Source organism: Elgaria multicarinata, chromosome 3 (genome assembly GCF_023053635.1).
Source record: "Elgaria multicarinata webbii isolate HBS135686 ecotype San Diego chromosome 3, rElgMul1.1.pri, whole genome shotgun sequence".
Classification (NCBI taxonomy): domain Eukaryota; kingdom Metazoa; phylum Chordata; class Lepidosauria; order Squamata; family Anguidae; genus Elgaria; species Elgaria multicarinata.
The window spans coordinates 131,329,008-131,473,186 of NC_086173.1; the positions used below are offsets into that span (position 1 = coordinate 131,329,008).

General features: G+C 42.7%; 1 protein-coding gene across 1 annotated transcript; it reads left to right on the forward strand.

Moving 5' to 3' along the window:
- Window positions 1–8,512: 8,512 nt before the first annotated feature.
- SHQ1 (SHQ1, H/ACA ribonucleoprotein assembly factor) lies at window positions 8,513–101,362 on the forward strand. The gene is made up of 12 exons (XM_063121918.1): window positions 8,513–8,572; window positions 9,809–9,977; window positions 12,857–12,921; window positions 14,400–14,522; window positions 17,431–17,588; window positions 22,020–22,132; window positions 25,041–25,171; window positions 40,301–40,455; window positions 41,443–41,496; window positions 41,713–41,836; window positions 51,700–51,820; window positions 97,453–101,362. The coding sequence occupies exons 2-12, from the start codon at window positions 9,835–9,837 to the stop codon at window positions 98,111–98,113; spliced, it is 1,848 nt and encodes a 615-aa protein (XP_062977988.1). The 5' UTR covers window positions 8,513–8,572; window positions 9,809–9,834; the 3' UTR covers window positions 98,114–101,362.
- The last annotated feature ends 42,817 nt before the right edge of the window (window positions 101,363–144,179 follow it).

Consider the following 144,179-nt stretch of genomic DNA (forward strand, 5'->3'; position numbering starts at 1 on the left):
ATACAGGCGTAGTTAAGAATTGACAGTAACGATTTTATCATCATCAGAAACAGGATGAAAAGGTATTTAACGTAGGAGTCAGTCCGGTGTAAAAGGCATTTCAATACATCATTTTTTAAAAGTAGCTGATAAAGATGATTGATCCCATCATTAGGTTGTTAGTCTATTACTGCAGAGACATAAGATGAGAAATAGATTACTTGTTCAAGTCACCACAAAAATATGAATCAATCTAGACAAATTGGTGGCTGCCACTGAAAATGGCAACCATGTGTCTAGTTCCCATGTGCCTCCCCCTCTGTAGCATTTAAGAGTGCAATCCTATGGGGATGTCTATTAGCCCCTGAATTTGGTGGCTTGCGGACATCTAATGAAGAATGGGAGGAGCGGTAATCTTCATCTCCACGCTCTGCCCATTCTGCATTTTAGTAGGTGTTGTCAAGGGGGAGGGATGGAGGCTGGGGAAAGCTCGCATCCCCGCTTTCCCAGTCCCCTCCCCACCCATGGAAACACCCCCTTTCTGTCCTGTCCTGTAAGGAATTTCCCTCCTACTGACTTCAATAGAAGAGGGGAATTTAGAGGGAAAATGCCTCCCATTGCCTTTTATGGTGCCCATGACAGAACATAGGGTATGACAGTGGTTCCCAAAGTGGTGTCCACAGGGACCTCCAGTGGCACCCACGAAGCTCTCTTGTCCCTGCTCCCTTCAAAAAAAATTGTTTTAAGAAAAACCTTGGAAAATGTTAGGGCAGTTTTCTTCCTCTCCTCTCTACCCCTTTGCCTTGCTATTTCCTCCTCACTCTCAGCTGCTAGCCTGACTATTTCTCTCCCTTTACACCAACTCTTTAGCTCATTTTTGTCTAGCTAAGCCCCCACGGCAAGCATTATGTGACTAGCCACATCCACTATAGGAGCCATTTTGTGGTGGCGCCTGCAGCAGTTCCCCACATTCCCATATGTGCCGACAGGTCCAAAAAGGTTGGGTATCTCTGGGGTATGGTATACCTCTTGCACAAAAAATAGGTGTTGTCCTTAACCAGAAACAATATACTAAAAAACCAAAGAGGTTAAGGTAATAAATGTTTATAGTAAAATAAGATGAAGAATACAATCAAGACTATAGAGCACTTACAATATACAGTACATTACTCATTTAAAAATACAGTAAAAAAGTGCTTCACAAGCTTGATTGGCTTGGCCAGACGCGTTTCGACTCGGAAGTCTTCTTCAATGGCCAGTCAAGCTTTTCAGCTTTGTTGTCTATCAAGCTCCTTGTTCCCTGCCCAGAGAGCCCCATCCTGCAGCAGCTGAACCCAGATCATACTAGAGCATGGGAAGGGAATTCCTATCTGCCATATCCTAGCAACAAGGAAACGTGGGGCTGAGATGCAGGAGACCCTGAAAGGGAAAGGCGGGTTGGGATTGCCACCCAGTCCTCCTCCCATGACTTGGACAGCTGTACGACAGACAGCAATTATGCACCAGCTCCATGATGCATAATTGTCTCTCGTGGCGATTGCAAGGGTGCAGGAGCTTGCCCGTGGGTGTGTCTTGTGTCCACAGGCTGTTTGGTGCAAAGTGCCCTTTTGCCATAGTTTCCTAACATGAGGACAGGCAGTATTGGGGTCACTGCTGGCTGAGCCATTGGGGACGATGAAGTTTGGGAGCTATGGGTTTGCATGCTGTGTTTTTTGATGCTGGGAGTGTTCTGGGATGTGTGTGTTATTGCAACTACATCGTCTCCCTCTGTGTGTAGACTTCACCACCAGCACAGTACCAGATTATTGGGTACTGGTGGAGTGTCCAAGGATGCTGGGGGCATGTCTGCTGTTTTCACATTGTTTTTGTAATGTGTCTGTCTGTGTGTTTTCCTCCTCCAGGCTGAGCACACATTGGATATGGCAGGTGTAGCAGCAGTATATCTGCAGTTTATCTCTTCCCTTGCCTGCCCCCACATAATGTGTGTACAGGATTGCTCTGTTGGTTCTGAGTAAACATGCTAAGGATTTTGTTGTCAATTTATGTTCAAGTAAATGACAATAATCTTTGTTTCTTCCTTTAACTTTGAAATTTGATAGCAGCAGGACTGAAAGTGAATAAAGACCACAGTCAAATGCCTCATATGAGGAATTTACTGAACGTAAAAAGACCTAGATTTCCTACTAAGAATTAACACAGAATTGAACAATCCAACTCTCCATATTCCATCTGCAGGGATTAAGCAAGGGATTTGGATAAAGACTGAAGTAGGCTAGAAATAAAAAAGCTAGAAAAATATCAATGGATGGTCATAATACTATTATGAGTAAAGCTACTATAGCCTATAAAGTCCTGAGAAATTAAATCAATGACCTGGAAAACAAGATCACGTAAAGGTACATTAGATTAGTGGGGCGTCCCTCAGGGCATATGAGAGAAGCAGCAGCCCTTAAAACACACACATGGACATGGAAAGAGAGGGAGAGGGAGAGGGAGAGAGAACAAACCCTGGCTTTTAGTAAATGCAAAGATGAAGAATTATGATTCCCCCCCCCCCTCAACAGTGTTCAGAGACATTTTATATTCTAATCTCTAAAAGCCTCTTAAGCAGCACTTGGATCATACTTTTCGAGCGATGATACTTTTCATACTGTCTGCCAGCATGTGGCTAGAAAACCATGTAAAAATGTATCTTTATGATTACATCGCCCTGCAAGTTGAGTCTATTCATATTGCATGTGAATCCAAAGTGTATCAAAAGCATCCTCAGCTCTATAAGGGCTCCATCACACCAGCGTTATAGCTCACTGTTGCCGTTCCTTGTATGCAAAGGACTCAGATGATATCGTCCATGTCCTGCTGTGATTGCGGTTCTCCACCCCCACCCCCCTTTTAGTGATTTTTTTTTGGCGCGCAGAAAGTCCGTTTCTTCTGGTAATGCGAAAGCACACCGCTCAAACTTCAATGTGTATTTTCATCCATAGTTTTCAATCCGATGTTCTGTGGGCATGTTTTCAAGGGGTGGTATTGCTGACGAAAGTGTGTTCAAGCGATGGTATTGATGACGAAAGAGGGGTGTGCCTTTTCTCCAGAGGGTGTTTTTAAATTCCAATTCAAATCCTTTCCTCCTCCTGCTTCCTGGCTGCTGGGTTGAATGAAAGAACGGTCTATTGTACTTTCGTTCGTAGACCTTTGCTTCATGACTTGCTTTGGGGGGTGGGTGGGTGGGGAAGCAAGGGAGGGATGCACTGGTAACATCGTAGAGGCAGTGGGGGAGCGAGGGAGGGTGTACCTCACCTCCATTCCCTAGGAGGTTGGGAGAGGCTACCTAGCATGCTCTCTGGGCTGGTTTCCCCACCAAGGTGTTAAGGTGGACTGGGCTGGCTGCATAGCTTTTCTCCCCTCCCCTTTCCCTGACTATCACCGATCTCTCTCTCTGTCCGTCCTCTGGCGTTTCTTTCACTACCTCTTGCAGCCCAAAAAGCCTCCAGCAATTCATACGGACTTGGCAATTAAGTGCCCTTTACTTCCAGGTAAACGCAGCTCTGGTTGGGCTGCAAACCGAGCCATACTTGCTTAGGAGTAGAAGCACCCCCTACTGGGGAGGGGCACTGCCAGACAAGCTCTTTCCACTTTAGGCAGCCCGCCTTGCACATGACCCAGCCAGGGATCCTCTGCTCCCCCACTGCGCCTTCTCCCCAATCCTTTTCAATAAAAGGGGGCTGCAAGTTGCCCTCAATCCAAGGCTCTGATGTGGCTTACTCCCAAGTAAGCACATGCAGGATCGCAGCAGGGCTCCCCCTCCTGTGAAGCAAGCTGTCCCTTCCTTCCCAGTAACCAAAGGCAGAGGGGTGTTCGAGCTCATTGAAATGAACAGGATGCAACCGTGAATAAGTGCACCCACACACCTACAGTCTTTCATGCGTTTGGAAGTGCGACAAGGGGAACACTAGGCAATCTCCAGTGGCAGCTGATAGGAGTTTTACTTCATTAATCTATTAATCTATAGATTAAATTTGCATGTGGGTTATAAGCAATCCCTCTGGAGTAAGAAGAGATCCCACTGAACTCTCTGTTCTTACTCCTGAGTAGGCATTTTCACCTTAACAGAAATGTGAGAAATGCACCCTCCTTGCCAGCAGTGCCCTCATTTTTAAAGATAAAGAGATCAAAATTGGCACAGTGATAGCTCTTAAGGAGGGCTTTAGCCATGCCAAGTTTGAATCAGATTGTATCATCCCTTGATTTTAAGGGATTTTTAAAATGGTAAACAAATGCATACATCTGTGTAAGTTTAAAGATAAAGAGATCAAAATTGATACAGTGATAGCTCTTAAGGAGGGCTTTCAGCACACCAAATTTGAATCAGATTGGGTTATCCCTTGATTTTTTAATGATTTTTTTAAATTCCCCCCTTAAACCCTTTTCCTGGTAGTTCACTAGTGCGAATGTTCAATCTTCCATTCCTTTCATCATGGGAAGCTGTGCATCTTCAAGTTCATAAATTACAGTTCTGCTGGTTCCCTTACTCAAAAGTAAATCCCATTGATTTCAACTGCATTTACATCCCTATCACACTAAAATCTTAAAATAGCAAACTGGAAAGAAGTGTTCTGCAACCGCATGCTTACTTCTGAGCTCTTACTTCTGTTTACTCAGAAGTAAGTCTCTCTCTGTTCAATGGTGGTTACTCAAAAGTAAGCCTGCATCTGACTTTGGTATGTTCACGCTCCTAAGCCTCCAGGTAGGGTGCGGGGAACATGTGTAGCCTAAGCAACAGGGAATAACCACATAGGGAGGGTGCAGTGTCTGACTATCACCAACCAATGAACTGTAGGGGGAAGTACAGAGGAGATCTGGGGGAGATGTGCATCTCAACAGAAGAACAGGGATACGCTGGTGCGCAGGAGAAGAGAGGTGTAAAGATGAATGAAATGTAAAAGCACAAAGGTGTACGAAGATCAGGTTTTCACATGCTATGGAAACGAGGGTGGATAATTTGAGGGTAAACCAGGGCAAATGTGCAGGTGTGATGGAGCTTTAAGTCAGGAACCTGAAAGTGGCCAAATAAAGAATAAAAAACAATTGTCTGCTCAAGAACATGATATGTGTGGATATTCTTGAAAAGCTTCTCTGGTTCATTTGTTTAAAAATGCTTTCTGTGCCTTTGTAGGAGATTTTAAAATACCAGAAGCTGAAAACACCCCACACCAAATACAAAATCCTAACATCCCAAATAACCATTTGCTCTTGCCATCTTGTTGGCAGAAGAACGGCTTTTCAATCTCTCTGTTCCCACCAGATACCAATACTGAAAATTTAAAAATAATGAGCGACATTGTTAAAAGTACTTTTAAAAAAACAACAAAACTCAAATCCTGTCCCTTCTTTTCTGGACCATTTCAGAATCACCAGAAGTCGGGACATTACAGAAATGCTAAATATTGGTATTATTCATTATATTTTATTTGCTAACAGTATTTATCAGCATATTTACAAGAGAGTTAGTGAATACAAAATTAACAAACAAAATAAAACATTCAATTAAAGCACTGTCAAACTACATAATTAAAAATATAAATAATGCAAAGCAACAGTAAAACAATATGAACTAATTTCCAAATGACTGTTGGAATATCTATATTTGGAAAAGATACCAAGACAAATGAGCTTCTCAGCGAAGTGTATTCTAGAGCTTTGGGACCATTACATGTACCAGTCTTTGCCTGATACATAACAATCTTACCCAGCCTTCCTTAACCTGGTACCCTTCAGATGTGTTAGACTACAACTCCCATTATCCACAGGTTGGGGAAGGCTATTTACTCACAAGAAGTAGCAGTGTTGAGTCAAGGGCCTCATTGGCATATCTTAAAACCGCGTTTGTGTGCAGGGGAATGACTCCAAAATACTTTGACGATGCCCAAATTATGGAACTCTCTTGCAAGGTGATTGCTTGGCACCACAGTTGTTATCTTTGAGGTGCCAAGCAAAGAATTCCCTCTGCCTTCTCCCTGGCTTTTAATGGTATTGGAAATCATTTTAATGGGTTTTTAGTGACCACTTTACCTCCTCTGATGCTTTCAGTGTATGTTTTACTACACTTTGATATTCTTAGCATTGTTTTAAGCCTCCTTGAAGGTGCTTGTGCAGAAATTTATGTGGTTTTTTTTATTATTAAATTTATATACCGTCCCATAGCCGAAGCTCTCTGGGCGGTTTACAAAAGTTAAAAACAGTGAACATTAAAAAAAAAGTATACAAAATTTAAAACCATCAAAAATATAAAAACAACAGTATCAAACAACAGTATCCGTGTAAACAAAAACAGTTCTGGGGGCAAGACAAATATATAAATAAAGGGAAAAGATGGTCTTTGACACATTTGGAGCCAAAACTGTGATCAGCTTCTTGAATTGGGGCTGGGGAAAAACTGGTAACCAAGGTAATTTATTTATTACATTTCTATATCACCCAATAGTCGAAGCCCTCTGGGTGGTTTACAACAGATGTTTCTGAACAGGTATAATGTGTTTTTGTCAGCACACCCCCATCAGTAGGCAGCATTCTGGACTCACTGAAGTTTCCAAGTGGTTTCCAGATTTCCACATAACATACACTGGAGTAGCGTAATCCAGCAATTGCAAAGGCCTGAATGACAGTATTTAATTTGCTATGAACTTATCACTAAGTGCGGCACTTGTTTAAATTCCTTTAAGTTAAAGAGATACACTAGCTATGCCCAGCATTGCATTCAGCAGTTGAAACCTATGAAAGTTTAGGATGACCATATGAAAAGGAGGTCAGGGCTCTTGTATTTTTAACAGTTGTATTGAAAAAGGAATTTCAGCAGGTGTCATTTGTATATGTAGGGAACCTGGTGAAATTTCCTCTTCACCACAACAGTTAAAGCTGCAGGTGCCCTGCCCTCTTTTAAATCTGGTCACTCTAGTACAGCTCCTGCACATTTAGCTGTTGTGATGAAGACGGAATTTCACCAGGTTCTCCATATATACAAATGACACCTTCTGAAATTCCCTTTTCTACGCAACTGTTAAAGATACTGGAGCGTTGTCCCTAGTTTTACTCACAAGTCAGTTCTACTGATACTTATGGGGCTTGCAGCCCATTTCGTATTAGTTGAAGGAACTTAGAACTAAGTGTGTCTAGAATTGTATTGATTTTATTTATACAAGATACATGGTTCCCCCCTTCCCATTTTATTCTCACAACAACCCTGTGAGGTAGGTAAGGTTGAACAGCAGTGACTGGTCCGTCATACATTAAATTTCAGAGCTTGAGAGATTTGACCAGAGGTTTCCCCATAGTCTGACATGCTAAGGATGTAACCCTATGCATGTTTAGACAGAAAGAAGTCCTACAAAGCTGATAGTTGTAGGAGTTTTTTCTGTCTAAATATGTACAAGACTGTGCCCTAACCCAGCTTTCCCAGTCGAATTTTAAAATATCTTAAAAGATTTTAGGATTTTTATATTGTATTGGTTTTATGTTTTTAATCAGTTTTATGTTTTCTATATGTTTGTATTCAAAATAATCCAGAGGGACAGGTGGGTAAGAAATAAATATTATTATTCCCCTACTTGTAGGCCAAAACATTTGGAGGGACCCAACTCCCATCAAGCCCAGTCAGCATGGCCAGTATTATTATTATTTATTTATATAGCGCCATCAATGTACCAGTGATCAGGGATTGATGGGCACAAGAACTGATGGCCAGTTATTTGGATTGCTTTAAGTGGTGGATAAACAAATTCCTGGAGAAAACTATCAGTGGCTAATAGCCCTGATGGCTATGTACTACCTCCACAATTAGAGACAGTATGCCTATGTACACCAGTTGTTGGGGTACATGGGCAGGACGGTGCTCTTGCACTCATGTCCTGCTTGTTTGTTTCTCATCTTTTGACCACCTTGCAAACAGAATGCTGGACTAGATGGACCCTTGGTCTGATCCAGCAATATGGCTCTTCTTATGCACTGTAATCCAACCCTTACTTCCAGGGAAACGTGGTTAGATAGGGGACTGCACAGCCCTGGCCTGATGGGCTTGTGCTATTATTTACTCATTAACTACATGAGAGGCGCACTTGGAGAGCCACTCCTGCCTGCATTGCTTCCCTGCCTCGCTTCAACGTGGCTAGCAACACCGACAGAGCCAAGCAAAGAGGAACGCAGCCGCCCCGTCTCCTCTCTTCACCGCACAATTGAGGAACTAGGGAAGGCGCCAGCAAAAGGTAGAGCGCAGGCGCAGCCAGACAATGATGTTTCCCTCCACTCTCCGGCATCTGTCACGTGGGTCGCCTCTATTCCCTTTGGACTCTTCTCTTCTGCGCCGCTGTCACTCTCGCACTCGCCTGACGATTTGCGATTGGATGAGATCTTCCAATGATTTTAAAGCCCGCCTCCCAAGTAACCTGCCTCCACGGAGAAGGATTGGCAGCAGCTTGTATCCAATAGAATGCCTAGGCGTCATCAAGGTGGGTGGGGCCGTGGGCTGGAGGAGGAGGAGGAGGAAAGAGGTTCTGAAAGCGCGTGTGGAGCTGCGTGGAATACTTTTAGCTCGGTAGCCTTGGTAGGTGAGTGTTGCTGAAGGGCTGGCTGCTGTGGTTTGCTGGCCCACTCGCTGCCCTTCTCTCTCTCAGAGCCAGTTTCCAGGGGGCAATAAACTGAGGCCGTAGGAGACGCGAAAGGAAAAGCAGGGTCTGAGTAAGGGGCTAGTAGAGTGGAATCAATCGTGGCAGCCTTTCGTTTTCGCCCTTCACAGGTACCCCTGTCGTTGCCTCTACTGTAATGCTGGCGGGGGATGATGGGGGTTGCAGTCGAGCACATTTGGAATGCACTAGGTTGAGGAAGGATGCTTTACAGGCATCAGAGTTGGGAGTTGTAGGAGGCAACTTCCCATTGGCTCCACGCTGCTAAAAACTTCGGAAGACTTCTGTTTCCTCTGTGAAAGGGTGTGGGGGGAGGCAGTATAGCCACGGCTGTTAGGCATGGGACCCCCGTGTTCAGAGGCAGTGTGAATTGCCTCCATATGCTTCATGTAAATCGCCTCCATCCCTTACTTTCTAGGTGGAACACCCATGCACTTATGGGTGGACTAAAAACAATGGATCCCACCCAGTAGCTTCTTTTTAAAATTAAGGATTTGCAAGTGCTAGAATTTAGTGAAGGTGGGCTACATGCTGGATTAGACCAAGGGGGTATCTTGTCCAGCATTCTGTTCACACATCTGCCCATGGGAAACATGCAAGCGGAGCACGAGTGCAATAGCGCCCACGCTCCCATGTTTCCCAATAACTAATATACATAGGCATACTGCCTCTGATACTGGAGGTAGCATAGAGCCATAATGACTGGTAGCCATTGATAGCCTTCTCCTTCATGACTACATTCATTGTTACAAATGATGAACATTTTCAATATGTTATTTTCACTCACATGTCTCTTGGTGTGGTCTTGAGGACACGATATGCACCTACCTTGCTAAATCTAAACCGGTCTGGGTCTCATCAGTGCCTGGATGGAAGACTGGCTGGGAACCTTGAGTTCTGTGATGGAAGAAAAGTGGAATATAAATGTTCTAAATATACTATTAGAGTACCGAAACGGCCTAACAGTATTAAACAGGCCCTCCTTTAATTTCAGCCCCACAAATTAAAATTTGCTCTCCCTGATTAAAATTAATCATCTATGACTTTACTGGAAAAATGTGGTTATAACACCCTTGTGTTTAAGTGCCACTCATAACTCGTGTACTGTATGTAGGTTTAGTTGGTGATTCTTTTGTTTCCATGACATAATTTTGCAGGCCGTGGCTTTCTGGCTGTATTCAGCATGATAACTCCAGTATTTGAACTGACTCAGAATCCAGATTTTCTTACAATAACTATCAAAGTACCTTACTCACGAGTTTCAGAGTTTGAGGTCTATTTTGAAGGGAAAGAATTCAAATTCTATGCAAAACCGTACTTTCTCAGGTAAGTAACATCACTTTATAAGGCTGATTTTACTTTCCATTGTCATGCTTGGTACATTATGTTCATGAGTGTTTCTGCCTTTTGGGAGCAAGTTTGCTCATGTCAGAAAATCCTTAAAATAGGATAAATTCTGATATCACACACTGGCTGAATTCAGATGTAATAACAGACTGGTTGGTTAGAAGGATGCACTGCAGTGACCCTCGGGATCAATCCTGGTTTGTTAACTAACTGTAATTTGTGCAGACCACAGTATCCTGCATTTAGATGCAAATAGGAAAAAAGCAGTTTGTTCCAAATCATAAATGGAAGCTTCAATTGTTTCCCTCTTGTTAATGAACAAGGGAGAAAGGGAATATGTGTGAGCTTGCTGTGGCATATTGTTCTGTCTGAATTTGTCCAGTGTTTGCTTACTATGGATACCTGCTTTTATACCAAGAAATTTCTGTGAATATCTTCTGTGTGTACATTACAAAAATAAAATACTTTGTATTGGCTTCTTTGAATGTTAAATTCTCAGTAATTCTTGCAGCAGCTCTATAAGAGAGGTGAATATTATATCTATCCTAGATGGTGGTGTGAGGTTGAGATAGTATTTTGTCTACTGCCATTTTATTGTATTAATTTAAAGCATTTTTATCTTGCTCTTCAGCCAAAAACTCTCCAGGAGGAGTGCATATAAGCAGTTAAACAAGACAGTCCCTGCCTTAAAAGACCTGTTGCGCAAGGAAAGGGGATGGGAAGAAGGAGGAAAAGTTTCTCAGCAAGGGTGGTGGAATTGCCTTGTTTCCTCCTCTCCTCTCCCTCAGTATGGCCTTCTGGAGTGGCTACTGGTGGTGACTTTATGACTGGGTTAGGACGACACGATAGTCCACATTAGACTAAATAAATGTTCATTTGCACAGTTAAAGCTAGTGCGCCAGCTGCGCCCATTCCTAGAGATGTCGGACCTGGCCACGGTGACACATGCCTTAGTTACATCCCGATTGGATTACTGTAACAAGCTCTACGTGGGGCTGCCTTTGAAGAGTGTTCGGAAACTCCAGCTGGTTCAAAGAGCTGCAGCCAGATTGTTGACCGGGGCTGGTTACAGGGAGCAGACAACTCCCCTGTTAAAACAGCTCCACTGGCTTCCAGTCTGTTTGGGGGCACAATTCAAAGTGCTGGTTATGACCTATAAAGCTCTATATGGTTCGGGTCCAGGTTATTTGAAAGAACGTATTCTCCCTTATGAGCCTGCCCGTGCTTTGAGATCTTATGGAGAGGCCCTTCTTTTAGTCCCACCTTCTTCACAGGCACGCTTGGTGGGAACATGGCAGAGGGCCTTCTCGTTGGCTGCTCCGGTGCTCTGGAACTCGCTTCCTGGGGAAGCTAGGCTGGCTCCCTCCTTGATGGGCTTTCGGAAGCAGGCTAAAACTTTTTTGTTCCAGCAGGCCTTTGGAGAATAATCCAGCCCTCCATCTATGTTAATGTTTTATAATTTTGTTGTGTATTTTTTTAATTGTTTATGGTTTTGTTTTCCTCTCCCCCCCATGTATATTTTAAACTTTGTAAGGCCGCCTTGAGGCCCAGCATTGGGCAAAAGGCGGGATACAAATAAATATAATAATAATAATAATAATAATAATAATAATAATATTTTCTAGAAATAACCAACTCCAGTAATCAGCTGTGTGCAGAGTTGATTATCTGCACAACCGTTGATTATTGTGTCCTCTGCCAGGATCTGTGCATTATTTCCCTTGCCTACAGAGTCACGAGGCAAGAGCAGCAGAACCCTGCTGCTCTTGCCCAGCGGGGCTTTATAGGCAGGGGAAATAATCCTGTCCAGGAAGTGCTTGAGGAACCGCCGATCTGCAGCTCCCAACACACTTCCCAGGACAGGCATATGCAGTCCCTGGGTGGGGTGCTGCCAACTGCACATCCCTTCTCCCCGCCACAGAGGGAAAGTGCTGGCGATTGGGGACAGGGGATGCTCACCCTGCCCTTATAACCTACTCCACGGATGACTTACTAGTCATCTGTGGAGCGGATTATAAGGGCAGGGTGAGCTATTGTGTTGTTCGAACATGCCTTATGATTTCATGGCTGTGGTGAGATCTGAACTGGGGCCTTCCTGGCTTCACTCGTAGCCCTGCTGTGTTGTACGACAGAATGAATAACTGGAGTAGAACTTGGAGTAAGATCCAACAGGACCCTACAGCTGGCAGAGAGCACTGCTGGTTCCCAGTGCAGTGCAGCCAGCCCCAGTGGCAGTATGTGTGCTGCCCGTGCCACCAAAAGTGCTGATGTAGCTCTTCTGGGTGCAAGCCCCCAAATGACCAGAAATGCAAGTTTCTGGAAGGGGCAGGTCACGCTTTCCAGAAATGTGCGTTTCTGGTCATTTGGGGCCTTGGCCCTGGAAGCAGTACATTGCCTCTGGTGGGGCTGGCCATGCATTAGAACCGGTGGTGCTCACTGTCAGCGGTAGGGTCCCATTGGATTCTACCCTTAACTCCCTAAGATGCTTGGCTTTCATGATTTATTTAACATTCATGCTTGCTGAGCAAATCTTTTGAATGGACAGGTAGTATCTCTTAAATGCTGAAAAGGCAGAAAAGAAGTTGGGTAGGATTTCAAGACAAGTGGTGGGTCTTTGGTGTGTTGCGTTCATTGCTACCAAACACGTGCTAGTTTCTTCCTTGCATCCTTTCCCAGTCTAATCTCAGTCTTTCTGCCCATTCTTATTGCCATTCTCTTCTCTGCTTGCTACTAAATTGCACATCTTGCAGTTTCGACTGCAGTCTGTATGCAGCTTGGTTTGCTAATGCCAGGCATCCATGCATTGGTTGCCCATTATACTAATAGTTGATAAAATGCCCCTTAATTTCTATCCACAGATTGGCTCTTCCTGGGAGAATTGTAGAAGATGGAAGAGAGAGAGCATCATATGATGACGACACAGGTTTAAAATACTTTTTAAAACTTTATTTTGCAAGTCTTTACTTCCACTCTGCTCTGTCATATTGCACCTGTATGAATCTTCTTCCCATCCCACCAATGATAAAAAATATAGCTCGCTGTAGTGGTTGTTAGATGTGCTTTATTTTAAAATATCTTGCTTCACAGAGATAAGCAACACACTTAAAATGGTTTGTGCTTGCTAGAAAGAAGATGAGGTTGGTTAACATGTTAGGAATTTCTTTCCACAGATAGCTTCAAACACAATCTTATCTGTTGGAATGTGTTGCATGACAAATTATGCGTTTAGGAAGAATGTTTCTGTATTGCATCTCTTTTCCTCTCTTCCCGGCACTGGATTTTTGTGGAAGATTGATCCATCAAGTTCTTGGAGGCACATTGCTATGCATGTTTAGACAGAAAAAAGTCCTACAACTCCCAACATTCTCCAACCAGTCAAGCTAGCAGGGGAATGCTGGGAGTTATAGGACATTTTTCTGTTTAAACATGCACAGGATTGCACCCTTAGGAGATGTATGTTAATTAAAGCTCTTCCTCGCAACATGATTTGAAAGAGGGACTTTGAGATGTATGAGCTCTAGGTATGGAAATGACTTCTGCATCTTTCTACTGGGTGGATGTACAAGTTCCCTTTTTGCACGTTAAGGTGGAAGCTCAAACTAGGAGCTTATATTATCTGTTCCCCTATTTGCTGTTTTCTGAATATGAGGAGCGTTCCCCTCAGTCATTGGGTCTACTAGGCCATCCCTGCAAAAAGACGGAATGCCATACCTGGGATGGCTAGCTGTCCCTAAATATAGGAAGGCATTCTCCTTAGCAAGGTTCAATGTTCTCCCCTCTAAGCTATTAGAGGGCAGATTCAAGAAAATCCCAAAGAATATTAGATGCTGCCCCTGTAAAGACGTCGAGGTGGAGTCCATCTTGCATGCACTATTTTACTGCAGTTACTATCAAGAGGCCAGGAAAGACCTAATATGTCCTATTATACAGCATTTATCCGGTCGCTCTCCTGCGTCTTTACTTCAGGACACCAATAAGCTTATTACTGAGCAAGTGGCCAAAGTTTTGAATCTGACTATTCTCATTAGACCACTCATGGATGTCTGATCATGATTTTAAACCTACTGATAAGCATTTTTACAGATTTTGTATCCTTTCTTTTTACCATGTATTTTTATTAATGTCTGTGTACTTATATGCTATAAAAATGGTTTGTTGACTGTAAATAAAGATAGATTGATATCTTCAAAGAATATGAGGAAGAACTAATGAGTGGGGAAACTTGCCTTGCAGGCCTCCCCTGGAGCAATGCAATCAAAATCGAGACCTATGTTTTGACGTAGTATGACCAGCAATTATTACTTTTACCTTTTGAAACATCCTTGTAGCTTCTCAGAATATGAAAACTGTCTGTCTTTCAATGGAGAAAATCCTTTGTTAATTAAATCCTTTTCTTTCAAGGGATGTTTACAGTCCATCTTCCCAAGGAGATTCCTGGAGAGATGTTTGAAGGATTAGACATGTTGACAGCTCTGTTAGCACCGAAGAAATCCAGATCAGCTAAACCTTTAGTAGAAGAGATGGGTTTGTATGATTTTTATTAAAAATTGGTTCATGAGCTCTTTTTCTGTATGTTCGTATAGCGTGCCTTTGTATTTTAGAAGTTGATGCTGTCCAACATTTCCTGTAAATACGCATTCAATGGTTTTTATAGGTGGGTATTACTCCTAGTTGGTTATACATACACAGCCTTATACTGAGTCACTCCATCTAGCTCAGTGTTATCTATGTTGCTAAAAATTCCTCTCCAGGGTTTTAGAGAGGAATCTGTCCCAATTTTACCCAACGATGCCAGGACATGAACTTGGGATTTCTTGCAAGCAAAGTAGCTGCACTGCCACTGAGCTATGGCCCTTCCACCATCTCTACTTGTGGAACTGTAACTACCAAAATATTTCTCACCTGTGATCTAAATCTAGGACGTTTGTTCTGATCTTTGGGAACACACACACACACCAAAGAAGGAAGAAGAAGAAAAGATAAAACGCAACAAAATTGAATTACCCATAGCAGCAGGATCTAGCATATTATTATTTTATTTATTTATTGCATTTATAGCCTGCCATTTTCCCTCCAAGGAACCCAAGGCGGCGTACATAATCCTCCTCTCCATTTCATCTGCACAACAACAACCCTGGGAGGTGGATTGGAATGAGAGTCTGTGAGTGGCCCAAAGTCACCCAGTGGGTTTCCATGGCCAAGTGGGGACTAGGACCCGGATCTCCCAACTCCCAGTCCAACACTTTACCACTACACTACACTATATGCTATATTACTATACACAACCACAGCCAAAATATTAAATTACAAGCCCCAATGAGATCCTATCTTACTGGAATCCCAACTCTAGCCCCAAAGAGAAGGTGCAACAACCTCAAAGCACTTTATTCAGCCTTACCTTAACGCAACAGAAAAGAGACATTCTTTTCACCAGGGTTCCATATGCTGAACCGAGAAAGGGCAACTCGCCTCCTGTATGTCTCGAAGAAGCAGAGTGCCAGGAGAAGAAAGATGGGAAAAGCCTCTTCTGGGGCAGATGTCTCATTGGCTACTGCTGTCCTCATTAAAGGATGTAACGCTAAAACCAGCACAATGACCTAAACATCCCAAAAGTAGCCTCCAAGACTGTTGGTATGAGGCTGCTTGTATAATGACCACCCACAAGTTTTTATAACTAGACTCAAAAGACCAGGAATTTCACAGTTTTTCCCAGCAACCACTTCCTTAGGAAGGCTTCTAAGATTGGAGGGTGAAGGGAAACAGCCAGCCCCTGATAGCAAGCACAGAGCCTTTCTTGCCTCCATGAGACTGGGCCTTAGACCAAGGTATCCTCATTAATCATTAACCGGTACTGCACCTGCACTGTCATTTAGGAATGACAGGAGAGGAAGATAGTGTCTCTCAGCCACCTGCTGACCTTCCTGCTGACTGCACTTATTTGTTGGTTATTAATTAGTAATATTTATATACCGCTCCTCATTTGAACTAAATCCTGTAGCAGTTTACAAAAAAATAAAAACAAACAAAAAGCTCCCTCCCTCTCTCTAATGCACGCACACACAGCGTAGTATCATGAGGGTGGGTTCATAGATAGCTCATGGCTGAGGGAAAGCCCAATTAAACAGATATGATATCAATAAATGGCTGAAACTGGCCAGTGTTGAGGTCTGACATTATTATTATTATTTATTTATATAGCACCATCAATGTACATGGTGCTGTACAGAGTAAAACAGTAAATAGCAAGACCCTGCTGCATAGGTTTACATTCTAATAAAATCATAATAAAACAATAAGGAGGGGAAGAGAATGCAAACAGGTACAGGGTAGGGTAAACAGGCACTGGGTAGGGTAAAACTAACAGTATAAAGTCAGAACAAAATCATACCTCAGCCTGCTAATTTCTAACCCCAGTACATGCTATGTGGGCCTTCAGTGTTCACATTTTCACACCCGGCAACAAAGGCAACCCCTTACTTCTGGTTACTTAGATAGGGGCCATTTCTACACCTGCATTTTACCCCCGGGATCATCCTTATGTATCGAAATGACACACAGGGTATCCCGGGAGTAGGCAGGGACGATCCCTCCATTTTCTTGGGATACTCCTTAGGTGTAGAAAGGGCCAGGAACTCTCCCTGAGGCAGGCTTCTCTTCTGCCTTCATTGATGGGGTTTTCCTATGTGTCACGCAGCCTATTTTTTGAGTGGCTAGGGATCTTTTCTAGCTTGATGGTTCAATTTCTGAATAACTTTAAGGACTACATTACAGAAATAAAATCTTGAATTAGCTATAGTGAGTTATGTATCATGTTAGCTAAGTATTAATCCTGATTTTGACCAGTACTATATAGTAGCATTATTGGTTTATCTGATTATACCTCCGTCTTGCTACTTAAACAAATATAGTGGGTGTAACTGCAACATGAGCACACTTTTCCAGTTTTAAGACTGTTTTTTTTAGACAGAGGATTGTATTTTTTCACTAAGATCTCTAAATATACAGTAGTGGCTGATACTATGTTTTTTAAATGATGAGTGCAAAAATATCTTAGCTTAATTGACAATGACCACTTCACACCACCTCCGAGATTTCCACATTAGGTGTTATTTTTGCATCGATGCCTGTACTCAGGGGGCTCAACTTACATTTTCCTGGACAACACTCTTGGTATAGTGTACATATTACGTGATGGGGGACCTACCTATGCATGTAGGTCTCTAGTTAAAATTATATCTAATGTGTGAATAGTTAGTGTCCTGTGAGTCAGTGCAAACTAGCCTATTCCCTATTCTTCCACTGGGTGTTCTATTGGATGTACACAAACAACTCTTATTAATCTTAAACCCTATTTTCACTTTCTGAACGAAGTGATTGATTAAGGAAAAGAAGAATTTTAGAAGTAATTTTCTAATTTTTGCTGACCGCAAAGCTTCAGGTGCTGACAATGAGGAGGACATGGAGGAGGAGGAAGAATTTGACTGGGAAATTGAGCAGACTCTTTATGAAGAAAGCAGAGAGACACTATTATGTTCAACTTGCACCTATGGATTTGGAAATCAGAAGTCAGGAGTTTTCAGTCGTCTTCAGGTTTGTAGGGATATCTTTTTTTAAGTATCTGATCCCTAAGGTTTTCTAGTCAATACAACTTCATTCCTTCCATGTTCCCCACACCATAGTAAAATCAGAAAAATATTACTGTATAATATTAATGTGAAGGAAATCTTCATGGCAGTGTTATTGAAATGGGATGCAATCGCTTGGTGTGTTTGGACGACACTTTAGTCCACTCCACAGATGGCTATTTCCAGGGTGCCTTTGGGCAATACGGAAGTGCTGCTCTATGGAGTGGACTATTTCCACTCTGTGGGGTTGTCATCTCCCCCCCCACACACCTCTCGTCCCTCCCACTGAAGGCGGAGCTGGTTACCACTTACCTTACCGGGGCGCTGCCATTCTGTGGGGAGGAGAGATGCACTATGCAGTGATGTGGCGCGCCTGTTGCCGAGCAACAGCCACAGCGGCAGAGGATTCCCACTGCCTGTCAAGATGAGAGGGGGCTCCACCTGGGTTCTTTCTCTTGTGACAGCTACTGCGGAAGACACACCACTGTCGTCACTGGAGAAAGAAGACCTGCTGAAGAAGTCTCTCCTGTTGACAGGAGGTGAGATTCCTCCACTGCTGCGGCCAACAGACACGTTGCGTCTCCCCCAGTCATGTGAGGCGACACGTCCACCAGTTGTCACTGTGCCAGGTGCAGTGGGACAGGCGATGGGAACGTCGCCACTGACGTGTCCTTCACTAGAGGAGACCGTTACAAAGCCTCTTCTGTGATGGCAGCCCTCGGAGAAGCACACGCTGTCCCCACCGCAGAAGCAAGAAGCAAGGGACTTCAGAATGCTCTCCTTATGTTCAGGGCACGTGTCCAGCCTCCAGTGAGCACCAAGCCATGTCATCCCTCTCATGGCTTGGTGCCGATGTGTCCTTCCCCATTGCGTCAATGGCATTGGACAGGGGCGGCTGCAACAACGCTGCCCCGTTGCTATGGAAATGATGGTGACAGAGATGCTGCTATGATGAGGCAGGAAGGATGCAGGGGAATTGGATGCACAAACATCCGCCTGCCTCAGCAAAGGATTGCCTTTCTGTTTGCGTGAATGGGGATGGGACGCGACGCGGAAGAATCCACGCTGCTCATGATAGCAGCAGATCAGATCCTTGCATGCGCCCCTGCCCCAATATCAGTGGATGGGTTTCTCCCGTGGTTGGACTTTCACGTCCAGCTGCGGAAGGCATCCTTTGCCCCCCACGCCCCGCAATCCATTTGGGGATCAGCTCGAGGGGATGGAAGGAGCGTCTTCTATCCCCTCGAGCCTATCTCCAGATTGATCAGGGTGGTGGCAAGGGACGTGCATGCCCCTGGGAATGTGTGGGGCACCGTGACTGGAGGCGCCCCACCCAGGGACAGCATGGTTTAAGCCCCATTGGATACAGTGGAATAGTCTGAAGGTAAGGGACTTATCCATAGTATTATGCTTCGTTCTTTGTGCCATGATTATGTAATGATTGTGGGAGGGAACAGAGCATCTGTTAACTGTCGTACATAAAGATACTGGGTTACATCCAGACTTAACTGTGCTTAGAGTAGACAGTTGCAATTAATGGAGCAAGTTAGTAATAACTAACTTTAATCCCATTGATATTATTAGGTCTACTTGAAGCAAAACTAAGTCTGGATCCAACCCAGTATTCATGGAATTAAGGATTTAAACATTTTGCTTATGCATTGGTTATCAAGTAGATATAAATCTTTGTTCTTGAAAATCATCATTATGATTGCTGTATGAACTTTTCTTTTAAATATGTATTTTTTGTAAAGATTAAGTAACAGACAAGGGAAACCTTGTGTTTTCTTCTCATATGGACACGCTTAGCTGTTACCATGGGATTTCTACAGATGTGCATAAAACCAGGTGTTGGTACCCCTTGGTTCCTGAAACTTAATGGAAGTTATGCAAAACTTTGCATTGTGTAATTGGCCAGTGTAGAGTGTAAGAAGTGACTTTCTGTGGCTTGAGCTAGTGTATCCATAATGGAAAAGGACACACTTAAAAGAAAGGTCGCTTAGCAGCCTCTAAGATGAAGTTTACAGAATAACAGTTAACTATAAACCTCAGAATCATAGTCTGGCTCGGGTACTGCTGGCTTTACTTTTTAAATACATTTCTTTCTATATAAACAAAGAGAGCCACACAGCACACACTTGTCTGAAGGATACAATATAAGAAACCGACGCATTGTGTTAAATGGACCGTTCAGCTTTCTCCATTATGGAAGCAGTGGGGTTCCGTAAAGATTTATGTTGGGGCTTCGGCTTTCAAACTTACTCATAAACCATGTGGATGTAAAAGGGAATGAGCGGGGAGGTGGGGGGCGGCAGGTTTGCAGATGTATTCTTCAAAGCTGGCTGTGAAGAACTCTGACAGGATCTTTCCCCATTGGAGTAGCAGGATGACAGGAGAGAGATGGTGCAGATAAATGCAAGCCTTAGTTGCGCAGGTGCTCTGTGCGGCAGAAAAAAAGATTCCTCCTCCCCTCCGTAAAGGTTGTCTTCCGCCAGCTGAAAGGAGCCGCAGGTGAGAGCTCCTGCTCTGGTGGGGCTCTAAGCTTTGGCTCTTTTGAGTGTGGGCCTTGTGATAAGCTGCTTTGAGGACTCTAGTCAAAGAGCAGGATAATAAATCTACTCAGATGGCTTTATCCATGTATTGTGTTAGCGGCACGGAGACCAATAAAAATCAAAGCCACATCAGAGTTGCTCAATGTGGAAAGCGGCTCCGGTTGTAGCAAACTTTAACAATGCTTGTTGAGCATTCCAGACATGAAGAACCTAGGTCAAGTGATAAATCGCCACCAACCCACATGGGCTATGTTCACATGTAACACTGACCCAAGATTTGTTTTAACCCTGGTGCGGTGAACAAGCCAGTGTCGGTCTTGCAGACCAATAAAGTCATCACAGCTTGTTCAGCTAATTATTGGGTTGTTTCCCCTCCTCTGCCAGCACCCAGGTGGTATCCCAAATGCCCAAGCAGCCGTAGAAGGCTAGCAGGGATTCATGAGGTTACCAGCCCACTTCCCATGCATAAGCAGGGATTGGATCTCTCTTCAGAAGTCTTTGGCAGCTGTCTCCCCTTCTTAGACAAGCCCCACAGAGACTTGATTCCTCTGTAGGGTAACTCTTTCCTCCCACCAGACATGATAATTGAAAAAAGTGTTATAGCCAACAGTGACTGCTGTGCCCCCTTTGATTTTAGTGCATTGTATTATCCACCCATCAGGGGTGACTTAGCAGAAAAGTTTTGTAAGATTTATGTCCCTCTCCCCAACAGCAGAGGTTACGCGGTGTAAACAAACCAGCTCCCATGGTCAGGCATAATAGCTCCCTGGGGGCAGACCTTGGCTTGCTCAGTGTTGTGATAAGAACTTAGCTGATACTAGCTAAGTGCCTTGAGGATTTACCAAGCCATACAGCTGGGAAAACATTTAACCAGTGGAAAAATGGCCAGTAATCCTTTTTCTCAGCCTTTGTTCCCCTTGAGAGTTTTTCATTTTTGTACTATGTGGGTGTAACATTCAGGGAATCCTCCTTAGATGTGCTTCCAACATGCAACCGATGGTAGATGGTATTTATGTACACATAGGTCCCTTAAAGCTTTTCTCTCCATGCATAGCAGCTTTAAAAAGTATAGTTCTGGCATGGGTGGAACTTTAGGTCAGGGAGGAGTTGGGGCGTGGAAAGAAAATGGTTGTCAGGGAAAATAAGGCAAAGTAAGAGTCCAGGGGAAAGGCAAGCAAATGCAGTTTAGCCCGAGGAGTGGTTTCTCTTAGTGGGTTGGCAAAGAGATTTGGGTGGGACACAGAAACAAACCAGGAATAAGCCAGGTTTCCAGGATTAGAAAAAAAATAAACCACTGTGTGATGAGCCTCTGGAGCTGGCTGCCTCCCAGTGCTGGGCAGAGTCAGGTTGACCATGGCTAGGATGGCTTGATCTGAGGAGGCGGATAGCTGGCTCATGTCCACGTTCTGGTCGAACCGCTTTAAAGAACTGCAGCTGGACACCTGTGGGGCTGGGAGGCATTGCAGTGCAGTGCTAAGGCAGAGGATAAAAACAGGAAGAAGGAAGCAGGCAGGACGGTTAAAGGACATATGAGAAGGGAGAAAAGAGGAAGGATAGACAAACTAGGAAGGTAGAGGGGGATACACCATAGAATGTAGAGATCAGGAGGAGGAGAATCCCTGCTTTCTCAGTCCCCGCCCACAGAACTGCCCCCTTTCCCCTCATCTCTGAGGTCACCCTTGTGACCTTGGAGAGGCAGCCAGCACAATTCTCTCCATGACAAGCGGGAGGAGGTAGGGAGCTCAGAACAAGACTGAGTAGCCTTTTTTTCTTCTTCCAAATTTTTAACAATGAATTTGTTTCAGTTTTACACCTTCGTTGATTCTTTTGTTTTCATCTTACAGGATGAACTGAATGATGTTATTGATATTAAAAATCCAGACCTGACCCCTGCAGTTGAACGCAGAGAGAAACGGCTGGCAGCAGAAGCTGCCAAATTTGATCCTGATCATTATCTGTAAGTATTTGCCTGATTGTGTGCTTCAGCAGTATCTGGTTCATCATCACTTCACTAAGCAATAGAGCAGGGGTGGGTGCATCTAAATGGCTGCTGCTGCTTCTGGATAGGAAGGGTATGCTTCCTATTTGTCTTGATATATTGTCTTTGTTGTATATTAGAGTATTCATATACACTTGTGCTGCGAGTTGTGCACAAGGAAACCCATGAGCACTCTGAATTCTGGATCTATGGCTTTGTGCTCTCTAATATAATAAGGGAAATTGACACACACTGGTCCATGGGAAGGAAAACTGCTTTTGCACATGTTTCAGCCGAGTCTCCCTGAGAAATGAGATCACTTGTTCAGGTTTTAGTAATTTCTACCATATTTCGCGTTCTGTTACTTAGCTGGATGGAGAATGGATGGAGTGATATGGGTATTATTATTATTATATTTATTTGTATCCCGCCTTTTGCCCAATGCTGGGGTTCAAGGCGGCCTTACAAAGTTTAAAACATACATTTTTGGGGTGGGGGGGAACAAAACCATAAATGTTTAAAATACACAACAAAATCATAAGACATTAACATAGATGGAGGGCCAGATTATTCTCCAAAGGCCTGCTGGAACAAAAAAGTTTTAGCCTGCTTCCGAAAGCCCATCAAGGAGGGAGCCAGCCTAGCTTCCCCGGGAAGAGAGTTCCAGAGCACTGGAGCAGCCACCGAGAAGGCCCTCTCCCATGTTCCCACCAAGCTCCCATGTTCCCACGATCGTATCTCGGCATGTCTTTCAGATATCTCAGCTTGGCTGCTTCATCGTCGCTTGAAGCTTAACATGGCAAAGACTGAATTGCTTGTTTTTCCTCCTAAACCTTCTCCTCATCTCTCATTCTCTCTTACTGTCAATGATGTTACGCTTACTCCGGTCAAGGAAGCTCGTAGCCTTGGCTTTATCTTCGACTCCTCGCTCTCCTTTATTCCTCATATTGAGGCAGTAGCTAAATCTTGTCGATTTTTCCTGTATAATATTGCCAGGATTCGATCATTTTTGTCTGTCTCTTCTGCCAAGACGCTTGTTCATGCACTGGTTATTTCACGGTTGGACTACTGCAACCTTCTTCTCTCTGGCCTTCCTTCTTCTCACATCAGCCCGTTGGTTTCTGTTCACCACTCTGCCGCAAAGATCATCTTCTTAGCATGCCGCTCCGACCATGTTACTCCGCTTCTGAAATCTCTTCATTGGCTTCCAATTCACTTCAGAATCCAATATAAACTTCTCCTGTTAACCTTCAAAGCTTTTCACGGTCTAGCTCCTTCCTATCTCTCCTCTCTCATCTCACACTATTGCCCCGCTCGTGCTCTTCGCTCCTCTGATGCCATGTTTCTCGCCTGCCCAAGGGCCTCTACTTCCCTTGCTCGGCTTCGTCCATTTTCGTCTGCTGCCCCTTACGCCTGGAACGCTCTTCCAGAACATTTGAGAACTACAAGTTCAACCACAGCTTTTAAAGCTCAACTAAAAACTTTTCTTTTTTCTAAAGCTTTTAAAACTTGATGTTGTGCAGACTTCTACTGTTACTTTCTACTGTTAGTTTTTCCCTACCCTGTGCCTGCTTACCCTACCCTGTACCTGTTTGCATTCTCTTCCCCTCCTTATTGTTTTACTATGATTTTATTAGATTGTAAGCCTATGCGGCAGGGTCTTGCTATTTACTGTTTTACTCTGTACAGCACCATGTACATTGATGGTGCTATATAAATAAATAATAATAATAATAACAAGCGCGCCTGTGAAGATGGTGGGACTGAAAGAAGGGCTTCTCCAGAAGATCTTAAAGCACCGGCAGGCTCATAAGGGAGAATACGTTCTTTCAAATAACCTGGACCCAAGCCATATAGGGCTTTATAGGTCATAACCAGCACTTTGAATTGTGCCCCCAAACAGACTAGATGCCAGTGGAGCTGTTTTAACAGGGGAGTTGTGTGCTCCCTGTAACCAGCCCCAGTCAACAATCTGGCTGCAGCTCTTTGAACCAGCTGGAGTTTCCGAATACTCTTCAAAGGCAGCCCCACGTAGAGCATGTTACAGTAATCCAATCAGGATGTAACTAAGGCATGTGTCACCATGGCCAGGTCCGACATCTCTAGGAACGGGCGCAGCTGGCGCACTAGCTTTAACTGTGCAAATGCACTCCTGGCCACCGCATCACCCAAAACTAGACTCCAGCTTTATAATATAAAAAATAAGTGCTGCCTGCAACAAAAGAACGGAGAATTTCTGAGCTCTAATCTAAACAACTTTTACTTAACTTCCCTATATACTTTTTGAGAATTGAAATAGTTCTAGCTGGTCAATATCTGTAAAGACTGGTCAATATCTGCAAATGCTGAACAGGAGAGTTTTGTATTCTCACTTTGGACTACATCTAAGCTTGATTTCCAGAATGTTTAGATTAATTGAGCTACACTTTAAAGGAAATTACTCCCCTAAATATGTTGATTGAAGAGAAAGTGCAGGGAACATTTTATATGCTTGCTGTTGGGACCAATTCATGGCCCAAGGACTCTTTGTTAACCTCATGGAATCTCAGTTGAATTTTGCCAGAGGACTGTGTGTGTTGCATTCCTCAGAATGGCCAGCGTTCTTTTGGTAGTTACTTTACTGTTCAATAGATAAGGTTGATCAGTTTTGCTTGTGTTTGGGTTATACAATGTTCTAATCGTTGGTTATTTCTAAATAAACCATTACTTTTCAGTTATTCACTAACACTAAGTCCCATGGGTCAAAACTTAAAAAAGAGGAAAATTATATTTCGGCTGGGTTCAGTCTTAATGTGAAAGTATCATTTGTGCTAACCTTAGTTAAGAAATCACTCCATAGGATGAATGCCTGATATTGTGTAATGCATGAATTCTTTTATTTTTCCAGTGCTGACATTTTTGAAGATGAAGTGATTTGCCATTTGTTGAAATACAAGCCTTGGTGGGTTAAAGCCTATGCAACAAAGATGTCTCCTCAAGAAGGCAGTCCTTGGAATGAGAGCAATCAACCTGCACTTGGTAGGACAATACTTTAGATGCTCCTTTTCTGTTGCATGACCATTGCAGACCTCTGGGTGTTTTCAACATTTACTTGGCGTTCCTTTGTGCAAAAGAGGGATTCTCAAAACATCCTTCTGTTCCTTTTCAAAGGACTGTAGAAGTTTGCTAGAGGGAAGTTGAGATTTCACGATGTATAGTGGCATATAGGAACAGAGGTAATTACCTCCACAGTGAACTGCCACTCTGCTCCTAACGTTATCCTAGGAGCCTTTCTTTCACTTGTTCTCCTCCCTACTCTTAAAAAACAAGCTTAATGCATTCCCACCAATATAGAGAAATCTCAGGCTTCTGAGCAAAGAGAGGTTCGAACTTACACAGAATAATGTTACTGAGTGGATTCAGATCTGATTGGACAAAGCGGAGGGTTCTCCCAATTGAGGGGGAAATTAACAACAAACTAGCCTTGAGAGAAAGTGGTAGTGGGACAGAGTTTGTCTAGGAATTCAGAATTCAGTCTTCTGGGATCTTCTTTGATTTTTATTTGAACCCTAAGGTCTATCAGTCAGAACAAGATAGAAAATGGTACCTTGGAGAGCAGAGTCGATGATCAATTCTGAAACACACATAGGAATATATAAATTACCTGTTTGATGGCAGAGATCAGGGATTGTAACACAACACTCTTGAATTGGCCAATAGAGTGGAATAAAAACCTGATCAAAAGCAATCAATTATGCTCCTATTTTACGATGATGATCCATCGGGCTGAAAGATAAGCAATTAAAATTTTCCTCTGACATTTCTCTTACTGATTGAACAAAACAGTGGCTGTGGGTTTTTCATAATGCTTTGACAAAAAGCAGTGTTTAAATTGTGCTGTACTAAAAGATGTGTGTCTTCTTTTATCTAACTGTCTTTAGGTTCACTGTAGTTGTGACAGTATTAAGGAGTGCATTATATGCCCTTCTATAGTTTAATTATTGTTAGTGGAAGTACTTTCTGTTCCTGCCAGAAATCTTGTGATGAGGAAAATGACTTCAGCTTGCACTATTTAAGGGACATTAAGAGTGAACTGTTACAGCTTTTATTTGTGAAGTAATTTATGTTGCAAAATCCAAATACGACATTAAAAAGATGCTATATTACTTGACCAGGATAATTTTATTTCATGTAAGAAATAGTTGATTGTCGCACCTTCAGGAGTAGAGATATAAAATGTCTGGAAATTTTGTGGCTGTGTGTGTGTGTGTGTGTGTGTGTTTTCTGTTTTTTAGTGGGGGGGGGGAAATGGAAATTTTGGGAGAAATTGAAAAATAAGCAAGACTGATTTTTTTTTAGTGCTTTTTACAAATCTTAAGTCACTTTGTTGCTTTAAGACAGCCTTACCCAACGTGACACCCTCAACATATTGTGGACTTCAGGTCCCATCAGCTTCATGTAGTTATTATTATTATTTATTTATATAGCACCATCAGTGTACATGGTACATTGTCCAATGGTAGTATGTCCAATGGTCAGGAATGCTGGGCACTGTAATCCGAAGCATCCAGAGGCACCAGGTCCAGGAAGGATGCTTTAGGAACATGATGCAGCATTTCTGTTCCTAAAGTTATTTTATGTTTAACTTAGTTTGCTCATGAAATTATCATTCTATTTTAAATTTTTAAAAGTAAACTCAGTAAATTTGTAATTACTGTCTGAATATATTAGAACTATATTAAAAGACTGCTACATCATCAGAAACACAGGACTCTGTAGAACAAAACCCAAACTGTCAAGGATGCACATTTACTGTCAAAAATGCACAATGGTGACTCTGCTTGTATGTTAGGAAACTGAGCATAGATGTTCATTAGTAGAATGTTCTTTAGGTTCCTCAGGGATTATTTTAATAGGGAATAATAAAAATGCTGGATTTAAAGAAAGGATTTAAAAAAGAATTTCCTCATGGTTTCATTATTTCTAGACGTTTTAGATTTCTAGTGTTCTTATTACATAGTTTTTAGAAATCATTTTGAGGGGGAGAGTAAAGGCTGGGTAACAATGTATAAATATTTTGTCTTAAATTCTAAAATAAAATATTTCATAATCCAAAACTGTTCAATTTTTCCTATTTTTCAGGGGGGGGGAAGGTTTTTGTTTTTCTGATCCCCCCCCCCCCACAGGCCTTCACATCTTTATTCAGGAGTATTAAATCTGTGTTGCGGTTGCATGATTCAGTGCTTTTAAACTAAAAGTGGGCGTCTTGGTTCTTGTGTTAGTCATCTGGAGCTCTTTGTTCCATCGGCACAGCATGAATTCTCATCTTTGTGATGGACCATGATCTGGGTTATGTGCAGTGGATATACAACTGAGTCCACCCTTCAGCAACAGTTGGAGTGAAGATTTAGGGTTTCTTGTAGTAATCTGATTCTATGGATTTAGTTAGTCCAGGCGTGGGTAAGTTTTGGCCCTCCCGATATTTTGGCCTACAACTCTCATCAGCCCTAGCCAGCGTAGCCTGTGTGGAGGGATCATGGGAGTTGCAGGCCAAAACACCTGGAGGGCCACAATGGGCCTACCCCTTGGCTCGCCTATCAACCCTAGGCTTGTTTTCATGATATGGGCAAATAGGTATTTGAGTTACCTGCCTATAAAAGTGCATGTTTTAGTTGTCAGCTTGAAAATGGGGCCCTTGTGGTATATTTAGCTTATCCAAATTTAGTCAGAGTGAGATCATGAAGCAGTGTTATTCCCACATCAATTTTTCACCTGTCAGACGTGTCCCTTCCTTGATTGTATACACCACATGAATGAGCAGCTGCTTCAGTGTGACAGTTAACTAGTTGGCAGTGTTTTATAGTTTCGCTGGTGGTAAATGGCAAGTACATCCTAAGCATCTTATATGCAAGTAAGTTCCCTTCAACATGTTTGCACATGATGGGGTGTCAGCCTGTGATCGGAAGAACCTTTACACACAAAAATGAAGAAGAAAAAGGAGTTCCGTCAACTTCACAGGTACTTGTTCTAAAACGATTGTGTGTTAGATTTGAGCTGTGAGGATTTGCGCTGAATGCAGATGGCGGCTCCCTCCCCCAGGATTTAATAACTATTGCAGCATAGCAACAGTCTTTCTAAATTTGTCAGAAATGGAATAGCAGCAAATGTAATAACTTCTACAAGTGAAAGAGAGATTTAAAAGCCCCTAATGTATCTAATTTACACTCACTTTCATGCCAGCTTGCACTAGCCAGATGATTACGAGTCCTCAGCGTACACCCTCTGCACCTGTTGATGAGCGTTGCTCAGTAGTCCTTTACTTTCTCTCTATTGACTTTCTCTCCATGACTGATGGCTGTTTTACCAGTTTTATGCCAACCCTCTGCTCATTTACCTAAACTGGTGTTGGGATTCCTTTTCTAAAGCGTTTTGTCTTCTCCAGGGGTTTTGGCCTTACCACTCCCATCAGTGATACCCAGCATAGCCTATGGGAGGGATGATGGGAGTTGTAGGCCAAAACCTGTAGAGGGCCACAAAGATGTTTGAACAACAGGTGCCTGCACCGAAGGTAATGCTGGGAAATCTTCTGTTACACCAGAACTGTTGTGATTTGGTCTATATGTAGTAGTGAGGCTCTTGTTGCTGAACAGATCCCTGTTATGTACAACAGTAGAAGTAAAAAACAATCATATGCAAACATGATCTGGAAATCAGGTTGTGGACTATGCAGTTGGACAATAGAATAGCCAGTGGGACCTGCAACAAAATGTTTTAATTTATCCCCATCCCCTAACAGGAGTGTTCCTGTTTAAAGTTCCAGCTAGCCTGGACCAAGAGCCTTGTAGTCCTGGTAAAGTGAGACGCTTCAGGAGGTGGATAGTTTTTGTTTTTATCTTTCCCACCTTCCTAGGGATTTTCCATACTGTGCTATACAGCACTGGAGAACTCACATTTGAGGCTGAGCCCTGACTCGGCATTTATAACTGCCTCTTAGCCCTGAGTCTTCATTTACAACGGTATTAGCAGTAGGGACAAGGTGTTCTTTGGAGAAGAGATCTCCTTGTTCTCCTTTCTCAAACTTCTCTGCATAGCGCAGGAAAATATTTTTATCCTCATGACATGCATTCTCCAATATACTCTCTGGGATAAACCATTAGGGGCTAGAACGGGCTAATCCTTAATTCCTTCCCACCCTACGAAAAAATTCTCTGTCCCCAATGTATCTAGAAAACTCTTCCTTTTGCCGGGAGCATTTCACTTCCAAATTGCTAGGCACACAACCGCCCAAGTTCCCAATTTGTATGAAAGATTGCTCACAGAAGTGGTTGAGGTTTGAAAGAGAAAATGGATCAGTGCTTTATATCTAAAGCATCTTCCTTTCTGTTAATGAAGGTGTACTAAATTTATTTGCTGTACTTTTAAACCACCCAGTAACCAAAGTTTTTTGGGCACTGTACAGTACATTAAAATGTACAGTGTAAACTTTAAAACAATAAAAACAGTGCAGGTTAAAACTAAATTAAAACCAGCAGTAGAACAGACTACTACTACTACTACTACTACTACTACAATAATAATAATAATAATAATAATAATAATAATAATAATAATAATAATACTAATACTATATTAGTTAATTTCAAAAAGCACTAAAACATTTCTCAAAACGCCTGGGAGAACAAAAAGGTCTTCACTTGGTGCTGGGAGGACCATAGTGTAGGTTCCAGGCAAGCTTTCTGGGGATAGCATTTCATAAATAGGGTGCCACTACTGAAAAGGCCCTCTCTCTTCTAGCTACCTGCCTCATGCCATTGGGCACAACCCTTGAAGGAGGGCCTCAGATAATGATCTTAATGTCTGGGTAGGTAAATAAGCTGTCTAGCTCTTCCCTATTTTGGACTAACTGAAGTTTCAGGACCATTTTTAAAGGTAGCCCCACATATAACACATTGCAATAGTCCAAACAGGAGATTACCAGAGTGTGAATAACTGTCACAAGGCTATTGCTGTTCACGTAGGGTCATAGTTGTTATATAAGCCTAAACTGATAAAAAGGTGCTCTGAGCTATGCCTCTAGTGACAAAGTAGAATCTAAGAGGACCTCCAAATGACAAAACTTGCTCCTTTAGTGGGAGTGCAACCCCCTCCAGATCAGGTTGAATGTTACTTAACTGGACAGACAAACCACCCACAAGTATCTGGGTTTTATCTGGATCGAGTCTCAGGCCTCAGCTAGACCTACCTTGTATTGCACGATGGAGGGGGTGAAGATCTCGCAATATTTTTATCATGAGATCTCCCCTCTGTTTACATGCGACGCGCGATGACCTTGGAGGGAGAGAACGTCGCACCTGCCATTTTCTTTAAAAAAAACCAAGATGCGCACGAGCGCTCAAAGGTAGGTATTTCTTTTAAAAAATAATTTCCCTGCTCCCCTCCAACCCACCCCTGATGGGCGCAAAGCTCCTGAGGAGCTCTGTGCCCCGTGCACAGGTCCCAGCTCCTTGTGAGTAACCATGAGGAGCTGGGACAAGCCATGACACACACACGTTCTGTGGTCTCGGGATCAGCCCAAGACCACGGAAAAAGCAGGCTCAAAGATCAGGGCGAGATCCTGGGGCAAGGGAGGGATTATTCCTCCCTGATCCTGGGTTCCCCTGTGCATCATGTGAACTCACAGGGACGATCTCGTGGATCACCCCAGGATATCGCCCCATCTAGCTATGGCCTCAGTTTATTGGCTTTCATCCAGTTTATTACTCTCCCCAGGAACTGGTTCAAAATATCAACTTCCTTATTTGTATTAGATTAAAAGGAGAGGTAGAGCTGGGTGACGCATCACTCCATATCTCCAGTGATTTCCCCCAGTGATTTCATGTAGATGTTGAAAAAAATGGGGGATTAAATAGAGACCTGAGGAACACCATAACACAGTTGCCATGGGGTATAGCAATACCCTAGCACCACGTTCTGGAATTGGCCATCCAAGTAGGAGTGGAACCACAGTAATACAGTGTCCCGACTCAGACAGCCTATCCAGAAGGATACCATTGATGATGGTGCTGAAAGCTGCTGAGAGGTCCAAGAGAACCAATAGGGTTATACTCACCCTGTCCCTCTCCTGGCACAAGCCATCCCACATGGTGACCAAGGCAGTTTGCTTTCCTAATCCAGATGTCAAGCCAGATTGAAATGGGGTCCACTGGTTTTATAGCATATCAGCTTGATAAAGGTAAAATCTGCAGAAGGGGAATGAAGAATAAAGGGGTTTTAAAAATATTTGACTCCACTCTTCTCTGCAGTTTCTTAACACTGTGTAATAACATGAAATTGAGTTTAAGATTGACCCAATTTATAATAGGTGAAATTCTCACTGTAGTGGCAGGGCTTACCCTTCAAAACAGGTTAATATTTTCCCACGTAGCATGTAATACAATAGTGTAGGTGACATTTTGCATGGATACTTCTGACACATTAAAAAAAATCACCATGGAATGCCCTTAGCTTTATTGATTTTTTCCCCCAGCTGTGCCTGTATTGAAACTGCAGTGGTTTTAGTATTTCCAAAGAGACAAAATATTTTCCTTTGTAACTTGCTTCTTTATCCATTTTTGCAGTTGTCTATTTCAGAAATATTAATGGGATTTTTGCAAAGATCGGTTGAAAAAGGACGTTCAGGAATTCTTTAAAAGAGAACTTCTAGAACTGCTTCCCCCCAGTTATTACAGAAGATATTCCAAGATTCCTCTTACCTATCGAGACAAGTGTTCAAACAAAAAACCTCTTTTGTTTGGCATACGTTAGTATGAACTCTTAAGAATTCTTGGATGAAATGAATTTTCTAGACCCATTTGAATTGTGGTTTAGGTCTGGCTTTGATATTGAAACTGTCTTGGCTACCCTGTGAGGTTGCCTCTGTCAAAGACAAGGGAGTGTGACACCAATGATTCTTCTTGACCTCTCTCTGCCTTTTATACTATCCATCATGGTATCCTTCTGTAGAGGCTGTGCAAGTTAGGGATTGGCAGTATGGCTCTTCCATGTTCCCACTCATACCTGGATGTGAATCTCCAAAAAGTAGTGGTGTTGAGAGAGATTTTTGGTTGGTTCTGTAGCATTTCTACTTTGGGGTCCTGCAAAGTTCTGTCATCACCTGTGTCATTGTCATGTATAGCCCTACTGCTCCTGTATTGGGAGCAGGTGATGCAGGTAATCAATCAGAAACAGCTTCAGACTCAGAAGACGCCTAGCCAGAAACCAGGCAGTTAGAGCCAGTGGGGGAGGAGGTTCACACGGGAGAGGCTTCAGCTGGAAATCTGCCCCCTCCGGAGTCTATCTCTTCAAGGCCAAATTGTATGCTTTCAATGGACAGGGAGTCAACTTCCGGGGGTGAGCATTCAGTAACCTTACTTGATGCTAGGAATCACCGAAAACTAAAACGTTCAGTGAGGTTAGCGCAAAGAGACAGTCGGACAGATTGCATAAAAAATCGTCCACGCATCAACCACCTTGAAGTTATGGACATTTGAAAAGTCTTTTCTTTTCTTTGAACGGACAATTGTCTTGCTTAGTTTGCATATTTTTTGCCTAAGGAGGAGTTTCACAGAAGGTGCCTAGTTTGTGTTACAGAAGTGTTTATTGCTTGCAATAAAGCTTTGTAAATTGCCTAGCACTTTGCCTCATTCGTCTCTCAGAGAAAGCTGGAGCAGCTACAGTACACGACAGTCATTTAACGTGTATGTGAAACTACTAAGTTTCACATCTAGGGATTTAGAATGGAGTATCATCAATATAGAAATTGCGCCCAACTCTTAATTTTTCTTTCTGTTTTAGTAATAGATAAGGACCTGTAAAACCTAGTCTCCAAGAGCAGAAAACAAGCAAAACCCACTCAATAACACGATTATAGTGATTAGAAGCAAAAATTAAAAGCAACAGCTACCCACCAACAAAGGCCTCTCAGAATGAACTTGTTATTTGGGCTTGGGAAGGCAAGCAGTGAAGGGGCTAAGTGGGTTTCCCTGGAAAGAGCATTACACTGCTCAGGTGCCACAACTGAAAAGATCCTGAGTATATTGGTCCATCTACGGAACTTCTGTCAGTGAGGAAAGGCTAAATAAAGTTTAAGAGGCTTTTTCACTTAGAAAAAAAAAGACTAATTGACATGATAAAGGTTTATAAAATCATGCTTGGTATGGGGGAAAGTAGGTAGAAATGTTTCTCCCTCTTTCATGATGTCAGAACGTGAGATTATTCAGAGATTTCCCTAGTAGGAAACAAAGATTGTTGACCCTTGGAGTGAAATGGCCCTCCAGAAATATGATCATGAATAAGTTCATGATTTCTACATGCTTGGAACACCCTGTGCATGCAGCAGAAGTATTTATTTATTTGCAACATTGATATACCACAGAATATAATAGTGCTGAAGTACACATGTTTGTGAATTAAAAGAAGTCATTGAAACCAAACACTCCAAAACTACCTGCCAGCTTCATGAGCTTACAGAATGTTAGTGACAATTGTCCTTACACAGACACACAGGGATTGATGATGGTAGGTTGTGGGGCTGGACAGGGGAAAAAGCAGTCCTCTATATCTTTTCCCTCTCCAAGAATGCCCCCCCCAACCTGGCTTGAACAGCACCACAAGTCTCCTGTTCCATGAAGTCTGGAGCCCTGAACGAGAACACTCTACTTAATGGCTGTGGATACATCAAAACATTTTGTTACTGGTCCCACTCGTGAAATTGATTGGCAAGAGGTTTGGGACTGTGCTTCTTTATGCAGCACATAATTAATGAATATATGCTTGATTAGAAGGTCTCTTTCGGCTCTCTGACTCAGGGGTGGACTTGTCTCCTTTAACGATATGTCACAATATTTTGGTGCATTGGTTGCTAGAAGGGAAGTGTAAGTGCATATTTTTGACTAAAAGATGTGTTTTATGATCTGATTGCCTTTGTACTCTAGGTTTTTGAATGTTGTATTTAATTAGAATTGATTTTTCCCCTTAGGGGAAAATTTTATTGACAACTTATTGTAGCATTTATTTTCAATGGGTAGATATATTTTTGTATTTCATGGTTGTTTTTGATACAATTGTATTTGCTTTGGTGTGTCAACTACTTCTTTTGGAAGGAAATGTGGAGTACAGACATGGAAATGAGTAGAAATGAAATGTAATTAGCTTATGGAATTCACTGCCACAAGATGTGGGTGATGGCCAGTAGTTTAGAGTCTTCTGTGCTTTGCTACCTTATTCTTAAAGGCAAGTTCATGTAGAATAAGTCTTACCTACTAGTTATGATTGCTCTATGGCAGGAGCCCCAACATGGCATCTGTGGAGTCCTCCAATGGCACCCACAAAATTTTCTTCCCTGCCTCCTTCAAAAAGAAAGAAGATGCAAAGGCGGTCTTTTTCTCTCCCTTTCCAGACTCTCCCTTTGCCTTGTTATTTCCCCTTTCCTCTGAGGCCTTAGCTAGATTTACCAGTTATCCTGCGATGGAGGAGGGAAGATCTCATGTTGTGTTTAACGTGAGATCCCTCCTCTGTTTAACCACGACGACCTCAGAAGGAGAGGCAATTGCGCCTGGCATTTTTTTGGGGGGGGGATTAAAGGGCCAGCAGCGCACAAACACTCGTGCGCAAAAGGTAAGTACTTTTTAAAATTTCAATTACTTTCCCCACTCCCTCCACCCTACCCCCGATGGGTGCAGCACTCCTCCTGGCTCCTTGTGAGGAATTGCGCGGAGCCGGTTCAACCTGCGGCCACACGTTCCACGGTCTCGGGCTCAGCCTGGGACCGCAGAAAACCGGGGCCAAAGGGGAGGGCTATATCCTGGGGCAAGGGAGGGATAATCCCTCCCTTATCCTGGGATCCCCTGTATGTCATGTCCCATCTAGCTATGTCAGACTCTAGCCTCACTAGTCTCTCTCCTCTTTAGCTAGCTGATTCTCCCCTCCTAGCTTCTAACCTGGCTCTTTTTCTACCCCTTTGCCTCCCTGTTTCCCTCTCCTTCCCAGCCTTTAACGCTGCTCTTTCTCAGCCTACCTCTTTAGCTTGCTGTTTCTCCCTCCTGTCAGCCTCTAGCCTTGTTCATTCTCTCCCCTTTACCTTGCTATTTTCCCCTCCGTCCCAGCCTCTAGCTTTGCTATTTGTCCTCCGCCACACCTGTTTTGACTAGCCAGGCCCCTCACAGTTCCATGGGAGCCATTTTACAGATGTGCCCATAGCAGATTTTCAGATTTTCCAAAGCATCCATGGGCCCCAAAACGTTGGAGATCCCTACTCTATGAAATCTCTAGGTTCAGAGACAACATCTTACTGGATGCCAGTTGCTGGGGAAGTAACTATGGGAGTAGGCTATTGCCATAGTGTTCTGCTTATGGGCTTCCCAGAGATATTTGATTGGCTGCTGTGAGCAATAGGAGGCTGGACTTGATTCAACAGGTCTCTTGCATATCAAGATCAGCATCTAAATTTGGGCCTGAAAACAAAATGGTAAACACCTCAAACAATGTCAAATTGCAATGTTACAGCTCTGTCCTGCCAGTTCTAGTAAGAATCCTGGTGGCAGCATTTTGAGTACACTCTGTAACCCTCCTGTTACACTCCTCTAGTCTTGATTATACTTGAAAACATTATTAGACCATGTAGCTTAGATTACTTAAAACACATTACTTAAGCCTGAAAACTAAAATAAAATAGCAATTAAATTGCTTTGTAGAACTAGAACTAATTCTTTGTAATAACTGGTTTTATTTGCTTGATTTCTCCTGTTTCAAACTAATTTTCACTGGATATTTTAATACTTTTGGACAGAACATGTTTGTGCTGCCATACTTACCTGTGCTGTTTTAGCTTTTGTGTTATGTATCCATTTGCTTTTAAGCCATTTTGTCTCTATCTACTCTGTTGTTTTTTCCTGCTCCACACTTCCCCCACCAGGCTGCTGAAAAGACATTTCTCCAAAGAAAGCCAGCAGAGATATTCGTACAGGCACCATCATTATTGGCTTTCTGACCAAGTATCCCTCCAGTAGAGGGCACTTCATTCCTTTGGCTGACAGCCCCAATTTTCCTTTCATGGTTCCATTGTATAAAGTGAATTAAACGAATTCTTTGCATAAGCCTAACTAATTATGTAGCCTTTCCCATGGGGATGGGGAGCGGTGGACGTAGCAAAGCAGCTCTGTGCTGCTGCTCAGATCTACACTGTACCCTTGCTCCTACAGGCTCCAAATGAAAAGGGTTCAAGTTTTTGTTTTGTTTTTAAAAAGTCACATTCGGCTTAGTTAACAGTTCATTTTATTCGGTTTCACAATGTGGAATTCTGAAGCTCTGTTTTAGGCGACAAGCAGTCTTCAAAGCTTAGGCAGCAGTGCGCATTTAATATATCATTTACATGCTCTGAGGTAATTTATTTTGTCTCTAGTAATCCATCTTGCTTACTAGCGATCAGTCTCCAATTTCCTTTAATAGGAGAAGAAAAATGATACTTAATTTTTTAAAAGGCCCTGTCTTTCCTTAGGTTTCTAAGTGCCCAAATAAAATATTCACAAGTCTCACTTTTATTTATTAGGCCCTTGAATTCAATGAAATGGTTAGTGTCTGACATCACAGACATTATAATATATTTTACAGCCGTGATAGGCAAAGGAATTTCACAAGGGTTCTAAAAGTCACGACCACCATAATGGTTTGATCCACACCAGGTTGTATGTGTGCATTGCGGCAGAGGTGGCGATCTGGAAGATACAGATTGGAGGTCCACTTCTACATTATGGTCACCTGACTGCCCCATTTCTACATCATAAAGATGAGTGATACTTGCTTTTCCTAGAGCAAATAGGGTCTCTTATTCTTTATCCAAAGCCATCAAAAGGGGAAAATCCCACAGGAATTGCTAAAAAAGCCAATGGCTTTATATTAAAGGATGTTTAATATAAAATTGCTCAGACACGTTTTGAATCCTCAGGTCCTTCTTCAGGGTACTTTGTTAGAATGCAATGGGTATCATTTACTCCCCATCCACACTCTCCTATGCCACCTTATTCTTTATCCCAGAAGTATTCAGAGCCAGTGTGGTGTAGTGGCTAAAGTGTTGGACTGGGAATCGGGAGATCCGGGTTCTAGTCCCCACTTGGCCATGGAAACCTACTGGGTGACTTTGGGCCAGTCACAGACTCTCAGCCCAGCCTAGCTCACAGGTTTGTTGTTGTGAGGATAAAATGGAGAGGAGGAGGATTATGTACACCACCTTGGTTCCTTGGAGGAAAAAAGGGGGGCTATAAATGCAATAATATTAATAATAATAATTCATATTACTAGCTTTCTCCAGTAAAAAGAACTGGGTGGTATAAAAAGTAGGATTAGCCATTACCATTCACACCAATCAGCTTTGGTTCAATATAATTGCTTGTCCTGAGGAAGCAGAGCTGCTCATATATAGTGTTCTTATTTTTTCTGTTAGCAAACTCAGGTACTGAGTGCCAAAACAATTGGAGTTAAAATAGGGCCTCTGAAAAAGAAGAGAGGGTGCAGGGTCTTGCTATTTACTGTGTAATCTGTACAGCACCATGTACATTGATGGTGCTATATAAATAAATAATAATAATAATATCAATATGTACAGGGAACCCTGAGGTTTTCAGAAGTACAACTAAACACACACACACACAGTCACCCTGTGGGGCAAAAAAATCCAAAAACATACCAGTTGAGGTCTGACCATGCTCAGTAGTCATAGAATATTGACTGTCAGTTGAAAAAGTAAAATAGAAAATTGGCAGGGGGTGGGAGGTGGAATGGCCTGCTTGCGGAGCATGGCTGTTTCCTGGAAACCAGAACAGATGTGCTCCTCGTAGGTGGTGAGGATATACTGCAAGTCGTGTGTGGTTGCGTGCGTGTATAAATGCCCAGCTTGGCTATAAACATAAGAGCCATGCTGGATGAGACCATACATCTATCTTAGCCAGGCTGAATTTTTGACCCAGTTTGAGTGCCTTTGCAGAGGGGGCGGGGGGGGGGGGAATGCTGCCCTGAGATCCGAATGACATGGAGGGTTGGAGAACCTCTATATTTAGTTTTTCTTCTTTTCTGCTTCCCCTCCTTTTCTGTCCAATTGTCTTTGCTTTGGGGCCTATTTTCTGTCCTGTGTGTGAGTGTGTGCACGTGAGAGAGAAAGAAATGGTGTGTGCATATGCGTTTGCCCTGCCTGCTGCTGGCATGCTGCCCCTGGAAGATTTCCTGTGAGCGAATGTAGCCCTTTGGTTGAAAAAGGATCCCTACCTGTGACTTACTAGCATCGTTGGCTAATTTCGTTATGCTCTAATCGTTTCTAATTCTGTTTTTATTTGAGTGCTGTGAAATTATTTGGGAATTCTAATTCTTGATTTTTTTTATTTTTAAAAAATCAGATTTCTATTGGTTTGGATGCTGAGATGTCATGTGTGTGTGTAGAAAGGCATTTCTGCTTGATCAAGGCAACCTTGCCAAATTCCCTCAATTTCCCCATCCTGCTTCAGCTCCCTCAGATTTTAATGGGGTTCTTCAACCGGGTCTTTGTGGGTGAGGGGAGTCCAGAAAGTTATGATGGTGGGTGAGGAGCCAGGAAAGCCCCCATCCTACAAGTGGAGTTCTGCTCTTTTATCTCTGAATCCAAGCCGTAAGATAGTTTCTTGTGAGGAGGTCTAGCTAAATATCCCTTATAGTGGATTTACATGCATCCCACACAATTCTGTATTCCATGCCATCTGAATGTATTTAGAGCAGGAGTATATAACCTGAGGCCCTCCAGATGTTTTAGGCTACAAGTCCAGGAATCCCATGCTAGCTACGGCTGATGGGAGTTGTAGTCCGAAACAACTGGAGGACGCCAGATTGCCTGAAGGAAAGGGGAAGGAGGGGGCGATTCTGTACACCCTCAAAATCTGCTTTGGAGGATTGGGGAACTCTTCAGAGCTGTTCCTGGAAGAGCATGGGGAGGGGTGCAGAGAGGAGGAGGAGGAGAAAGTCATGTTGCACAAGCGGACGTATGTTCACATGCTGTTGGAGTTTGCCTGTCCTGTTAGCTTGGAATTAAATGTCAAAGCACATATACATACACACACCACACATCAAGGAAGAATATTTGCAGATTGTTTTTTCAGTGGAAAAACTTGATCATTATTAGTGTGACATACTCCATTGAAATAACTAGCTCTGGCAACCTCTTCTTTAGCATCTGCATATTAATCTGCATATTAAATAAATTTGTAAAGGTTTTTCCAGATGCATGGTTCAGTACATACACACATACCAAAGTCATGGATTCCCATGTTACAGGTTTAATCGAAGTGTGCCTCCCATTAATAGCTTTTATCTCAAACAAGTTAAAATTGACCTGCAATTTAAGTATTGCTATGCCTTTTGGTTTTAGGAATAAGCTACACATATTTTTCCGGGTTCTGTATTCTTAAAGTAATTGATATGCTGTTCATATAGATATTTTTTTTATTAAAAGGAATAAGAGGAAGAAGTATTTGAGCTTCCTCTTTTTTCAAGCAATTGACTATTTTTATGCATCAGACAACTATTCAAACCATTTACATTCAAAGAAATATACCTGCACTTATATTAAAAGGAACAATCTTTATTCAAGCTAGATTTCAAAGTAGTTGATAACTGCAGATATCTCTGTTGGTGAGAGTGGGATAAGTCTTGAAGGGATTTCTTTAAAACCAAAAAAGTTGCATTAATAATCCATCAAAGATTTTTTTTTTACCTTATGGAATTGCCTGCAAATCTCACTTGCTGATCTCTAGTGTGCTCAGATGTGCCTTTATATAATGCACCTCTACTTCACTTGATCTGGAGCAGATGATGACCTACGTTTAACATTTTCATTGCTACTGAACGAAAATGAGTGCCTTACTTTCTATAGAACATTGGAATAGTTATAGCTTTTCTCTCAGTGTGTGGTGCAAGTTTATAGTAAGCCATAAGGAAATTGCTGTTCTGAATAGAAACAGGCAAGGAGGTGCTGCAGAAGCTAACTTAACAGAGGAGGGGTTCTAGGACTTAAAAAAAAAAAAGTTTCGTCAATACCACCCTTGTTAGTTCAAGGTATGCAGTTTTTAGTGTGGCTATGGGTATGGTGTGTTAAAATAACCTTTTTGTTTTTAGTTTCCTTTACAGAAGATGAGAAAGAACAGCTAAGAAAATTCACTAACAAAACTTTCCTGCTTGATAAAAGAACCTGTCATCAAGTATATCTCAGCTTGGTTGATATACTTCTGGCATATTGCTATGAAGTCTATGCCACTGAAGGAGAAAAGAACGTGAGTTCTCGTTCTCTCTCTCCCCCCGCCCCCTGCCCCTGCCCCACACATATACATTTTCCCACATGCAACTTTAGTTAAGTGGCTCCAACAGTATGGCTAAAAGGAATTTGTCTGTCATCTGGGAGACATGGCCTTTATTAATATTCCAGTATTAAAAAACAGAATCAAAATGTTCTATTACCAAGGGCACAATCCTATGCATGTTTAGACTGGGAAATGCTGGGAGTTGTAGGACTTTTTTTCTGTCTAAACATGATAGGATTGCATCCTAAGTTAGTTTGAAATTAACAATCCAACGTGGGGTTGGGGGGCTATTGCTGTTTTTGACTGCTGGCCCAAGAGCTATGCGCAGGTGAGGAAAAGAAGCCACGACGATTTCTTTCCCCCCCCACCCCCATCATCATCTGAACCTGGCCATTGTACAAGTTGGTTTCTACACCTTCTTTTGTGAACTCTGTGTAATAGTACCTTCAAAGAATTCCCTTCAGTCAGTTTTTTCTCCATGGTTGGGTTGGGTTGGGCTTTCACTCCGTGAAAAGAAAAAGTTTAGAAGAAAGAAAGAGATCGAAGGGACAAACAATTAGGTGAATATTTCAAACTTCAGAGTATGAGACAGTTATTCTGAAGGTGAGGGGTGTGGAAGGAATTGAAATTGTTTGGTGCCAGAAAATTTTAGGAACACCTAGGATTCTTCTAGCCTTGAAATTTGTTACTAGACAAACAATACCTTTTTTTTCCCCCTCCAAACCGTTTTGGCCTTGGACATTTCTACAATATAGAGAACAAAGGAAATGGCTAGGCAATATGTTCAATATAATTTTCAGTTTATTTCAGTCTGTGCTTCATTATATATCAGGCTTTAATAAATCAACATTGCATATCTTGCAGTTTTCATTTACTTCTATGAGAATAGTCTCTTTTTTTAATAAACATGGTGTTATGTTCTAATCTAGTCTCTCCCCCCCCTTTTTTTTAATAAACAAGGTTGAGTCACCGTGGAATATACGGAAATTGAGTTCAACTTTGTGTTGGCTGGAGGTAAGATAAATGTATAACTATTCATAGGGCAATATATGTTAAATTTATAGGCATATCTGATAAAGCATTAGTATTATACTTGAACTGAATGTGGAACAGAATTGGAATTTTACAGGCAATTCTTTAGACTTAGTCTTTCTTACACATTACTGTTGAAATAGATTTGTTTTGTTCTCCTTTATAATCATATTCCTTTTTAAAAAATGTTCCACACAGAGTTTTACTAGCTTTTCGGAAGTCCTGATATCCTTCGGAAGAAGAGTTCTATGCTATCCGCTCTACAGACACTTCAGTTTAGTGACTCGGGCTTTAAGTGACACAAGTATGATACTACAACTAGGTAAAATATTTAAGATTTGATATATGGTTTGAGTTGCATGCATGCTTTCTTCATACTCTGACTGCTTCAAAGGGGTTGAGTATTTGTTTATGGTTGAATAAATTTGTTTACAAGAGCATAATTTTAGATAATGATACTACTACAGATCTAGTAAAACAGAAACCTTTGGTACCATGATGACTTGGGTGCATTGGGGAGAATGAAGTGTGTTTGTAAAAGAATGGAGCTGAAGTATTGTAGGACAAAGTATTCTAGGTTGACACCTGGAGCTTTGAGATTCACGTTGAAAAAGCATACATTTTGTGAGGAGCAGACATTCTTTGGGTTTACTTGAAAATACACAGCTTAGGCTGTGCTATGAAATGAGTTGCTCCCCAATCACTCCCTCATTTTTTTGACAAAGACATGGGGACACACATGGATCTGATGTGGTATGGGGGACTTGATCCTTGGATAAATAGTGCCTGGCTGAGTAGTACCTTTGGTGTCTGTCGTAGTCAGTTTTGCAATGCTACCCAGAAGATTTATGGGGCCTGGGGCAGGTGCGATGTCCATCGAGAATGACGTTCTCAAAGCATTGATCTCTCAGCTACTGTGTTACAATTTGCATCAAGCCAAAGTTCAAGAAGCCACATTCTCAGCAGTAGCACTATGCAACACATTAGAACTATAGCAAGGTCTTCTTATACTATTTTTTGTTTCATTCCTTATTTTAGAATATTCATTTTTTTGTTAAAAATAATAAAAGTTTTAAATAAAATGGTATCCAGCTGACCTCTTATAGCTCACAGTTTTATTTTATTATTAATATTTATATAGTGCTTACAGCAGTTACAGTATTTGAAGTGGTAAGTGCTCGGTAACGTTGCTTCAAACAAAGCTGTGTTCTGCTGCTTTTTACCTAGCACAAATGACATAGTGGAAATTGAAAAAGAAACATACTTCAAAGCTAATTGAAGGAAGATCATTTTTGTAGTTAATACCAGAACAACCTGTAGAACCTTGAAAGAAAGGCCTCCTTAGCTCCCTGCAGACAATACATTACAAAACACAAGCATTGAGCTCAGCTTGCCACCCACCCACCCAGCTCGGCACCCTGGATGTGACTGCCCAGCTCACCCACCCCTACGGTGGGGGAAGTCAGTATTTCAGAGTGGTTAACAGGGACTGACAACTGTTAGAAAACTATGCCGTTGCTGAGTTGTCCCAGCCTTCCCGCGGGAGACCTTCATTGATTCTCATCCTTGCACTGCTGTGCACATGTTCTCAGAACTTTCTTTCAATCTTGATCTTTTAAACAAGAAAGCTGATCATTAGAATAGTGTGAGAAACTGTACTTTCAGGCTGATTGGCCCCGCAGAATAAGGGTAGCTGAGCGGATAGGCTCACTTCAGAGCTTAAAGGTGCTGCTTCAGATGCTGTCCAAGTTCAGATGGCTGAAGGTGAATCTTGAATGTTGCTATAGCCATGACCTTTAGCTCCCTTGCCCATAAGTTCTATCAACCTTTAGAGGATTTATTTCCCAGTAAGCAAGCTTAGATACTTTAGGTCCCCAGAACACTACTTCTTCGCTGTCTTCCTCCCCACCTGACTTTTCAGCAGAGTTGATCGCATTTTCAGAGGGTATAACAGTCCATGGCTTGTTAGTTTACAGCAAAACACCAACCAAGTCTGCAGATCCAGAAGGACAAGGGATAATGCATACAGCAAACTTAAGAAAATGGGCATTGAGACAGCGAGGGACACACAGTGAATTGAAATGGGATGTGTGCTACTCTGCGTGTTTTCTAAGGATAAGCTGGTGGGGGATAAAAACTTACCGTGCAAGTAGTAGGGGTTTTTGAGCCTTTGTGGTAAGCATGAAAACACAGTGGGCTCGCAGATGAGGGATGGAGGGAACCGCCCTTCCTCTACCTGCCTGCTTGGTAAAAGGACGGTTGCTTTTCTAAATAGTAGACTCTTAGCTGACTGGGTTTTTGTGTTTTTAAATTTAAAAAAACCTTTCAGGCTAGTAAGACCTTTTTTTTTTTTTGGTGCCTTGTATAAATACGCACAGAATCAAAGTGACTCAGACCATTTGACTATCAGTTTCTAGTAATGTAAGGGAGGGGTTTGACAGGCTTAGGCTGCAATCCTATACATCCTTACCCCCATTGAAGTCTGTGGGATTTACTTCTGAATAGACATATATAAGGTTGCAGTGTTAGTGTATCTGTAACAGCCATTGAGCAAAGCGTTCTGTTGGTAGAAAGACAATATGACTGCATCCCTTAGGGTTGCCCTATTTCTCCAGTCACTAATAATGTTAAGCATTGTGAAAAGTCAAATGGAACTGGTTTAGTTTCTTTCTGCACTGGCAAATGCTTTCCTTTAGTTGTGTAAAGTTACCTAGGAAACCATTGTAAGGGGAAATGTGATTGGCTCAGTTGGATGATTGTTGGGAGTTGTGGGTGGAATTTAAATAACTTAAGGTCCTCTTGATCATATAGTTGACAAAAATGAGTTCTTAACCACGTCCACTTATATTATTTCATTAGAGAAAGCGAGAGCACAGAGCATGATTATGGTTTTCCAGATGCTTTGGGGGAAGTTAATGACATATTATTGAACTAAATAAGTGGAAAAATAGTCCTAATAACGGAGTATATTAAAATAATTACTATGAATAGAATATTATGAGTAAAAGCATTGAAAATGTCAGTATTTGTGCATTGAAAGCTTGTGCCTATAAGTATAGGCTGTAATCCTTCCCACATTTATCTACAGTTGGAGCAATAAGCAATTGAGTCTTTTTAAAAACTTTTTAAAAACTTTCTTTTCATCAACCCCCTCATAACCGTCTGGATTGTACTAATTTTTTCATAATAAAATTGATAAACTCCCATTTTCCTCTCCAAACAGAGATGCTCAAAGTGACTAACAAAAACATATGTTAGATCTAGTGAAGGTAGTCAGTGACAATAGTAGCTACTTATAACAGGTGTCCACAATTTTGACTGACCAAAGAATCTAGTCAGAATTTGAAGGGGTGGGTAGGTTGTTCTTGTTTTGCTAGTGAATGGATCTAGCCAGGCACCAGTGGGAATAGTGTTTGTTTGCAGCAAAGGCTGCAAGCAAACTTACGCAGCTGTAAGTTACGCAGCTGGAAACATTATACTTGCCCTGTTGAGTGAAGTCATGTATGTTGGGATCTCTAGGCGTAGCCCTGCTATGATGCACCCCTCTTGCTCTTTAAGGGAGGGGTTTGTTCACTCCATTTTCCTGGGGGCGGGGGCTTCTCCCTACAGTGCAGGACTAGGAAGGCCTATATCTCGGCTTCCTATTCTATTTATTTTATTTATTACATTTTTATACCGCCCAATAGCCAAAGCTCTCTGGGCGGTTCACAAAAACTCCTAGTCTCCCCTGGCTTCATACTGTATGGTTAGTGAAGTCTGCCCCTAGTGGCTCAAGGTGTACTGCAGCCTTCAACCACACTGACACATTTTAATTAATTAAAATGCTCTAATTAATGTGTTTTAAAAACAAAATAACCCAAGGTGTGCAACCCTAGGGTCTTACTAGTATGCATGCCAAATTTCAGGTCTCTTGGTGTCACAGTCTTGGAGCTAGGGTGGTGCAGATGGACAGGTACACATCCTCTTATTATTTAAGATTTATGTATAAATTTGTGATGCTTCTTTGGGTCCAGATAAAGCCTTAAAGGTGACTTCCCCACACTGAGCTTTAGAGGCTCTCAAAAGAAGCAAGATTTCTCACTGCTGTTGAAGTACATCTGAAATCTGGGGTAAAATTGGAGGCATTCCCAACCATCTCTCGCTAGACTAAAAGATGAGCCTTTAACATTCTAAAAAGGGTATTACCCCTAGATGGTGTCTAATAGGAGAGGGAATCCGTTTCGAAAATGTAAGTTTAAGGAAACTAGGGTTGTCTGCTGCAGAAAAATCCAGCCATGCATCACCGCGACAGACCTGGGTTTGCCTGGCATTCGTGAGATGAGCCACACGACAGTTCCCGAAATCTGGGAACTTTACTGGGGGTTGTGCAGAATTGTAGGTCAATTGGTGCAAAATTGCAGCTATTAATAGTTTGATTTGTGCAAATTGCTTCTTCCAGCAAGAGCATCTGCTGCATCATTGTCCTTTCCATGAACTGAAGCAGCTCTTCTGTTTGTGGAAGGGCAAGCCCTAGATCCAGCCATATGTGTTTCTTCCCCCCACTCCACCTACTTTGTTCCTAATTCTCTAAAACAGCGTTGAACAACACGTGGTTTGTGGGCCACATGCGTCCCCCCAGCCTTAAGTACTATCCCTGCTGCCCCCCAAATTTGCTGTTGTACTGGCTACAGCAGCTGCCAATTGACAGTTTGCCACTGAATTTGAGTGGAAATTCAACAGTGGCCTAAGAAGGCTGCATTTATCTTTGAAATGATGGACTAGAGTCTAGCATTTCGGCCTCAGTTCTTCAGGTTTAAGTCCGCAGCCATGTAGACTAGAACATTTTTTGATAAATATAATTGAATTCTAGAGTTCTTGAGATCAGAAGTAGATCTTTCCAGCCACAGTGAGATTGCATGGGAGCCAGGAAAAATAAGTTGCGTTTCAGCATTGAAAGAAGCTGCTTAGGAATTCTATAGAAACTATGTTCTTGGGTGGTTCAATGAAAAGCTTTGACTGGCAACTGTTGTCTATCTGTGCTTGGTCTTAGGATGGATATTTGAATTAGGTGATTTGTGGGGAGCATTCTTTCTCAATATTGATAGTAGATAATATTCTGTGACTTTTCAGGCTGGGTGGCAAACTGGGTGTGAAAACCGTGTATAAATGGTCGTAGATTTGTCTTTCATAGCAGGTAGTAGCTCTTGTGCCAGATGTCTAAACTGCTATTTAAACTTAGAGTTTAAAAAAGTTTCCCTGTTGCTAGGGGAACTCTGCAAATAAACCCAGTTCTCTAAACATATGCAAGCCTCCATAAGGCTTGTTCATAAGGCTTTTGTCTTATGAACAAAATATGTTTGTGTATTAAGGCTTTATTTTCTTTGATCAGAAGGCTGTTGAAATATTAACACTTTCCTCACCATGTCCCGTTAGATTTAATTTTAAAATATACCATATACAAACTCAGCTGAATTTGATAACCATTTGATTAATGAGTTAGTAGTGTATTAAATATTAAAATGGCTCTTGACATAATTAGTAAATTAGGAGGAGTGGTGTAAAAATAGATTAATCACAAATAGCTCAGATGCAGATGTAAATGTTGCTTTTGTTCTTCTGTGAGCTGTGCAGATAAATATGTTTTCAGTCACTGGAGGAAGAAAGTGTTTTAATTTTATCATATCTTGTGTGTGAGAGGATTGTGTTTGACCTGTTTGTGTGATAAAAGTAGGAGAGGTGTCTGCTGTTACTTCTGTGTGCTCATTTATTTATTTATTTTATTTAAAACATTTATATCTCGCCCTATATCAATAAGATCTCAGGGCGGTCACTTCCCTATACTCCTTTGTCTGTTTAAGCAATAGTCCTAAGCAAATTTACTTGGAAGCAAATCCCATTTACTTTGAGAGTGCTTATTCACTGGAAGTACTTACTTTGTGGTACCAATCCTAGTTCACTGGACTTTTGTGATAGTCTTACAGATATTTGGTACCGTTGTGAGGACTACAATATATAACATTTGGGATTTCAACTTTGCTAACAGCCACCTATCAGCAGCATCTTACCTTTCCTGAGCATTCTCCTGTTGGTTCAAACCCATGATAGGAGATGAAACATACCCCACCTTTGAATGGCACTCTATTTACCTGGCAATCCAAGGCATTGTTGACTCACTCCTTGAAACACACTGATGTAAAACATTACTCTCTATGAGGCTATTAAGCTTTTGTTCCAAAATATTTTTTAGAATACCTCCTATTTTGTTCCAAAATATTTTTAGAATATCTTTAGAATATACTCCTAGGTAGGTATTTAGTAAATTCACCCTCTCAAGTTCCAGTCCTTATGGTTCCAGTACCATCCATACACAAAGGGGATCTGTCACCAGACTTGGGTGTGTGTGTGTCTTTGGTACTTTGTAGAAGTATCAAAAATATTAAGGGAAAGCCCTGAAAAAGGGTGGGGTGGAAGAACTCAAAACAGCTCAATGAGAACCTAGCATGCTCAGTGAGCATGGTATGCAGATCAGTGTTTGGATTACATGAAAAAACAGGTTTCAGGTGCATGGCAAGAATGAAATATCCTGGAAAAGGGCATGGATCCTTGAACAAGAAATCTCCACACTGTGGTATTTTGTTGCAGGTCCCACTTTCTATTATAAGTTGAATTCTCTTTTTCTGCCAGATACTATGACCGTCAACTCTTTTTGTGCAGTGTAAAAGGAAAAAAAACCCTGTTCCTCTCCTCTTTACCTTGGATTCTGAAGTTGTGGCGGAAGGGCGGAAGGAATTAGCAACTTAATGCAGCCGAAATCCATGGCCTCTTTCCATCCACCCATCTACTCTCTTCTTCCTTTTCTGTCTTTTCCAGCTACCATACCTTGCCCTTGAAACAAATGTAGTGCCATAGCAGCCCTGGAATTTTTGTATAGTGTAAGTAGCAGTCCATGGTGAGCAAGCATAAACAAAATATATGCAATTATTTAGGTGTTTTATGACACCTTTTCCCTTGGGAGTGTTAAGTCCTCCCTGCAACATAGACCTGATTCAGACCAAGGAGCCCAAATCTGCTTCTTCTTAGATGTATGGCAGGATTTTAAAAATTGCATTTAAAAAATAGCATGCTTAACACAGCATGTAGTTTCACATAATGCTTGTGTCCCAAATCTAGCTCAAGTCAGCTGTAACTGTGTGTGTTCTATCAGTTTGAATAGAATTTAATCCTGACAGTTTGTATCTGGTTTGGGGTCTGTGCCTGGAGCAATTGGAACTAGTCTTGACGTCTCCAGGCATAGTGTGAAGGCACAAGATGGACAATCTTGCTGAAGCTGAGCAGATCTGGGTCTTGTCATTGTCTGGATACCCAATTTACATTGTCTTGAATTCCATCAATGGAAGAACAACTATAAATAAATCTCATTGTTAAAAAGATTCTTGTACAAATGCTAAACAAGTTGGCCATGCTAGACCTTGTTTTAGAATACCATTGTTTGAATACTTTTGTAACATTTTCTCAAGTTCTGGTAAGTGTTGCTTCCGACATCTGTTTGGACATGTCTCTGAAAAACTCTTAACTTTAAGCAGCGTTCCTAATCAAGAAGAACGCCTGTGATTTAAACAATGATATTCTCACTTGATGTTTGTAGGTTAACTTTGATTTTCACAGTTCCCAGCCATGTCCCAGCCATTAACTTTAGGATGGAGAGGAGAGTATATAATTCGATGCAAAACAAAGTCTTTGACCTGGTTTGCATGTAATGACGGCAAATTATGACTTAATTAATAACCTACAATTAGTAGTTAGGTTAGCTGTGGTTTGTTTAACCCATGATCAAGCTATAGTGTCAAGATTCGTGCATCATGAAGCAACCCCCAGTCAACCCAATCGGGTTGAATATTCAAAAAGGCTACAGAACACGCTTGGCATCTGCCATGGCAAATGTTGGGCTAATTAACCCACAATTTGCTACTGTTACATATAAGCAGTCCTTTTGTTAATGTATACTTCAGTTTTCTCTCCCCCCTCCACCATTTCACACTGATTTGCATCCTGAAAGTGCAACAGTTAGCAATGAGTACTGGATTTTGTTTTATAAAACAAATCTGTTTCTGCACAGCAGGGGGAGTTTCAAGTTGAATATTTGGAATTTTTGACTTGCTTCTTATGTGTTACTCATACTCCATGTGCTTGGGCATGGAATAATTTGGGAGAGCAAGTCCCAGCATCTTCAAAAGCTGTCATCTCCTTTTTACATTCAAGTTCTGATATGTACGTTTTGACATATATCCATGTGTTCTCCCTGACCCATGAACACTTCATGATATGGTATTTGAACTCTTAACATTGCTTCATGGATAGGAAAAGTGGAACAGAAAATCTCAAATAATGGTAGGGAAGGGAGCTGAAGCTTTCCAGTGCAGAGATCTTACTCTTCAACAATCTGTTTAGGACTAGTCTCATTCACTTTGAAAGCTCATTTCATTTTTCTACCAATGGCAGTCTGAGATGTCACGGTGACGGTAATAGCAGCTATCGGACACATTGCAAGAGCTCGTCTTGTTACTTTATGGGAAATTGTGTATTTCTTTAATATCTAAATATCTAAGCAGAAACGGTTTAGGTATCAAATCCAAAATAGATGTAAGTGGAATGTTGCTAAGGAAGTGAAACAAAGTTTGACTTCAGAAGTGTAAAGCTCTCAAAAATGGGGGACTTGGTTAAAAGGGAGATTACATCTCTGCAAGATGTTCGGAGGCTATTTAGAACCACAGTAGTAAAGTCGGGGCGTGGGGAGGGGGATAAAAGTCAAGTTGTCATTGCTGTTGTTAAACAGTTGGAAGTCAGAAATTCTTGCTGATTTTCTGCAGACACCTGGTATCTAGTGCTCTGACTACTAGAAATGTTTAAAGGGGGGGAGTGTTCAAACATTTCTAGTCAGTTCCAGCACGGAGGAATAGTTACGTTGTTGTTGTTGTTGTTGTTGTTGTTGTTGTTGTTGAATAAACTGCATACTAATTAGTTGCTATAACTATAGAAGCACATTAATATATAATTAGAGTGCTGATTCTTAAGACAGTTGCAGAGACCAGATAGTTACTTAGCAATGTAAACCACTTGGAAATCTTGAGATGTACAGAAGCAGCTTAAATTAAACTAATAAGTAAGCATAACATTTGGAGTAAAGGTCATTCAGATAGATCTGACCTTTCCAGTGACTTTCTAGTCCCTGGCACCAGTATCAATCCATAATATAAATACATATGCTATCGTGCTGTACATTGACTGACAAAGATGTTTTCCCTACAGTTCTTTCTTTACAAACAACAGCACCTTGCTTATAAGAGGGGCATAATTTCAGTTTTCGCAGATTTCATTTTAAATTAGGCTGCTTTTTTAACACTTAAAAAATATAAACTGATTTGAAAGGTTATTTAAAAATCTGATTTTAAACTTTTTTAAAAGTTAAAGCTGTGAACATAGCAGTCCCTGTTTCAAATCTCTCTCCTGTGGATGAGAGGCCCATGTCTTGCCTAAAGCAGACTACAGAGTTCGTGAGATAGATGAGATTTGAAACAGGGACTGCTTTGCACACAGCTTCAAAGCCTTTGCCATTATTCCACTGCAGCATTTGCATATTTTTCCTGGCTATGCTCTGGGCTGGAAGATGCTACAGATTGAGATGGAGAAAGATTGTCACTTGATATTTAGAAGTCAATGGTTACTTGATATTCTTGCCAAGCCCCTTAAAGAATTATCTTTACCGCATTTTGAGTAAGGCAACAGCATTAAGTCCACTGTGCTGTTTTCTCCAGAAAATGTTACACTGATATTTTCAAAGCGGGAGGAGAGATCCCCACCCCCGGTGTGATATAAAATTGAACAGCTTCAATAGAGCCTTCAGCTGAGGTCAGGAGGGGAGAATCGTCATTTCAGTACCTAGCAAAACATTGCCAGTTACATTCAAACACTAAAGTTCCACAGTTCTTTAATTTTGACACATGTGGCGATTTTTCTCAGATTTTCATCTACCATTGATCTAATATTTGCCAGGAACTGGAGAAATAATAATGGCATTTGTGGTTGATCTGGCAACTAACAGCATGTTACTAATAAAGTATTCTACCAATTTCCCATTCAATTTTTCAAGTAGGAAATTTACAGCAGGATGAACTATTTAATGTGATTACATTTTCCTATCTCTTACAGGTAAAAGTGCAGTTCTGAAGTGTCTGTTAGATATTCACAAGATTTTTCGTGAAAATGATCCTGCATATATTCTTAATGACCTTTACATCACAGATTACTGCATTTGGATTCAAAAGGCCAAGTAAGTTTTAAATCTGTAATTCACTTGATGAATCATTTTGGCATGTTTGACCTGATATCCTTGTAGAAAATCATTACAGTCACCTAAAAATATCCACCTGGCCTAAGATCTTAAATAGAAACTTTTATCACCCATTCCTTCCTGCAACTGCCACTCATGGTATTCCCGAAAGGCAAAAGCAGGAACTCAAGAAACCAATCCCTGTCATTTATGTAAAAATCAAACCAACAATACACTTTAATATACTTGACTTTTGCAGACACCACTGGTATCATGTTGAAAGTTTACCTATCTTGTGAGAACTTGTAATTTTGAAAATAAGGGAAATGGCTAAACCATGTTAAAGTAAAAATGTCTAAATCACAGCACAACACACATTCATTCAGCTAAGGAGCCATATTGGCAGCTGTTCATATTCTGCACCAAAGAACTTCAATTTCTGTCAAAGCAGGTTACTCCTATGAAGCTGTATGCAAATGTCTTTATTCTGCATAAAGGGACGTAAGCTGTAGGCATTTACTTGGAATCAAAAACATGCTTTGCTTACAAATTTGGAAACAAAGAGTATTGAGGCAGGAGGGAAAGTTATATCCCTATCCATGAATAGCAGGACTGGGGAACTTTCTTCAGTAGAGGACTACATTCCCTCAAGGAAAGAGGTCAGGGGCACCATACTGTGTAAATGGAGCCAATGAAAATGTACGTGTGTGTGTGTGTGTGTACGTGTATCACTCACATCAACCACATTTGGCTTCTATGATATGTGGAGAGAAGGGCCCTCCCCTCTTTTTCACCATGCATCCCAGAAGCCAAGTGATTTGGCCATGGAGAAAGGGATCACTCCTTTTCTTCATGTCCAGATTGCTTGGCTTTCATGCTGCGCCATGAGGAAGAGAGCCATCTTCCACTGTACTGAAATGCAGCTCCCTCTTTCTTGCTCCTCAGGAAATTGGAGCTAGGGGATGGCCATTGTGGGGAAATCCAGGCATTTTGGGGTTGTTGGATCTTGCCGGAGCCCCCAGCTCAGTGAGCCAAGCTTTGGGCTTTTTTTCTGAAATATGGGAACTTAATTGGGTTTTTTTAAAAAAAGCCATTTCCCCACATCTGGGCACCATTTGTGCAAACTGCACTTATTATTTACTTAGCTTGCAAACATTTTAGCTGTAAATTCTGCAGATTTGCATAATTTGTACAATAATAATAATAATAATAATAATAATAATAATAATAATAATGTATTTGTTACCCGCCTCTCCCTCTGGATCGAGGTGGGTTACAACACAAATGCAAACCCCATAAAATACATATGATTGATTAAACATATAAAATTAATACGTTATTAAAAGCAGCACATTATTAAAAGGCATCTTAAAATTCAGCTGGGTAGGCCTGCTGGAAGAGATCAGTCTTTACGGCTTTTTTAAATTCCAGAAGACTGTTAAGTTGACGAATCTCTCCCAGCAGGCCATTCCACAATCTGGGAGCAGCAGAAGAGAAGGTCTTCTGGGTAATGATTGTCAGCCTTGTTTTTGTTGACTGGAGTAAATTCTTCCCAGAGGACCTGAGTGTGTGGGGCAGATTGTAAGGGAGAAGGTGATCCCACAGGTAGCCTGGACCCAAACCATGTAGGGCTTTAAAGGTAATAACCAACACCTTATACTTCGCCAGGAAACTAATTGGCAGCCAGTGAAGTGATTTTAAAGTTGGTGTAATATGGTTCCCCTCCCCTAGGTGTACCAGTTACCAACCTGGCTGCCATATTTTAAACTAGTTGAAGTTTCCGGACTAGGCAAAAAGGTAACCCTGAGTAGAGTGCATTGCAGAAGTTGAGCCTCGAAGTTACCAGTGTGTGCACTACCGTCTTTAGGTTTTCTAACTCTAGGAAGGGGCGCAGCTGGTGTATCAGCCGAAGCTGATAATAATGGGGCCTGGCATTATACAGCTTAAACAAGCCACCATGGCTTGTTATTTAAGCCAGGGTGATTGTGCGAACCTGGTCACTGTCTTTATGATTTTAAATAGCTCTAGATGCATGAAGTCTTGAATCATTCACATTGAGAACTCTGAATTGAAAGATATTACATTTGCATTGAAAGCTATTCTATTTGCATGCCCTGTGCCAGATTACTCATGACATTTTATATGTATTGAATCATACAATATTAACATCCCTAGCAATACTTAAGTATTTATCTATGAGTAAAGTGGATATACAGGACTGCTGTGCAAATAGTTTTACCCTCCCATGAAGCTGCTTATGAGGCATATGAATAAGGAAAAGAAATGTTTAGGTTTGAAAAATTGTGTAAGTATTATACGGTGTTTGAAATATTTGTTTTTATGTCAATCTTTAAGTGATGTTTTAGCGCAAACTCTGCATTTTTACCTGTTGAAACCTCTGCTTGCAAATTTTACATAATTCGTTCTATAACAATTGGAGTTAACGTACATGAGATATTCAGATAGAATTATGTACCGTAGTTTCATTGAAACAAGTAAATTGTTGTTACCAGCTTCAGAAGAAGCCTGGATATTAAACCAGTGTTTTAAGTTGGTTTAATATCCTGGTTTGTTCTAAAGCTGGTAACAACAATTTTGTTAATTTTGTTGTTAATTTTGTTCATCAATTTTGATGAAATGGGAAATTATGGTTAATTGGGTGCTTCCTGACATCTTTTTCAGTTTGCCTAAAAGGGGGAACAAAGCAGCTGCATGTATGCCCAAAGTCTTGTTCATATCTTTGCTTATTAAGCTGCAATATTGATTGTCTGAACCAGACCTCTATGTATGCATTAAGCTGAGAGCTATTTATTTTTGCTCTCAGGAATGCGAAGAAATGTGTGTTTGATATTAGACTAATAATACTCAAAGCGTAGGTGTGGAACAAGGTTGGCAGACGTCAGGCTTGTGGGATCTACCTTGGTTTTTTACTAGAATGCTGAGATCCACCAGCACCAAGATCCAATCTTTTGTTTGCAAAAGACATACTTGGAATTAAAGAATTCTGAGCCTGGGAATTTGTTCTGAGTAACAGAATGAATTGCACTCCTGGATAACCTCAAGCTTCCTTAATTTCAACAGTATCGTTGAGGGTGGGGGTAATTTTATTGCTGTTGATAAACAATTGAGAATTGTTGCTCTACCAGTAGATCCAGATCTTCCTTCTGCCTCCACCCGATGTAGAATGTAGTCTTAATTTGCATATAATTTCTGAAGCCAACACACTTCCTCTTGGATGTATATAGTGGACAACTTAATTAGCAAACTGAAGAAAAGCAGCATGAATGGAACTAACCATTTTGTAAAACAGATTTTCCAACAAGAATTTTTTTGGGGGGAAGAGCTGCATCACTCCTCCTGTCAGTGAATATAAAATCTAGCAAACCAGTCATTGAAACAAGCTATCATCGTCAGATAACTAAAAACATGGGCCATCTGTAAGTGACTGATGTATTAACATACTTAGTGCAAGAATGTATGTTAGGCACCAGTAAAGCAGAACTTACTTTCTCTGCAAAGAGGGCAATTAAGCTATCTCACTATCATAAAGACATGGTAGAATTGTTGCCTCCCATTAGAGAAGTCTGAGAGATGAGCGACTTGAAAATCTCCTGTTGCTACTGTTCTCTTCTAATACGTATTGCATCAGGTTGTTAATGGCATGCTTAATAGAATCATATTTGCCTGCTGTTCAGGGCCTTCACTTCTTTCACTATATACAAAGGGGAATGGACTTCTTATTTCAGAAGAGGGGATCTTGGCAGGTACAGCTTGTTAAGCAGGAGTAATGAAAGCAACAACTGTTACTCCCCCCCTTTTTTAAACTACTTGTTAAATTGATGGTTTTCCTCTGGGTTGCCCTGAGTTTCGGTTTTGTGTGCTTCAAACTGCAATTACCCCATACATAGTATGATGTGAATTGTGCATAGGTCTACAAAAAGTGGGGTGTACCTGGATCTGTCTATATTTTATGCGTTCATTGGCCATTTCTGATGTTGAATCTCACTAATTTCAGCTGATTTGACTCATGTTTTGTACCTCTGCTTTTGGAACGTGTTCCTGTTTTAATCTTGTAGTCTTCCTTCTGCCTCTCCCTTGCACACAGAAACATTTTGTCTTCACTTAATGCATCTTGATGAAATTTTATTCATCTTTTTGTCTTGTTAAAAATAGTGTTCCTATATAGAGAACAAAAGAGGAAATACACCCCAAGACCATTTCCAGTGCCTATGAAATTTCAAGTCCTAATGCAATAGTTTGTAAGGTGCCTTTGGTTCCTATTTGCTGTGGCACGCTAGCTTGACTATTCTACCTGAATTGAAGGTACAGGAACATTGTCTTCCTCTTGCATTTTGTCTTCTAAATCCTAGCCCACCCTCAGCGTGGATATGAAATCTCTGGAACTCTTTCTTAGAGAAATTGACCACTGCTAGTAATTCTTATGTCCATAGAGAACCTAGCAGTACGTGCATTTAATTAGTAAAAATACCAGAGTGGATGACTCCCTGACAAGCCTATGTATCAAGGGACAGGAACCATTCCTTTACATTTGATGCATCCTGTCCCATCATCCCAAAGAGCTTTGGAATGGTGCTGGGATGACCCCTTGGGAATCTGGAAGAAGGTTCCCCTTCCTTGGCTTCTCTAAAGCTGTTGGAGGGGGCTGAGCAGACACTGGACACTTCAGAAGGAGCTCTGGTAGTTAACAAAGCAAGATGGTTTGGGTGATACTCAAATATTTCTCTCTCTGTATGTCTCAATCACATCTCTCTATCTCTTTTTCCAAATACACCATTTTCATTATATAATGGCATAGTGCTAATTACAGCTACTTTCAGAGGTGGCAGCTGCTTCTGGAAGGAGAAGACGTGGTGATTCTGCTAGCCCCCTGGATGGGGGCCTGTAAGAACAATTCATCAAGGAAGCACTGTAGGTAGCTAAAGAGGAACTTCCAAAGAAGCTGGCTACTGGTGGTGGCTGGCTACTGTTGTGCCTGATCCTGCCCCTCCCTGCTTCTTGGCTGTTGAGTGTTAATACTCAGTTCTATCCGGCTGCTTGGCTCTGCTTGGGTTTACCTGGCCTCCCAGTGTGAGCAGCAGCTGGCTATAGCTGCACTCCCATGGGTGGATGGTACTAGCATGAGCTGAGTAAGTGTAAATTGTTTTCCAGGACTCCCTGTATTACACAGTCGGTGTCTAAAGGCACATTCCGTAAAATCATTTCAGAAGCTGATAGCTGTTAACTGTTTAATTTAATCTTTACAGTGTTTTATCCTGCCTTTTAGTGGAAGCTTCCAAGGCAGCTAGGCATTGTAGTTTTCCCAAAGGGACTGCACAATTCCCCCACCCACCCAGCAATCATTTCTGTTTGCCAGCACTGAAAACAACTAAATGCAGGTTCTTGAAAACAGCAGTTCTCACTTCTGCAAGGGTGACTAACGTTTCAAAATTACGTTTTTACTACACAGCAAAAGAAAAACAACCCAACAAATTAACAAATATCAGATCTAGCTCCGCATATATCACGTACTGCAGAATTCTCGAACCTTTCCCCCCCTTGTTTTAACATTCCTATCTATGTGTCCAGTACACTTTTCTAATTCCTACAAGACCTTGTATATCCTTTCAGATTGGTTAGTGTTCTTACCTTGCAGTACATTGCTTAAAATTTGTAAGTCTAATTCCTGTTAGAAAATGTATAACTTGTAGAACCTTATCTCATTAAGCTTGTGCTGTAGGACATATTCTCCAAAGATGCAATAAATCTGCATTGACTAAACTCTATTTCAAACATCTATAAATGTTCTGAGAAGCTAAGTACCATTGACAGAGGGGTTGAAACTGAGCTTCCCAAGTTTTTATGTAACAAATTTATTTATTATAATAAGCTTCCAGATACTTTCTAATAATGCCAGTCGTAATTTGATTCACTGGCAAGTGTGGCTTTTTTTATCTGTTTAGTTTGCCAGGGATAATGGGTGCTGTTAGTATCCCAGGCACCTGTTTGGTGGTGTGTGTGTTTTGATATTGCTGCAAGGCATCTCAGACGTCCCTGAGTGCAACATTTTGAATGCCCCTGTGAGAACTGAAAAATAATAATAAAGAAAAATAGGGCGGCAGTGGCGGGGGGCGGGGAGCACCTCAGGCGGCAGCATTAGCCATCATCCCATTCAGTTATGTGAGGCTGTGCTTGCTGTGGTTAAACATGAGCAAATTAAATAATCCTTCTGGAAAGGACCTTTAGTCTAAGACACTCTCAGTGGGCTCTTTCCTGCCCTCCTCCTAAAGGCTCCTCCTCCAGGTTCTTCTAGCAAAGCAGTCAGCAGCATCAGATTCAGCATATGCTGTACCATAAAGCAAATACTGCACGCCGAGTGATTTTCTAATATTGCTTTAATCGCTCCCTTATATGCATACCACATAAAACTTTCTATTTGTATGCAGTTCGGCAATTATGAATGGGTGAGACATATTGCACAAATCTGCAAAACATGAAAGGAGGAAGCTGGTAATAGGCTCTCCCAGGTTGCAGTGGATGCATAGAGAGCACTGGAGGCAGCTCTTACAAGATTCTCGGCAGGTGTTGTCAACATTTTATGTTGAAAAGCCAGATGCGACCAGATGGAAAATTGCATCTTTAACCCCTGAGGTCATACAGCATGTTGCCTCTTCCCTTGATCCTCCTGCTAGGCGAGCTTATAGCTCTCCCTGTTGTCAACCGTGATAGTACTTTCGTTTTCACAATAAAATTAAAATTAATTTGTCACAGAATTTATTTATTTTTTGGTCAGACATTTAAGCAGAGGCTCTAAATGCTGTTTAGAGAATATTGAAAGTCTGTCATAGATAAAGAAAATCCAGTCGATTCCTTATGTGCTTGTTTTGTTTTCTGTCTACCTTCTCGTCGCTTGCATAAAATTGCTGGACCTGTGGCATCGCTATGAGTCAATGTAGGAAAATCTATGAAAGAGGGCAGGTATTTTATTGTAGATCAGCTGCAGAAGTTTTGAGATAAGGGAGCAGAAGGTGGCTTTCCAATGGCTTTGAGTCAAGAGAACCGTCAAGCACACCAGTTTCTTTGCCAGTTCGCACATCAGGATAAGCCACCCTGATAATAAGCTACTGTGGATTGATTGTTTGCTTGCTAACCCACATTATCCACAGCTTGCGATGGGTTGTTTCAACCTTAGTCCTCCCTCCCCCGCTCCGAGCACATATCCCATGAGCCTTTGCAGCACAACTTCGGCAGCCTACTCCAATAATGGGCGCATTTGCGCTCATTAGTGGATAGAGGGTGGGTTTTTTTGTAACTAGTTACTGCACTTTAGCGGATTTGTGCAAATTTCCCTGAAAGTGTTGTTTAAGTTAATGTGCGTACATCTTCCCGAAGGTGAAAAACCATAAAGTTAAATATGTGCAAATCTTCCCAAGGGTGAAAAAAAGGTGTTGCTGTCTAGGGAGGTAATGAAGTGGAGGAGTAAATTGACTAGTGTCATTTCAGGATGTAATAGAGGGGATATCAGTACCAAGATCGCAAGGCGTAGCTGGCAGGGTTTCTCGCTGCTCTTGCCAGGTGGCTGTCTTGGTGTTTAAAGCAACCTATGCTGAAATAGCTCTGTAGGGTTCGGACGTCACAACATGCCACCCTAAACAACCCTACTATAATCCATGGGTTCCTACTGTGGCTTGTTTGCGACAAACAACATACGATGGAAAAGCCGCACTGGGTTCGGACATCATGGTAAGCTGCCCTGCAACTGCCCATGGTGAGAACCCACCATGACGGGCATATCAGGTCTCTGAGTGATTTCAGATGGCCAGGGTCTTCCATAAAGGAATGTAGATTCCCTAATATAGCTCTTGTTGTCCAGGGCAAAGGCTAATCTCCTGATGAGATTAGAATACAAGCAGGGAGATGGAAGTAGAAAACATCCACACAGAGTACCAAAGTGATTTAATGATTTGCATTCAGTGTTGAGAGTATGCCCTTGGTGATGCTTCTGATTAGGTCAGTTTCACAGCAGTCCCAGAGTGTCGGTCTGCCTTTGAGTGACAAATATGCTTTGGATATAGTGCATTCCATGAAGGCTTCAGCTTATCCTGTGATGACTTTGCAATGGCAGCTCAGCCCTTCATGACCGAAAGGCTCAATTATTGTAATTCCCTCTTAGCACAGCTTACAAGCACAGCATTGCTGTAGCTGGCAGCGCTTTCGGAACATAACAGCACATCTGCTTATGCCCCAGAGCAGACGTGCTGTGTTAAGCTTGTCCTTTTATTCGTTCCATGAGTGGCCTATGGCCACGGCTAGGGTAGTTTTAAATCCCCTAAAGGATAGAAGCCGTTGTTACCTTTTTATCTCTCTTGGAGTTGTTCTTAAGAGTGTGTGTCTGCTCATGTTCCATCTATCTTGTTAGAATCTCAGTGTGTGTGGGTAAGATAGCTGCATTTTCTAGGCCTTTGTAGTGGGCCTTCACTTTATCCAGGGCTACATATGACAGTCCCTGTGTTGTAGTAGTTAGAGAGCGTCTGTCCTAAATCACGAAGACCAAGTTCAAATCCTGATACGAGGCCAGGCTGTGTTTCTCAATGCCTGCCTACCACATTGGGGGGTTGTGAAGATAAATGGCGTGGGGAAGAAGGAATGGGGCGAGGTAGGCCTGTGAGTCAGGAGCTCAGCCAGCGAAGCAGAAGTGGGGTCCATAGGCAGAGCAAGATGTGGAAGGAAAATCCAAAGCAGGGGGAAGAAGGGCCATGGTGGACATAGCAATTGCTAAAACCCATAACAAATGATGAAGAAAACAGACCAATACAACAGACTTGGTTTGCTTTCCAGAGGCAAGTCACTGAACACAAATACAGCCAGGAGTTCCTCTATTGTCATTAGCCTGGATATGAAAGCAGCACGTTGTCGGTTCTGCGTGCCCATGGGAACAGCAGCCACCCATGCTACATGGCAACCCACATTTGAAATGGAGGAGAGTTTCAAAAGCAGTTTGCATTACGGCATATGGGGAGGGGGGATCCATGGGGTATGATTTTATTGAATTATCCACCATTGTATTCTGTGGCATCCTCTTCACTGACCATTTTCTGAAGTATTAAAATGTGTGCCTTTAGTAATACTCATACCATTTGATAACATTACGTCATTTTTAATTTTATTTATAGCTTCCCAGCTATATATGCAGTGTGAGTTTTGTTATAGGCTCTGGCTTAAACAAAGATTGGTCATGATATAATATCTGTCTAGGTTATCTCTTTATCTTCCTGTGTACTGCAGTGGCATCATCTTCATCATCATCATCATCATCATAATTTCTTACACGACTCTCCATCCTAATCGAGGCGGGGAACAACAATAAGTATAAAATACATAAAATATTGATTAAAAACATAGTATACATTGTTAAAACTTCCTAAAAAACATACTAAAACATACTAAAAGCATCCTAAAATTCCACTGGATAGGCCTGCCAGAAGAGATCACTCTTTATAGCTTTCTTAAATGCTAAAAGACTGTTAAGTTGATGAATCTCCTCCGGCAGGCCATTCCACAGTCTGGGAGCAGCAGAAGAAAAGGTCCTCTGGGTAATACCTGTCAGCCTAGTTTTGGCTGGCTGAAGGAAGTTCTTCCCAGAGGACCTGAGTGTGCAGGGCGGATTGTAAGGGAGAAGGTGATCCCGCAGGTAGCCTGGACCCAAACCACGTAGGGCTTTAAAGGTGATAACCAACACTTTATACTTTGCCTGGAAACTAATCAGGAGCCAGTGAAGAGATTTTAAAATAGTTGGTTGGGCTGTGGGAAATCACAGTCAAATCCTTTTTCACTGTGAAGCTTAATGGATGACTTTCAACAAGATGCTCATAGCTTAACCTACCTCACAGGGTAGTTGTGACAGACAATTGCTTAGTAAGAAGGAACGGAGAGCTATAAATGTAACAAGCCAGAGGATCTGGGCAATTGTACACCTCACAATTGCATGATAGTACCAATGTTTATTTATTTATTCATTTATTTATAATATTTATATCCCACCCTATAACATTACGATCTCAGAGCGGCGTACAGATAAAAACATACAATATAAAACAATAAATAGGCACAGTTAAAAACAAATTAAACCATGATCCAAGTTAAAACAATATATAATTTAAAAGCTGTTAAAACAATGTGCCAGTGAGTTTAACCATCAAAGGCTTTGTTATGCCTGTGTTTTTTGCAGCAAATGCTTAAGGACTAGAAGTAACACATACACCACTTGGAAGCCTAATTGACCCAGGCCAGCTATACCTCTATATTTTACACAGTTGCTGTAAAGAACACTATTTCCCCCCCACCAGCAATTTAAAGCGTAGCAGCAGTGCCAGTTCTGGTCTGGTAGTGGGTAGAGTCTGCTTTTTCTTAAATGTGGAAACACAGCACTTGCAAGCAAAACTGTGTTTAGATATCAAAGATTAACTTAAATCACATTGTTTTGAACAACGGCACTGATTTACGTGATGTTTGAAGAGATATCTTAAGTCCTTCCCGGCTTAGCCTCTGTATATATTTCGGCATATATTTAACTTCCATTTCCTTCTGGTGTTTCTTTTTCTGCTGAAAGGCTTTTTGTTTGCTTCTGGACGGAAATGGCCTCTATACATAATGGACAAATAACTCTCAGAATGCATTCTGAGATGGAAAACAAACTTTCAGTTCATGCAAAAAGAATGTCTACTGGTGCAAAAATGAGTAGCCAATAAAAACGTGCCCACCCTGTTCAGATTCCCTCCTGGGACATGGCTCAGCTACTTCGTATTTAGAATAGGGAATCATGAACTAAAACTGCTTTCACAAATGATAGTAGGTATATAGTTTTGTAAGCAAAGTTGATAAAATCAGTTTTTAAAAAATGATTTGTGGAATTGGAAACAAAATCTCCTTGTTGGATCAGACCAGAGGTTCATCTGTTCCAGCATTCTGTCTCCAAAATGCCCCATTTGATGTTTTTGGGAAGCCTTGATGGTGATAGCTTTGCTCTGTTTTCTCTTGAGCATTTGGCAATTGGAAGGGTACTGTCTCTGAATGGGTCATTTTAAAGTGGAATGCTCCAGTGGAGGGGTATTCCTGTTCTCATGAACAGTCTTAAAATGTAGATCTTTACTGCTAGCCAGTGTCAACCCACAGTCATATGGGCTAGGAGAAAGGCTTCCACAGGGTATATAAACGGTGGCTGGCTTGGCTTTACCTCAGGTGGAAGTTCCCTGACCTTTAATCTGGTCATTTGGCAAGGCTCTCTAGAACTCCTCAGCTCCCTTGAGCCCAAGACTAACATTTTCCAAATCCTGCTCCTATATGTTAGCATCAGCGATGAAGGCAGCTCACTTTTGCAAGGTACTCTAGACTCTTCTACAAATGTCTGCAGACCCTCAATCATGATGAAGACAACACATACTGGAGAGAACACTGTAAAGGGCAATGTTGTGGTCTGAATGTGTTGAGTTTCTATTTCTATGGAACTCTGCACCTAGAATTTTCAGAAATAGATTTGGCTTTAGCCATCTCTAGTATTGGACTTGCCTATAGGTTTGATATAGATAGTGAAAGTACCCATATTTTGTCCATATAAGAAATTTTTATTTATTTATTTATTTATTACATTTCTATACCGCCCAATAGCCGAAGCTCTCTGGGCGGTTCACAAAAATTATGTGTGAAATTATGTGTAAGAAATGTGTGTACATTCCATTTTTATCTCCCACCTCCCAACACACACATAAAAGCAACACCCATTTGAGCAGGGTGAAGGTATTTATTTTTAAAAAATTATGCTGCCCTTTTCAGACTTGAGCCAAGTTGACACTAAATCAAATATAAAACTATAGTTTAAAACAATCAAGACTTTGCAGCAAAATAAATTCAGTAACCCAAAAATAGGGACTCACTGTTGCCCATCTCTCAGCAAGTTGGTTTCTAACAGCTAGGAAGGCCTTTTAGTCCAATTGGAAGGCCATAAGGAAAGGACTAACCTGACCTCAGCAACAGATGACATTCCAGATCCTGCCCCTGTGTTTACCTCAAACAATGAAGATAAACAGAGCAATTTTAACTGGTGCCAGGATTCATAAAGGGATATGTACTCTCCCCTAAGGTATGATGGTTCCAGGCCACAAATTCCTTAAAAGTGAGCACCTTGAACCAGGCCTGGAAGAGCGAAGGCAACCAGTACAGTTGCTGCCAATATAGTTGAATATGTTCTCGCCATATTTATCAGGAAGTCATCGGAAGGTCTGAGTCACCACTTCGACCACTACAGCTTGGTTTCTGAAAATGGCATATATCAACCTGTCTGCACTGTCATGTGTTCTTATGTCTGCGTTCAAGCACGATGCCTCTTAATATCGATAGTAAGTACCTACCTCAACCTTATTACCATAATATCTCTGTAAAACAACAACTATACCAAGGATATATTAGCTAGTATATGTAAGAAGCTGTATTCAGTGTACAAGCTTGGAGTAACAATAGGTTTGTCCTGGAGGCTGGAAGGAGCAAGAGATAGGGATAGAGGGTGCCAGGAATATGCCTCTCTATTTCTCTTTTTTAGCAGCCCTGTTAAATGGGGAATTTAAATTCCCTTCCCAGCTGCTCAATCACTTTTTCCTTTTGATTATCTTCCTTCAATCCTCTCCACCCCCACTGTTTGTTCCACTATTTGTTCCATCTTGCCGCAGTTTCTATTCCTTGAGGCTGTGTCTGAACGCTGCACCTTGCCATCGGTAGAGAGGAGATGCAAGAAAGGCTCTTCTCTCCCTTCGGGTTCCTGCTTTGATTTCTCTGAAGTTTCGGTGCAGGAGGCAGTTTGCTACCAGCTTGCAGAAGGGGGTCAGCGATTCATGTCGTCTCTTTTCAGTCAGCACTTCTCCGCCGTTTCCTCCTGTTTTGACTACAGGGACGACATGTAGCCCGTGTAGCTGTTGCCTTTTTAAGCAGGTGCAGCGTGCAGCTGTGATCAAAGAGGGGAAGCTGCTCTCCATGCAAATAGCGTCTTTCTGTTCTGTTCTCAGCCTTGTCAGGAGCTGACATCCTTTGGCAGCAATTCTACCATCAACCACTTAACTGGGGTGAACAGAGACAGAAAGAAAGGGAAGGAAGGGCAAGTGTTCCTTTCTCCTGCTTCCTTTGATGTTACATTGAAATGATAATCTTGAGTTTGGGAGGGGGCATGTCCCTTCACTATCAGCTGTTCTGCAGGGATTCCCTTTGTCACCAAGAATCGCTCTAAGCTAGTGCCTGGGAGCTTGTGGCAAAGCAGGGATGATAAGATGCCCATTGGAAAAGCCAGGGGAAAGACCCTCCTTTACAAGTGATGACTTTCTGTCATGGATGGGAGAGAACCAATCACCTCCTGTCTTCAGTATCTTCAGAATCCTGTTGTGCTCTGTTTTGTAAATCCACAAGTCAAAATCATGCAGGATTCTTAGAACAATCTAAAAAAAAAGGCTTTGTGGCTTTGGCTGGGTTTACACAACACGCTAACCCATCCAATGTGAGTTGTTGTTGAACCATGGGTTGTTGTCTGAACACAGCGTGTTTTCTGCAGGGTGGGTTATCATGTTTTCTGGACGCAGTGCATTTTCCACAGGGTGGGTTATCGTGTTCTCTGAAGACAGCATGTTTTCCGCAGGGTTGTGTCGTGTTTCTCAGAAAACTGCTTTCGATGGGAGGCAAATGACGAGGCTTGCTAAGTAATCCACAAAGCTTTTATAAAGCAACAAATGTCTCTTCTACTGAAGTGAGTCTAACCTCTTGGAAACGTCCCCCTAGGCAAAACTATGCAAACTAAGTAAGACAATTGTCAGCTCAAGAAGAATAGGAAACTGCTTCCCAGTTCAGGGAGCCTGGTGTGGAGGCAGGTTCTGGCATAATCAAACTGACTTTCTCACGCTTTCCTTCCACACTGTGCATTTGAGCTTCTGGTGAACCTTAGCATCAGCTAGCTTGTCGGAACGCTCACCTCCGGAAGAAACTCACCACTGAGTGTGTAGGATTTGGCCTTGAGGAGATAAGCTCTGGAGAGGGCTGACTCCCAACTGGGGAATCGCCCGTGAGAGCTTCCTCCCCCACTGGTACAGGCTGGCTGGCGTCTGGTGCTGCGTCTTCTAGTTCTGAATCTGATTCTGATTGATTACCTGAAACATCTTGTCCAAAGACAAGGGTAGTAGTGTTAGACATGACAGGTTGCCTGTTAACCATGCAGTGTGGCTTGTTAACCACACTGAACAACTCAACAATAAGCTATGGGTTCTCAAGGTGAAAACTCGAGCAAATATATCCATGCACAAAGTTAAGGGCCAAATTAGAACTGAATGGCGAAGACCTGTTTGCGGAATTGGGTCTGTCACTGAACACAGTACAGAAAAACTGAGTGGGCTTTAAAATGCAGCATCAGCAACTGGGCGAAAAGATCTGAACCCTCCTGAAAACCAGCTTTTTTGAGGAGAATATGTAAACGGAGAAGTTCCTGCCAATGCTGATCTTTTTTCCTCCCCTTATCTTTGTACTTAGGGAATCAGTAGGAGTTGTTGTAGGCCTTGGTGCTGTCACATGCAATTGTATCTTTGGTTAGACTGAAAAGTCTTTCAAAGACTAATATTATTCCTGAAACCAATGCTCATAACTAAATTTAATTCCAGTTTGTTCTTTCTTGTGTATGCACTGAATGAGTCATCTGTTTCATTATTAACATTATTTTTCTGTAACACTGTTGGAGCGTGACACTTGCTTTTTCTGGCTGAGGCGAAAGGTCCGTCTAGTCCAACAGTGCGCTTCCCAACAGTGGCCAGCCCATTGCCAGGAAGCTGTGGTGCTGCTGAGTGCTTTGCTTGGCTGCCAGTTTGGACCCAGTTGAATTTTTTTTGGCAAGATCAAGCCATTTCCAAGGCCTGAGTAAAAGCCTTCCTTTCCCCCAAAAAGAAAACATCAGTCTAGCATAGTTTCTTTTTATCATTCACTAATCTATGGTCATCTCTTGCTCAGCTCTTTGTAGCATCTACCTATATAGACTATTAATTCTCAGTGGAAATGCTTTCTTTAAGAGATTTGCTTTACAGATTATGAAAATAAATGCCACAACTTAACGTTTTGTCTTCCTTTAGCACCTTTTATGCTTGCTTCATTTGAATTGACCTCCTGAAGTCCCATAGAATCAGAGATAACTGGAAAAAGATAATCAGACTTCATTACCACTGTCTCCAGAATGCAGCAGTGCTTGCAGTAAGACAACACCCCGAGCTGAGGGTTCTTGTGGGCTTCCCTTTGGGATGTCAGGTTGGACAATGTGGGAATAGAATGCTGGACTAGATGGCCCTTTGTTCTGATCCAGCGTGGTAAGTTGAACACAAACTTCTAGAGATAAGCCACAACCAACCCAAAAGGAGAACCCACAGTTTGTTGTTGGGTTGTGAACTCTGGGTTGTTTAAACCCTGGGTGGTTTTTATGTGTGGACCCAGAAGTGTGGGTTGTTTTGCCAGGCTACAGCAGTGGTGGGCAAGAGTAGTAAAAACAAAACAAAAACAGCCCAGCCGCTCTACATGTCAGGTACTACAGTGCTGCAAAGCCGTTTGGGATACAGGGAGGGATTGGGTGAGAGATTGGGAAAACAAACCACGGGTTATTCAATTATCTGCCAGACAAATCATGGGTAGGGCAACAAAGCATTGGGTTAGCATTATGTGTGAACTCTATTCTTAGGATGAAGATGACCCAGTAATAATAAGAAACAGTGCAGGCAGAAAGTTAGGAAGCATTGGCAGGAAACAGGCTTGAAATAGGGTGAAAATTCTTATCCATAGGCTCCCTTGTCTCATTCCCCAAAGCACCATTTCTGCTCTCAACATGTGGTGCAGCCCCTGCTGCTTAAATGGTTGGGATTGATTATATCAGTGCTAGGAATCAGTAGACCCACTCTTAACAAGATTAAGAATATTGCTGTTCTTTCCCTGAAAGTTTCCCTGGACCTGTGTGTGCCTGCCTGCACCCTCCTTTTTCATTTTCATCAAGCAAACAAGAGGATATGCAGCCAGTCCCCAGGTCTTTGTTTTGCCTTAGAGTGCATCACAAACTAGAATATTGATGTGGAACCTGCAGATATAACTTTGGCTCTCTAGTTGTGAAATTGCTTTCATCAGGTATAAGTCACTGAAATTCTTTGTCCCTTGGATGCTTGAGTTGCTCAACAGTGGAGACCAAGGAAAGAGGTGATAAAGCCTGTCATGTAATCTGACGGTGTAATCTCATCCACAGTTACATTTCAGGAAGCCTGAAACAGCCGGTGTCCTTGACCAGTGAGGGATTTTACTGTGTCAGTGTTGAAGAATCTATTATTTAAGCCCAGCATGTCCGTAGGAAAATGTCAGCCTTGGAAGTTGCACATTTGTTCCCATGCTAGGCATGAGATGGTGTCATCAGGGAGCCTGCAAAACTGACTGTGCTAAACTGCTTAGATTCTGTCTTACTACACAGAATCCATTATGTTTTGCAGGAACCCTATTTGTCTTCTCTTTTTCCCAATTAGTAAGTCTTAAATAACCTTTGAGTAGAGGAAATCTTGGATGAGCTCCATGGCATTGAATGCTCTCAGTGATGGGACTTAAGCGCACACACCCTGGACTTAATTACAAAGTTACACACTGAGCTCAACTTCCCCCCTGGTTGAAGCAAGATGGATTGATTTAAGTCAAGGCAGTTTAAATCAGTGATTTAAACTGACAAGAAACAAAGCTGATTCACCTCAAGTTTCCCATTGCTACTATTTCACATATTTACTAAACAATGGTGCAGATTTGAACACTAAGCCGTGTTAATTTGCAACTCAGTCAAGTACTATTTATGCTGTTTCATTCTTATAACCAGACCTTGTGTCTCTCTGTCACACCGTGTGCATTTTGCATGCTTTTTTTTAACTGTAGTGAGAATGTCTTTAAAATATTATCATATAAGTTTTTTTATAGCCATTAGCCACAGTGGTTTGTGAAGCTAGGTATGGGCATGAGGCAGGGGTGGGCAAGGTGTTAGCTTCCAAAGGCTGCATGCAGTGATGAGTTGGAGCCACAACCGGTGCACGTGTGCATACACTCAAACAGAAACACCCACACACCCATCCCTCTGAAACACACACTCATCCATGCATGCTCACACACTCATCCATGTGGAGGTGCGTACAAATGTACACTCACATCTGTGCATGGACAATGATCTATGCAAAGCTCCCAAAACACACACACACACACACACACACTTGTGGTTGAGATTGCTCTCCTGGCAATGCTAGTAGTGCTTTCAGATCAGCAGACTTTTCCCCACTGCCCAGCTGATGGTTGTGGGGGAAGTGGGTGGGGCTATGGGGAATGCCCACTGGTGGTATTTATTATTTATTTATTACATTTATATCCCGCCTTTTTTCCTCCAAGGAACCCAAGGCGGCGTACATAATCCTCCTCTCCATTTTATCCTCACAACAACAACCCTGTGAGGTAGGTTGGGCTGAGAGTCTGTGACTGGCCCCAAGTCACCCAGTGGGGACTAGAACCCGGATCTCCCAACTCCCAGTCAAACACCTTAGCCACTACACCACACTGGCGAACATCTACACTGGGCCGTTTGGTCTCCTGTTGTTCTTTCCAGTGTTGCTCCTTTCTGCTTCAGCCACGCTACATTGACCAAAAACAAAGCTGCGGACCAAAAGGACCTGCCCATGACAGATAGGTTAAAGCAAGGGTGGGTGACACTCTTGGAATCGTGGGCCAAATGGACAGCATACCGTCAGTGTTGGGCGGCCCAAAGCGAAGAACTCCTTGCTTTGCTGCTATGTTTCGTTTAGCCTTGAGAAGACAAAGCTGAGGAGGGAATATGATAGCACTTTTCAAGTACCTAAAGGGTTGCGATGCAGAAGAGGGACACAAGCTGTTCTCTGTCATCCAAGACTGTAGGACACGAAATAATTGGCTTAAGTTATAGGAAGGCAGATGTTGGTTGAACATGAGGAAAAGCTTCCTCATGGTCAGAACAGTCAGACAATGGAACCTAGAGAGGTGGTAGGTTCTTCGTCACTGAAGGTATTCAGGAAAACACTAGACAGCTGTCTGTCAGGGATGCTGCACTGAGCCAAGGGTTGGACTCGATGGCCTAAATGCCCTCTTGCAACTCTGATTGTTTGGGGCAGGGCCATGCTGCTGCCCAGGACCACTGCACAAAACACCTGGATTTCTCCATTGGTTTCCAAAGGCAGCTCTCACTTGCTCCCCCAAAGAGGGAAGAATCGGCTTTCATTGGGAATTCAGAATTGAGACAATAAGAAATTTTGTCAAGTTAACCACTATCATTCTGTTTGTTTTTACCTTTTCCTTTCTTCCCTTCTACTAGTATCTCTTCACTCCCACCACCACCTCAAAGAAAAAAAAATATTGGAGAATAAGCTGCAGTCTGAACAATGTTACCTATTTGTTTATACTAAATACAGGAATTTGTGTTTTCAGCTACAGCTTTGGGCTCTCTGCTTTATTACTCCCCCCCCCCCCGACCTCTTGTGTACCAAGTGGAATGGGCCGTGTCATTGTTTTGACAGCTGATAACCACCAGAGGAGCTTTCACAGCTACTATGTTGTTTCTTGTTATCTTGCCTTGTTGAAGAACTGCCGTTTGCCCTGAGTTGTGTTAGTAATTTAACTCTAGTTTTCCTGCATACGAGCAGTGCTATTTGCAATGATCTGATCAGGCCACAAATGTTTTACAAATAACATTCTGTGCTATTAGCATTGACTTCTTATGTACAAACGCAGGGAAAGTAAATAGGAATGTTTGACAGATCTGTTGTCTGTGTCTGATGTCAAATATGTTTGAGCAGTGCGCCACTTGAGCCCCAGCCTTTTCAGTGCTCTCCAGCTGAGCAGCCTGATGATGAGCCTCTCTGTGTGCAGAGAGCTCTCCAGGGAACGGCCTTGATACGTGAGGCGTCGAAGTGGTGTGTGGGTGAGTCGTTCGCCACTTGTTCCCTTCAGGGGTGTCTGACAAGTGTTTCAGGAAGCGCTCTGTGGCCGAGCACTGTGGGAAAACTGGAGATGGGAAATGGATCCCGACAGCCAGCCTCACTCAAACCACCCTGCAGCTTTTGATAGCGGGCCTTTGCAGTGGCTTGAGTTTTACCATTGCACTGCTTTAGACATTTCAAGCATGCCTTCTTGGTTTTGACTTCCTGTCTCCCACCGGGAAGGCAGTGCTGTTTGAATGCAGCTGTTGTGCTTCAATGACAAAGGGATTGTGGTGATCAAAATAAAGTCTCTCCTTTCTTAGGAATTCTTGGGAACAAATAACTTTTTCTCTTTTAGTTCCTTTTTTTTATTCCACCCTCAGAAGAGTGGACAAGGTTCTTGGAACATAGGAAGTTGCCTTATACTGAGTCAGATCATTGGTCCATCTAGCCCAGTATTGTCAACACTGACTGGCAGTGACTCTACACGGTTTGAGTAGGAGTTTTTCCAGCCCTACCCGGAGATGCCGGGGATCGAACCTGGGGCTCTCTGCATGCAAAGCAGATGCTCTAGCACTGAGCTATGGCCCCTCCCCTTCTACCTCAAAATATGGTGAGGTAGGTTAGACTGAGTAGGAAAGAGTGGCCTGGTTTGCACATAACACTAACCCGTGGTCTGGCTTCTTGAATAGTGAGTTGTGATGTGTGAATTCTGCAGTGCCAACAAGCCATTATTTATTAACCACAAGCAAACCAGAAAGAGAACCTATGGTTTATTGTTGGATTGGGAACTCTGGGTTGTTCAAACCATGGGTGGTTGTAATATGTGAACTCAGAATTGTGGGTTGTTCATGGTTTGTTTCACCAGGCTACAGAGGCGGCAGAAAAGAGCAGTAAAAAAAAACTCTGGCTGCTCTTCATGCGAGTACTACGCACTACAAAGACTTTTGGAATAAAGGGATGGAGTGGGCAAAGGAGGAGGGAAACAAATAAGTCAGGAATTGAGAAAACAAACTGGTTGTTCAATCATTTGCTAGGCAATCCTTGAGTAATGCAAGAAATCAGGGGTGGACAACTTGTGGCCTTCCAGATCTTTTGTCCTCAAACCCCCATGATCCTTCACCATTAGTTAGGGCTGATGTTACTTGTAGGCCAAAAGATTTGGAGGGCCACAAATTGCTCTCCTGTATGAAACAAACCATGGGTTAGCATTACATGCAAACCAGGCCAATAACTGGCCCAAGATCATGATGGGAACCCACAGTCAGCCAAGAGTTTATGGTCACCAGAACCTTCCCCCAGATCTTGTCCTTGACTTTACGCTCCATCTCTGTAAGATTAGTGGCAATCCCCTGCCTCCATGTATGTGGGTGGGGGTAAGGGATTGTTTCTGTAGTCAGCTGCACTTCCACAGTACTTGGGAAGCACAGCTTGAGAAGGATGAGCCCCAGCCCTTTGTACAAGCTTGGAAGTTGGGGGAGAAATCCTTCCAGCAGTTGTGCTGTGCTGTGCTTTCCATGTGCTTCCAAAGAGTGGCACTACTCCTTGGACACTTCCCAACCCCTTTCCAATTCCAGGCTTAGATAGACCCTCAGAAGCACAATTCAATTGTGTAGTTGTTCTGTGCCCTGAAGGCTTGGGTTTATCACGCTCACTACAGAGCAACAGAATGTTCACTATGGTAAGTCAGTGGAATTACATAATGTATGCAGAATCCAGCTTTTCTTGGTGGAAGATGTCGAGCTGGGTTTTGCTATCCATAGCTCTGAATAGGAAGCCTTAGGCATGTTACTGCTTCTGTCCAAAGTGGTGTCTCTGGCTTGCCAGTTCTGTTACAACTGTTGTCAGCAACGTCCACTGAAACATCTGATTTTCAACACTGTTGCAATGTATCCCCAACACCTAATCAGACAACTACTTGCCATGAATGTAGACAGCCTAGGACAGGAGTCTTGTAGTGCTCTTCAGGCCTGGGGAGTGGGACAGGAGTTTCAGGAATGGGGAAGAAATAAAGAAAAACTTGTCCCTCCCCTTCCCCCTATCCTTCCACTGCTGTGCTATATGTTAGCCTGAAACATGAGCATTTTGTAGCTATAAAGTGGGACAGGTAAGAATGTACAATTCTGGAGAGTTCCCCTTTTCTGAAATATTACTGTATAATACAGCTCAAAGGTGTGTGTTTTTCATCCTACCAGCATGCATCCTCCCTCCAACTTTAATCACCCTCCAGGATGCTTACTATAAGCTATTTGGGCCTTGAGCACATAAACTCCTTCTCTCCTTCTGTCCTCCGTATTCCTTTCCATGTGTGTGTTTTCAACTGACATCCTAACGCAATGACTGGGTTTGCATGATTGCGGGAGTGAAGGATTTTCCTCCCGCCCCTGTGCATATTGTCCAAACCCAGCATGTAGTGTGGTGGGAGTGGCTTCATACCTATCCTACAACCCATGACATGCAGCAGGTGTTGTAGGGTGGGTGCAACACACGTTGCAGCACAGGTAATTATGTAAACAATGGGCACAGACAGGGATGTGGGAAGAAGCTACGATGGCTTCTTTCCAGCCTCTGCGTCTCAACTGCCCTCATCCATGGACTTAATCCGTGTACTCAGTTCTATCTAACTTCTGGTTTCTTTAGGACTCCCCTCTCCCTGCAGGCTCAACAGCCATATTATTCTGTACCTCTTGGATGCTCACAGGTTCTTGTGGTCATTTTTTGTTTGTTTTAACTCACAAACTTAGATACTTCTGCATACCTAGACAGTACCCTGAATATGTAGAAACCACTACCTTATTCTTGGGTGGCCCTGTTTCACTCAACCACTCAAATTTGGTTGATAGACATGTAACCACCCAAGTATGATCTTAGCAAGAATGATATGGTCCAAACTGTTTGGAAATAGTTTTATGATGCACGAGGGAACCTTCCTATGGCAAATGGTGCTGATATATCATAGAATAGTAGAGTTGGAAGGGGCCTACAAGGCCATCAGGTCCAACCCCCTGCTCATTGCAGGAATCCACCTTAAAGCATCCCTGACAGATGGTTGTCCAGCTGCCTCTTGAATGCCTCTAGTGTGGGAGAGGCCACGACCTCCCTAGGAAATTGGTTCCATTGTTGTACTGCTCTAACAGTCAGGATTTTTTTCCTGATGTCCAGCCGGAATCTGGCTTGCTGTAACTTGAGCCCATAATTCTGTGTCCTGCTCTCTGGGAAGATCAAGAAGAGATCCCAGCCCTCCTCTGTGTGACAGCCTTTCAAGTACTTGAAGAGTGCTATCATGTCTCCCCTCAATATTCTCTTCTCCAGACTAAACATGCCCAGTTTTTTCAGTGAATGCAATGCGGTCTGGTTTTTTCTGCCTGGATCACTATCCCATTTAGACCAAGCAGGAATGCACTGAGAGAGCATTGCATCACTGCACTGAGCATTACGAACAGATGCAAAAGCTCTTCTTTCTAAGGTTCTGCAGCTATGATATTTACACAGCCACTTAGCCAAAGCTGCAATTATAAAACCAGTGGTATTCAGATGGTGTATAATTTGTGTACACAATACCATGAAAGACTAATCCATCCTTTAGGCTAAGTTCCTGTTGAGTCTAGCTAATTACCACGGGACACATCATGCTGCATGTGTTTGCAAAGAAACCTGAGCCAGTTCGCTGTACTAAATAGAGTATGCAACTATTCAAATAAGCTGTTTGGGTTCTGAATCCTGGACAAAAGAACACATCCATCTTGTTGGTGTCTGTTAAGAGTTTTCTACAGAGTAGACATGGAGCATATTTTAAATTTCTAGTAAATATACAGCATATTCATATAGGGTTAAATGCATATATTATTTTAAAGCTAGTTGATGTCTAAACCTGAGGTGCTTATTAGAAATAGCCTTGAATTTGTCGTGAGGGACATGGAATTCTGCATCTTGACTAATGCTTGCACATTAAAGGTGTAATTGTTGAAGATCTGCCTCCTCTCCAGGCACACTTTTCAAGCCTTTTACCTTCTGAAAAGAAATGTTTCAGCCAAATGTGGAGTTTTATAACTGTGGTTAAAGGTTCATTTGTAAAGGATTCTTTTCTGTCTCTAAAGCATTGTATATAAAATGCTTCTATAGGTTCATTTATGGGATTCCCCCACCCCTGCGCCCTTAAGCTGGCAGAAAATTTATACTTCAGTATCTGCTCTGCTATTGACCCTGGCTGCTTCTGTGTGAGAGAGAGGCTGCCTCCACACTCCCATCTGTGGTATCTTTCATTTTTTATTGATGCTTAATTGAGCTTTTCATGTATTTTCCATACTTTCTGTAGTTAAATTATGTCCCTTTTTTGTCATCTATCTGCAATTACTGCTTGTAATTTATATTGAAATTTTATTTTCAAGGTGTATGACCTTAATTCCCTGACTTCTTGAAGTTTTAGAACATTAGTGTGGATGGACTTCTTGGCTCTGTCTGGATGTAAAAATGAGCTTTAATAATCTTATCATTGGCAGCTCTTCATTTGCTCCTTCAAGAGAGGTTTCCTAAGTGGCAGTCTGACATAACCAGTGGTTTTCTTGTCTGCAAGAGCTATTTTGTAGAACTCTGAAGCCTTATCAAACCAAAGTCTGGATACAGCATAATCAAAGTAGCAGATGTAAGTCGTTCTTAAGGGAGATGCAAAATCTATCATGATTCTCTGCTCCTACTTGTTTCATTGTCTGTCCAGATCAGAAAATGAGGAAGGATACTAATGTACCCCAGTTAGGATATCCAGCCTTACTTTTTCGCTTTTTGGTCAATTTGTTTTCAAAATCTTCTGCAGCGCATGCACACACATACTAATATGGCCGAGAAAGAAAAGGAGATATACACATCGTGTGCAGAATCTCTGCAACAGGCTCTGCTCCATAGCTGCCCATAGGAAAACAAAGTGGGGAGGTGGAAGGGAAAGATTTGATAGAAGAGAAATTAGCAATCCTGTTGCATTTACCTAGGAGAAAGCCCAATAAACTCAGTAGAATTCACTCCTGAATATATATGCATAGTATTGTCCTGCATGTTACATAACCATCAGTCCAGGAATTTTGTCAAGTATCCCTGAAAAGGGCTTAAGGATCCCCAGGGGTATTAGTATCTTGGGAATATTTTTTATATATCTTGGAGGAAAGGTGATTAGACCCCAAATGTTAACAATCTGAATATCATTGCAGAATAGTATCATTTCATGATATCTTAATCCAGACTCCAGCAGAAGAACTGAAAGAAATGACCTGGGATTATTGGATATTGTGATAACAGTCCAACAATTAAAATTACTACTTTAAAAAGGAGAAAACGAGCTTTGGTAAAATTGCTTTAAGATAAGGACTTGATTCAAAAGATGGTGGTGACAGCACAGGGTCATGCTGAATGGCATCCATTTGAGTTGTGGAGTCTACGTCTTATGACCCATCTTAGTCATCATGTTTATTAGTGACCTGAATGTAGATTGTTAATACAACATTGGTTTATGATGCCATTTGGGAGGCATTACAAAAATAGAGTTCCCAAAATTATACAGGAAGGATTGGATGAGCTTGTAGGCTCAGTTGTAGAAATGGGATGAAATGTACAAGTGAAAAGTATTTGAGTCTTTTGCCTGCACCCAGTGGATGAAAACTGGGACCTGAGTCACCATTTTATCTGATACTGGGAAAAGGTTTTCGTGACCAGCTTAGATGGTGAGTCTGTGTTCGTCTGGAATGTTTACCAATCTGCTCTCTGAATGTATTCTTTTTTCTTCATGTTGTGCTTTTCATGTTCCATGTCCCTGGTTATAATTTGTTGTAATCAGGGTCGTTTACCCAGCTTACTGTAGGCAACTGATCACAAGTTTACATAACATATTAAGTCAACAGGATTCATGCAATAACTTTTGCTTTCTGTAATATTTCATACTTGTTTGGAGGATTTTTATAAGCTTTCAGACTTGGAATGTTGTGAGTTTTCACAAAATGCATCACCCTGCCTGTCAGATCACCCCATCTTTGGGCATGTACCTCGGCAACAATGAGCCAAAGGACATGATGGGCACCGTCCTAGCTGTGAGGACAGCAAAATGCTGATGCAACAACATTACATCCTGAGAAGGCATACAACTTGCAGGCTCTCCTCTCTCAGGGATATTGGGCAAGTGTGATCCTTGCAGCCAGGCAGTAATCAGAACGGACTCTAGGTGGATTTATTCTCCTGGCAGCCTGCACCGTCTGTGCTGCTGAATAATCTGTCTAGCCAGTTTTCTCTTTGTAGGTAAGGCAATTATGCTGCTGTTTCAGCACTGGGCTCTGAACTTTTGAGGGGGCTTGCGAAGATTACTGGCATTCAAATCCTTTGTTCTTGCTAAAAAGCTGTTAAGTTTTTGGCAGGACAGATAATAGAGTGGCAAGGTGAACTGACACACCCTACAGTTCAGCACATTATCTTTCTTTCTCTTGCTAATGCAACTACTCCTTGTCCAGGTCTCCTGCTGGGATCAGAGACATTAAATAGCACTCTCTTGTAAAATCAATCAGCTATACTGATGAGCACAGTGGGGTGTCATTCTGTATATGAATGTATACCAGGACCCAGTATATAGGCAAGGAGATTGAAAGAGAGTAGTGGTTGGTTGTCTGCTTAATCATATGACAGAGCCATTTCTCATGTTGTAGAATCCCCAGGGAAATCTTTGCTCTAACGTAGCCTAAGAGGTCAGAAGGATTTTCTTCAAAGGTTTGCTTACTTTTAAAAAAGAATTAACTATGAAAAAATAATGTGTGGTGTGTGTGTGTTTTAATTCACAGAGCGTATGCACACTCCCTCCCACCTCCACTGATGGTATGCTAGGGATAACAAAATCTCTGTTCTGTTTTTCTGAGGAATGTCAGGGAGTCTGCTGGTCGTTCATAGAATCATAGAATAGTAGAGGAAGAGGCCCATAAGGCCATCGAGTCCAACCCCCTGTTAAGTGCAGAAATCCACCTCAAAGCACACCTGACAGATGGCTGTCCAGCTGCCTCTTGAATGCCTCTAATGTGGGAGAGCCCACAACCTCCCTAGGTAACTGGTTCCATACTGCTTTAACAGTCAGGAAGCTTTTACTTCTGTCCAGCCAGAATCTGGCTTCCTGTAACTTGAGCCCATTATTCCATGCTCTGTGCAAGTTAACTCATTTACAATATTTTAATGTAGAGATTGAACAGAAGGGGTGCTCAAAAGCATCCTTGCTTGACTCATTTGGTCATACAGATTTCCTCCCAGCAATCTCACATCTCTGCTAACCCTTAGCCTCATCGTTTGTGTACAGTTCCTGAATCAGGAAAAGTAATCTCTTATCACTGTTGGTCTCCACAAGCTTATCCCACAGTTGACTCCTGTTGATTAAATCAAAGGCTGAGGAAAAGTCAATGAAAGCAGCAAATAGCGTTTTGGAAGGACCATTAGTATGAAATTGTGCAAAACAAAAATCTGGTCCACAGTACTGCAGCCTTTTCTAAACCCAGCTTGCCCCTAGTGTAAGATGTTGTCCTTGTCTTCCGAATCAAACAACGTCTGGAGAAGAAAATGGCCATAGATTAGACCTGATATCCAATGAGTTGATTGGTCAATAGTTCTGAGGTTTAGATTTATCTTCCTTTTTATAAAAGTGGAAGAATTATACTCATCTTCTATCCTTAAGGGAAGATTCCTATAGTACTAATATGAGAAGACAGTTTTGCTAAGAGTCTCACAAGTCAGGATTACTCTTAAAACCTTCAGGTAGGATCATATCCTCCCCAAGTGCTTTGCACACCGATAAGGTATGGATCAGTTTGCTCAGTTCTTGTTCTATGACTGGGGGGCCATAGTACTTGTATCATTTCCAAAGATGATACTAAAATAGGTATGCCAAGTACTAACTGAAATACATGCCTCTGATGCTGGATTTGATCCATTATAATATATAGTTGATCAAGTCCCAGCTGCAAGACCCAGCTCCTTCCATTGAGCTATCATAAACATGTTTTTTCTTCCTTTCTAAGAAGGTTCTTGATCTAAGCATCAAGAAGCCAGTGCTTCCAAATCTACTTCCAGCTTCAGGTGCCTTACCTTCCTAATTAATTGAGACAGGTTCTTTTTAGCTTGATTGCATTCTGTATCATGCCACCCAACTTTATGAGAAACCAGCCCAGGTTTATGGACTATTCTTGTTAGGAATGGCCTAAAGTTATTAGTTATAATCAGTTCCATCCTTAGGATCTAGGTGGCCTTCAACAATGTTTTGGCATACTTCTAAGGACTATTCAAATGATCCTGGACTGACTAAGAGAGGTAGACCATCTTAAATGTTTCCCACTTAGAATCATAGAATAGTAGAGTTGGAAGGAGCCATCATGTCCAACCCCCTGCTCAATGTTCCCTCTGTTGTTTCCGTAGGTAAAGGGCACAGTCAGAGAGGTTGTATAAAGATAGGCTAAAGTATAAGCAAATGATTACTGGTGAATCTATAATGTTATAGGTCACCTTATAAGGTAATAAATTTGGTGAGCAAAAATATAATTTGACACTAATTGATCTGATATCAAGAAATGCAAAATACCTATTAGACTTATCCTGTGAACAGCCACGAAGACATCAAAATGGAGAGGCAAGTAAGATATTATTATTATTATTATTATTATTATTATTATTATTATTATTATCTGGGAAAAGGTCATTATCTTGACTGTCTTTGTTCATTAATAATTTTATCCTGTGAAAAGTGATCATGTGGAAAGACATCACTACAGTTCTGTTTTAGTTAAGTCCTGAGCCAACACGAGCATTAAAATCACCACAGACTGCTATGCTTGCTGCAGGAAATTATGCATCACAGAGGTTCCAATATCTCTGCCAACTTTTCCCATAGAATCTTTGAGTTCAATGAAGATTTATCAGGTGGGAAATACATATTTAAGCAAAGATATTTAAGCATATTAATGTGCCCAACTCATTTCTCCTTTTACCAATATTGATAAAATAAAATAAAATTACTTTCAGAAAAGTAGATTACCTCAGCCTCAAGCTTTACCAAGACTAGTATATCCAAGCCTCCCCTGGCTCTTCCTTTCTGATGGTATTTCATCATAGGAATTAAAAAGGAACTGATTCCCTGCAGTGAAAGAATTGAGGTTTCCAAGAACCAAGTTTCTTGGAAACAAAGGATTCCATAGGACAAAAGAAATTGACTAAACTTTTGATCTATTAACTTTTTTTGCCACTCAGCAATATTCCATAATAAAATAGAGAAGGCAGAATATGAATCTAACCCATCTGGTCAAGGGAATTTCAAATAGTGATGTTGTGCTCTAGAGAGAATAAGGCCAGATCTACACCAAGCAGGAAATAACACTATGAAAGCGATTTAAAAATACTGTATAGAATGTGTCATGGGCCCCACAGTTGTCAGTGCACTGCAGTACTGTTATAAAGCAGTAGTGTAGATCCTGCTCAAATTAGATTTTACCCATGATTTTCCATAACCAAACCCATCTCCCAAGTTTAAAAGATTTTTTGATCTCTTGCTTGGATTTGCCCAAGTCATAGTTGGCTTGTATGCCCCTAACATAATTTATGGGGCAAGTGGAAGTATTATGAGTAGTAAGCATAGGGGATGGATCTCCCTGATACTCAAAACCATCCTCTTGTCCAGGCCATGAAATGGTGCTGTTGTTTGGATAAGTCACATAAATAGGCTTGGCTTCCACAAAATTCTTATTATGAGCACTCCCTGAAGGAGTGGCTCCTGTTGTGCAGATTTGGGGAGTGATTGATGACCTTTTGTTGAACCACTTCTTGGTATGAATACATGAAACTAGGTGTTTATGCCCATGTGTGCTTACTCCACTTAAAAGACATGTTGCTACTCTGAAAATTGGAGAATAAATTCCAAAAACCTTGACAGTGTTCAAAACAGGTGAGGGTTAATTTGATTAGATCTCTTGTTTTCTTATACCCTACCATGAGAAAGTCAGGTACCCTTTTTCCTCCAATAAAATCCCAACTGTAGATAGAAAATAGTTTCTCTGCACCTTCTTTCATGAGCCATCCATCTGTTTCAGTGGCCAATTAGTCCTAGAGGTGGATGAGGGCCAATAAACTGAAGCTGAGTCCTGGCAAGACGGAAGCCCTGTGGGTGAGTGGTTCTGGAGTCTGGGAAATAGGCTCATTGTCTGTTCTGGATGGGGTTACACTCCCTCTAAAAGATCAGGTTCATAGTTTAGGGGTACTCCTAAATCCATCATTGTCGCTGGAGGCCCAAGTAGCCATGGCAGCTTGGCTGGCTTTCCAGCTATGGTCTCTCCTGGACAGGGATAGCTTGGCCATGGTGGTACGGACATTAGTAACCTCAAGACTGGATTACTGCAATGTGCTCCAGACTGCTCCGAAACCTGGAGCTAGTACAGAAAGCAGCAGCTCAGCTGTTGTCAGGAGCTGCCTCTTTTCAGCATATAACTCCTTTGCTGAGGGAGTTGCACTGGCTACCTATTGGCTACCAGGCCAGGTTTAAGGTTTTGCTACTAGTGTACAAAGCCCTAAACAACTTGGGACCAAGATACCTGAGAGAGCGCCTTCTCCCTTACCAACCTGCCCAATCACTGAGGTCGTTGGAGGGCATGCTCCTGGTGGTTTCATATACACCTGTGGCCCGATTGGAATCCACCAGGAGGAGAGCCTTTAGTGTAGTGGCCCCTTCTCTGTGGAACTCTCTGCCCCTGGAGATCAGGCAGGCACCAACACTAGGTTTCTTCCGCCTCCTCCTGAGGAAAAACTCTGTTTCGAGAAGCCTTCCTCAACTCACTAGCCACTGTTTTTCTGGTTCCTTTGTTTTTAAATTGAAAAAAAATGCTTTTTTAATCTTTCTTTTACTGTTTATACCTATATTCACCATTCTGGGATCTGTGTTAGATAATTGAACAGAATATAAATATTGTTAATAATAATAATAATAATAATAATAATAATAATAATAATAATAATAATAATAATAGAAGAGATACAGAAATCAGACTTTTCCAGGGAACCATGTGTCTGAGATGCCCTTATTAAAGCTGTTTTTGTTTTGTTTGTTTTTTTGTCTGCCGGTTTCAGCTCCTTCCCTAAATCTCCAGGCTCATCTTCCATTTTATCCTGCCCATAATGTTATCTGGCATACCAATTTCCATTGTTGAGGCCTCTGGCCACTCATCTAATATAATTAGGTCAGGGCCAGTTAAAGTGAGATGGGAAATTTGAGTAGTATTGTCCTGGGTTTCTGCCAATTCTAACACTGGTTGCCTTTTCCCTAGCTTCTTCAGTGGGTGCCATTGTGTAGGAGACAGCCTTGGGCATGCCCCGTCTTCAGGTGAATCTGCTTGCTGTCTGCTTATGAAGGAATGTTCCTCATCCTGGGCTCCTTGAGCACTTTTCTCATGGCTAGGTCTGATGGTATTTGAGAAGGAGTAGCTTCCCCCCTCTGCCTGCAATCTATTGTGAAACAGGCAAATACAAATTCCATTCCCTGCCAACCTATATCTTGACAAGGCCCTAAACCATATCCTTCTATCTCAGAATCAGACTTTCCTCTGAAACATCAGCATTGGGCAGGCGTGACACCTCTTCCCAAGACCTCCCCATTATGACATATTATCTGAGGGGAGCAGCTACATTTTCATCCTTTAGGCTGTTCTTGGGATGAAATGTGTGGAGCAGCTACGGGGTCATACGTATACTGATTTTCAAAGCACAACAAGGTTGCCCCCTTTGCATTGGCAGACATTGTCTTTCGGAGGTGGGTTCTTCAGAGGATTATGGTTATTAAGGACTTGTAGTCCTAACCCTTCACACCCACACATATTTTCAGTACTACTATGTTTTGCTGCAAATTTGTTTCTGGGCAAAATATAAAGTGCTGGTTTTTACCCTACATAGACTAGGACCAAGGGACCTTCTCCCCTATGTTCCAGCCTGCCACTGTCCTCTGAGGGTCATCTGCTGCCCCTGACTAATGTGAGATTGGCAGCCACACACTTAAGGACCTTTTCTTTTGCCACTCCTGAGCTGTGGAATGACCTGCTGGTTGAAATGTGCCTGCTGACTTCTTTGAATGTCTTTAAGCAGGCATTAAAGACTCTTTAGTTCCGACAGGCCTTGCCTTTTTAGAATTCTTATTGCTGGCTGTTGTATATTGTATTATTTTATTGATTGTTTTATCTTGTTTAAATTGTTTTTAACATTGTATGTTGCCTACAGTATTTTGTATATAGGAGGGATGATGATGATGATGATGATGATGATGATGATATATCCGAAATGATAACCACTGTCATTTTGCCATTCCTCAGAGAAAACCAGAATTTTGAAATTACTGTAAATTCCTCTTGAGGGCTACAAGAGAGCAGTCTCCTACTTCTGAAAGAGTTAGATTCCACTTATCCTTCTGGTCAATAGGCTACATGTTTTTTTTATTTTCTTGAATTCATAAACCATTCCTTTATCCAAAAATGGATTCCAGAGCTGTAACAAATTATTGTGGAAGCTATTCATGCTCAGTTTTTGTTAGCTTTTGAATTGGAAAGGAACACAGCAATAACACACTATTTTTAATGCAAATTTATTGTTACTAGATTTGAATTTGATCTTAGAAAGCTACTTAAAGCTACTTAATTTGATCTTAGAAAGCTACTGCATTGAAGATAAAGTGGTCCTTCATATATAGGCTCAGTCCAACATGATAGCTTTTTCGTGTGGGAAAAATGCTTTAGAAAGGAATTCATGCATCCATGTGTACCTGCATTCTGACACCATGACTTCTGCATGCATTTCTCCGCAGGAATCATTTCCAAACACCATTGTGCAGGAAGACATGTTAAATTAAAATCAGCCCTGCCTGTCAAGTATAGGGGTATTGGAATTGTTCAAGATAACAAAACGCGCTTGAAAATTGGGTAGCATAAAAATTTAGAACAGCTTTATGAAAATAGTGGAAGTTTTAAGAACTTTTTGGATGAAATTTAGCAGGAAATGAATAGAAGGGAAGCAATGGGGGGGAGGGAGTCTACCAGGCCCTCTCACAGTCACATAGTATTGTCAAACAGTTGTCCTTCCTGGCGTGTGAGCAGCTTCTGGGACGCTACCTCCATTGCTTCGTCTGTTCCCTGAAGCTGTATGTTAACTAAAAACATGCATACTATCAATTTAGCTTGCAATTAAACGTTTTCCTTAAGCAGTTGGCGCTACGACAACTGATAATTACCATGCACAACACTTTGAAAAAAGCCTTATTATGCTTGTTTATGTAGGATCACTCTTGGCATAATAATAAGCTATCATTACTACAAATGTACTTACTGTATGAGCCCACCTTAATGTAATCACAAGACTCAATTAATCACACGGGAGAATTAAATTGAGTGGCTTTAATCTTTCTAAATTAAATGCTTATCAAAAGAAAACTTCAGGGTGCGTTTACCAGGTCCCTCTGCCCCTCTGCTTTGCTTCATGCACTTCTTTTTTTGTCTTTGCCTGGGGTGACTTTCACACTCTGTCTCTTTGCTTTCCTTCTTTTAGGCATAGCGATTACTGAGCGCGGTCTCCTCCTACAGTGCTCCTCTTTTGAAGCGGCTTGCAGCAAGTGCTTCCTGCAGCTTGGCTCAACTTTCCCCCGTTGGCATAGATCTCGACTGTTAATAAGCGTTCCCTTTTTACTTGGCATGTCGATTCCTGACACTTGGTTCATCACACAGAGTTCGCTTACTCTTCCTTCCTTCCTTTTTTCTAAGGGAAAACCAGCTAGATTGGCAATTCCCATGAAATAGGTTTCTTGTCCGCTTCAGTGTATCCTTGCGGGGGTGGCCACAGCTCATTGACAGAACATGTGCTTTGTATACAGAGAGTTGTATCCAATGTTAGCCCTCCAGGGATGGGTAACCTCTGGCCCGGGAGCCAAATCCAGCCCTCTAGAGCTCCCCAGATGGACCCTCTTCTAGCCCTGTTGCTTCCCCCCAACCACCAAGCAGTTCCTCCACACCCCAGTTCTAAAAAGTTGAAATGTCTCTGGCTTAGTTACTGGCAGTAAGAGCTCTTAAGCTACAACGTGCTGATCTTTGTGGTGTTTTTGACCCTGACCCTTTTGCCTTCATCTTCACCCATCACTGGAATTGCTGCCCCAAGAGTCCAAAATAGAATTTGACCCTCAGGCGGAAAGAGGTTCCTCAATCTTGGAATAGACCCATTGAAATGAATGGGACTTAAGTTAGGCTAACATTGGATACAGCCCAGAAAGTCTAAGATTCAATTCAAGATTTAAAAAAGAAGAGCATCTCTGTTCGAAGGGCTGGTAAGGACTCCCTGCTTGAGACCTTGGAGAGCTGATAACAGACAGAGTAGCCAATACTGGGCTAGATGTACCAGTGGTTTGGCTCGGTATCAGGTGGCTTCATGTTACTACTATTCCAGGAGAAGGATCTTTGCTTCTTAGTTTCTGCCTAGTGCTTTATCAGGATTTCCAATCGCTCAGAGTTCTCCTTGTGTACAAGCAAATGCTAATAGAATTCCCTTGCAGAACTTGCAAAGTGCGACAGTGGGGCTGTTTGCCCGATGAACGCCAGCATATCATCAGAATCCAGTTAGTGAGGTCGGGCATCTGAGGACCGGAGCAGCGTGTGTAGCCCCATTCCCCAGTTTTAGCCCTCACACATTTGGGAGAACACATGAAGAGGGCTAAACTGTTTCTTTTTCAGATATCTTTACATTTGACAACTAGGCAAATCAGTTTCACAGCTGCCTCCTGCCCTGCAGGTGGGGATCAGCTAACTATTCAATGTTGTTATGGTTCTCCCATAATGGATAAAAGCTGAAAATGGTACACACTCATGCCAAGGCAACTTAGTTTAGCTTAGAAAAAGGGTGAGTAAGGGGAGACATGATAGAGGTGTACAAAATTATGCATGGCGTGAAGAATATGAATTGGGAGACATTTTTCTACCTCTCATAATACTAGGACCTGGGGTCATCCCACAAAGCTGATTGGTGGGAGATCCAGGACAGATTAAAAAAAAGTACTTCTTCACACAACACATAGTTAAATTACAGAATTCACTAACACAGAATGGCGTTAAAAGAGGAGTGGACCAATTCATGGAGGATAAGATTGCTGATGGCTACGTTGAAGGCTTTATGCTAACTCTAGTATTAGAGGTAGTATACCTATGTACTCCAGTTGCTGGGAAACCTGGGCAGGAGAGTGCTGTTGCATTCATGTCCTGCTTTGGGGTTGGTTGACTACTGTGTGAACAGAATGCTGGACAAGATGGACTCTTCGTCTCAATCCAGCATGGGTCCTCTTATGTTCTTATCCTGATTATTGTCCATCTGTATGTATTCATCTACTGACATAAATAGGCTTATGACAATTTGCCTATATGAGCAGATGCACTGAATGGTGCGGGATCAAATACGGCTCTCCGATTCACACAGGGTCTATTTTATTCCCACGTATATGTAGCCATGGACCATCACTTCCTGGGAAATGAGGTGAGGTCTTTACAAAACCTTTAGCTCTTACTGATAGCAGGAGCCATATTATTACCATATTAGGAAATTAATAAAGTCATCTGTTAGCTGAAAAGCAACCTCAGTGTGCATGTCTCTTTCTATGTGAACTTGCCAAATACACAGCGAATTCAGCATTTTAAGATTAGCAGCCATGTTCCCTGTGTTCTGAACTTCTTGATAAGAAGTTGCTAGCCTGTCTGTTTCTTTCATGTACACACAATTCAACACAGAATTATCTGTAAGATTCCACATACGTAGTTCAACACAAAACTCCATTTTGAATTTCTCTTATAATGCAATACAGACTCCATCTTAGATTTCTTCTAAGTACAACACAGACTCTGTTTTTAAATTTTCACTCACATCTCTATCTTGATTAATTGATTCAAATGATCCTATCATAGATTTTCTGTATGGAATTTTTAGAAATAAAGATTGATGAATTCAGAAACCGCTTGAAAACACCTTTTTACAAGCTATAGTCTATCTTTACTGATCAAAACCAAACCATGCCTTGATACTTAATGTTTAACAGTGCATCCCTATACTCAGAAGTAAGCCCATTTAGTTCAGTTATCCCTAGGTAAGCAACTACAGGAGTGCAGCCTTACTGTCATCATTACCTGGAAAAAGCATTTATCTCAATTGGCTAGGTTTACACTGAGTTGAAACCCTCCTTCTTAAGATTTCAACAAATGTCTTCTGCTGTTTTTTAGATGAGTGAAACTGAAATGTTCCTTATAATTAATGGCATTGTAATCATGCTGAGGAGAACTGTGATGAATATTTGCTTGCTAATATTAACAGAAAAAACGACCCAAACTGCGGTCACTTTTGTCCTGGCTGCTGTGAAAGACAGACACAGTATACTATAAGTTAGGTTCTTGAAATATAGTGTGGGGTCTTAAGGCTTCTGTTATAAGGGGTAGTTCTTATTTTTTAAATCTGCCCAGTGTGGCGGGTGGTAGACGTATAATTGTTTTTCTGTTATTTGTATTTCTATTATTAATACTTGTTATGATTGATGGCAAGAGGAATAAAATATAACTGAAATACTGTAATAGTAGCCAGCATAGAGCAAAGCAATCTACACACTCAAAGTTAAAATCATTCACAGGCTTAAACCGCCCAGAGAGCTTCGGCTATTGGGCGGTATATAAATGTAATAAATAATAATAATAATAACAATAATAATAATAATAATAGTGATGCAGCCTTGGATTGGAAGAGCCAGGAGAAACCCAGAGAATGTATGTCGAATTGCAGAATGTAATCTGTTTTACTTGTGGTCAACATAAACTTCTCAGCTTGCCAAATCAATGGTAAATAGCTGGGGGGGAAATCCAGAATACATTATCGTTCTTCTTTTAAACATTTCCTGCTTGATGAGTGGAGAGCCTTTTCTCAAATCAAGTGCAAGGAAGCTACTGTTTTCCTGTATCTGGTTCATACCACTGCCTGGGAACATGCCCTTGTTCATTCTTCTGGAGTTATTCTCTCACCAGTAAAATAAAGAAGTATTAGTCTAAAAACAAGTTAAGGCGAAGCGCATCAGAGTTTGAGATACAAAGAATGATGGGAAGTCCCGTGTAGAGTTTCTCCCCGCTTTCCTGCAATAGTGTCTAGTTCAGTGTGCCCTATGTCTTTACAATGTGCATTTCCTTGCTTCTGTGAGTGACAGACAATACTGCTATTTGGGACAGATAACACACATTGTAAGACCACTGTCTGGAAAGTTGAACTAAGCATTATGAAGGGGGAGAGGAGAACTCTCTATGGGGCTGTAGGTTTTATTGGCAGTTCTTTGTGAAATATGGCTCTGGAATTGCTGGTCTTCTGAGAGCATGTAGTAGTCCAATTAGAGTACTATTAATTGCTGTGTTGAGCAAGAAAATGGCAGGTCTTGTTGCATAATTTGATCTAGACATCAATATTTTCCATTCCTTTGCAAAGGTGGCTAATATAGTTTTTCAGCTGTTGGCCGACTTAAGCAAGAAAAGTTAGTAGTGGCTCAGATCCTGGGTTGGATCCAGAGTGTCCACAAACAGAAAGGTTCCTTCCATTCACAGAAAGGACTGAGATCCAACAGACATTCACACTTTTGGAAAGTGATCTTTGCCAATTCTCCTTTTTCCCTTGCACACACACACACACACACACACACCCTGCCACCTCCCCTGCTAACCTGCAGGGCAGGAGCAGCTTTTTGAGGAGCACAACATTCTGCAGGTGGAATGGAGGATTCCGTAAAGATCCCCTACCCTCTTTTTCTCTTACAGGAGAGTCCTCTGGATTATATTTGATCCACAGATACTCTGGATCTAACTATTATGTTTCGAGCTTTAAGATAGGGGCGTGCTCTCCACCCCGGAATTATATGGTAATCGTGAACATCCACGGATCATTTGATCTTCCAGAATGGAGATTGGCTGCTTCTAAATCCATCAAATAATTTCAGAGCGGAGATGGCCCAATCGGAGCTTCTAACGTCTCTGAAATTATTCAATTGTTTTGTGTGTGTGGTGGTGGTGTGGCTAATTGAAAACCTCCCAATAAGGAACATGACCATTTTGTGTGTGTGGTGTGTCTAATTAAAAACCTCTCAATAAGGAACATGGGGTGATGGGGTGGGGTAGTTTTGTTAATTGATATTGACATCTGTGGCTAACCAATTAGGAATTGCCACAACACTGTCCTTGACCATGTTCTCCTCCAATCACAGTGTTCGGGGTAGGGAATGCCAATAATTTTTCCATTCTCATTGGGGTTCTTGGTCTGATGACGTTAGTTTCGGCCAGAGAGAGAGAGTGAGAGTGCAAAGATACTGTTTGTTTAGTGTTCATTGCAAGTTGAATTTATTTAGGAGAGAGAGACTTGTGTTTTTTTCATTTGGCTGTCTTTAATGTTTCGTTAGTGTGAGCTGTTCTACTCCCATCACATGCGCATCCAAAAATCAAAAATCCTTTTTAAAAAGCCTTTTCTTTGACTTGTTCCTTCAAATATTCATTTAAGTCCATTCAAGGCAGCTGTGTGTGTGTTTGTGTGTGTGCTTTAACTTAAGAATCTGAGGGGGAAAGAAGCTGTTTCAATTGAAATTCTTTTGGAAATACTGTTCTGTTCAAGCTTTTTCCTCAGTGTTATTATTTCCCCTTAACGGTTTGATGTGCAAAGTTGAGCCTTCCCAGCAGCACTTGGCTTCAAAGTTACACGTGTCTTCTTGTACTTGTATGTTTGTGTGTTTTAAGGTTGTGCCGTGCACACAAGCAGTACACAATTAATAAAGCACACTTTGATAACATTCCATCATGAGGTGTAGGAAACGCTGCTGGTTCTGGCTGTGTGGGGAGAGGGAGTGCTGGGCTAGTTAATTGTGTGTTTCTGCTCGGACTCATAAGTCAGACACAGTGTGAAAGTGCTGCTTGGTTTGCTTCTACACTTGAGTCAGGCAGGCTCTTTATTATTGATGGCTGAAAGCGAGGAGGAGCTGAGGAGCCTTATGACAAAGGTGAAAGAAGAAAGTGCAAAAGCTGGGTTGCAGTTAAACCTCAAAAAACCCAAGATTATGGCAACCAGCTTGATTGATAACTGGCAAATAGAGGGAGAAAACGTGGAGGCAGTGACAGACTTTGTATTTCTGGGCGCAAAGATTACTGCAGACGCTGACTGCAGCCAGGAAATCAGAAGATGTTTACTTTTTGGGAGGAGAGCAATTGATAAAATAGTTAAGAGCAGAGACACCACACTGACAACAAAGGTCTGCATAGTTAAAGCAATGGTATTCCCCGTAGTAACCTATGGCTGCGAGAGCTGGACCATAAGGAAAGCTGAGCGAAGGAAGATAGATGCTTCTGAACTATGGTGTTGGAGGAAAATCCTGAGAGTGCCTTGGACTGCAAGAAGATCAAACCAGTCCATACTCCAGGAAATAAAGCCAGACTGCTCACTTGAGGGAATGGTATTAAAGGCAAAACTGAAGTACTTTGGCCACATAATGAGAAGACAGGATACCCTGGAGAAGAGGCTGATGCTAGGGAAAGTGGAAGGCAAAAGGAAGAGGGGCCGACCAAGGGCAAGATGGATGGATGATATTCTGGAGGTGACAGACTTGACCTTGGGGAAGCTAGGGGTGGCGACAGCCGATAGAAAGCTCTGGCGTGGGCTGATCCATGAAGTCACGAAGAGTCGGAAGTGACTGAACGAATAAACAACAACAAAACAATTACTCCTATTGGCTGGCTGGGCTTCCAGTGCGGCGGGGGGGGGGCTCCTCTTACTAGCCTATGGGAAAGCTGTTGTTGCGTTGACTCGACTCGCTCCAGTGTGCCCGACCGACAGTGCGGGAGTGGTGCCTCCTCCACCTTGTCCTGCAAGCCTCCTCTCTGAGGTTGGGCAAGCTGTGTGCTGCTGTTGTGGCATTTATTCATATATTTACATACTTATTATTGCGCTAAGCGCTTTCCTGCTGCTTCGTTCCCTCTCCCCCGCGAGAAGAGCCTGAGAGAGGACTTCTGAGTTCAGACTTTAAAAATTCACTATAAATCTCTGCACACAGGGATCTGCTGCAAAATCGGTGCGCCTAAAGCCCTCTTTAGAAGATGTCATGGTGCCAATTTTCATATGATTATCTGTAAAACTGAGGGAGCTGCGAGCGTTTCTGTTAATTCCCATTGATGAGAATGTACTGGTTACTCAAAAACGGAAGAGTTCTTCAGTGGGTAATTCGACAAGGTGGAGAGAGGGACCCGCTCTGGAAATCGAGGTGGAGAAACACCTCTACGGAGCTCCGGATTGAATTTTGAGGCGGAGAAGACCCACTTTGCACACCCCTACTATAATGTACAAATGTAAATGGATACACTCAAAGGAATCAAAACAAGGTTTTGAGGGATTGAAGACACTTTCTGATATGTGGGATATTGGAGCAGGCCTGTTAAATTTCTTTCTCTATTACCAATCTTTTGTAAAACATCAGTATCTCCCCCCCCCCCACGACCCTTCTGTGAACTTACTGCTTCTTAATGGCCATGGAGACATGGACTTTCTGTCTCAAACACTTTTTTTCATAATGGAGCAATATTCTCTTCAGTGATAAATGGAACAGAAGCAGGGCCTTTTCAAGCTATAAGTTTGTCTGTCAGTCTGCAATCGAACAAAATGCATTTGTTTCTCAACGGAATTTGATTTTTGGAACTTCTCTGCAAAGAGTAATGAAATAAATCATCAGGAAAAGGACAGAATTGCTTAGTTCAGGAATATTACTAACAGTCTTCAAAGGAATAGAGAGTATGTACTCCTCAGGGGAGACAATGGAGAATTATGGGGTTAGTTATGACAGAAGGAAGGTTTCTCCAGAGAGAGCAGCCACTGAGTGGTGAAGGGAGGAGTGGATAAGGGAACGGGGACAGAAATGGAGATTGCAGGTGCAAGCGGAAGCAGGGTATGAACCCTTTCAGCAAGAAAATGAGTTTAACTTTGATACAGTCAGGGGGGAAAGGAGCACTGGTACAATTAGAGCTGAAGATTTGCCTGCTGCAAGGGGATGAATGTCTTCCTGTCACAATGGGTGACTGTTCTTCAAGAAAGCTTTTTATTTATGTATCAGGCAACATAAAACTGGTGAAGGGAACTTTTCTTTGCAATGTGTCCCACCCAGAATCTCCGAGAGCATCCTGAAACTTGTTCTGGCACGGATTCTCTGCTTCAGGGATTACAACTCAAGAGCAGTCCTTGACAATAGAACCGCCTTGGTCAAAAGTTTACTCCAGGCACTTGGCTCTGTGGTTGTGCTGCTGCAAAAGGAATTTGTTCTTTTTCATCAAGGAAGGCGATTCTTGTCAGGGATGCTCGTGTGACAGGATATCCTATTGTTGTTTTCAGGACAGAATATATAATATGCCTCCACTTCTGATATGGTCCGGGACTGTTTTGCAACGTCACTGAAAGACGAGCAAGGCCTTCCACCTCTCTGAAAAGAAATGGCATTGTCTTCTTTGAATGAGTAATACGTGTGCCTGGCTCCAAGCCAGACCTGTGCACTGTTTAAATGTTTCTAGAGTCCTGAAGTTTGCTGATCTGGCTGCTAGCCAAACATATGTAATATTCATTCTGATATTATGGCTGCTTGTCTTGAAAAATGTGGTTTCTGTGTACACATTAGAGTTTGTACCCTTTCAGACTTAAATACCCAAAGTGCTCCACCATTTTACACTAAGAAGTGATGAGAACAATGCAACAGAGTTTTGTTTTTTTAACTGTGTGGCATTGCAACCTAAATTGTGCTGCAGGAAAAAACCCGAAAGCAGGAAAAACGGTATTATTGCCTGCCTACACAGGTGAAAGGGAAAGGAAAGGAACCTCTCATGCAAGCACTTCAGTCATTGCTGACTCCTAGAGGGACACCTGCTTTTGCCAATGTTTTCTTGGCAGACTTTGCAGCGGGGTGGTTTGCTATTGCCTTCCCCAGTCGCAGTTACCTTTCCCCCAGCTAGCTGGGTACTCATTTTACCGACCTCGGAAGGATGGAAGGCTGAGTCGACCTGAGCCGGCTGCCTGAGAACCATCTTCCACTGAGATTGAACTCAGGCCGTGGGGAGAGTTTCGGCTGCAGTAACTGCTGCTTACCACTCTGCACCACACGAGGCTGTGTGATAAACTCAGGTGATAAACTCATAAATATTCTTTATCATAAAGAACTTGCAAATAACCTGTAAGTGAATTTTTAAACTGCCAACAAATACCCTGTGATCACATTGTTTATTATGTGCTCCTTAGTCCAATAAGGCTGCTACACCCAAAAAGGATTCATCTGTATTAATTTGTCTGGTGAAGACCAATATAACCTGTGGCCTGCATGCTTTAAGATCATTTCTTTCTCTTTGCCCCATGGAGACTTTTATACTCTTCCTAGAGAAACGTGTCAATAGTGCCAGGTGCATTCAGTGAGTATTTGTGAATAGATAAAACTTCCTTCCTCTAGACATTACGCCCAACACCACATCCAATTGTGAGTTTGTGTGGTTTGATTCACACATGCCAAGCAATGGTTTGGTAGATAGGTAGGTAAAGCTTTACCAGTGGTTACAACAAGCATAGTAAAAACAATGCTAAAATAAATCATACATTCTGCAAGGTCAGAAATTTTGTTCTATACATTTGGGCTGTAAGAGCGAAGTTGGCCAGTGCCAATCTTGCTATTGCATGTAAACAAAAAATATATTCTTTCTGAATCGGACCAGCTGGACTTTTTCTCAAAAATCCAATCTAAATATTTAGAACGAATTTGAGAATAGGGCAGTAGAACGAATAATGAGGCAGATCCTCCACTTTGCCACTACGGCAAGGCCAGAGTCTTGAAGCATAAGGAATTTTATTAAAACGCCCTCCTAGCACTGCATCATTGGAACAAGCCCTATCCAAGGGTGCTTCCTCCACTCCTTGTATGCTCTGATTAATTCATTATTCCTAGTTTGCAGCAAACCAATTTGCCATTGACATCCAAAACAATAAACTATGGTTTGCAGACCTGGTTTGCAATCCTATTTTGCAGGAAAAGCAAAAACTTCAGTTTGCCGATTCGGATGTTAGGAAATAATTAAGTGGAGCAAAGAGAAGGGGAGAAAAGGGCGTGGAAGCTGAGCATTTCCACAGTGTTGAACCATGGTAAGATGTTTGCTTTGCGAATAGAGAAAGGAAATTAACTAATGCTAAGTGAGAATCTACTGCAACCCACCTCTAGGGGTACAGATGAACAGATGGCACCTGCTCTACAGTAAATTATTCCATATTGTAAGTCCAGGGAAAGATGGGGCACAGCTATGATTGACTGAAACACACATAGTTCTGCAAAAAGGTATCAAAAGCAGTTTAGTCCAATCCTGGTAAGGCAAGTTGATTATCCAGCAGCCTCACAGGTATGCAGTCCAAAAGCAGGTGCATTGCGGAAAGATGTTGAAGTCGTAATTTCAGGGTATGTGTCCATTTCTTTGGGTTGTACACATGAAGGGCTTCCAGGCCATGTGTATCTTTCTGATATTTTAGATATGCATCTGCTGGCTGAGAAGGAATTTTCTGCAAATAAATGGGGCATTGATTAAATCCATGAGGTGAAGCGATTGAAAAACAACTAACATGATACAAGAATTAGGAGATGGTACAATTCTTGTACATGGTACAAGGATTAGAAAAATTAGGATATTTAAGCGGTGGACATAGAAAAAGAAAATGCCTGCTATTTTTGCAGATTAAATGCATTTTTTACCAGAAAGCTTTTTTTTTTTAACAAAGTAGAGAACAACAAAGCAATACAGTTGCATGAAATATGGAGCAGAAGAGAAAGGAAGAAAGGGAAAACCAGGTATAAATAGCAGACATACATCCTGTTTTTTTGCAGTAGAGTTTTGTCTAAGGCTATCAATCAACTTTTCACCACTTCCTGCAACAGCGGGTCTGCTATAAATCCTGCCGTAACTGACTGGGTTTCATTTCCTCTGCCAAACCCCTGCTAACCTGCGAGGCATGACACAATGACACCAGAGCGAGCAGCTGATAATGTAATACACAACTCCTGTGAGGCGAAAGTTAAAGTGCTTGTTCTCTCAGCTGAATGATTTTAAAGATCTTTATATTCTAGTTCCCAGGGGGGATAATTACTCAGTATAACACATAGTGCTTTTTTTTTTATCTCCTAAAGGAATTTTATTTAAAAGCGTGTGGAAAGGATGGGGACAACTAGCTGGTGTTTTTTATTCTCTCACCCCTTTCTAAATTGCCTCCGTTTCAGGAGGCAGTGTGACATCTTAAAAACACATTCCAGCAGAATGTTATAGTTCAACCCCAATTATGACACTATTAAAGGAAAGGTTGCAGCTCAGCACATATATGAGGTCTGGGTTCCACTCCTTGTACTCTGACTTAAAGAATCTCAGGTAGCCAGGTGAGGATAGCCTAAACCGCCTGAAATCCCAGAGAGCTGCTCTGACACAACTTTGCCTGTACCGGACATCTGAATGGGCTGGTCTTCTCCTGCATAAGGCAAACTTTTATATTCTGAAAAGACTGCAACTGTGACTCAGTTCGAGCCATATAAAAGTATTTAAAACAGCATAGAATACTTTCCAACTTTTAAGGGAAATACACACACACATACAAGCTTACAATTAAGCCTCCCTTAATCCAAGTGTTGCAGATTAGTTCCTGTGCCATGGTCAATTAGCTATCGAAGCCATTAATTTATTTCATTTAATAATTCTCATTATTTTTTAATTGAACAAGCAGCTGTCCTGCATTTGGGGAGGGGGTTGATGAGAAGGAGCCTTTTGTCTCATACTTCATCTCACGTAAGCAATGCATCACACACACACACACACACACACACACGTGCACTTCGTTCAGTACTGTAGATCTGCCCACATGGGAAGACGCTAATCGTGGCAGGCTATGCCCCTTCCTCCTGAGTATGGTAGATAGGCAGCTTTTGCATTTGTTTGTTTAAAAGATTTATAAGCTGCCTTTTAAATTATGTTTCTACCAAATTGTAGCGAGTATCATGTTTAAAAACCAGTGTGATCCAATATGTAGATAGGGGCGGGGGGAAAGGCCAGGGGAAGATGGAATTCTAAGTGTGCAAAAATAAAGATTTTATTTGCCCAATGCAATTCACATTAAAATGTTTCTTTAGGGGCCCTTAAACAGCATGGAGCACACTAGAGAACATAGTGGTATGTTTTTTAAGAGCTCTGAAGAAGCTTTTTTTCTTTAATTTGAAATGCAATGGACCAATAAAATCTTTACTTTTCTAAACCTTTTGGTTTTCATCCCACCCTCTTTTTTCTGTCCTTGGTTCCTTTGGTTTCCCCAAGACTCTAAACAGCACCATTTTTTTGTTTTTAATCTAGTAATGGCTGGCAAGGTAGTTCATTAGGCAAAACTACAGAAGGCGCCAGGAGGCAGTGTTGGCCAGCATCGTGGAAGTGACCCAGTCTTGTATTGATGTTATCAGCAAATCTGGCCACCTCACTGTTCAGTCCTAAACGGAGATCATTACTGAACTAGTTAAAAAAACCAACACTCCCAAGACAGATCATTTGAGGGGCATGGGAGACCTATTTTGTACATCCCTCTGTTGTGACTCTTGCCCATTTATTTCTACTCTCTGCTTCCTGTTCTTTAATCACTTACGGGTCCATAAGAGGATCATTCCATAAGAGGAGCTCCCCCCGCCCCTCTTTCCCTGCTGCACAGCTGATCAGGCATCAGTTGGGCAGAAGGGAATAGATGGTTGTTCTGGCGCTGGTACTGGCAATGGGAAAACAGTGACTTTGGTCAGAATAAGTGAGGAGGGGGCAGACAGGCCTTAACCTAATGCAGCCAAGTTCGCCATTTCCACACTGCTAATTGTACAGCAGTGGAGAAACCACCGTCTTGATCAGGATCTCCAAGTGGTGAGGGAAAAGGCTTTAATCTTGCCCTCCAGCAATGCCAGTCACTTTGGGGGCGGGGGGGTTGTATCTGTGTTGAGAGAGCCCGTGGGCACAGGGTGTCAGTGTGTGTGTATGTCTGGGGAGGAAGGGCATCTGTGTGTGTGTGTGTGTGTGTGTGTGTGTGTGTGTGTGTGTGTGTGAGAGAGAGAGAGAGAGAGAGAGAGAGAGAGGGAGGGTAGTGAAGGGTGCATGTGTGTATGCCTGGCTCCATCTGTCCTGGTCCGACCACCCTCCAGCCCTGCACATCCATGCAGTCTCCGAGGGAATCTCTGTTCACCAATGTGGCCTTCTACCTAAAAAGGCTTGTCTGGCCCTGTCTAATTCCATGACTGCTAAGCATGCTCAGGAGTCATGGTAGGCATGGGATAAGAGCAGTGACTGGCTAAAGAACAGAAACACAAACAAAACACACAGTCAGATTGTGAATATTCTGGAAGTTTGGGTAATCCCAAGACTGAGAGCTCTCATCATTGCTTAATTATGCTTCTGTCATTGTCGACATCTGTTAGTTAAATGTCTTGTGACAGTCAAAAAGCATACATTTAAATCCCTTGTATGTTCTCTCCTCCCCCCCTTTTTTTTAAAGGTCGAAGAAGTTGGCAGCCCTTGCCGAACGTGTGCAGAAAGCCGAGCTGAGTAAGGCCAAATTGGGTTTTGAACTAGACGAGCTGGAAGCAGCAGCACTTCTTGTTCAAGAGGAAGAAAAGGAGTTAAAAGCCGCTGGCGCAGACGTTTCTAAGCAGCAGCTGGCTCCCTCCGAAGGAGAGGCGAGTGACTCTGAAGACTCAAGCAGCACTTCATCATATGAGACAGGAGACTCCGATTCAGATGAACAAGAGTCCTCAGCCAGCGAAGATGGGAAAATAAATCCTTTACAAAGCACACTCCAAGAGGAGAGGACAGCCCCACTTATTGACTGTAATGGATTAAGGCGAGACACGGGCGCTTTGACGTTAGATGTTGGTAATGAAAAATCAAAGGCTTCTCTACAATCTACATCTGCTCCTGGGAAACTGATAGAGGAATTAGGAAAGCAAATGCAGACTGCAATTAGGCTTACGGAGCAGCCTGAAGGGTTGCCTTCTGTAAGTGGTGGCGGTGGCGGCACTTCACAAGAGATGGGAACGAGCTGCATCACTCAACCTCAAGGACTTTCAAAGGATCATAATGGAAAGAGACATTTCTTGGAGGTGACTCCAAAACCCGGCACTTTTCTGTTTCTTGGCACAACGAAAGAAGCTCCTTAAGCCAATGTAAATGGGGTAGGCTGGGGGTGCATTGATGCCTGTTGTGATGGTTCATTTAAATAGGTGTCACTTCAGCAAAAAAATTCATGGAGACGACGTAGCATACATTTTAAAAAAAATACGTTCCATTTTTATTTGTATTCCTAATTGAGAGACTTCTTGAAAGATGGTGGACGAGACTGAATTGAATCTTGCTTGATATGTCAGTGCCCAACTGCAAAATAGTCAAATATTGATGCCTGTATTTAGGAGACTTCTGTAATCCTGAGTTATTTATTGAAGTGACGTCATTCAACAAGGTTAGTTGTATTACAAAAGTCTAATCAAACATTGATAAAGGCTTGCTGGCTTCTGTTCTGTAAATTGTTTTATAGGGTAAGTTTATGTTTGATTTTAAAAATTAATTGGTCCCCAGCTTCTAAAATGTTATGGCCCTGTTTATTTGCTTTTAAGCATTTTGAGATATCCAGTGTGCCTATGTAGAGTAATAAGCTGTAGCCTTGTAGATTTCAGGCACTTGCATTCAGGGAACTTGTCTTTCAGTAGCAGTTGCATATTCAAAATATTCAGTGCCAGTGCAACCAGATCCTGTGTCTTTTTACTTGGAACTAAATCCTAATGGGTTTAGTGGGCTCACTGCCAGGTAAGGATGGGGGAGAAATTCATTCACTTACCATTTTGATGAGAACTTACATAATTCACACTTCTCAACCAATACATGAACTGAAATGAAGTTATCCTTTGGTATTCATCCCTTTGAATTTTACTGTGCTTGTTCTATCAAAAATGCATGCACTGGGGGGGGGAATCTTACAAAAGTGCATCGTATTAGGGAAAATCGCATGTTAAAATGCATATGTTTGGCAAAATTGCACACACAAATACGTGCAGATTTGGAAAAGTGAGCATGAAAGTACATACGAATTTTCATGCTGACGTTTTAAAATAAACTGCAAGTTGATGTGGATGGAACAAAGTCAAAAGTGGAAAAAAATCGAAAAAGGAACTTAAATGGACAGGTTTTCCTGTCCCTGCTGCCAGGTAAGTGCATATGCAAGCATCCATCCTGTTTATAAACATGGCTGTACTTGGTTATGTTTTTCAAACATGTAAATGGAGTAGTCAAAATACATTTCACTATAAGTAGGAACCCTTGTTTTCATGTTATTATTACTCCAACTATGCTGCTAGCATGTGGCTGAGATGAGGAAAGGTGGGCTCATGGTTAGGGTGTAGGTCTGTAAGACAGGAAATGTCATTTAGTTGTAACTCTTCCAGGGGCTCATGCAACAATGCACCATAATTCAAACAGCATTGCTCAGCAATGTGCCTCAGCCATTAGGCTATCTTCTTGTTCCTTACAAGTTAAGCTTTATTTGCTAGCAATAGGCAGAACAAGCCTGGTTTCAGGTGGATAATTCAGCATCCTAAAAATTCTGCAGGATCTTTTTTTAAAAAAAGAAGAATTTAATTACGTGTTTCCACCATGGTTAGCTAAGGCAATGCATCTGACACAAACATTTTCTTAACATGCCTGATTTCTGTAAATTTGAAAATAAAAAAATGGGGTTATATAATATACACCACCAAAGCATTGTGGTGCTGTAAAGAAACACCTATTGCAAAAGCTGAGCGTCCCATTCTTCAGCCTTGCCTCCTGCATTTTGTGCCTGGCAGCTGAGGAGGGAGCTTGCTTGTCCTTGCTCTGAACAGCTGTTTCTCTCTGGGAACTGACAACTTCTGGGTTAGTGAAATCAATCTCTTTATTCTGGCCAAGGCATTGGCTCTCCTCTTAGAGAGGAAAAATGATTACTTCAGTCTGACTTCATTGGAGCTTGACCTTTCCCCCTCTCCCCTCCCCACTTTCTTTTCCAATATTCAGGTAATTTTACTAGCCAGAAAGAAAATTTGACTTTCTATAACTGTTAGCAATAGATGAAACTCCTGTATTTCCTCTAAGTCAAAGAGAGCTGTGCTTTATGTGTGGTGGCACAAGATTGCCACTGAAAATGGCATCCTATGTTGAGGAATTTCTCCCTAGCAATTAGTAATCCTTAAACTTGTGTCGTGATGTCATCATGTACGTTTCCCCAATCCTGCCAGTGATGTTCAGCAGGCCAGAATCGTGAAGATGTCTCTATACAGATAAGTGTACCTAAACATTATGCGAAGAAGAGGGGGAATTCCACACGAGGATGCATTTTTCAGTGCCATCCATACAACGCCCATAGCATGTATTTCTGCCTTCGGAAGTTGTCCAGAAAGAACAGGTGAGTCATTATTCTAGTTGCTGAGCCACATCAGTGCTCCACATTTGTCCACTCTCCTTCTTGGAAGTCTTGCAGCCTGATCTTTTTCCTTCAAGCATTCTAATCTTGCAGCATTCTATTTCTACCCGATCATAGCTCCTGTCCATCTAACTGTTTTTTATACCTTCCAAATTAACAAGCAAGAGAGTACGACTGTGCTACTTTCACCAGTCAAAGCCAGCAGGAAAATGAGAAACTAGTGCAAAAATGGTGGCTACGGTAATATAGTACAGCTGTTAGGGCAGATGCTGTTCTAATTCATTCTTTTGAGTTTAAGTGGTTGTGGTTTTTAATTGTCAACTAAGTAGTATCTCCCTGAGTACTTTACCTGTTGTGCTTGAAAAGGCCGCTTCCTCACACCATCAGACCCAATAGTTGTAGGCCAAACATTCAGAGGGCCACGCTGCCCATCCTTGCGCTAGACCATGGTTTACTTTTGTAAGTGAGGTTGCATGCTATATTGGAACACTCCTTTCCTATATCATGCATATTCGCAGTTACTATAAACCATAACAGTGAAGGCTCACAAATTCCCTACATCCACCCAGGACTGCTTCACACTTTCCACTAGCGGCATATTACATTAATGTTCCACTGGTGTTTACTGCACTAGAAGTGGAGAGGAGGTGCACATCTCTAAACCTGCAGTTCCTTGGTACATATCCACTTAACACTTGAATGTTTTTACTGTGGAAAAATGCCTACACTGCTGTAACCTACTTGTAAAGTATGAAGCAGCACTCTGTTCTTTTACGTGCTAAAGAGACTGTCTTCTATGTGCCCAACGGCAATATCTGAAAGCATCATTTTTATATGAAGAGACTTTACTATTGTCTGGAATTCTTTCCCACTGAAGACTTGTCGGAATCTTGGTATCTTCTGAAAACGTCGTAAGACCTTTTCTGTTTGAGCTGGCTTTGGGAAGCCAGGGTAAAGTCAGTTGATGGGAATAGTTTCTATTTCATGTTAATAAATGTTAATTGATTTGATAACTTTATGTATTTTGTAATTATCCACTTCAAACCTAAGTGATGCAGTGATCAATAAACATTGAAAGAAATGAAAGCTTCCCCGTTTTTCATCAAAAAATGGCTTAACCAGCATGAGGAGGAGTGGAAGGAACTGGATTTATTTCATAATGGAGGAGAAAACTATCAATGGCTGTTAGCCATGATTGGTATATACAGTATTACTTCCAATATTGGAGGCAGTATTCCTCTGTATACTTGTTACTAGGGAACGCAAAGTGTGCTTGTGTGTGTGTGTGTTTTACTCATGTTCTATTTGTGGGCTTCCCACAGCCAACAGGAACAACGCTGGACTAGATAGACCTTTGGTCTGAATCAACAGGGCTCTTATGTTCTTATTTTAATCGAAATACTTGGGAGATCCCCACCTTTACATGGCTTGAGTGAGCATGTTGTAAGCTTATATAACTGCCCAAAACAAAAATCCACAGAGCTTGTCTCACTCGTGGTGATTTGTATACATGGCAGCTGATTCACACAACTAATTCACAAACATTGATCTGTGCAGAAAATAAAAAACATTGGTCAGATTGAACAGGAAGCCCCAAAATAAATCAAATGGGGCTGTTCGAATGAGACTCTTAACATTTTCTATCGTCTGCATGTCAGTGTAAAACTATGAAAAAAGTGCTTATTTTCAGTATATCTGTTATCAACATCTTAAGGTTTTTGAATAAATAAATGCATCCAATGAGTTCATAACTGAACTGAAATTTTATAATAGAAGACATCTGGCTGTACCGCACTCTTAAAGTGCTTTACAAGAGTAACACAACAAATGGGCCAAACCTTTATTTCTCCTTCAACATTCCATCTTTTGTGTTCTCTCCCTGAAAGATTATGTACAGTTTATTTTATATCAAATGAAAGAAACACTGATGAGCCTCTATTTACCAAGTGTATGATGAACGTACCAAAGAGATAGATGCATACCTCTGGAGTGAGTGGACACGCCGGCCTGCTTCTTTTGACACAGCTAAATATTGTCAGCTGATGTCTCAAGCAAGGTTGGAGAAAACAAACAGGGAAACGCATGTCAGACAGATAAATGGCTTTGCTATTTAGAGATACCCATGGATGCTGTTTGTTTCTGAGATAAGGTGAGATGTTCTCCAAAGCAGCAAAAAGATAAGACAAAGATTGGAATGAATGTGGAATTGTGTCATTTGGATGCCTTGCCATCAGAAGAGAGAGGAATATGCTCCCGGGGAAGCTTGAATATGTTTCTGAATAAATATCTAATTGGCACTCCTATAGGTATGTTAATATCATGAATCCATCACCTTTTGTGTATCCATGCGTGTGCTTTCCCCTTTTCCTTCAATGAAAAGGGTAGCTTGTACATTTGTTCATTCACTGTGTTTCTATATCACCAGATAGCCAAAGCTCTCTGGGTGGTTTACAAGGATTCAAACCCTAAAAATACAATACAATATAATATTTTATTTATTTTATTTATTTATTTAAGTATTTTTATGCCGCCATTCAGCCAAAAAAGGCTCTCATGGCGGCTTACAAAAGTATTTCTTGACAGTCCCTGCCCACAGGCTTACAATCTAAAAGACATGACACAAAAGGAAAGGGGATTGGGAGGGAGGAGGAGGAGGGGGAAAAGGAAAGCAAACTCAGGCACTACAATCTTAGTTGGAAAGTTCAGCAGTTGCAGTTGACAGCAGGAGGGAGGGGGGCTCTCAGCTGGAGCTGGAGCTGGACCCAGGCACGGTGGAGAGATGCCTGGCTGCTGCTTCCTCCCTCACTGGTGGCCTCTGCAGAGACAGTTGGTAGCAGGAGGGAGGGGGCTCTCAGCTGGAGCTGGACCCAGGCACGGTGGAGAGATGCCTGGCTGCTGCTTCCTCCCTCACTGGTGGCCTCTGCAGTGACAGTTGGTAGCAGGAGGGAGGGGGCTCTCAGCTGGAGCTGGACCCAGGCACGGTGGAGAGATGCCTGGCTGCTGCTTCCTCCCTCACTGGTGGCCTCTGCAGTGACAGTTGGTAGCAGGAGGGAGGGGGCTCTCAGCTGGAGCTGGACCCAGGCACGGTGGAGAGATGCCTGGCTGCTGCTTCCTCCCTCACTGGTGGCCTCTGCAGTGACAGTTGGTAGCAGGAGGGAGGGGGCTCTCAGCTGGAGCTGGACCCAGGCACGGTGGAGAGATGCCTGGCTGCTGCTTCCTCCCTCACTGGTGGCCTCTGCAGAGACAGTTGGTAGCAGGAGGGAGGGGGCTCTCAGCTGGAGCTGGACCCAGGCACGGTGGAGAGATGCCTGGCTGCTGCTTCCTCCCTCACTGGTGGCCTCTGCAGTGACAGTTGGTAGCAGGAGGGAGGGGGCTCTCAGCTGGAGCTGGACCCAGGCACGGTGGAGAGATGCCTGGCTGCTGCTTCCTCCCTCACTGGTGGCCTCTGCAGAGACAGTTGGTAGCAGGAGGGAGGGGGCTCTCAGCTGGAGCTGGACCCAGGCACGGTGGAGAGATGCCTGGCTGCTGCTTCCTCCCTCACTGGTGGCCTCTGCAGTGACAGTTGGTAGCAGGAGGGAGGGGGCTCTCAGCTGGAGCTGGACCCAGGCACGGTGGAGAGATGCCTGGCTGCTGCTTCCTCCCTCACTGGTGGCCTCTGCAGTGACCTGAAATATGAAAATATGAAAGCATCGGCATACAAAAATATAAAATAATTTTGCACTATCAACAATAAAAAAAATTCCAGAACCTGTTAAGTATCATATGCTATTCAATGACTAGGAGCAGAGAAAGGTTTCAACCTAGCACTGGAAAGTTGACAATGTTGGTGCCAGGTGGACCTCACTGGGGACAGCATTTAACAAGCGGGAGGCCACCATGGAGAAGGCCCTCTCCCTTGTTGCCATCCTCTGAATCTCCATCAGAGGAGACTCTTGGTGGAGGGCCTCAGCTGAAGATCATAGTGGACAGATAGGCATACAATGCTGTTCATGCCATCAAAGTGAGTGAGGAAGGCTGGGCAGCATGTATTCAAATGGAGCTGCCACTTCCCTTGAGGAATGGCTGGATCAAAATGCTCAATAATAATGTGCAGAGCACATGTATAAATTGCACTCTCTGGCCAAGTGCAATTGCTAGGACCTAGCCCAGGTCCTAGCTATTCTTTTTACTCCTTCCTTGTGATCTTGGCCTGAAGGACCATCCTTTATAGGACCATCCAGCTGCTCTCTGTCGGTGCCCCTAGGCTCCCATTCCATACTGCTGGGCATTGCTATTATTCCTGTGCCCTGACAGGTAGCTGCTGCTATTGCCACTCCTTACAGCCAGACTCACTTCCACTGGATTTCAACATCTATCTCTTCTGGACCTGATGGGTTTCTTACTCACTGTCTGGTTCTTTGTCATTATCATTAGCTCCCTTTCCTTCCTGGTTTGTTTTAATCTAATTTTTTCCTGATCGTTGCTGAGCAGAAGATGGCCTGCCTTTCACCAAGTAGGTTAAGATGTTATTAGCTGTTGCAACTGTGCAGCAAGTGAGAAATACGAATAGTGAGATGTTGGCTTACATGTTCTTCAACTGTAGTGCTTACGAGTCCTGAAGGAAATTTGCACAGTTTCTGTCCTTCAATTTGTGTCATTTACCCAAGTCTAAAACTTTCTCAAATAAATGGAGAAAGCATGTATTGTTAGGAAGGAAGCTGTCCTAATTGTCTTGGTTAATCTTGGACAATGAACGTTGCCTTTTAGGTCTGAAAAAAATGGGGGTGAAAATAACATGGAGGGAGGGAGCGGTTCCCGCCCCCCCTCCTGCCGAACAGGATTTGCCTGGCACTACAGAGAGAATATGATCCTGTTCAGATGACTCGCTAAGCCTTGATGGTTAAGCATTTTGAGCTAATCATTGTGGCTTAGTGTGTCATGTGAACCATTCCTAACCATGCTGGCTATATAACCACAGTTTAAACACATTCACTAACTATCTGCTGCAAAAGGGTTAGTGGCCTAACCATGTCTTAGTGTGCTGTCTGAACAGGCCAGTGGGATATGTGCAACATTCCAAAGCCCATTTCTTACATACTACAGGAATCCCTGCCAACGTTTCTGTTTCGCAATACCATGAGAACTAGAAACAAGTCTTTACAAAAAGAAGAAGGTAAAACTTGAAATTCTACAGGAAGCCAAATTTCATCACAGGTTTTAAATACGCTATGCTGTACATTCGGCAATATATTGGAATACACATGAAGGCAACACAGATTTAACTTGTAATTGTGAATAACATGGCTCTGTTACTCAATAGTTCAGCCTGAGAATGCAATGCTGGCCTTGGACATTTTTGTACCGGAAGCAAAAAGAAAGCATGTGCGCGCGCACATGCTCCTGCTCTGGATGGTTGCCGGCACTGTTTCTAATGACACACGCAGAGATGAGAACTGGAGGCTGAAAAGCAGCACATCTTCTGCCATCTGGGACCGATTTCACATTGCATCAGGGGAAGGCTGACCCTCAATAGAAGCACCGCTGAGTTTCTGGCTTCTTTCCAGCACCACTTCAGCACCATTAACATTATTTATTCTCTCTTATTTAATATAGTTCTCGACCGACTTTCTCTAAGGCCCATGGTCCAGTTGTCCCTCCGAGGCTGTGGATTCATCAGCTTTACAAGGGCGAGGAAACATTTGGCAGCAAACCTTCAGATGTGTAAAGTTCAACCTGATCTGGGCCAACGCGCACGTGAGTCGGCCATGTTCAACGATGCAGCGCTCAAGACCTTGGCAGCTCAGTGTGTGAACTGCTTGCAAGCATTGCATTTTAAGAGGATGTCAAGTGATAAAGCTGTGTGTTCTGGGCTGGCACGTTCACACAAGCAAGCCACCTGTTGCTGTTCTCATGTGTGAATGGACTCCAAGGAGCCTTCTGTCTGACGTTTCTGCAGGAAGGCAATGGTTGTACAGTTCAACTCGGAACCGGGGATAAGAGGGAACAATGTGCCATCTAATTACTCATGAACGCAAAGACGGTTCCAGTGAATGAGTCATAAATGTTAATGGGACTTGTAAGCATAAATCACCTGTGAGCCAAGCTAGGAGCTAATCCCATAAATTCCACTCTTAAATATTCTTGGCAGTGGCCAAGGCTGGTGAAGCCTCCCCCCCCCCCCATTACCAATAGTGGCGTAATTAGTTTCTGCCTCCTGTCTGCACTTTTGGAGTGATTTGGGAGGAAAGAGCCCCATTCAGTTCAGTAGATAAACTGGCCTGCCTGTTTTTCTGGATGTAACTCCGCCTGCTCTAATCTGCTGCACCGGCCATTGACTTGCCTAATTATGTGTATTACAACTGCAGAAGGCTTGCAGCAACAGCAGGGGGGCTAACTGTGGAATGAGCACTATGATTATTCCATCTGTTCCTGCAGAGCTGAAAGGGGGGGGGGCGCTGAGGCCAGGCGATTGCGGGGCGGGGGGGGGCGGATACCCTCTAGCACAGGTGCCTCTGGAGGGGGAGTCCCGTTACCAGGTGCTGGCAGAAAGCAAAAGAAGAAGAACAAGAAGAAATCAGCATTGCTCTTTGGTGCTTTATGATAGCATATTGAAGCTTCCCACTATGAATTAGCCCAGCTAGGCACAACTGAAACGCTGAAAGAAAACTGGCGGTCCCAATACGATTTTTGCATCTTATTGTATTTGCTAATCTGGGAGACTCACAGGGGTGATTTTTTAGCAGATTTTTCAGCAAGGAGTTGGGGAATTATTTAACCCCGGAGCTGTCTTCATGGTGCTGAGTTGGTGCCACTCTGTTGCCAAACCCTGGTGTGGGGTGGCAGCGAGTAGTACAGAAGCAGGGAGGCCGCGCAGGCTTTCTGGTGGCCATTAGGCTTGCCCCCCTTCTGCCTGGTGAACAGTGACCAATCAGGGGTCACCACCTGCCCATCCACCCCTCCACCGCAACTCCAGAGTGAGGCTAAACAGCGGATACGCCATACTCGCCTCACTACAGAGAAAGAAGTCAGGGTAAGTCCCCGTCATTTTTCCTCCACAGCTTCACCAGAAAGCCTCGGGGTGGGTGCACGGTGGCTGCGTTTAGACAGCCCTGCTCCCCGTCTCAGCCTGCGAGTTTTCTCCTGGTGATGTTCCAAGCATGTGCTTCTCTTTGCAAATACATCTGGACAACCACTGGATAACTGCTACAGACACACGTTTTCTGGCACTTGCTCCCTAGTAAGCTAATTTAGCTCAGACAAATTTTGAATCCACCTAAGGATAAACAGTCTTTAAACCAAACAGATGAAACTAGTGTGAGAAAATAGCCATATAACACTATACAGCTAAAAAACTAAAAAGTCCTTATAACCACAACACAGCTCATTAAAAACAACTATAACTGAAGTAAGGCTTTATAGTACCAAAAGTAATTAGTAATAATTAATAAAAGAATAAAAACCTCTGTTCTGGACTGATAAATCAGCTAAAAATGGGTGCCACAGTTTCTGAGTCACTACCAAGAAGGCTTCAGTACATATACTTGTGGCCCAACTTGGTCTGTGTAAACAGACACAATATCCTTCAGCTGCTCTCAGTTGGAACCAGAACACTGGTGGTTCATATGCATATATGTGTTTGAATCAATTGAAATGACTCCTCCGAGTGGCATGAAAACAAATCCACAGAGCCTCCACTGTGAGGTGATTTCCCTTGGTGCTGCTCAGTTCACAGTCTCAGTGCTAACTGTTTATTGTGCTAATGGCATCCTCTCGCCAGAGAAAACATTATACTTCACATCTGAAGTGGTTGGCAGAAGCTGTAATCGAGGTGTGAAGTGACTTTCCACATAAGAACATGGTTTTCATGCTCTTTCTATTATCGAAAACTCCTAAGCAATTAGAGTTTATAAAAGGATCTGGCAGCTTTTATGTAGTGGGGGGGGGGGCGGGGGGGTGTATTATTACTCGATGGATGTTGTTCTAAAATCTCACATTTACAAAGGAGAATCAATACTGCTTAAATATTGTTGTATTTAACACAGGCATCTACAAGGATTTAACTTGGAGACCTCTTGGTTTTTTTTGGGGGGGGGGCAATTCTTGCCTCATTTTTTAAAAAAACAACAACCAAAACATTTTTTTTAAAGGAAACCAGGTTTGGTTTTTTAAAGAAATATTTCCATAGAATGAAGCGTTTTCGAAAGCATTTTAAGCTGACTTTCATTAGCCTGCACACTAATCATCTTTACACACTAGGATGTTGTGAAGAACAGGAGTAGCAGGAGAGTGGCCTTGAGAAAAGTGTCTTGCGAGCCAGAGAGTTATATGCTGTGTGGGCACTGCATTATGACTGTCATCGAGGGAATCAGTGTGGTGTAGTGGCTAAAGTGTTGGACTGGGAGTCAGGAGATCTGGGTTCTAGTCCCCACTCGGCCATGGAAAACAACTGGGTGACTTTGGGCCAGTCACAGACTCTCAGCCCAACCTACCTCACAGGGTTGTTGTTGTGAGGATAAAATGTAGAGGAGGAGGATTATGTACGCTGCCTTGGGTTCCTTGGAGGAAAAAGGCAGGATATAAATGCAAATCATCATCATCGAGGGGCTTCTCGAATACTTTCACACTAACCTACCTTGCAGAGTTGCTGTGATTATAAAAAGGAGAGGGGGAGGGGTATTCCAATCCGAGCTACTAGGAGGAAAAGTAGGTTAAAATGAAACAAACACAAACAAACAAACCATTAGTACAGATTGTGCTTTCCCTAAGGGAGTTCACATTCACGATCACAAGACACAACTATCCATGTGAGGGAGGGAGGCAGGAGCATGTATGCTGGGTCCTGACCGACCGCCTACTCCCACTGTGATAAAACCCCCCAGGGATGCTCTGCCCCAGGGTTGTTTATCATGACCTCCAAACCGGAACGCTATGTTTTTGGGGATGAACAACCAAGAGTTTGAAACCATAGTTCAACCATGTGTTCAAATTCTCTCAGAAGGGGCAATTATGCCAGCAAATTTAATGCAGTCCCGCAATGGAATAATAATAATAATAATAATAATAATAATAATAAGAAGAAGAAGAAGAAGAAGAAGAAGAAGAAGAAGAAGAAGAAGAAGAAGAAGTAGTAGTTATCAGTAGTTCTTTCTTTAAAAACACTATCGAGTTTTAAAGGAATGTAACACAAACCCCTCTGCACCTATTTGTTTGAAATTTGGCAGGCATAGTCCCTTCCTAAGGGACTGCTACACCTGAAAATGCCATCTAGTTCTGATAAATGGGTTGGGGGGGAGTTATAGCTGTTGGTTGATTTCCAATTATAGTCAATAGGAGGTATGAAGATATGGATTTCTGAACTGAGATTTGGATTCAGACCTGAGCTGAAGCAGCTGGGCTCTGAACTGATCCAAGATGATTGGGGTACAAACTACATCTCTATTAAAAATGTCAAGTATGAATGCAAGAAACATGTTAACAAACAGGGTATACTCATTAGGAATGTAAAGAAACATTAAGCTTTGAAGCAGTCCTTAGCTTGTGATTTGATTTTGGTTGGGTTCACCTATTTTTCCAACTTGTGGTAAACTAGGGGGGCAGAACCACTGACCCATGGAGATTTTTTGGATTCCTCCAGGGGGTGGGGCTCATCCTCCAAGCCCCACCCCTAGGAGGAATTCTCCCCCAAGGATCGGGGATAAGAGAGGGATGTGGATAGCAGGGGACACAGACAATGCAGGGAGAGGCAACTGGTCTTCCTAACAAAGTCCCTTTCTCCATGCTGAGAGGGGAACAGAACTCCGTGCCTCTCCCAGCATGGTATAGAGTGACCATGTGGACAGGAGGGCAGGGCTCCTGTATCATTACAGTAGTCTAGAAAAGAGAATTTCAGCAGGTGTCATTTGTATGCATGCAACACCTGGTGAAATCCCCTCTTAATCACAACAGTTAAAGCAGCATGAGCCCTGCCCTCCTGTGCATATAGGCACCCTAAGGATGACATCAGTGGAGGTGACAACTGACTGCCCTTGTGGGATTCCATACCCATGGCAAAAGGATTGTCTGAAACATTCACCAGGACTGATCACACAGTTTACAGGTAAATGCAAACCTTCAGTGTGTGATCTTAGTGAGGGCATGGAAAAGCAAAATGGAGGCACACGGCCCTAATGAAAGATCCATATGACTGTATTTACCTCAAGGATTGAACACGAGAAGCAGGGGGTGCAGCAAACAAAGAAACACACAACTATTAGCAGCTGTGTGAATAGGCCCTGCTTAGATTTAGACAACAAAGGGCAGGGAAATACTGCTGAATATAATGGCATTGTCTGAGTCATCAGCTGATTTTTAAAACTTTCCATTGAAACCTCAGTTCTATTATTTTGCAATATGACTCATGCCATGCACAAGCCTCCCAATTTAAGAGTGCTCAATATAAAGATATGCAAAAGCTAAAAATAACTTTATATATATATAGAAACAGCTGCAACTATTATCTTGCTAGTAAAGGGAAGATGATGATTCCCAGAGAAGTCTTTTACAAACATCTGGCAACTGATGGCAAAAAGCAGGCAAGTAGCTTTCTGTGATATTATCTCAACTGGTAGAGCCATTTCCAGGTACTTGCTATCCGTGGGCCTCCCTTAGCCCCAGAACATATGAATAAAGACAAGAATGCCCTTGAGAATGGAGAAAGCATTTTATCAATGCAAAACTACAGGTAGCTGCCAAACACCTGAGTTTAGAAGACGGGGCTTCCCAGGTAGATGCAAATGTCTCTTTGGAGTATTTAAGTCCTAGTAATCACAGTCAACACAAGTATCCCATTAGATTTCTGTTGGTGCCAAAGTTTCCTGCTACCACGGTAGAGAGTGTGCACATGTGTACACTAGCAGTGAAAGTGGCAGCATTGGGGGATCAGTGACGGTGGGTATTTCAGACGTTTGAATACTATTCCTTCATCTCTCTTCCTATCATCTCCACTGTAGTTGCCAAATATGGTTGCCCATGGCCATAGTCTGGCCCTAACATGATAGAGGAGATACATCATGCTTTTTATGTTAATGCAGCTACATCGTATTGGAACAGGAACTTTAGTGTCTACCAAGTTGTCCAGAGTTATGGAAAGCAAAGTTCTTGTGATATCTTTCTGTGTTCCTTGTGTCCTATTACTAGAACAATTAATTAAAAATGGTAGCACTGAGCCCTATTGATTCATTTAGCACTTGGAAGCTTAATGAGGTGTAAATCCTACAGGCAGCTGCATGGTGGAGCTGACAAAGTAATTCATATCAATTGATGTGATTAGTATAGGTCCTCAATCACTCCATTGTTGCTCCCTACAATCTGTCATCTTCTGAACGAGGGAAAACTTAACTTTCAAATTTCTGTTGGTCTGGATGTAATTTTTTTCTGGATTGTGCTAATGGGACTGGAAATGTGATGTTCTGTACAGACAAATAAATACCATATTGCTCCTTGTTGCAAAGGGAAAGATGATTCCAGCCTTTTGCTCTCTCTTTAATTGCTCACTGTAAAACTTGCATATATGCTTCTACAAACTGCATGGTCCATTCCTTTAAAGGGGGTGATCCTACTGGCATAGCTCAGGGAGTCCAAGACCTGTTTTGGTGTTTTGTCAGAGCTCCAATTCAGATGGCAAAGTTCTGCTCACTGTGTTGGTGGAATCAATGACATTAACGCTTTGGCTTAAACCAGGGGTGCACAACTATTTCAGCCACATGTGATGCTGGTCCAGAGACTGGGAACTATACACATGTGCACACACACATACATCCAGATACAGATAATTATTTCTTTGTTAATAGGAAAGAGTTATCTTTGGGGTTCCCTGGGGGAGAGGCGAGAACTTCCTCTCGATCTCTTCCCCCAATGATCCTGATAGCAATTGACAGTGCAGGCAACATCAGAAGTGGAGGAAGTGGGCTGGGGGGATTTGGTAGCAATGGGGAGGTTGGGGATTTGCTTTGGGGGGCAGCATGTGGCCCACGGATCACAAGTTGTGCACCCTTGGCTTAAATCTTCAAACTTCCTCCCCAGTTGAAAAAGGTCTATGCACATCACTGAATATGCTCAAATTCATATTTTATTACCCTGTCCTCTCTCTCTCTTCTCTTGTTTGCTTCTCCTTTCCTGCCCTCTTTTATTTCTTTCCACTTTCAACAGTTAGCTTGGAAGTTCCATGGGGCAGAGACCTGTCTTCCTTTTCTTATTTTACCATGTTGTTTTGCAAAATTGTTTGAGTACTCATGGCAGTGTTTATACACACACAGAGAGAGAGAGAGAGAGAAGGAGCATAAGGAGATGAAGAGCCAGTTATGCAGAACAGGCACATCTGATCTGTTGCCTTTCTAAAAATTCAACATGAGCACAAGAGCTGGTGATGGGGGATTTCCATAGCTTTTTAGTTTATATATGCAAGTCCTCTCCATTACCCTCCAGCTCTTAATGTACATGTAAAGGGGTGGAAGGGGATTGCACACCCTTTCTCCTAAGTGGGCTCTACCTAGCCCATTAATTTAAGATGACACAGAACTCTTTGTTGTTTTTCAATTATTCACAGTGAAATGTGCAGTTACTTCACAGCTACTACCCTAGATGGGCCAGCCCAAGACATTTTCTTGCCTGAGGCAGAAGACAAGATGGTGCTCTCTCCCACTCCATGGCAAAAGCTGACTGGAATGATAGTTGAATCTTTCTTTGAATTGGACAGCATTCTCCACAACACTTGAAGGTAGCAGGAAAGCTTAGAGGGTGCAGGCCATCTAGGCCCCTACTCATGAGCCTCCCCAGTGAATTACAGCACAATCCAATCCAATACACTTCTACTCAAAACTAAGTCCCATCAAGATCAGTGGGGCTTGCTCCTAGGAAATTTTCCAGTAGGTGCTGCTACCGTTGCACCAGCCCACCTGAGCACACAGTTCTGGGGCGCCTGGGAGCATCTGTGCCCTCTCTTCTAAAGTTAGGGTTTGTTTTTTGTTTAAATTGGCCTAAGTTTCACCCCCCCTTTTTTTTTAAAGCTGTAAATGCGAAGGATCATATTTACAGCTAAGTGGGGGGGGGGGGGACAACGGCAGAGGAACGGGGTGCTCCCTCCCTTGCAGAATATACACACACACCCTTTAATTTTTTTTTTACAAGGGTGCGGAGCCTTGCTCCAAGCTAAAAAAGTCGGGGTAAGTTAGAGCGGAGCTTTGGGGCTTTGCCCCTGGATCACTTCAGAGTGACGACTGCATCATGTATTTATTTTATTTTATTTTATTTTATTTTAATTTTATTTTAATTTTATTTATTTATTTATTTATTTATTTATTTATTTATATATTTATTACATTTTTATTCCTTCAAATAACCTGGCCCCAAGCCGTTTAGGGCTTTGAATGTTAGTACCAGCACTTTGAATCGGGTCCAATGAAGTTGTAGAAGGACTGGCATGATATGTAGATCACCTGCCACCAGTCCGAAGCTACCGCAGGGGAAAGCGCCCATGTAGACAAGCCCCTGGTAGCAATCTTGGAGTCCCTTGAACCTTGCAAAAGATTGGGGAATGGCAAGTGACTCAGGAGAGATTTCTTGTGGATTTTGCAGACTTTTAAAGGTACATTATGGCTGGAAGGCAGCTGAAGAAAATGCAACTGTTCCCATTGTTAACATTTCCTAGCATTTATCGAATGTGTTGAGGGCTTCTCTCCCCGACAGTCCTTTTCATTGCTGGCACATTCCATTTGGCTTGGAATCAACTTCACAAAGTGTGCACTTCCAAAGGCTTAGAAGAAGACGGGTCATTTGCTCTTGTCATCACCCACATTAAAAAAACACACAAAGTGGGTGGAAATGCTTTCGATCGCATGCAAACTCAGAGGTCATGAAAGTGGAATGGAGACAGTGATGGTTACGCAACTGTTTTGCGCTGTGCTAGCAACCCATTTGGGGCTCACTGGTATGGTTGTCATAGTCAACAAACAAAGCAGCTATATACAAATGTATTTTAGGAGATTTTTTTTTCTTTACTCATAGTAGGTGGGTGGCACAGATAAGAAACGAATCCATGAGGAGGGTGGTGAACTTACAAATGTTCTGCAATCTGGATTGGGGCAGAGTCACCAGATCATATTAGGAAGTGGTTATGAGTGCAGACTCCACAATTATCACTGCCATTTATTTACTTACTGAGGATACAATCCTATGCATACTTAGACAGAAAAAAATCCTACAACTCATAGCATTCCCCAGCCATCCATGGTGACTGGAGAATGCTGGGAATTATGAGGGGGTTTTATATTTAAAGTAGGATTGCACCCTTGTTTTGTTTTGTTTTATTTAAGCTACTTGTATTTATTTATTTATTTATTTATTTATTTATTACATTTTTATACCGCCCAATAGCCGAAGCTCTCTGGGCAGTTCACAAAATGTAAACTACTTGATATCCTAAGATGTCTAAATGGTTTACATAGAAAACCCCCAATACAATGTAAAGACAAAATAAAATAATAAATATATTAAAAACTTTAATAGAACAGAGCCGTGTGATTTCAAGTCAGGGAAAGCCAGAGGAAACAGATACGTCTTTAAGAGGCACCTAAAGCTTACCACAATTTCCTCCTCTTGGACCACATATGGGAGCACATTCTGGAGGGCGGGTGCCACTACTGAGAAGGCCCACATACGTGCTGTTACCTGATGACACACGGTTGTGGAATAACCAATAAGGCCCCAAAGGTTGTTTTGGTGTCTAGGCTGGATATTCTGGTCCCAAATTGTTTCGGGCTTTGAATGTCAGCAACAAAACTTTGAACGTAGCTTGGTAGCTATTAGGCCACCATGTTGTCATGTGGACACTTTTCCATATGTTCATTAATAAAAATGAATGAATGCCCATTACAAATACAATAGTAGGCAAGCTTGGCAACTTCAAAATTATTAGGGTGCCCATATGGAAAGGAGGACAGGGTTCCTGTACCTTTAACAGTTGTACTGAAAAGGGAATTTCAGCAGGTGTCATTTGTATGCATGCAGCACCTGATGAAATTCCCTCCTCATCACAACAGTTAAAGCTGCTCTAGGGCATCAGAACATTTGCTGATGAAAACTGTTAGCTTTCCTACGCAGTTGAACCTAATTTGCATTGGACATTTTTCTAATTCATTTTTTTCTGGAGAACCCACATCACTGCATGCATCCCGCAGACTTGCATGTTGAAGTGTGTGTGAATTAGTGCGCTGTGGCTGAGCTCAATAACCTGACAGTCTAATGGGAGTGTGGGCTACACAGTTTAATCATATTGTGCACAGAAGTGAAAATGATAGTGCTGACTTCATTCTGGCTTTACTCAAAAATGGTCACAGCCAGACCGGTTGTCTGGCTTTTACAATAAAATAAAACACTGGCAATTGGCCGGGAGGCTAAAAAAACAAAACTCAACTCCAGGCCAGGATTTTTCTGGTCATCCAGCAACTATAGGCCTAATTCCTCATTCCTTTTGGCTGCTGTTTCTGTCCAGTCATCTGGCACACTTTGGAGTGCCAATGGTACTCCCGATATATATCTTTATTATTATTTGTCACTTCTATCTACTTCTAAATGTCATGCTCTCCATCTTAGTATGTCACCCAGCCATGCTTCTTGCCATTAAACAGGAATGAATCTCATGGCATCTATATAAGAATAACACATTTGCTTTCAAGGACCAGAGCCTTTGTCAGATGCACACGCCAGTAAGTGAACAGTGGGTAGATACATAGATATACCACAGGTAGAGAGAAGCTGAGGTAGGTGAAACATTCTTACAAAACGGGGCCAGAGGCCAACAAATTATGCACAAGATAATACGCAGAGTAAACGAAAACACAATCCTATAGAAAGAGTGAAAAATCCAACCAGCTAGTGATGAATTGGCAAAGCAAGATGAATGGTATACACAAACACCAATTTGTGAGTGACAATTGCTCTCTGTAGCAAGCTTGGCCACTTCTAGTTCTTATTGCACTTAAGTCTGATACTATCAAATTTGCAAATGAAACAGGAAGGTTACTTCAGATGAGCTGTGGTCAGCAACCTGATATGTAATATCCATACTAGTGAGTTGTTTACACACAGTTAAGGAGATCATATCAGTCCGATGCTTCCTGTAGGGCTGACCTAGGCCTGTTCTGAAGGGGCAAAAAGAAGCAGAGCAACCCACAAGGGGTTTTTACGTGTTGTGGGCCATGGCCTGTGTCTGTTAGAGCTGAGCTGACTGCAGCCTGTCTGGAAAACACTCAAGATAAATCACGGGTGCCATTTACACGCATGCACTCTTCGGGTATGAGGAGACTATTTGAGAAGGAAGACTCGAATGCCAGCGGGCTGAGCCTGCGCTGAGGGAGATGAAAGATTACAGTGATCAGCTGTGTGAGGAGAAGAGATTTTTCTCCATCTGTCCACCCTCAAGGTCCTATTTCCTCATAAACTATTCCCTGAGACATGGAGAAAATTGAAGCTGCTCAGAAATGAAAAAGATATTTAGCCCCAAAATGAGTGAATATCTGACACACTGGCTGACTTCCATGGAACATATGGGAAGCAGCCAGCCGAACTGATGGATTTTCTGCAGCTTGCGCTCTCTCTCTCTCTCTCTCTCTCTCTCTCTCTCTCTCATTTTAAATGAGAAACTGCCCTCCCCACTCCTTCACCAAAATGTCTCTTCGCACAAAATATAAAAAAAAGTTTCCAAGAAATAGACTTGAGAAGTATAAAATCAAATACAAGCCCCAGCTGTGCTGCTGCTACTCTCTTCTTTCCTACCCTAGAACAAAGACAAAATGACGAGTTAGGTGTGTGGAGATAGCTTCTTTCTTTCTCTAAAATTAAACTAAACAAGGAAAGCATTGCCCCTGGGGGCAATTAACATGAGCGGGTGCGAAGGAAGACGGTCCTTTGCACCACATGACATTATGGCCATTCCACAGCCAACCAGCCACTTAACTCTTGAAAAGCTGCATTTTCTGAAAGCCCCTTTACGCAGTGTTTGTTTTAAATTAAAGCGGCTCCCAGATAGAGTTCCCTTGCAGTATGTTCTGTTCCTTATTAAATCCTAGATGCCCTTCTGTGAACTGGCAGTGATGTGGTCAAGGGATGACCCCCCCCCCTTCACTCTTTTCCCCCATAGGCATTACTGGCCTGCCTTTCCCATTCGTAAAAAGCAGGCTAGCTACTCTGTAAGTGCGCAATTTTGGAGGGGAGTAAAGTCGTTATTGCACATTTATGAATGGGAAAGGCAGTGAGAGTAACTAGCCTGCCATTCCCATTCATAAAAGCATGATAGTGTTTCTATTCCCCTTCAAAATTGCCCACTTACTTACCGCTTTAGAAAGAGAGAGTAGCTAGCCTGCTTTTATGAATGGGAATGGCGGGCTGGTTATTCTCACTGCCTTTCCCATTAGTTGGTTGAGAGGAGTAGCACTGGGGGAGGGGTGGAGAGGGGTGGGAAACAAGCTTTGCACTTGGGCTGCTTTCACATTAAGCAGGCTCCTTTTCCCATTCATGAGAGCAGTAGCTGTTTCATTCACAATAGTGGAATAGCTGGTATATATGCAGTGCACAATAAAGAATACACAGAGGGGAAGGAGAGAGGATGGTTGGCTGCGATATTTCACAGTTGTGAGAAATTTGCAACTTCACAGTAATGACACACCTACAACTAAGGAAGGGAAGGAAACGGGGCAGCCAGCCATGGTATATTGCAGTAACAAGACATCTGCAACTTCTCAGTCAAATGAGACATTGGCAGCTAAGGAGTACCCATAGGGGAAGGAGAAAGGGCAGCCAGTATGGCAAGGGAGCATCTACAGGGCTGGGAACAAGCCTCTCCAATCATGGAATTGCACTGGGTCACCCCTTCAGAGGAACGCAGCAGTTTGCTTTTTCCACTCACAGATAGTAGCTGCTGATTGAAAGCTCCATCCGATGAGCATTTTACTGCACGCTCATTACTGGGCGCTCAAGGATTACTCACATGACATTGTCTGCCTCTCGCGTGTCTTCTGCCCCTTCTGGCCTTTGTTGCGCCGCAAAAAACCCAAGAGAAAGTCCTGTTGCTGCTCTCTCCTACCAGACTGAGTGGGCCTAATTACTTCCTGTATTATTATTATTATTATTATTATTATTATTATTATTATTATTATTAATTTATTTATATAGCACCATCAATGTACATGGTGCTGTACAGAGTAAAACAGTAAATAGCAGAGAAGGGATGGGAGCCATGCGTTTGACCTCCATGTGATGGGGCTTTCGTGTGTGTGTGTGACTTTCCTGTGTGTTTGTGGGAAGGAGGAGGACGTTAATTTCCAGTAGGGGAAATGGAGATGGCAGTAGCAGCACTAGGCCCTGCTGCTGACTCCTGAGTGCTAACAGAGGGCCCTTTCCCTCTTGGTGCCACCTGTCTGCCAGCCCGTCTCTCCCCAGGCTTCCATATTGGCTCACAGTCAGGGGGTGCAAAGGGGAGCAGTGTAGGGGAAAGTATCCCACATTACTCATCTCTTCCATTAAACTTCCCTGAGCAGTGGGGCATGGAGAGGGACAGGAGCAAGCGTCTCTCATTGGCTCAGCAGCATCTGTGGGATTGATGATGTTCATTTCTAAATGCGGGACCCCAGCCACCCAAGCGCAGATGAAAGTGCCGTTTTAAGGCAGTGTTTACTCCGCATTTTTTTGCTTTGTGTGCCCCTGATAGACTAAAGACATTTCTATGAAAATCCAGATAATACCCAGAAGTGCTTTCCTTCTGTTTTCAAACCTTGAATTCCTCACCTCAGCAGAATGAAGTGACAAAATTCTGGGGGTAGAGTAGACTGTGCCATTGCAAACTGCAGGCAGGGGGTCTGCCATTTTGGAACACTCGGCCATGTTTTATTTTAAAACTCCCTGCAAATAATGAGCACACAGGGGGAAAGATTCTAACCACAGGCTTCTCCCTGCTGTGCTAGTTTTCTGTCTGCAGTAGGTCTTTCATAAGGGGCACTCTTCAAAAATGTGTGTGATCTGACATGGTACAGACTTCATTCCATTATCTCAGAACTCTACCATTTCATTTTGGTGTGTGTGTGTACACAAGAGCTGAGAGAAGCAGCATGGATTCGAAAGCACTGTTCCTGTACTATTCCTGGCTACTCTCATTAAGCAGGAACCAAGGGCAGTGGTGTCTTCACTAAACACAAAGTAAAAAGTGAGGAATGTACAGAAGCCATCTTGAAAAGCGCTGTGCTGAATTTTTAGTTTGATTTTCATGTTGGAATTTAAACCTAATTTTCAATTTTTAAAAAAGAATTGAGCTCTCTTTGAAAGCGTTGGGAACAGCGCACTCCTTGCAGTTATCAATGGTTAGATTTGGAGTGCAGGGGACAGCCCTGACTGCAGACAAGGGACCTCCATCTTTGACGATTACTTCTGCAACTAAGAGAGCTCCATCACACCAGCGCTTTAGTGCACTCTCGCCATGCCTGGTGTGCGGATTTGCAGCACGGTACTCACGTGACACTGTGCCTGTCCTGCTGACACCGCGCCTCTTCCTTAGCCTTTCCTAGAACGCCTAAAGTCTGGATTATTTTCCCTAAGCGCATTTTCCTTTGTTAGAAGCGTGTGCTGTGACAGGAGCCTTGCTGTTGGCTTGAATGGATTGCATCAGGTCCTGGCAGGGAAAAGCAATCTCTCCCAGCAGCTGGCTCCAAGCCTCAATATAAAACATAAACCTTGCATCCCAAGCTCAAAAGCGTTTTTTAATATCGTACAATGCCCAAATCTCTGCAGAGATTAAAAGCTCCATCACACCAGGGGTTAACATGCTCCCTACCGTCGCTTCTCTGCCCGTGTTTTCGTTCCTCAGTTACTTCCTCTTCCAAAAGAGGAAGTACACAACGAGCACGAGGCCCATGGAGTCTGCTGTTCTAATGGCACTGCTTCTCCTGTACACAACAGGAGAGAGCAGCAATTCCATGTTTAAAAATACATTGGACTTAACCAGGAGTTTTTTTTGTCGCGCAAGGAAGGCCAGAAAGGGCGGAAGGTGCGCGGGAGGCAGACAATGTCATGTGAGGGACATGAGCAAACTCCTTGAGTGGCCAGTAACGAGCGTGCAATAAAACACTCGTCGGATGGAGCTTAGAATTGTACTCCCTCGATGCCCCCAAAGAGCCAGACTAAAGGGTTCTTCCATTTTTGCTAGGCAGAACGGCGGTCTGGTTGAAGTACTCATCTGACAGGACCTGTCTTGTGAACTGGAGGGAGAAAGAGAAGGGGCGGAGTGGAGTGGAAGAGCAAACAAGTGGAAGAGCATTGGAGGTAAAAAAAGAGAGAGAGAGAGAGAGAGAGAGAGAGAGAGAGAGAGAGAGAGAGAGAGAGAGAGAGAGAGAGAGAGCATGGGAGGCAATTACGTGTGATGGAGCCCTGAATCCAAGCAGCCATCAGATACCAGGTAGTAACATTGCTGTATGAAATTCAACTTCAGCAAGTCCGACCACAGAGTCAGCTCGTTTTAGTCAGCTCCTTTCTATGGCACAGGGAATGATGTTATGGCCTGGATTCTCACTGGGGGTATGTGTGCAATGAGCACTGTTGATGAAAATAAGCAAATATTTCAAAGATACCACTGAAAAAGTAGAGAAATCAACTCCCCTCCCTGCCTTGAGGTTTGGCCTGTTCATGATTGGCCCTGGCTCAGTTTATAAGTGGTATTGCAGCATACTCCCATTTGTGACTGAAGCTGGTGTTTTATGCCAAAAGATTTCTAATTTTTAAAATCTGTTTATTTTAAAAATTCATTTACAATGTATAAACTGGATGCATGATTGCTGGTCACTTATTGTGGCTTTGAGAAACATGTCATACTCATTGCATCACCTCTGTATCAGTTTATTTAAAAATATTTTTTTTAAAGTATGCAAGGGCATTTTTGACTCAGACCTATTTCTGAATTAGGCCTATTAGGCCACTACAACTTTATATTTTAAAGGGCCAAGCAATGAATAACAGGGATAGTCAACCTGGTAACCTCCAGATGTTTTGGAATATAACTCCCATAAGCCCCAGCTAGCACGGCCAGTAGCCAGGCATTCTGGGAGTTGTAGTTTAAAACATCTGGAGCATACCCCTGGAATAACAGTTGTTTTATCTGCTGGCCCTTGACTGCTGGATTCAGGAGTTGTTAACATAGCAGGATTATTATTAACAGAGATATATGGACTTGTCCAGCAAGGCTTCCCAGACAGGCCTCCAGCAGGGTTTTTTTCTAGGCCCCAGGGAAGAGAGCCAGGCAGAGTGGGGGTAGAGCCTGGAAGACTGGCTGAATTTAAAGAGTTAACTCACTATATCTGAATACGAAACAATGACAGACACATATGGCCTTCCCAGCTGACATGATGCATGCATATTTTGTGTTTGGTTGCTTGTACCAAAGGAAAATTGTTGTGTGAGAGCACTCTGGTCCTTCACGTTATGCACTGTACTGCTTTTTAAAGCACTTTTGAGATGAGTAACAGCTTCTCGCTCCGTCTGCCTAGCTTGTTTCCCAAACCTGAACTGGTGTATCTGAGATTCACCCAATCAAGAGCGAATACAATGGCTTTAAAGGACAGACCACATTCAGGGATAGATTTGCAAATACTTACCAAGAGTTTCGGGCTTCAAGAATTAATGTATCCCTGAAACTTCTCTCAGGCCAGATGACACAAAGTGGTGTTAAAGAATATATTACTTATTGCTCAAACAGTTTAAGAGAATAACAAGTTTTTGCCAAGATGAGGCAGATCACAAACATCCCTAAATATATACAAGTTATAATCCATAAAAGAATAGTAGCAAGCATATTGTTAACCTAGGGTCCTCTCAATCTAACAGTCAACATCAAAGGTTCATTTGGACATAAATGGAGGGCATGGCGGACGAAGCCAGCCTAAGCACGTGTGGTGGGTTTCGTGTTTTCCCAGGATCTTTCTCTGCAACCAGATCTAACCTTTGCTTTTTATAACTCTGACAATGTCAATGACCTCATCTTTACTTTGCAACTGGGTTATACTCCTATTCTCAATGTGTATTGACACCAGTAATATCTAGATGAAAGCGTATCTGCTAAACAGATTTCTGCTTCCAGCACCCAACCTACCCACTGGTGGCTTCAATTCCAAGAATACATTCCATTACTCATAGTGATCTCATAACACGTACACACAGCTAGTCACGTCTCTTACTGATCACTTACAATCAGCATATACAGATAATTAGGAATAGCACAATGAATTCTTATCAACAATACATGTTACATGCATGCCGTGTGACACCTTAGGGCGGCATTCCAGAAAGCGTCTTGAAATGGAGAGAGTAGGTGTGTGGCTCTTAGCGTCAGAAGGTGGATGGACAAGAAAAACAAGCCTTGAGTAAGAGATAGTGAGTGGTGCAGGTTTCTCAAATGTCACAGCCCACTGATTGCTATGCCTTTCTCTGCAACTAAGATTAATTTCTCGTGACTGTTGAAGGTGCTAGTGTGGCAAGCCTCAGCTTCAGAAGTCTGAATCATGGAGGCCATTTTAGGGTGGATCCACTATTTTATGATGGATCTGCCATTTCTTTGCACAGACCTAGGCCCCCGTACAGCCTACAATTCCCAGCGTGAAGTGCCTGGGAGGGCTGTACTTACCGGAGCTGAGGCTATACATGTCATCACCCCCACCATTGCCGGCCTTCTCTGCATGGCCTTCTTCCCCACTGCCATTGCTGGCCTCCTCACCGCGATCGCCGCTGGCTTCCCCATGAGTTCACCGGCTTCCCTGTGAGAACACTGGGCAGGTATAAGCACCGATGGGACCTGCTGATGAGAGGCTTGCTCTAGTGTTACACTTTCACCTCTGCAGAAGGAGACTTAGGAGGTCCCATGCCTATATAGTTCATACACATTACTGGCTGATGGGGCTGGTGTGTGTGTGTGTGTGTGTGTGTAGAGACCTTAAAAAACCTGAAACTAATTTCAGGTTCAATCCCATAACAGATTGCCTTATTCTTCAGGAGAATTTACACAGCCATAATATTCTTTTCCATATATTAACAAAGTGTTAACGAATCACAACTTTGCCCTAAGGTGGTGTAAATGTGATCCCCCGTTCTCTCCTGGGGGATTTCCTTAGGTTTTCCTATTGGTGAAAGCCAGTATGCTTCTATACAATGTATCACATTACGGTGACTTGGGGGAAATTAAATCCGTAAGCAATATATTTTGTTTGCTGCTGGACAATTAGGTATAGCAGCTGCACACAGAGACTACCCCACCATTAGGCATTTGGCATGCTGTCAGTTCAGGGGAACATTTGATCGAGAAAGAATGGGGTAAGATGTGATCTCTGTTGTTCGCTAGAAAGGATTTTGGTGGCAGTTGGGTTTTTTCTGCCATCTGAAATGCATTAATTTTGGTTCTTAATCTCATTTTGCAGGGAATATTTTTCACTTTACGCAGTGGCTATTTTAATGGGATTCAGCATGGTGTTTTTTTACTCCACATAAGAAATGTCTTTGCATTCCATTTTGATTGGGAACAACTCCCATGCTCTGGTAGTTCACCATGGTTTCATTCATGCCATTTTTAGCTATGTGCAAAATTTGCTGATGAAATTCTGTGTTTAATTCTGTTTACACCCACCCACCCAGCCTGAGGACCATACCTCCATGTAAAATCTATCTACCTGTTCCAATTAAGCCAAGAGATAGAATGTGACCCAGGGTTACCCAATGACTTTCATGGCTGAGTAGGGATTTGAACCTGGGTCTCCCCAGTTCTAATTCAGCACTCTAACCACTAAACTGCACTGACCCTAAGTCTTTTCCTGCAGTCAGAATTATTTATTTATTTATTTATTACATTTCTATACCGCCCAATAGCTGGAGCTATTCTGTGAAAGTTTTCAAATCCTAAATTTCACAAATACCTTAACATTTTGCAGAGCTCAAACCAAATAGCTCTTCCATTTCCACTCTGCAAACAAAATTACTCATATGTGACTTGATTTCAGATCTTTCAGGTTAAACACAGCCAGAGTCCTGAGTACAGGTCTTGTTCTCTCTGTTTGGCTTGGCTTGGCCTTGTTTGGTCTCACCAGCTGATGAGGAATGTACACATGGGAGCAGGCAGGCAGCTGATGCAAGATGGACTCCTGCCGTTCCTGGCTGGTGAAAGCCAAGAAGCACGGCCTTCCTTCTTGGCTAGGAGTATGTGCAGGGAGGGCAGGATGACAGATGGTCTTTAATCTGCAGCTGTTCAGCCACTGCTCAAACAAATCAACCTGGATTTCTCAGCTAGCTGTTGCCCTGTTTTAGACAGTTCTTAAGGTAATTAATGATACACCAAAGTTCTGTAAGGTTGTTGGTCCCCTGCGGGTTCAGTTTTTTGTTGTATGCGTGTCATCGAGACTGTTGTTGAGGCTTTGGTTGAGCATTTCTCCCAAGATATTGGCAGAGGTCATTCCACTCAATTCTTTGTACTACAGCTTTCTGCATCCTGGGTAGAAAGACTATAGCTCAGCAGTAGAGCACATGTTTCGCATGCAGAAGGTCTCAGGTCCAATCCATGGCATCTACAGGTAGGGCTGTAAGAAGTTCTGCCTTGAAGCCCTGGAGAGCCACTGTGAGTGTCAACACTACTGGGCTAGATGGACTCAGCTGATGGGGCACTGGTGATGTGACGATTGGACCTGTCAGTCATTCCTAGGATTGCTCCTGTGTGGCCAGGAGCGAGCAGTGTCTGTTCACTGGCTTGTGGCTAAATAGTTCATTAGCTATTATTTATTTATTTATTTATTACATTTTTATATCGCCCAATAGCCAAAGCTCTCTGGATGGTTCACAAAAATTAAAACCATGAAAAGCATAATAAAATGACCAATGGTCTAAAAACACAAATACAAAATACAATATGAAAAGCACAACCAGGATAAAACCACACAGCAAAAATTGATATAGATTAAAATACGGAATTAAAACAGCAAAGTTTAAATTTAAGTTAAATTAGGTGTTAAAATACTGAGAAAATAAAAAGGTCTTCAGCTGGCGATGGAAGGAATACAGTGTAGGTGCCAGGCGAACCTCTCTGGGGACCTCATTCCACAGCTGGGGTACCACAGCAGAGAAAGCCCTCCTCCTAGTAGCCACCTGCCTCACTTCCTTGATGATCTTACGTTCCAGGCAGGTACATATGGGAGGAGGCGTTCCTTCAAATAACCTGGCCCCAAGCCATTTAGGGCTTTGAATGTTAGTACCAGCACTTTGAATCGGGGCTGGACCTGGACTGGCAGCCAATGAAGTTGTAAAAGGACTGGCGTGATGTGGTCTCGCTGGCCAGTCCCTGTTAGTAAATGGGCTGCCCTGTTTTGTATCAGCTGAAGTTTCCGGACCATTTTCAGAGGCAGCCCCATGTATAACGCATTGCAGTAATCCAAACAAGAGGTTATCAGAACATGGATAACTGTAGCTAGAAATTAGGGGTGTGCACGGACCCCCCGCTCCGCTTCACTTGCAGATCCGCCATTTTCCGGATCGGGCCGCTCCGCCCCGCCCCCGCTCCGCCCACTTCCGCTCCGCCCGGAGCTCCGGATCCGGATCCGGAGCTCCGTTTTCCCCCCCCCCCATAGGCTTGCATTGAAAGCTAAAAAATTATACAACTTTTTTTTCTGTTCAAGTTAGAAACCTCATGTTTGGCACCATGACACCTCATGGGGATATACACACGCACGCCAAGTTTCAAAGCAATCCCATCATCCCCTGATTTTTGGCAAATTTTTGAAAATCGGGCACCCCACACACAACATCCCTGCGAGGTGGGCAGGGGAGGAGGGAGGGAAGGCAGGCAGGCATGCAGCTGGCATTTCTGGGGGCAGAAGGAAGTGAGCCAAGGATAAGCCAGTAATGCATATAAAATGGAATAAATCAATCAATAAACAAAGGAGGGGTGGAATTAAAAGCAGCAGTGTTGCTCAATAAACAGCAAGAAGAATTTTTAAAAAAAGGCTAAATCTGTCTTTTACCAGCAATAGGGGGACGTGCCCGGGGGAGGGGGAAGTAGCTGCCAGTTCAAGACACTGACAGCCACCAACAGCTCTGAGAAGAAGTAAAACGCTCACTTCGACTCATAACAGGCATTGCTCCACCACTGAAAAGTGACCATTCACTTCAACTCATGATAGGCATTGCTCCACCGTTTTACTCTCTTTGGAAGGCTCTAATGGCCTTCCAGTGCAGGAGAGAGTGGGGGCACGTCCACGATGAGATGCCCTAGGGGAGCTCATCCCCTTGCACCACATCGATTCAGTTGTTCACCAAGGTTAGGGTGGGGAGCAGTGTGTTTCTATCTCTTATTCTTGGCTTAGTATATGATTTCAGGTTGTGTTTGTGCATTTGGTGGGGCTACTGTGTTAAAAAACACGGGGAAAAGCCCGTTCAGATGAAGAAAGAGAAGTTTCCCAGAATCCCAAGTTACCTGTTTTGCCTATGCCCTCCTCCAACTTTGGTATCATCATGACCGGGAGCTGACTCTGCCCCTCAGCCCTTTGAAAAAGGTATTTTTCCCGCCGATTTTTTAAAAACTTCTAGCCCGCGACCCGTACGATGCAGAAAGTTGAGAGTGGTCTCAAAATGACACCCATCCACGACTCTCTGTGCACAAGAATTTTCAGAATGATAGCTTAAACCCCCCCCCAGTTATCCCCGATTCTTTCCCTCAATGCAATCCTATGGGCGAAAAGCCGAAAACGCCGTTTGAGCCGCGCGGTTGACCCGATTTTCACAAAAATATAGCCTGCGACCCGTACGATGCAGAAAGTTGAGAGTGGTCTCAAAATGACCCCCATCCACGACTCTCTGTGCACAAGAATTTTCAGAATGATAGCTTAAACCCCCCCCCAGTTATTCCCGATTCTTTCCCTCAATGCAATCCTATGGGCGAAAAGCCGAAAACGCCGTTTGAGCCGCGCGGTTGACCCGATTTTCACAAAAATATAGCACGCGACCCAGACAACGCAGAGAGGTGAGAGTGGTCTCAAAATGACCCCCATCCACGACTCTCTGTGCACAAGAATTTTCAGAATGATAGCTTCAAAAACAACGTAGTTATGCGCGATTATTTGCCGCAATGCAATCCTATGGCGAAATGTTTTCAAGATGGCGACCGGAGCGCTCCGCCTGAACTAGGAGCTCCGAAAAATGGGCGCTTCTCTTCGCCTTGCTTCTAGGGGGTCCGCGGTCCGCTCCTACTCCGCCTCTGGGTAAGGCGGAGCAGGCCAATCCGCTACTGCTTCTACGCTCCTAATCGGAGCGGAGCACATCCCTACTAGAAATCCCTTCACCAGCCAGGGAACATGGCTATAATGAATCAGAGAAGGGTTGTTGTGTCCTATTGCCCTGTATGTTATTCTTCATATATACAGAATATGTAAGAGGGGAGTAATCCCTCCTAACGGGATACTCCCCTCTTAACTTTGGAGCAGCCACTTCCATGATACCCCAAATAGGGTGTTTTTGCTTCCTGAGTATCTATAGTGAACAAGAGAGAGCAGGAATTAGAGCCAGAGGCTCTGGTGAAGGAGTGAAGTCTATACTTGATGAATGGGAGACTGAGGGGCTGTCTATCCACACCCAAAGCCCTGCCATGGCTGCAAATCTGTACTGTGTCAGTTATATGACGCAGCTGCAGATTCGCAGCCACCGTAGGGCTTTCCTGCAAAGCTGTACAGAAAAAAAAGTCAGGGACTTACCCTGACTTTTTTGGTGGGAGCGAGCTCACCCCAGCGCTTCCACTGTCTGACCTTGCTCCATGGCCAATCCGGGGGGTGGTCCTGGCTGAAGGGAGCTGGCGATTGGTTGCCGGAAACCAAGAAGGGGGGCTCCAGTGCCCAGAGGATCGCTAGAAACTCCGCACTCCCTCCTTAGCATGGGGATTAACCAACGCCCCTGCTAAGTTTTGCGGAAAGGAGGCGCCAATTCGGCACCGTGAAGACAGCCTCTGAGTCATGTTTCACTGGAGAAATAAATAAATGAATAACTGAAAAAGGAGAAGGGAAATGAGACACAGAGCACAAGTTCCATTGCTTGCTGCTAGTGCCACCCAATCATACAAACCTGTAGTGATGCTGCAAGGTTTGTGGTAGTAAAGAGAGAGCCCTTTGAAGCAAAGCATTTTTTATACCATAGACCTGAGGTTTATATTCAACCATCAATGGCTAAATTGCTGCTGTCATTTAGACTGCTCTTGGGTTCGGTGTAATTAGTAATTACTTGTACCGCTATAAAAGAACTGAAAAACCAGCCCCTCTAGCAATTATTTCACAGTATGTGTGAATGCTCAGGTGCTTTTCTAACAGACATGACTTCAGGGTTTAGGCACTTCTCATAAGATTTAATTGCTGGCATACCGGAATGAGATAACACTGCTCTGGAATGCTCTGGAATTGTCTATTTAAAGAAAGCAGGAGAAATAAATAAATAAATCTTTGAACCACATTGCTGGTTTTACCATGGCATGTGGGCTGCACCAAAGCACACATGGGTGTGTGCAGAGTCTCTGGGCCTGCCGCTTCTTAGGGAGGAGAGAACAAGGGATGCTCGAGCTTGCCAAACTTCTCCAAACCTCACTTCAAAGTTTGGCTTTGCCCACTTCCCTTCTCATTTGTTGCCTGTTTGAGGCGTATGGGGAGGGGAGAAGGTCGATCTGCAGGAGGGCGAGGAAAGGAGAAGGGCAAATCATAGTATCGAGCGAGGAAGAGAAACCCTACAAACAGCATCACAAGATTAGGTGTGTCCTGGTGGGAATCTACACTGATGTTATTCTAACATTATGAATGGGTTACTGAATACGTCACATGACCCTGTGTCTCTAACATTGTACATGAGTTGTACTTACTGGTTCTATTTCGTTGTCCTCTTTCGTTGTTGCTTAGTTGTAGTGCTGATATTGATTGCATGTGCAATCAAGAGCTATCGAGATTAGCTCTTCCCTGGTAATTTTCCTTTTCCTCTTCTTTGAGAGTAGCAGAGCTGCTGGGTTTGCTCCGCCCACTTCCTGTTCTCCTTCCTTCGCTTTGCCCTGTTTGCTATCTTATCTGCTACAGCAGTTGGAGCTTTATCACACCAGCGTTATACTGCGCAATCACTGGCAATTGCATGCAAAGGACTCAGAAGTTTTCCACCTTAAAATCTGCTTTTATTGTGAAGTACTCCCATGCATCCTGCTTTAATTGTGCTTCTTTTGCAAAAGATTCGCCCAAATTCCGAGCCGCCGCTGCGGGCTCACGAGCAGGATTTTAAACAAATGCTTACATCTGCGTAAGCTTCAAAGAGAAAGACACCAAAATCAGCACAGCAATATATACTAGGGAGAGCTTTAAGCATACTAAATTTGAATTGAATTGGGTCATCCGTTGATTTTTTTATGATTTTTTTTTTACATTTCCCCCCTCTTTGCAAAGGATCTGAGGAGCACTAAACTCACTTCCTGATAAGCAAAGGATCGCTGTAGCTCCTTGCAGGAAAATTAACACGGGGCTCTGCTCCCAGTCCAAAACTCTAACTAGCGGGTCTTAAATGGTGTTTGAAATAATCCCAACAGCTGGGGCTGCCAAAAGCAGGCCTCACCGTCTGCGCTGCTGAAAGTTTTCAATTTGGTCACCCATCCAAACCCTGACCAGGCCCAGACCTACTTAGCTTTAGCAAAGTGGCTGGCTCCTATGCATTCAAGCTATTCCCTGGGACTTGTGTTAAGATGTTTTGGGAGGGAGTTTGTGTGTGCTTATGACTATTGCTGGCTAGGAATGAGGCAGAAAGTGGGCGGAGCAAACCAAGCAGCTGCGCTACTCTCAGAGAAGAGGAAGAACGGAAAGGATTGAACAGTGTGCCCTGAAATAATGTTACAGCTGAACGTAAGTGACGCTACATTCCAACAGTGTGCCCCGTGATGTTAAAAACTGATACAGATAGCAACGTTAGAAATGGACACTAGCAACGTTATAAGACTAGTGTAGATCAGCCCCTGGTTTACCAAAAAACTAGCGGGAAAGCGAAAGGTCAGTAATGCAACATTCCCTGAGTGTGCCCTGTGACATTTAAAAACGTCAGGAAAAAATGTTGTAAGCACTAGTGTAGATCTCTCCGTGGTTGCATATAACTGTTTGTGGCTGCAAACATTACATGCTTTGGAAAAGATGCCATTATTTTGTACCTTTTACTAGAAAAGAAGTAGCCTGGAATCCTTGAAGTCCTTTAGAAGTAGTTCCCTGTGAACGGCTCATTGTCTTTGCGCCAGGCTGATGTTGTTCAGAGTGAAATTTGCCAGCTGTGAGACAGCTATACCAGCAATGTTTGAGTCACTAAATGATCTCTTAGTTTATACAATGGTTTTCGTGCTAAATTGCTAAATAGCAATCAAGCCACTTGTTATGGCAACAGGTATGCCTCACCCTAGGCTGACCCATCACCTGACTGGAAACCCTGGCAAGTGGCTACATGCATTACTCAGGAGAAAAACGCTGCACCCTATTATTCACAAAATAAGCTAGCAGCTTGTAGCCCTGAATTGGCATGTTGACAGGGGGTTCTTTCCTAGACATCTGGTTGGAGCAGTTCCACCCTGGGCTGCAATGACCCATTATCAGTGAGGAAGAACCCTGGTTTTCCTAAAATATAGGGGGACACTTGCTAGAGCCAGCCAAGGCTCTTTTAATCACGACAGCATTCAACAGGGGTAAAGAGATTTATGGATCACATAAAATGCACTTCATCTTCCTGTCCAGGCTAAGTGAAGATCCAGTTCCCCCAGCAGTCTTGGGGAGAAGGAAAAGCTGTGTGTGGCTCAATGAATTCACCCGGATAAAACTTTGTTTAGTCAAATAACGCATTTCTTTCCTTAATGGGATTTTCTGTGTTCATAGGGCTAGGCAAAACCATCTCTGTTTCTAATACTCATCCTTAAGTGTAAAGTTCCAAAGGTTGTATAAGGGGAGGATATTGCTCATAAAAATGTACTTTCCCTATGTCCCAAGTGGAAGCTCCTTTTCTGATAAAAGATTCTACATCTGCAAGATAAATCCAGCATACACCCATGCTTTCTCTGAAAAGGTCAGCGCACTTTGCTGTTCCCGCTTTCTCCTGAGGTAATGAATGGGATGCAAACATGTGTTATATCTAGAGAGAGAGAGAGACAAAGTAAGGAAATACCATACATTCACCACAACATGTTGTTGGCAATTGTGTCTTCCCATGTAAACGCCATTTCCTACCTCTATATCCCACATTCCCTGTTCTTTGCTACACTGTACTTGTCTATAGAAACACAGACTTTTATCCCCTTTGACAAAAGTCTTTAACACTACCAGACTGTAGGCAGAGCAGCTCAAAACAGTTTGCTGCCTGAGGCGAAGAACAAGATTTACTTCCCCTTCCATTTTTTTCAAGATTGAACATCTTTCTTCAACAGTGATGGTAGGACAACATTCTTCACCACACCTGAAGGCAGCTAGCTTAGGTGTTGCAAGGATTGCTACATGGCACATAGTTAGTTGCCATACCTAGTTGCCATCCCTCAGCCTTTGCCGCCTGAGTGGTAGGACTGGCTCTGATTGTAAGGACCTCTACACTTGTAATTTCCTGCCCAGTAGACAAAGCAAGGGGCCAATCAGCGGTTGCTGTTGTCCTGCCTTGGGGGTTTGCCTAGTCTGTGGAACCTTCCAACTGCCTCCTAGCAGACTCAGGCTCCCAGCACAGAACCATCTCACCCCCAGCTGCAACATCTTTTTGGGACTGGGAGCTTAAGAGGCAGGTTCCTTTGAGGGCAGGTCTTCTCCAAAGGGGGCGACACCAAGGCGAGGGTCTGTCCCCTTATTTGTTTGCTTTGTTTTCTCATTCTACTGACTTATAATTTTGTTGTATGTTTTAAATTTTTTTAAAAACATTTCTTTTCCTATGTTTTAAAATGTATGTTTTAAACTTTGTAATGCTGCCTTGAGGCCCAGTATTGGGCAAAAGGCGGGATACAAATAAATATAATAAATAAATAAGTATAATAAATAAATAGACTGGAAAGCTTTGGCTATGAAGCAGCATAGAAAGGCAATAAATAAAAAAAATTAAAAATAGAGACATTCAACTCTTTATACAAAGGTTCGGTCTTTGGTTGGTTCTAGTTAGGTTTGCGGTTCCTCTGCATCATCATAGACATCCCATGAAGTTAAGGGATAATCTAGTCCTCAGCATGCTGACCACTCCATTATTCTCAAAATAATCTGTATTCCAAATAGCTGCTCCACTTCTGCTTTTGTTGATGTAAACATTTAACCTCATCAACTAGATACTATCCTTGTTGGTTGCCTCAATATCCTTATAACTTGTTAAAACAGACATTCAAAATTATCCCTTATTGTTCTGATGGACTTCAACTATTATTAACTTTTTGGCAGGGCTGAGGGATGAAAACTGGAGGTTTTTTAGAGTGGAGGTTTTTCCCCATGGTGCCCAGCAGTCAGCAATCACCGGTACATACAGTCCCACATGTACAATCACCAGGCACTGGAAAAAAGGAAGGGAGGTGGTGACTCCAACATTAACATCTTGCTCATGGTTCACTCACATGTTGAGAACTAGACATGAATAACATAATCTATACTACTGCTTTATAATGGCATTGAAGTGCACTGACAACTGTTGGGGCCCAGGACACATTCCATATACTGTTTTCAAACCGCTTTCATAGTGTTATATCCTGCTTGGTGTAGATCTGGCCCTGGTGACCTCTGAATGGATTGGTTTGCAACTTCCCTCATCCTCAGCCAGCATGGAGAGAGAAAAGAAAGAATTTGTACTTGGGAAAAATTTGTTATGTAACAATGGAACTAACTTGCTAGATGACTGGAACTTTTGTGAGCCTGCTTCCTTTTTTATGAAAGAGCACTGGAGATTTATGGTGCCTCATATAAGAAGCTGTTTATTTGCAAAGATACAGGCTGAATAGACAGGGTGCATGTAGTAGGCCCAAGGACAAACAGTGTTGATCTCAAAGCTATAGTACTTCTGGAACTCAAAGCTCAAAAAACATAGGATTGCTTTCTTTTTCTCTGTCCAAATTCAACCCGTTGCCTTTGCAGATGTCCTGACCCACAACCACATTTGGAACGTTTTCAGATTGGGGAGGGGGAGATTGTGTTTCTCTCCTGTTGCTCTGCTCTGGCTTCTGTTCCACAATAGGGACAAGCAGTTTCCTCAAGAGGAAGGAAGTAGAGACCATGTGGCCCATTCAGTGGTCGTTTCTGTAGCGCAGCTTGCTTATTTATTTATTTATTACATTTCTACACCGCCCAATAGCCAGAGCTCTCTGGGCAGTTCACAAAAATTAAAAACATTCAAAGTATAAAACAAGAGTATAAAACCATAATATAAAATACAATATAAAGCTTCTTTTGCACACAGCAGGAAATGGTACTAATTACTGTCAGAGTGAAGAAGTAACGGATTTTCTGGGTCACATTCTGTAGTGGAAAAAACAATAGAGGAAGCAGGAGACGTGCAGGAGGGCCACTGCATTGTCAAAATGACCCACAGAGATCCATGAGCGGCTAGTCACGAACCTGCAACAAAACACTCCTAGACTGAGTAAACCCATTCTTCCACATCTTACCTCAGATAGGTTGTGAGCTGACCATCCAAATTGCAGAGATGGCCATTTATTAACACCCATTGTTAGCAAGCAAGCCACACCAAGGTGGAGGAACAGAAGGGCACAGCTGAAAACAATATGTAAGAAGGAATTCCTCTAGTTAAGAGGTGCTCCTGACCAGGGCTGCAGTAATAAATGTAGCACACTTATTTTAAAAGGATTGCACAAGCATTAAGGAACTACTGTCAGAGGAAGATTTAACAAAGGAACGCTTTACAGTTCTGTTTATTCTAAGATCACAGAGTGATATTCCCTGCTGCGCAGAGGGGCCAGAACAGGGCCTGCGTTCCACTTAAACTCTTGACAGCATGAAATCCCTACAGGATTCGTTCAGCAGCTCTAGGATTCCATAACAACAGCTTGCAAACTCTCTGCACCAGCAGCTTGCTGCATCTTCATATGAACAAAGGGAAACAACATTAGGTACTCCAAAGGGGATAATGTGTATTTCTTATACACACACACAGAGAGAGAGAGAGAGAGAGAGAGAGAGAGAAAGAGAGAGAAAGATGTATAGAAGTGCATTCCCTCCACTAGAGCTAAAATCCCATACCTGTTTACTTTGAAGTAAGTTTCATTAAACACCCCCACCCCCCACGAGGAGATGGTCTGAAGATGCATGATGTAGCAACCTTGCTGAAGCTAAGCAGGCCTTCGTCTGGTTGTTGCCTGGATGGGAGACTGTCTGGGGACCTGATATATGGCTGTCTTGAGTTCCATGATGGAAGAAAGGGAAGATGTAACGGTAATAATAAGATCATAAATCAAATAAATGGGACTTGCTTCTGACTGAGTAAACACTGAGCCCATGCAGCTGACCAAATTAGCCAGGAGATGAGAACTCTTGCTTGCATCATCTTAGTTCACCATATTATCATGCTGCCAGATGGTAAGGAGGACTTTAAATACACATGAAGTTCAGATATGTGATAAAATATGTGACTGAATATGTAGTAAAAATGGCTGTCTGTATTAGGGATGAATGATTTTGTCAGTCTCTCAGTTTCTCATTTTTCCAGTCTTAAATTCAGTTCATCTCAGATTTTGAGAATTATCTAGTCTTAAATTTGGTTTGTCCAGGACTTTGAGATTTTATTTTTTAAAAAAAATTGTTAGCATTTGTATGAAAATTCATAAGCACTTTATGTACATTTCTCCAATATACATACATTTTTGTATTCATTTTTGCTTAACATTCACATTTTTTGCAAGCAATTTTCCTAATATTTTTAAATTTCATTCCCCCTAATATGTAGTTCAGATCATGAACTTCTTATTGCACAATTTAGAATCAAATTAAAGAGAATAGGAAAGACCCACAGATCAGTTAGATATGAGATCACTAATATTCCTAATGAATATGCAGTGGAAGTGAAGAATAGATTTAAGGGACTAGATTTAGTAGATAGGGTCCTGGAAGAACTATGGACAGAAGTTTGCAACATTGTCCAAGAGGTGGCAACAAAAAACGTCCCAAAGAAAAAGAAAACCAAGAAGGCAAGATGGCTGTCTGCTGAGACACTGGAAGTAGCCCAAGAAAGAAAAAGGCAACAGTGATAGGGGGAGATATGCCCAATTAAATGCAAAATTCCAGAGGTTAGCCAGAAGAGATAAGTGCCACTACACAGGCTCTGAACACCAGACCCGGCCGAGGCTACTCCCTGCTCAAGCCAAGCACCACTGCTTGATACGCCTGAGGCAAGGGATAAAAACCACCTTCCTCCAAACTATGTGGAGAAAGGGGTTAAATGGAGAAGGATTTTAATATATATAATAATGCGCTGTGAGTTATATCTGCTTAGGTGAATGATTGTCAGAGTGGGTGCTGAATGTGTAAACTTAAGATGATAAATGCCAAACAGACACGTGGGATTTTTGTGGTAGTTTAAAAACAAAACACTCAAAATTCATTTTTAAAAGTTCACAAGCTTTGTTTCAACTAACAACATTTAAAAACCTTTTTGAAACCTTTCATATAATCCTGTCACTCATTCACATACGTGCTTTCCTTTTTCTCACACAATCCCTCTTGAACTTTCTTTATTCTCAGTATTGATTAATATACATCCACTACGTGCACACCACACTCTAAAGACACCACTCACTACACTGACCCTCAAATTTCCCAGAACTTAAGTACCATAAACACAGAGAGCACTACAGACTCTAAGAGTACCTAACAAGTCCCCCTGAAAAGTTTTCTCAATCCCCTCAGTCATTCCCTTATATATCACTCCTCCCCCCTCCCAAGACATTCTAACTCCGCCCACTCAGGCCAACATTCTACAAACCACAGACTTACAAACTGCAGACATACCTTTGGGAACTGACTTGTGGGGTGTAACGCCACAATAAGGAATTATTTTTAAACAAGCAATGCACGGAAGTGGAAGAAGACAATAGAATAGGAAGGACAAGAGACCTCTTCCAGAAAATTAGAAACATCGGAGGTAAATTCCAGGCAAAAATGGGTATGATCAAAAACAAAGATGGCAAGGACCTAACAGAAACAGAAGAGATCAAGAAAAGGTGGCAAGAATATATGGAAGATCTGTATAGGAAGGATAATAATATCGGGGATAGCTCAGACAGTGTGGTCAGTGAGTTAGAGCCAGACATTCTGAAGAGTGAGGTTGAATGGGCCTTAAGAAGCATTGCTAATAACAAGGCAGCAGGAGACGACGGTATCGCAGCTGAACTGTTTAAAATATTGCAAGAAGATGCTGTCAAGGTGATGCATGCCATATGCCAGCAAATTTGGAAAACACAAGAATGGCCATCAGACTGGAAAAAATCAACTTATACCCCCATACCAAAAAAGGGAAACACTAAAGAATGTTCAAACTATCGGACAGTGGCACTTATTTCACATGCCAGCAAGGTAATGCTCAAGATCCTGCAAGGTAGACTCCAGCAATTCATGGAGTGAGAATTGCCAGATGTACAAGCTGGGTTTAGAAAAGGCAGAGGAATTAGAGACCAAATTGCCAATATCCACTGGATAATGGAGAAAGCCAGGGAGTTCCAGAAAAACATCTATTTCTGTTTTATTGACTATTCTAAAGCCTTTGACTGTGTGGATCATAACAAACTGTGGCAAATTCTTGGTGGTATGGGGATACCAAGTCATCTTGTCTGCCTCCTGAGGAATCTGTATAACGAACAAGTAGCAACGGTAAGAACAGACCACGGAACAACGGACTGGTTTAAGATTGGGAAAGGAGTACGGCAGGGTTGTATACTCTCACCTTACCTATTCAACTTGTATGCAGAACACATCATGCGACGTGCTGGGCTTGATGAATCCAAGGTTGGAGTTAAAATTGCAGGAAGAAACATTAACAATCTCAGATATGCAGATGACACCACTTTGATGGCTGAAAGCGAGGAGGAGCTGAGGAGCCTTATGACGAAGGTGAAAGAAGAAAGTGCAAAAGCTGGGTTGCAGTTAAACCTCAAAAAAACCAAGATTATGGCAACCAGCTTGATTGATAACTGGCAAATAGAGGGAGAAAACGTGGAGGCAGTGACAGACTTTGTATTTCTGGGCGCAAAGATTACTGCAGCCGCTGACTGCAGCCAGGAAATCAGAAGATGTTTACTTCTTGGGAGGAGAGCAATGACAAATCTTGATAAAATAGTTAAGAGCAGAGACACCACACTGACAACAAAGGTCCGCATAGTTAAAGCAATGGTATTCCCCGTAGTAACCTATGGCTGCGAGAGCTGGACCATAAGGAAAGCTGAGCGAAGGAAGATAGATGCTTTTGAACTGTGGTGTTGGAGGAAAATTCTGAGAGTGCCTTGGACTGCAAGAAGATCAAACCAGTCTATACTCCAGGAAATAAAGCCAGACTGCTCACTTGAGGGAATTGTATTAAAGGCAAAAGTGAAGTACTTTGGCCACATAATGAGAAGATAGGACACCCTGGAGAAGATGCTAGGGAAAGTGGAAGGCAAAAGGAAGAGGGGCCAACCAAGGGCAAGATGGATGGATGATATTCTGGAGGTGACAGACTTGACCTTGGGGAAGCTAGGGGTGGCAACGGCCGACAGAAAGCTCTGGCTGTTCCATGAAGTCACGAAGAGTCGGAAGCGACTGAACGAATAAACAACAAAATATACATATATCTGCATGTATTTTTTGATTGGACAACTCTATTGCAAAATTTGGAGAAGTACAAATTTCGAATGATAACTGAGCTTCGGTTCACATAGTTGTTCGAAATGCAAAATTGGGTAAATTTCCATTAAAATACAAAATTGGATAACTTTCTCCTCCAGACCTCATCTGTACCAGCTCATGGCACCTTTCAGTTGGACTCCCTGACAATGTTGCCTGGGGTTGATGTGAGTTAGAGACTAAAACAGCTTTCTCCAATCAGATGCCATCCAGATGTTTTAGGCTACTATTTTCATGATTCTTGACCATCGGCCATGCTGGCTGGGGCTGGAGGAAGTTGGAAGCTAAAACTTTTAAAGGGTACCAGATTGGGGAAAGTTGATATATGGTGAATAGAGGCATTGTGGGAAGAGATGGAATGGGTCATCCAGGATATGAACTGAAGGCCAAGGATACAGCAACACTGGTGAAGCTTAGCATGTTGGGGGCTGAATGGGAGATCCTCCTAGGAATCCTATGTACATTCCCCTGAGTTCAGTGGAAGAAAAGCAGGATACAAATGAAATAAATAATAATGTATTTACCCAGCTCAGGATTGCAATCCCTGATAGAACACCTCTCCCGACTTGAACCTATCTGGACACTAAGATCAACATCTGAGGCCTTCCTCTGAGTGCCACCTCCAAGGGAGACTTGGAAGGGAGAGGATTGTCTCAGTGGTGGCCCCTCCTACTATGGAATGAGTTCCCCACTGAGCCCACCTGGAGCCTACACTGTTATCTTTTTGGCACCAAATTAAGACTGCCCTCTACTCCCAGGTATTTAATGGCATATGATTGGGCACTTCTATCAGCTGTCTTGAACAGGTTTATTACTGAAATTGGTTTTAGCTGTCTAAAAATTTCTAAAATGTTGTACATTAATTTTTTTAGCCTAATGTTGCATTATGTAATGTTGTATAACTGTTTGTTAATTCAGCAATGCAAAATCCCCACATCTCAGAGTTTTGGGTGGAGGGGGCAGGGATGGAGCATGTGTCTACCCCTTCCTCTACATGCTTATATGCTTTTACGAATGCAGGGCGGGCCCAGGATAGTCTGTTGCCTCAGGCAAAGGACAAAACGGCACCCCTCCCCATTTCACGTACTGCCTATAGAACCTTACTTCAATATTGGTGATGGGATAGCATTCTCCACCACATTTGAGTGCAGCAGGCCAGTTTAGGGGGTGCAAGATAAGCCATATGTCACATAAAATTTTGTCCTCCAACAGAGGGGAATGCCTAGAGGGAACAGGGAGAACAGTTGGGGGCTGTTGCTGCTGCCCCAAACACCTGCTGCCTAAGGCAGTTGCCTCACTCTGCATAATAGTAGGACTTGTCTGAAGAGGGCTATGGTCTACAGTGGGTACTAAATATGTCTTTGAGTTCTGTGTTTGGTATTCTTTTCTCTCTCTTTCTCTCTCTGACTGGGTTCAGACAACATGATAACCAATGGTGGTTTAAATAGTTGATGGTTGGTTATTTAACCCACCATGGGTTATTGTGTTGTGTGGAGGGAGTTTTTTTAACCAACAGTTGGTTATTTGGCAGGATAGATTTTTGGCAGCAATGGCTGATGGGATACTAGCGAGAGGACTGAGGGGTAGAGAGAGCATGGGATGAGTGTGTAAACTCAGCATGGACTAATAGTCAACTCAGTGCTGATCCTAATCCACACCATGGTTGATTATTATCATGCTGTGTGGGAGTACCCCCTAGAGAAACAACTGTCAAGTTGATTATCACCCCACTGTTGACTATTGAGTTGTCTGAACGCAGCTTCTCTCTCTCTTTTTATCTCATAACAACACGATGGGAAGGGGAGGAGTGGACCAGGATCAGGACTATGGTGTCAGTAATGAGGGTTTAACTGTCTCCCCATGCCATTTTCCTACAAGGTATGGCCACCTCCCCGCACCCGCCACACATAACAGTTCCTCTTTTGTGCAATTAGCAGCTGCCGGTGCAAAAAAGGCACCTGAAAAATGAAAGCAATGCTGCTGAAAACTAAAGAGAGGGAGAGAAGGAGAATCCAGTCACGGGATTCAAAGTTGTGTGTAATTTGACCCAGAGCCTCAGGGGACTTGGCAACCTTGGTTTCCTGTGGGTATTACACTTCTGAGGATTTTTCCAGTTAATGTGATCAGTAGCTTGGGGCAATAATTAGAAGTATTGTTAAAAAAGGTCAAGGCATGTTAGATTTCCAGACAACTTGGCTCATTTGTTCAGACTGAAGAAAATAGCTATATTTTAAGCAAATGTGTGTGCTGAATCCGTCCGTCCTATGTGGCCCTGTTTCAAGATAATGTTTTCAAGGAATAGTAAGGAACGATAATAAACTTTGCATTACAGAGAGAGTGGCAAAGGGGAAGGTGGAGGAATTAAACCAAGAACTCCATAAGCAAATAAGATTTATTCCTCCCTGCCATGTTTACATCATAAAAAATCCCTCTGCCTTTCCTGTTGCTTTACTGTCTGTAATAACCTTGATTCTGCTTCTGACTGGTCCCCAGTTCTTGCATTCCTCCCAGGTGGTACTTAATCTATTTCATTTCTAGGCTCAAGGTTCACTGTTTGTTATTTATCTGCATTGGATTTTTTGTGTGTGACATTTGTTAGCCCAAGGTATGGGACTAATTTGAGTCACTCTTCACCTGCCCATATTATTCTTGATTATTTACTGTTCCTCCCCATTTGGCATGACTGCAACAGAAGAAACCTTGCCTTCTGGACAGTCACTCGCCCTGCATAGTAGAATTGTACCTTCCTGCTTCAGCGTCGTCTCTCCTGGCTCCTGCTCACAATATTATGCTTTCCAGAGCACTCCCCTTTTCATAATCTCCTATAGCTCCTTAATAAACTACTTAGCTGTATAAAGAATTTAACTGGTCTGTAATTTCCTGGTAAGCCAGCAGGTTCCCTAATAAATACACTAGTGTTTTGCTGGCAGCAGGCCAGGCTTCAGGAATCTCTCATGAACTCCACTCGAAGGGAGCTTGTAAAAACATTTGCTCAAGCTTCTCCACTTTCCAGCTTTGCTTCCTTTGCCATTCAAAGCTGCACATTAACCAATGGCTCTCGCTTATCGGTTCTTTCCCCCCCTAAATTGTGTCTACATTGTGAATGATACTTTAAAAAGAAAGCAGCAGCAGCAAGGCAACCCTTGAACATGTCATTTGAAACAAAAGGTGTGGGGTGTACATTTCTTAAACACCAGGATCAGAGGTTTATGTTGCATCAACAGTTCTGTCAATAGTGAAATTTCGCAACGTTACTTCCCATTTTGTGCATTTCATGCCCGAACCAGTCTCACAATTCTCTGAGTACTATTTCTTGAGATGGGACAGAGATATCTATAGGAATGGCCCAAGACATTTTGCTGCCAAAAATCAAGATGGCACCCTCTCCCATTCCATGTACAAAAGCCAAATAGAGTGGCAGCTGAATAATTCATAGAATCATAGAATCATAGAATAGCAGAGTTGGAAGGGGCCTACAAGGCCATCGAGTCCAACCCCCTGCTCAATGCAGGAATCCACCCTAAAGCATCCCTGACAGATGGTTGTCCAGCTGCCTCTTGAATGCCTCTAGTGTGGGAGAGCCCACAACCTCCCTAGGTAGCTGATTCCATTGTCGCACTGCTCTAACAGTCAGGAAGTTTTTCCTGATGTCCAGCCGGAATCTGGCTTCCTTTAACTTGAGCCCGTTATTCCGTGTCCTGCACTCTGGGAGGATCGAGAAGAGATCCTGGCCCTCCTCTGTGTGACAAGCTTTTAAGTATTTGAAGAGTGCTATCATGTCTCCCCTCAATCTTCTCTTCTCCAGGCTAAACATGCCCAGTTCTTTCAGTCTCTCTTCATAGGGCTTTGTTTCTAGACCTCTGATCATCCTCATCCTGATCATCATCTTCAACATCGACAATGGGGCAGTGTCCACCACCACATCCAAAGGCAACAAGCTAGCTTAGGGGGTGTGCGTGCTTCATAGCTCTCTCTCCAACACCTTGCTGCCATCTCTTAGCGTCTGCTGCCTGAGGCAATTGCTTCACTTGGCCTAATGGCAGGGCCAGCCCAGGATATATCAATCTCTGATAGTTTAGCCAGCTACATGGCTTCATGTTTTGTTTTGGTTTTTGACCCTACCAGGCAATTTCTGCTGTTTCTCTGAGCTGGTTCTGATGGTACATATGCTGCTGGCCAAATGCCAGGGATCCCACCACCCAGGGTAGAGACCTCTTGCATGCTATAGCAAACTGCACCCACAGTTAAATAGCCCCCCAGCATCCTAATTGCCTCAGAGGCACATCTACAGAAAAAGCTAGTTGATGACCGGGACGTGTGGCTCTGTTGCTATGGTGATACAGACCCTTCCTTCCCAATCACAAAGCCTGGATGTAGTCAGGAAGTCTTGCTGGGTCACGGAAGAGTTTCTGTCAAGGATGTAGCTGCCAAATGGGCATTGCCCATGGCCACTCATGTGAACAGTTTTTCATCGACCAGGCATAAGAACATAAGCAGTGCCATGCTGGATCAGATCAAGGGTCCATCTAGTCCAGCACTCTGTTCACACAGTGGCCAACCAGCCATCGGCCAGGGATGAACAAGAAGGACATGGTGCAAGAGCACCCTCCCACCCAGGTTCCCCAGCAACTGGTGCACACAGGCTTGCTGCCTCGAATACTGCAGGAACAGGAAAATTCATCACAACAGTTAAAGCTGAAGGTGCCCTGCCCACTTTTAAATCTGGTCACTCTAGTATAGCTCCTGCACCTTTAACTGTTGTGATGAAGAGGGAATTTCATCAGGTTCCCCATATATACAAATGACACCTGCTGAAATTTCCTTTTCAATACAACTGTTAAAGATACAGGAGCCCTGTCCTCCTTTTCATATGGTCATCTACTCTAAGTCCAATGTTTTTTTAAAACATGGAATTGCTGCTCTCTCCTGCTGTGTACAAAAGCAGCACCATTAGAACAGCGGACTCCATGGGCCTCGAGTTCGTTCTGTACTTCTTCTTTTGAAAAGAGGAAATAACTGACTAATGAAAACATGAGGTAGGGAGCATGTTAACCCCCAGTGTGATGGAGCTTTAAGTTCAACTTTACAATGTAAGTTATTTCAGGTGAATGTGTATAAAATTGAAGCAAGAATGCTATCGCTGGGCACTTTCCCTCCCGGCAGACAATCTCCCTCCTAGCAATGGACCAAATAACAAGAAACCCAGACTGATTTGAGTCCATTTTGGATTTCTCCAACTTCCCTAGCAGCTAGTAGCGGGAGGTGGCCACTGTGGCATTTCGCAGTATCCTTACTGCAATTTACACTGAACACAAGAGAATTCACGGAGAGGAAAAAGAGGCAGCCAGGAGCCATGACAGCATTTCACAGTATCGTTACCGTGATTCACTGAACACATGAGAATACACAGGGGGAAGGAAAGGGGCAGCCAGGACAGCAAGGGGTCCCCCTTACTTGCGTCCGTCACGGTGCAGCGGCTGCTTCAATTGAGCCCGAGGACTCAAACCAGAAGACCAGGCCACAGCCGCAGCCTAGTCTTCCGGTTTGAGTCCTTGGCCTCAGTTGAAGCCGCTGCTGGAATGCGACGGACTCAGGTAAGACCCTGCCCCCCTGCCCCTTTACCTGGTTCCGCCGCCAGCGCCGCACGGACTGCGGTGGCGGCGCTAGCGCCAGGTAAGGCTCTCCCTCCCGCCTCCCCCCTTACCTGCGTTCGTCGTGTTCCGGCAGCGGCTTCACCTAAGCCCAGTCTTCCGGTTTGGCCTGGTCTTCCGGTTTGAGTCCTCGGGCTCAGGTGAAGCCGCTGCCGGAACACGATGGACTCAAGTAAGACCCTTCCCCCCTGCCCCCTTACCTGGCTCTGCCGCTGTCGCCACATGGACTGCG

Bases quoted from the DNA above. Each gene is read 5' to 3' on its own strand.
- SHQ1 (XM_063121918.1), top strand. From the start codon at position 9,835: ATGATAACTCCAGTATTTGAACTGACTCAGAATCCAGATTTTCTTACA. The intron at 9,978-12,856 runs GTAAGTAACATC...TTCTATCCACAG, and splicing joins GCAAAACCGTACTTTCTCAG to ATTGGCTCTTCCTGGGAGAA. The intron at 25,172-40,300 runs GTAGGACAATAC...TTTTGTTTTTAG, and splicing joins GAGCAATCAACCTGCACTTG to TTTCCTTTACAGAAGATGAG.